The sequence below is a fragment of the Meles meles genome, chromosome 15, assembly GCF_922984935.1.
Source record: "Meles meles chromosome 15, mMelMel3.1 paternal haplotype, whole genome shotgun sequence".
Lineage (NCBI taxonomy): Eukaryota > Metazoa > Chordata > Mammalia > Carnivora > Mustelidae > Meles > Meles meles.
The window spans coordinates 57726059-57870237 of NC_060080.1; the positions used below are offsets into that span (position 1 = coordinate 57726059).

Sequence of the window (144179 nt, forward strand, 5' to 3'; positions counted from 1 at the left end):
TGCCATTCCTTACTAAATTGGGAGTAACAGACCTGCATTTGAGTAAGAGCTGAGAATTTTTCAAAGTTCTGTCATATCCATTATCTCATTTCAGCAGGAGTTATTTTCTTCTTTACATCAAAACAGAGGACATAAAAGTTGCCATGAACGGTTCATAGATGTGACACTATTAAGAAGCAGGTCCCAGGGGCGCCTGGGTGGCTCAGTGGGTTAAAGCCTCTGCCTTCAGCTCAGGTCATAATCCCAGAGTCCTGGGATCGAGCCCCGCATCGGGTTCTCTGCTCAGCAGGGAGCCTGCTTCCTCCTCTCTCTCTCTCTGCCTGCCTCTCTGCCTACTTGAAATCTCTGTCTGTCAAATAAATAAATAAAATCTTTAAAAAAAAAAAAAAAAAAAGAGAAGCAGGTCCCAGGGGCACCTGGGTGGCTCAGTGGGTTAAGGCTTCTGCCTTCGGCTCCAGTCATGATCCCAGGGTCCTGGGATCAAGTCCTGTGTCGGTCTCTCTGCTCGGCAGGGAGCCTGCTTCCCTTCCTCTCTCTCTGCCTGCCTCTCTGTCTGATTGTGATCTGTCTGTCAAATAAATAAATAAAAATCTTAAATAAAAAAAAAAAAGAAGCAGGTCCCAGATTATAATGTGGAACCAAGTCCTCATGCTAAACCCACTGCTCTTTCCCAACGCACTTCCCTCTTACACAGCAGAATAAGAGTTGACCTTATCCTATTCCGATGCCAGTTTAGGGCAGGGGCGGAGAGTTTGAGGACCCTTGGGAAGCACTGTGAATAGGAAAGGGCATGACCAAAAAAAGAAGCAAGATATCAGAACCCAGAGGCTGTGGACATAAGGGACACCTTAATTTTGCCAAAAGCCAGCTCCTTACACTGAGGGAACTAGTAGATATAAGTTCCCAACCATGACTAGTATCTGACTAGAATTCTATCAGGAATCCCATAGGGGAAAGCACAGTGGTCCACCACACAAAGACCAGAGAGAGACAGGACTGCAGAGATGAGTCCTTGTGCCTCAGGCTGACAGAAAGATTTGGGCTGTTCTGCCTCATCTGTGCCAATACCCTTGCAGCTCCCGTTCTACTCTTCAGGCTCTGAAGAACCACAGCCAGCCTAATGGGTACTCCCAAGGTCTCCTCCAAGTTCTAAACACCCAGGGGAAAAACCACAATCGAACAACCATTTATTTCGCTTTTGGTGCTTCAAACTAGACTCTCAGATCCCCCAGGCTGCTCCAGGATCTGAAGTTCTTCTCATCTGGCTCCATTTGGGGGCATGCTAAGGTTAACTGCCATAAGCAAGGGCTCCCCCTCACAGTGAGTATGACTGTGCGTGAGTGTGTGTGTGGTATGTGTGTGTGTTTTCAAGAACACCCATTACCTTCCCTCCAATCCGATCCAATCTTGAACATGCAACAGTCCTAAAAGTGTTTTAAAACACCAGAATTAGATAGTGTGTTGAATTTGAGGTTAACATACAGATTCTTGACTTTAAAAAGCTAGATTTTCACAACAAACATGCGTTGCTATGGAGATGGCATAAGCCTATGTAAACTTCAGGCATTCATATTCATAGAAACTCCTGAAGCAAGACCAAATGTTGGTCCTAACATTCCCATTCTTGCCAACTTCCAAATAGTGCACAAATTATGCCAAAAATAAATGGGGGTGACTAATACAAGCTTAGAACTTTTTATAAAAAATTTTACCTTGAGGGCAACATTTGTTGATATAGGAGCTGGGTGTGTAAAGCATACTTCCCCCCTCCATAAATCCATCTGTTTTATTTACACTTCCTAAAAGACCTGTGTGCACATTTTTCCCATAAATTGTACAACTGCTAGTAATCACGTATCATTTCAATCTGTGCCCTAGTTCTATTTTAACACTGCGTCTCTTCCTTTTTGTTTGTGTTCCATTAAGCACATACTAGAGGCAAAGCAGTCAAGACTTAACTCCTCTGGTCCCAAGTACACACTCCAGGGCTGCAGAACTATCAATGAGCTTTTGCATAGGCGACACCTCCAAGGTCTGCAAGCCTTGGGTAAATCCTATTACAAGCGCAGGGATGTCAAATTGGTTTTTGCTATTGACCTTCTTTCTCGTGACCCCTTCCCCACCCCTCCAGGCCCCAATCCTAAATCCCTCATTTCTCCCGCACGGAGGTCAACCTGTAAAACAACTGTGCTCTGCCCTGAATCCACTCTGTCCTGGACTGGAAACTCACTGCTAATTACTGTAGTCACACTTCTTAATTCAACAAGCGCCAGACGGCTGCCTGCCATCTCCCCAGTGGGATGGGTCACCAGCTATCTCACGCAGGTCACTAAGCCGGCATTTATTTCCTGATAGGAGATGGCGTTACAAGGTAGCTGTTCCAACATGAATGGTAATCAACAATAATTAAAAGTGATACACCCATTCTGACTCATATGATAGTGTTAAAAAAAATCTTTTTTTTTAAAAGGGTGGTGGAAGGAGGAGAGAGAGAAAAACTGCTTAGCCAAGACAGATAAGTTTTTTCATCTCAACTTAGAATTTCTGGGAAATTAATATATGCCTTTGTCTTTTTTTTTTTTTTTTGAAGTAGGCTCTGCGCCCAACATGGGGCTTGAACTCATGACCCCAAGATCAAGAATCGCATGCTCTACCAACTGAGCCAGCCAGGTGCCCTGTCTTTGTCTTTTAATATGAAAAGCTGCGAATGTGAATTTTCCTTAAAGGAAGAAAGTATTTACTCTCAAAGGCTGAGTCTTTTCACCTCGGTGTCCACAGAGAGCAATAGATCAGGGACCAGGCAAAATCTCCCCTCTGCTCATGGAGGCCAACATGACACCTCCATGGCTAAGGCCAACTTTCAATCCCAGAAACAGAAACTCAACGACAACCAACCCTTCGTCTTCCAGAAGTGATTTAACCTGCGCTACATAAATTGACTGTTTCCCACCTAGATTCTCAGTCCTAATCTGGAATCTTCCTCTCTAGACCACTAGCAGCCCCAGCCTGACACTACTAACTACCAAGCCTTGCTGGGTAAATAGATGCTCCACATCCCACTGTGGTGGACACAAGGGCCGTGTGCCGCCAGATCAAGACTCAGTGAAGCTTGATTTTAACCATAATTGGGATTATCCTTCATCCATATCCTTTTCACTCCCACCACCAATCCTCTCTACCACTCTCATCTTAAATCAGGTTCCCCACAATCAGACCTTGAGACCATGACTCACTTGCCAGTACAGATCAATGAAGTGTTCCCAGGAGAAGGAGGTGGGGGAAGCAGGAGGAGACCAGCAAAAGACCTGAGCAGGGGAGTGACCCCAAGTCTCAGCCTCAGCCTGATTCATGGAGTATTCTGGAGCACAAATTGTCTCACACCCAGGCAAGGGTGCTGGACCTTCTTATTCCCACACAGTCAGTCACTTGCTGCCAACCTCAGAGTAGACGTCAACCCCCAGGCACTCTGGTTCTTCATGCAGGGATTGGTGCGATTCCAGTGGCCCAAGGACATCTTGTGAAGACCACTGGTGTCAGCCTGGAAGCAAGTAATGCTGGGCTGCGAGCACTCAAAGAGATCTCAGGAGGCACCAGCAGCATTCACTATACCCCAGGGAAGTGAACACTGGTCCTATTTTAACATTAATTTCTTAAAATAATTCTGAGTAGGAAAATCTTAGAGATCCAGGTATGAATTGGGGTAGAGAAAAACAATCACATCATTGATTGTACCTACAGGCAAACACCAAAATGTAAGACCTAGTTGCACGGTGTCGTACCTGGGCCAGGAAAGAAGAATGTGAGACCTGGACTCCTATGTACTAGAATGCTGTGGGGACAAACTGCCGTTTTATTCGCGTTCCTGCATGACGGCCATCCGAACATGATTATCCAATTCCCCCAGCGTGGCAAACTTTTCAGCAGCTATCTCTCATGCCCAAGACATCCCACTTGCCCTTTGACTACCCCACTGCATCACATCTTACCTACTTGGGCCATTTCAGGGAAGACAGAGAAATGGAAAGTAAGAATTGCAAAGAAGCCCCCATGCACCCCACATACGCTTCAGAGCACTGAGCCAGCTCTTACTGATTTATAGTGCCTGAAAAGATCTGTCAGACTGTGAAGAGAGTGCTGGTGCCTACTCCTGGCACAGGATGAGGAAGTGAGGACACATCCGTGCAGGAGAGACTGCCTTGGGACTTTATCTGCTCCTGAGAGCGCATCTTCCTTCCCAATGCCTGTACTCTTCATTTCACATAAATTGTATTCCCAAAAGAAAAAAGGAAGTAATGGGTTTTAGAATGTTTACAATGTTCCATGTAAAGTTTGGAATTGGAAGGTGTATAAAAGGAATGGGGCATATCGTTTGTCCTAAAGAAATGAACAGTTTCAAGAATGAACCATTATAGTCAGTGAGCCATGTTTAAGACATAGATAATAAACTGGTAAGAGAAAAATAAATTCATAAGTGTCAACATACATGGAATTTCAGATAATCAAGAGCCTACTCATGTGGTGGGTATAAACAGGTCTCAGGGTATTCATGAAGCAAAGACAAGACTGTTCTAGAAGCATGGGAGAAAGTAGAATTTGAGCAAAGCCCTGGACGGTGAGTTGAATTTGGATGGGAAAGACAAGGGAGAAAGGGATTTTCATTCAAATGGGAAGAACAAGAGAAAAGGAGTCACATTCTGGAAATGCTCAACAAAACCCTTGAAGGTTCTGAAGATAGTTTTCCTATGCCTCACCCAGAAACAGAGCCATGTTTCCCTGGCCTGCCCACATCCCCAGGTAACTGCCAGGAGAGGCCCTTCACAGCTGGGGCTGCTCTCAAGCAACAGTAGTGTTCACCCTGCCTGCTGTCTGATAGAACATAAGATGGGATCTCAGTGACCCCCACCCAGGGTTTTCCTGTGCTGCCCAACCAGGCCCCAGGAACTCCAGCCAACACGTGACCTCTGGCTAATACTCCAGCATGTACAAGCCTCCTCCAAGAAAATGATGAAAACAGCCAGCAATGAGGGAAAGGCAGCAGGACCTTCCCCCTTTCACCTGAAAACAGTGGAAACAGCTACCTTCCTCTAAGACAACAAATCACCACCAGCCAGCTCTTGCCTGCTTCATGATTTATTTTCCAGCAATCGGCCCCGTATTTAATGAAATCTGACCAGCAGTCTGAATCCTAATCAGATCCAGGACCAAAGGCCTCAAGCACTCTCTCCAGGCTTTCTCCCACCCCCAACCCAGGAAGGGCTGACGACCTGCAAACAGAAGACAGAAGTGCTGGCCTGTCTCCCCCTAGTTCCCCAAATTCCCCCCAGCTTGCACCCCTCTCTTTTTCCTGCAGAAGCAAGCCCTTCTCCTCTCACTCAGCCAAGCCAAATACGTAGGAACCAACTCAGCTTTCCAGAAGTCGAAGATCAACTCCAAGCTGAGACTTGTTCTAAAATAATTAAGGGGGGTAAGAGGGTAGAGAAAGAGATGTGGGAACAGAGAGAAAAATTAAGGCTATTGGCTCCCTGTCATTTGGCAAGGAACATGACAAAACAAAGTTTATAGTTTCTAGAGGCTCTGGAGGGGGAGGGAAAGCCTCTAATCCATGCTGATTTTTAAAACAACTTTTCATCCTATTCACTCAGTGCACACTGGTGAGGGAGGGGAAATTTTGTTGCTCTAAGAACAAGAAACCAATAAATGGTACCTCCTTCCAAATCCCCCCCCCCACCCCATCTCCTGTGGGATGGGACCCTTCAAGAAGAGTGCCTCTCTGACACTGTGGATTAATTACAATAACAATCTGCGTTTGTGAGGAGCTTTTAACTTTTCAAAGTGCTCTTCCATCTATCATCCCACTTTATCCTCCTGACAGCCTGGTGATGCAGGTGGAGCGGGGATTATCAGGGACAGCCCTCAATGTAAGCAAAGCAGATTATGTACTCAATGCATCTGGGGCCCAGGCTGGGACCGCCAGCCTCAGAGAATCCCTCCCGGGGAACTGCACCTGAAAATCCCTCTCACAAAGAGCCCTTCCGTTCCACAATGCAGATAAGGCTTAAGAAGCAAATAGCCTTTGGAAAGATAACACACGGGCCAGTGTGTAATGCAGGGCAAAACCACAGGTGAGCATCTCTTGAGAGCAGTTTTTAGTAGGGGAAGAAAATGGGAACAGAGGAAAACTTAGTTTAAGTCACCCCTAAGAATTGTTAACCCTATTTTAGAGGTGGGAAGGAACAAAGAGGTCAAGTCACCCCCTCGTTCATTTATTCCTTGATTCAAACCCTTTCTTGGTGGCTCCTCTTGGAGCATGGGCCAGCCAAGCCTGGTGGTACAAAATGAAGACATAGACCCTGCCTCCAGGAGCTCACAGTAGGGTAAAGGAGACAACCTGAGTATGGGCATGAAATACTCCCCTCTACCCCACCTTCCTCTCCGTTCACTCAGGCAACAGGAATGGCCTCCTAAATTCACTGTCTACAAACACTGTAACTGATTTCAGAATAGGTATTTAAGACATACAGCAGAAATTTTTTTAGAGAGAGAGACTTTAGAAAGCCAACGTCTAGAAGTCTCAGAGCATAGAGTTAGTATCATTCTCGCCACAGAGTGGGGAGGGATACGCAACAATGATAGTTTTTCTGTCCACCAGAAAGGGGGAGTCATCCCACCAGCTGTTCAGAGCAGGAGACTCTTGGGTAATCTGATCACATGAGTTCCTCAGAACACTGGACTCTGAGGGGTCTGGGAGGCTAGAAGCCCTGTAATTCTGACCACCTGTCATTCAACCAGAGGACTCATGCTTTAGATGTTTCTCTCTTGAAATGCAGAGAAAAATGTGACCACGGTCTCTACAAACAATGCATTTTATTTGTTTGTTTCTGTGTTTTTTTTTCAAAAATATCTTGGCATAACCAATATCACATACAATGAGATTAGAATTTCTATTGGTAGATTATTTTTCAGCTCTGTTGCCTTTTTTTTTTATTACAACTAAAAAATACATACCACAAATTTACCACCTTAACCACTTTTAGGTGTATAGTTCAGTAGTCTTAGCTATATTTACATTGTTATAAAATGAAATCTCCGGAATCTTTTCCTCTTGCATAACTGAAACTCTATACATTAAGCAATAAGTTCCCTCCTCCCTTCCTCTAATCCCTGAAAACCGTCCTTCTACTCTCTATATCTATGAATTTGGCAACTTTAGGTAGCCAAAATTCATGTAAGTGGAACGATACTGTTTTTGTCCTTCTAACTGGTTTATTTTTTTTAGCATAATGTCCTCAAGGTTCACCCACATAGTAACATGTGCCGGGATTTCCTTCCTTATTAAGGCTATGTAGGATTCATCATAGGTATAGACCATATTTTCTTTAACCGTTGATCCATAAATGGACACTTGGGTTGGTTCTACCTCTTGGGTATTGTGAATAATGCTGCTATGAATCTGGATGTACAAATATCTCTTTAAGACCTTTCTTTCAGGGGCGCCTGGGTGGCTCAGTGGTTTAAGCCGCTGCCTTCGGCTCGGGTCATGATCTCGGGGTCCTGGGATCGAGTCCCGCATCAGGCTCTCTGCTCAGCAAGGAGCCTGCTTCCCTCTCTCTCTCTCTGCCTGCCTCTCTGCCTAGTTGTGATCTCTGTCTGTCAAATAAAAAAAAAAAATCTTTAAAAAAAAGACCTTTCTTTCAATTCTTTGGGATCTATACCCAGAAGCAGAATTGCTGGATCATATGGTAGTTTTAATTTTAATTCTTTAAGGAACTGCCATAATGTTTGCCATAGTAGTTGTACCATTTTAGTCCTGCCAAGTGCACAAGGGTTCCAGCTTCTCCACATCCCAGCCAACACTTCTTATTTTTTTTAAATAGCAGCCATCCTAATGGGTGTGAGGAGGTATCTATTTTGGTTCTGATTCTTATTTATCTGGTAATTAGTGATGTTGACCATCTTTTCATATGCTTAGTTGGCCATTGGCACCTCAGTAACCATTTTAAAAGGCACTGATATTTGAAGCCCTGAGATTTTTGTCCCTGTTCTGAGGAAGGTCCAAGCTGCCAACTTTCTTTTTTTTTTTTTTTTAAAGATTTTTTATTTATTTATTTGACAGAGAGATCACAAGTAGACAGAGAGGCAGGCAGAGAGAGAGGGGAAAGCAGGCTCCCTGCCGAGCAGAGAGCCCGATGCGGGACTCGATCCCAGGACCCTGAGATCATGACCTGGGCCATAGGCAGCGGCTTAACCCACTGAGCCACCCAGGCGCCCCCAAGCTGCCAACTTTCAAATAGGATATCCCAGTGAAAAAGGATCAGTTTCTGTTTTTCTCCTTAAATACACTGACTAAGCAGATTTTCTCAACCTTAGCACTATCGACATTTTAGACCAGATCATTCTTTGCTGTGGAGAATGTCCTGTGCATTGTAGGATATGTAACAACATCCCTGGCCTCTGGATGCCATCAGCTTTCCCTACTCCACTGTGATGACCAAAATAAATCCAGACACTGTCACATGTCTCCTGGTGGGATAAAATTGCCTCTGGTTGTGAACCCCTGGATTCGAGTCTGCAAACTAGCATGTTTCAAGTTGGCCGCATAGTAATAAAAAAAATTTTTTTTAATCAAAAATTTGTGGATCAGCATTAAAAATCTTGGAGATACTACTGAAAAAAATACAGATCTCAGCTTTTCTTGAGAAAGCAGAGGATCAAGCCAACTTGGTCTGCTCTGCCCCATGGCAATAATCTGCTGGGTTTAGTAGCTACTGTCCCACCTAACTTTGAGTTTATGACCCAAATACAGCCCATAAAACAAAACATTTTTGAATACCAGGTAAAGCTGTCTCTAATTTTTCAAATACTTCTGATTTGCCTGACTTATAAGTATACATGATATCATCAAATCCCAGACTGCCCGACTGAAACTGTTTGAATTCTATCTCTCAGTCTCTCTGTCCCTCCCTGAACACACTCTCTTTCTCTTTCTGTCTCTGTCTCTCTGTCGTCTGTGTGTGCTTGCATGTATGCGCACACAGAGCAGCACAGGTTAGACAAAAAACACTGGATTAGAAGTCAGGAGAACATGGTTCTAATCCCCAGTTCATATTCTGAAACAGCTCAATTCAAATTCAATTCATTAAATGCCTACTACAAGCAAGGTTACAAGTTCAGTTCCAGAACTCATCTGGGTTTTAGCTTGTTTAACCCAGCTTACTGGGTTCTCTAATTGAACAGGTGAACTCCAGAGCTGTTTGAGCTCCAAACATCCATGATCCAAACATGGAGACCATAGACAGTAAATCCTCTGCAGCTTCACAACAACTGAGGCTGGAAACAGAGAAAGAGAAACAGTGTTGATTAACGGCCAGGAGAGACTATAGAATCCTTTTTTTAAACCATGGTTACATTTTTTTCACACTTATGCAGTTGCACACAATGGGCTGTACCAGACACTCGTGGCTGTGGTATACATGGGGGTCTAGCACCCAGATCCCCCAGCTGTGGGGAGTGCACCACCCCCCAGGTCTGATCAGCAGCAGAGCGGTCTCACCTGTCAGCCCACATCGGGTGAGTTACCTGATAGGTATAAAAACCTGGCCATTTCAACTCAATGCAGGATACACCAGGGAAATAACTGCTCCAGAACTCTCCCGGTTTGGCCAAGGCTCTGTCAGGCCTGCACCCCAGTTCAGCTGCTTCTCCTCCCCATTCCTACTTCTTCCCCCTTTCCGTCACAGGAACTGAACCCTAATAAAATCTTACACTCCAAACTCTGTCTCAGTATCTGCTTCTGGAGAACACCTGCAGTTGGTTATTTTCGGACAGCCATGCACACATGTGTGTATGTATGTACGTATGTGTAAGATTTTGTTCAGAGACCCACCTCTTTCCCAACTTGACCCAGGAATAACTCCTGATTATTCTATAGGTCTACGTAGTCAGTGTGATAGCATTCACCTCACTACTGACTGAGTTAGGAAGGGAGTATGATCTACTCCTGGCCAATGAAATGTGACAGGAAGTCGGCTGAGAGGTCTCTAGAAGTGTTTCCTTTATTCTAAAAAGCATGGGTGGCTCAGTCATTAAGCAGCTGCCTTTGGCTCAGGTCATGATCAAGTCCTGGGCAAGCCCCAAATCAGGCTCCCTGCTCAGCAGGGAGTCTGCTTCTCCCTCATCCACGCCCGTTGCTTGTATTCCCTCTCTCGCTGTGTCTATCTCTGTCAAATAAATAAATAAAATCTTAAAAATAAAAATAAAAAGCAACACAAAGGGAGAATATTCTTCTCCTGGAAATGGCTGTTACCATTTTGATGCCAGAACTCTGGCAGCCATCTTGGTACCAGGAGAAGGTATCAAGCTCATTGAGAAGGGCAAAATGGACAAGAATATGAGACCAAGGGGATGTTTTTGAGGTGCTGATTTTTGGAACCAATTCTGAAGCTATCCTATGTCAGGTCTTCTTGTTATGTAAGATGGCAAAATATCTGTATTGTTTAAATCATTTTGTAATTTGCAGTCAAAAGCATCCTACCCAATGTACAGGCAACCAAATATAGCCTGGTAGAAATTCTTGTAGGGTCTTTTCTATTTTTTCTTTTTTTTATTTTTTTTTTATTTGAGAGAGAGACAGTGAGAGAGAGTATGAACAAGGAGAAGGTCAGAAGAAGAAGCAGACTCCCTGTGGAGCTGGGAGCCCGATGTGGGACTCGATCCCGGGACTCCAGGATCATGACCTGAGCCGAAGGCAGTCGCCCAACCAACTGAGCCACCCAGGCACCCCTGTAGGGTCTTTTCTAATGAATACCTTTAACAACTGTAAATACTTTGCCATTTTTTTGTATGTAAGGTAGTTAAAAGTTTGTCATCAAGGACAATATAAAGGTGCTTTTGAAATTCCATTTCACTTGTAATAGCTTAGAAGAATTTGTCACGCAGAAACAAATTTCATCCCAATTCCTGCTAATTATTGCGATTGTCAAGTATTTCCAGTCCAAGGTAAGAGCTTCACAGTTAAGTGCAATCCAGCCAATATCACTAATCTAGCCTATGTCGAAGTTATGCCCTGAACGTCTACTAGGACTTTGGTAGTTCTTATCCCCTTCAGAACTCCAGGGTGCCATTTCCAGGCATAAAGTTAGAATTCACAGAACAGCTCTCTAATTATACATTGTAACGGCCTCTTCCACAAACTGGGAGTAGCTCCCCCTCAGAGAGAATCTGTCTGTTGTGTTTTCCAAAGATATAATTTATTCATACAAGCCATTCAACTTCTTGCAGGCTAACAGAAAGCAAGACCCTAAATGGAAAGAAATGCAAATTTCTGTATACAAGGCCACGCATGCAGGTCAGAATGGCAGTTCACTTATGCTCTGGCTGAGCCAGCAGAGCTCCAGCTCTCTGGCTGGACATGGACAATCTGTCTTCCGTCTCTACCAGCTTGTGGTTTCCAGGATTTGGGCTCAGAGACTCTTTCCTATGCCAATTCCCTTTGGCAGGAAAGAAACCTTCTGGCATCACCATTGCTATTCCCAGTCCTTCGCTCCTGCCAACCTCCTCATGTTTTATCTATTTTTATTTGAATTGGTGATCAAGGGATTAACCCAGCTTATACAAATTCCATCTTCCAAAAGCCATTATGGTGTAGTTGCAATTGTGATATTTCACTCTCCAAATGAATCGAATTGGATTTTAATGACAGTAGACTCCATTAAGCAACACCTGATTGGGTTATTTTCTGGAAATTTCATCTTCATTGTTTTCTCCATCCATGTTACCCAAAAAAACATAACAGGAGAGCTATCAAGGACTGCTGCCAAGCTGTATTGAATCGTCCTTGAAACTGTGGTCACATTTTCTTCTGTTACTAACAAGTCAAACATCCCTGTTTCAAACAAGTCAAACAAGATACCCTCATCACAGCATCAACTTCCATGGACAAAAGGGGAAAAACTTCAATAGTTTTTTGTACGTTACTTAGAATTGTAGGGAACTATAATTCTTCCCAAGAATCTCTCACCCAAGAAACTCTCATGTGAGGTATATAATTTACATGTAATTTTCTATTTTGTAAAAAAACATTAAAGCACCTTTCTCCCTAGAATGGAAAAGTCAACTTGATTTTGTATTTTTTTTTATGTAACCCAAATTAAGTCTGTCTAAGTCAAGTGAAGAGTGGAACAGTTACTCAGTGAATCAGTCTGAAGAGGTCCAATTTTCCCCGACAGCACCAGACTTTAAGCAGTTCACATCCTCCCTACAAGGGAATGTATTTAGGACAGAGTCCTAACAATAATAGGAGCCTGTCAATAATCTTGACAGAGTCCAACAATACAAATCCCAGAGGGTCAGGGTATGTTTGCTTTGCCCCCACTCTAGTTCTGGGGCTGCACAATGCCTGCCACTTAATGGATGATCAGCACATGCTTATTGAAAGCGTGAGTAGGTTGGGGCACCTGGGTGGCTCAGTGGATTAAGCCGCTGCCTTCGGCTCAGGTCATGATCTCAGGGTTCTGGGATCGAGCCCCACGTCGGGCTCTCTGCTCTGTAGGGAGCCTGCTTCCCTCTCTCTGCCTGCTTCTCTGCTTACTTGTGCTCTCTCTCTGTCAAATAAATAAAATAAAATCTTTAAAAAAAAAAAAAAAAAAAAAAAAAAAAAAGAAAGCGTGAGTAGGTGAATGTCTGGGAATACCTGAGAAGTGTCCAGGCTCAGGATAAACTACATTGTTGGTATAGTCAGCCAATCTGCTATCCATTCTACCCTAGTAATCAGTGCCTATAATCAGAAGAGGGGGAAATGGTGACGCATACTGCATAAGTGACCATATGTGTACAAAGTAGAATGGGACAGGTAAGAGAAGCATAAAGAAATAGTGACTTTGTTTTTCACCCCCTCGTTCAAATTGAAATACTCAGATAAACACTCCAAAGAAAATATTCATAAAATGAAAACCTGAACTGGAACACCTGGGTGGCTCAGTCGATTAAGTGTCTGCCTTTGGCTCAGGTCATGATCCCAGAGTCCTGGGATCGAGCCCCATGTGGGGTTCCTTGCTTGGCTAAGAGACTGCTTCTCCCTCTTTGCTCCTCCCCATACTTGTGCTCTCTTTCTGTCAAATAAATAAATAAAATCTTTAAAAAAAAAAACAAACCCTGAATCAAAGATGCAAATTACCACTTTCAATCAGCCACAATTTCTTTACTCTTTTGAGATTACCAAACCACAAGCAAACCAGAAGATAACAAAGATTCACACTACCACCATCCCTCCCCAAGAGCAACATTTGGGGCCATGTCCTTGTGTTGCAAATTTAAACTAATCTAATGCTAACCTGCACATCAATAAGGAAAAGTATTTATTGAGCACCTACTGTGTATGATACCCTTTAAGGAATATGGAACACAATAAGCACAGGATACAGATTTACACTCTTCAAGGAGTTCACACTTTAGCTGGGAAGATAAGACACGTGGAAATAACAGTAAAGCCCCACCATGATTGATTCAACAAGGCAAAGCATAAAAACAGACAAGTTAATGAGCAGAAAAGAAGTGCTACACTTTAGAACACTGCATTATAAATCTTCCTCTTACTAAAGAGAGCAAGCCACATGCAAAACATTTAAAAGCAGCAAATCCTAAATAATAAATTATATATTTTAATGGGCAGCTGCAAATTATTTTACTGCAAAAAATGCCAAATCAAGGTTATTAGCCATGAAAAGACAGATTCCCAAATTTCCTTCAGAGAGGGATTTTTGTCCCAATGCTGTTAAGTATTTAAGAACATACTGTTTGCTTTTTTACATGATGTATCTGTTCGTGTATTACTCTTATAACTTACGTAAATATTTTTTAAATATTTAGGAACAAAGCCTAATTTAGTTTTCTAATCACCTCCTAAAATCTACTTGGGATCCTTTCTCAACATTCTTCATGTTAATAGGCCATATTAAACTGAATTTGGACAAATGTTCAGAATGGAATATTTGAATAATAAGCGTCTTATGTTTTGATAAGTGCTCATTCACATACGTAAGACCAAGCATTACAAGTTGGAAAATAAATGAATTCAGACACATCAAAAGCATTTTCTTTCCCCTGATATTTTATCTGTTTGTGGCCTGGATTTTGAAATACAGGAGAATATTATCCTGAATTCCAAACGTAATTATGTGTTTCTAGAAAAGAGCCGACATTATTTGATAGCACAAATGGCTTTGGTATGATATCCAATGCCACTTCCCCCACTTTGTTCTCGTAAGTCATCCTAATTGAACACTCGGAGGAACCGCAGGCCCTGCCCACAGAGGCAAAATCAGAAATGGCATTAAAGCTATGAAAGTAGGTCCTACTAAAGGATTACTTCTATGGGATAATTAAATCAAAAGCCAGACTTTAAGGTGAGAGACAAATACTAATCTCCTACTCTTCTCCCAAAAAGAAAATGATATCATCCCAAAACACAAGGGGTTTGTCTTTTACAAGACACAGAACAAAAAAAGCATCAAGGCTCGTGTCCTAATCTTCTTGATTTCACTCCAAATGGAAAATAGGCCTAGGGAACTCTGAATATAGCATCATATCAGATCAATACCAATTCATTCCTTCAACTACAAGATTAATACAAGCACCCTGGGCAAAATGTGACATATATATACATTTCCCTGGGCACTGGTTTTCTTTAAACAAGTATTCTACTTGGCTACTTACTAACATCCTAAATAGAGTTTGTGGAATTTTTATATCTACTCACATCCATTCTGGCCTCCATAGGGGGTGCCAACAGCTGGAAAACAGGTGCCTCAGAAAATTTCCATCTGCCTGGGCCTGTGACCAGCATACAAATGCTCCCCTCTTTGAGTTAACAGCTCTGGTACGATAAAAAGGGGTATTCCTCCATACCTGTTCCCTCTTTCCTGAACAAAAACCTCCCCAACTTGAGGAGTAGCCAATGGCAGAGGTACCAGCAAAGGCCACTCACAAAGGGAGTTGAAATGGCTCCTCTCTGGGTGTGTAACAATACTCACACTGCTCTTTCCATCATAGCTCACTGGGAGCTCCTGGGTACAGGAGAATGCTAATACAGGTCTACTCACTTCCTCACTCACACTGTCACTTCCACAATGGGGTATATATTCAGAGCACCCTCACCCACATGGATCCTAAATCATACGTGTAATAACAATTCCACCCCCTCTGGGAAGATTAGAATCTGCACAAACAGAGATAAGCAAACCAGGACAAAAAGGACCATTTACAAGCAATGAGGGTGGGGAAAATGGAAGATAAAACTCTACATGATACAATCTATATAACTATGTGTCACAAGTTCATACTCGGCCTTTCTTGCATGCCCACCCCAGGAACTGGAGGGATACCCTATTTACATAAAGACCTCTGGGTCTGGGTCCCCTTTGACTTTGATAATGTAAAGGTTTATTATTAGAAAGTTAGATGTTGGGGCGCCTGGGTGGCTCAGTGGGTTAAAGCCTCTGCCTTCGGTTCGGGTCATGATCCCAGGGTCCTGGGATCGAGCCCCACATCGGGCTCTCTGCTCCGCGGGGAGCCTGCTTCCTCCTCTCTCTCTGCCTGCCTCTCTGCCTAGTTGTGATTTCTCTCTGTCGAATAAATAAAAAAATATAAAAAAAAATAAAAATAAAAATAAATTAAAAAAAAAGAAACTTAGATGTTGATAATACTACACATACGTGTGTGCACATACACACACGTGTGTGCACATACACACACACACACACACACACACACATACATGCTGATAATGGCTGCCTTAGGAAGTCCTGGAATTTATCCCAAGGGGAAGAGGATCTAGGGTCCATGTCCAGTTTTGAGTCACAGATTCTGTGGAAGAAACACAGCAGAGAATTGGGTGTGGCACAAAATTGACCACCCAGCCCCAAGAGGACTCAAAGACTTCTGTAAAGGAAGCTGTGGTGAGAGGAGAAGTGGCAACACTGGGAGAGCCAGACCATCTTGGGTGTATTAAAATAGCCATCCCTGGATTAAAAAACAAGACCCGACTATACACTGCCCCTAAGGGACTCACTTCAGCTTTAAGAACACACATAGACTAGGGCGCCTGGGTGGCTCAGTGGTTTAAGCCGCTGCCTTCGGCTCAGGTCATGATCTCAGGGTCCTGGGATCGAGTCCCATATCGGGCTCTCTGCTCGGCAGCGAGCCTGCTTCCCTCTCTCTCTCTGCCTGCCTCTCTGTCTACTTGTGATCTCTCTCTGTCAAATAAATAAATAAAATCTTTAAAAAAAAAATCTTTAAAAAAAAAAAAAAGAACACACATAGACTCAAAGTGAAGGGATGGGAAAAGACATTCTCTGTAAGCAGAAACCAAAGACTGTTGGGGTCACTGTATTTATATCAGACAAAATGGGTCTTAAGCCAAGAACTGTAACAAGAGACAAAAAAAATTCATTAAATAATGATAAAGGGATCAATTCATCAAGAAGATTTAACAATGATAAAGAAATATGTACCCAACATCAGAATACTTAAATACATTAAGCAAATACTAACAGATCTGAAGGGAAAAATAGACAATAATACAGTAATAGTAGAAGACCTTAATACCCACATTTCAACACTGGATAGATCATCTAGACAGAAAATCAATAGGGAGACATTGGACTTGAACTGCACTTTGGACCAAATGGACTTGATAAATACATACAGGACATTCCATCCAATAGCAGTGGAATATACATTCTTCTCAAGCATACACAGAATACTCCCCAGGGTAGATAATATTATAGGTCACAAAACAAGTCTTAGTAAGATTAAAATTGAGGGGCGCCTGGGTGGCTCAGCGGGTTAAAGCCTCTGCCTTCGGCTCGGGTCATGATCCCGGGGTCCTGGGATCGAGCCCCGCATCGGGCTCTCTGCTTGGCTGGGAGCCTTCTTCCTCCTCTCTCTCTCTCTGCCTGCCTCTCTGCCTACTTGTAATCTCTATCTGTCAAAGAAATAAATCTTAAAAAAAAAAAAAAAGATTAAAATTGAGAGTAAATGAACTAAAATCTTAAGAACATTGAAATTATACCAAGTATCTTCTCTGACCATGATGGTATGGAACTAGAAATTACTAACAGGAGGAAAATTGAAAAATTCACAAATATGTGGAAATTAAACAAAACACTCCTGAGCAACCAGTGGGTCAAAAAAGAAATCAAAAGGAAAATCTAAAAAACACAAATGAAACAAAATAAATGAAAATGGAAACACAATATCCCAAAACTTACGCCATTCAACAGAAGCAATTTTAAACAAGAAGTTTTGGGGCACTTGGGTGTCCCAGTCAGTTAAGCATCTGACTCTTGATTTCGGCTCAGGTCATGATCTCAGGGTCGTGGGATCAAGCCCCGCATTGGGCTGCACACTGAGCATGGAGCCTGCTTAATATTCTCTCTTTTCCATTCTCCCTGCCCCTCCCTCCCCAATCCCCAACTCACTCAAGTGAGCACTCTCTCTCCCCAAAAAATAAAAAATAAAATAAAAAAAGAAGTTTATAGTGACAGATGCCTACATTAAGGAAAAGAAAGATCTCAAATAAAGAATCTAACTTTATACCTCAAAGAACTTAGAACAGAAGGAAATACTAAGCCCAAAGCTAGCAGAAGGAAGGAAATAACAAAGATCAGAGCAGAAATAAGTGAAATGGGGACCAGAAAAAAATCAACAATACTATGAGCTGGTTTTTCGAAAAGATAATGTTGACAAACCTTTAGCTAGGTTAAGGGGAAAAGAGACAAGATTAAAAGAAATATAATCAGAATGGAAAGAGGAGACATTACAACTGATATCACAGATAGAAAAGATCATAATGGACTACTATAAGCAATCATATGCCAATAAACTGTATAAAGAAATGGATAAAGCTCTAAAAACGCACAACCTACTAAGACTGAATCACGAAGAAATAGAAAAATCTGAACAGACCAATAACGAGTAAGGAGATTGAGTCAGAATAAAAAAACCTCCCAACGAATAAAATCCCAGAGCCAGAGGATTTCCCTAGTGAAATCTAGCAAACATTTAAAGAATAATTAATGCCAATTATTCACTAACTCTTCCAAAAAATATCAAAGAGGAAGGAACACTTCCAAACTCATTTTATAAGGCTAGCCTTACCCTGATAATAAAGTCAAATAAGATCACCACAAGGGGGACACCTGGGTGGCTCAGTCTGTTTAATGTCTGCCTTCGGCTCAGGTCATGGTCCCAGGGTCCCGGGAAGGAGACCCGCATTGGGCTCCCTGCTGAGCAGGAAGCCTGCTTCTCCCTCTGACTGCTGCCCTCCCTGCTTGTGTTTTCTCTCTCTCTGACAAGTAAATAAATAAATAAAACTAAAAAAAATTTTTTTTAATTTAAAAAAAATCGTTACAAGGAAACTACAAACCAATATCCCTAATGAATATAGACACAAAAACTCTCAACAAAACATTAGCAAACTGAACTCAACAGCACATTAACTGGATCATACACTATGACCAAGTGGGATTTATCCCTGGGATACAAAGATGGTTCGACATATGTAAATCAACAAACGCGATACACTACGTTAATAGAATAAAAGAAAAATCATATGACCATCTCAATGGCGGTGATCCCAGAGAACAGAGAGCTGAAGAAATGGATTCCCTTATTCTACGTCTGAATCAATACACGCCTGACATGCATGTGTGTGGAACAGACCCAAAGCGTATCAAAGGCTTTGAGGCCTGGCCAAGCTCCAGATGAATCCCTAAGTGGCACATGTGCAGGGAAGACCCAAATAACATAGCAAAAGTGCTGAAAACCGAACTGACATTGGATTCACAGCCCACAGAATGTGGCCCAGACTGCCCACTCCAAACCCAATGGAGCTGACTGCATGCTAAACAAACAAAAGTAATCAACGTTCTCCAGAGGATTTCAACAGGACTCAGAATTGTGCAATATAACAGTCAAAATATCCAGGCTACAAGCCCAAATTGCTCAACATGATAAAAACTGAGAAAAAAAATCTGACCAACTGTCAAAGGAAAAGGTAATCAATCACTCTCTGGCACCCCCAAGATGACTCAGGTGTTGGAATGATCAGATAATGACTTTAAAACAGCTACTAAAACCATGCTCCAAAACCACACTGTAAAGGTAAAATATTGTTGAAATGAATAAAAGGATAGATGTTCTCAGCAGAGAAATAGAAATTTTTTTAAAGATTTTATTTATTTACTTGACAGACAGAGATCACAAGGAGGCAGAGAGGCAGGCAGAGAGAGAGGGGGAAGCAGGCTCCCTGCTGAGCAGAGAGCCCGATGTGGGGCTCCATCCCAGGACCCTGAGATCATGACTGAGCTGAAGGCAGAGGCTTTAACCCACTGAGCTACCCAGGCACCCCTAGAAATTTTTATTAAAAAGAGCCAAGTGGAAACTTTAGGTCTGAAAAATATAATGCATAACGTGAAAGATGTATTGGGTGGGCTTATTAGCAGAATGACATAGGAAAGGGTCAGGAACTTTTAGATAGATCCACAGAAATTATTCAGTCTGAGAATAGAGAGAAAACATGACTGAAAAAAAAAAAAAGAAAAGAACTCTCAGGAACCCTCAGGACAGTATCAAAAGTCTAACATTCACTACCTTGGAGTCCCAGAAGAAAAGGAGAAAAAGACTAATGCAGAAAGAAAATGTATTTGAATATATAATAACTGAAGATTTTCCAAATTTAATGAAACACATAAATTTACAAATTCAAGAAGCTCAGATGAACCCCAAACTTCATAAACCTGAAGGAAAAAAATACTCAACACAACATAATTGAACTGCTGAAAAATAAAACAAAGCAAAACAAAGATCATGTCTTTTTTTTTTTAAGATTTTATTTATTTATTTGACAGATAGAGATCACAAGTAGGGAGAGAGGCAGGCAGAGAGAGAGAGAGAGAGGAGGAAGCAGGCTCCCTGCCAAGCAGGGAGCCCGACGCGGGGCTCGATCCCAGGACCCTGGGATCATGACCTGAGCTGAAGGCAGAGGCTTTAACCCACTGAGCCACCCAGGCGCCCCACAAAGATCATGTCTTAAAGAATTAGCCAGAAGATCAACAGATTACATTTAGTGAACAAATGACTGCAGATCTCTCCCCAGAAACAGCAGAGGACAGAAATCAGTAGACAACCATCTTTAAGTGCTGAAAGAAAAGAACCATTATCAGACACGTGAAAGGCTAGAGAGATATGTTATCAGAGGAATCTTGGAACTACACAAATAAAAACAACAGAAATGAGAACTCTGTGTAAGTATAACAAAATTTTCCTCTTAAAGTCATTAAAATATTTATGACTGGGATGCCTGGGTGGCTCAGTAGGTTAAGCTTCTGCCTTTGGCTCAGGTTATGATCCCAGAGTCCCAGGATCAAGTCCTGCACTGAGCTCTTTACTCAGCTGGGAGCCTGCTTCCCCCTCTGCCTACCACTCTCCCTGCTTGTCTCTCTGACAAATAAATAAATAAAATCTCTAAAAAATAAAATATTTATGACCATTGGCTACAAAAATTATAACATTATCTGGTAGTTTTCAATGTAAGTACATACAATACACATGACAACTGTAACACTGAGATGGGAGGCTAAAGGAAACAAAAACAAAGAAGACAAACAGAAAACAAGTAAGAAAATGTCGAACACTAAACCAAACATATAAAATGTAAATGGTTTAAACATGCAATTAAAAAATAAAGACTGTCAGATTGGATTTTTTTAAAGAGCCAACGATATGCTATGTACAAAAAACTTATTTAAATGCAATTACAGAGATGGATTAAAGTTAAAATGATGGAGAAATATATACCATGCAAATGTTAACTTTTCAAAAGCTTTAGTGGCTATATTCATATCAGAAAAAGTAGACTTTAGAACAAGGGTCTAAAGGATAAAGACATGATAAGAGAGACAATAAGAGGGTCAATTCTCTAAGAAGACAACAACCCTAAATGTGTGTGTACCTAACAACAGAGCATCAAAATACACGAGGCAAAAACTGATAGAATTAAAAGGAGAAACAGATCAGGAGTGCCTCGGTGGTTCAATTTGTTAAATGGCCAACTCTTTTGGGCGCCTGGGTGGCTCAGTGGGTTAAGTCTCCGCCTTCGGCCCGGGTCATGATCCCAGGGTCCTGGGATTAAGCCCTACATCAGGCTCTCTGCTCTGTGGGGAGCCTGCTTCCTCCTCTCTCTCTGCCTGCCTCTCTGCCTACCTGTGATCTCTGTCTGTCAAATAAATAAATAAAATCTTAAAAAAAAAAAAAAGAGTTGGCCATTTTTTTTAAGATTTTATTTATTTATTTGACAGAGATCACAAGTAGACAGAGAGGCAGGCAGAGAGAAGGGAGGAAGCAGGCTCCCCACAGAGCAGAGAGCCTGATGTAGGGCTCAATCCTAGGACCCTGGGATCATGACCCGAGCCGAAGGCAGAGGCTTTAACCCACTGAGCCACCCAGGAGCCCCAGATGGCCAACTCTTGATGTCAGCTTAGGTCTTGATCTCAGGGTCATGAGTTTGAGCCCCACGTTGGCCTCCAGACCAGGCATGGAACCTACTTTAAAAAATAAAAAATAAAAGGGGAAATGAATCACAGAAGGTCCTTAAATAGCAAATAAACACATGAAACTGTCCTCAACATAATCATTCACTAGAGACATGAAGTTAAAGCCACAAGGAGATGTTATACATCTGTCAGAATGCGTCCCTCCTGCATAATCTGGCAATACCAAGTACTAGCAAGGATACACAGCCACAGGAACTTTCATACATTTCTGGCAGAAACTAAAAAATAGCACAGCCAGTTGGGAAAACAGTTGGCAGTTACTTATAAAATTAAACATAAACAGGGGCGCCTGGGTGGCTCAGTGGGTTAAGCCTCTGCCTTCGGCTCAGGTCATGATCTCAGGGTCCTGGGATCGAGCCCCACATCAGGCTCTCTGCTCAGCAGGGAGCCTGCTTCCTCCTCTCTCTCTCTGCCTGCCTCTCTGCCTACTTGTGCTCTCTCTCTGTCAAATAAATAAATAAAATCTTTAAAAAAAAAATTAAACATAAACATAGGGGCGCCTGGGTGGCTCTGTGGGTTAAGCCTCTGCCTTCGGCTCAGGTCATGATCTCAGGGTCCTGGGATCGAGCCCCACATCAGGCTCTCTGCTCAGCAGGGAGCCTGCTTCCTCCTCTCTCTCTCTGCCCGCCTCTCTGCCTACTTGTGCTCTCTCTCTGTCAAATAAATAAATAAAATCTTTAAAAAAAAAAAATTAAACATAAACATACACTTACCATAAGACTCAGCAATCCCATTCCTAGGTATCTGTCCTAGAGAAGTGGACACTTATGGTCACACAAAAATCTGTGCATGGATGTTTATGGAAGCTTTATGCATAATCTCCAAGAACTATAAACAACCTAAATATCCTTTAGTTGGTACAATCAAACAAACTGGTACTCTCATACAGTAGACTACTCAACAATAAAAATCTCAAATGCATCACACTGAGTGAGAGAAGCCAGACTTAAAAGGCAACATACCATATGGTTCCATTTGGATTTAGATATCCTGGAACAGGCACAACCAGATCAGTGTTTGCCAGGGGTCACGGGTGGGAGACAAGCTGACTTCAAAGGGATGGCATGAGGGAATTTGGCAGAGTAATGGGATCATATCTTGATTGTGATGGTGACTCTACATATTTGTCAAATGACTCTACATATTTATCAAAACTCATTGACCTGAATACCAAAAAGAATCACTTTTATTATATGTAAATTTTAGGATACATTTTGTTTTAAAAAAAAATAGAAGAAGAAGAAGAAAAGTGTGGTCTGAGTCTAAAGCAGGGGTTTTAAAGTCTGGAATCATCCGGAGACCACAGACCAATTAAATCAAAATCTCTAAAGGTAGGATATATGCGTCCATAGTTTTTTGGGTTTGTTTGTTTTTTTAAGATTTTACTCATTTATTTGCCAGAGATCACAAGTAGGCAGAGAAGCAGGCAGAGAGAGAAGGGGAAGCAGGCTCTCCACTGAGCAGACAGCCCAATGCGGGACTCAATCCCAGGACCCTGGGATCAGGACCTGAGCCGAAGGCAGAGACTTCAACCTACTGAGCCACCCAGGCGCCCCTATGCGTCCATAGTTTTAAAAATTTCCGAGGTGACTTAAATATATGGTAAGTAGGGAGAAACACTGTACTCAGAGTGTGGCCCTAGGAGCAGAAGCAGCAGCACATCACCCAGGAATATGTTAGAAATGGAAATTCCCAGCCCTACTCACTCAAAAACTCTGGGGGTAGGGTCCTGCAATCTGTGTTTTAACAAGTCTTCCAGGTGGTTCTGATTCTTGCTTCTATCTGAGACCAATATCTACATTTCCTACACTGTCATGAGAATTCCTACCTGTGTGACCCTACCCCTGCCTGGCTCCCAGCCTCTTCCTCCCTATCAGAGCCCTCGATCGGCCATGTGCAGAGCCATGGTGCCCCAATCTTAGCCTAACCTCAGACACAAGAAATTTAAGAGGCCAGTGTGGTGGACACTCATCAGCACTCCTATTGCAGCTCTGCTCTTAAACCTCAGCTCCTGGCCCATATCTTGTTCACGCCTCCTGAACCCTCTGTTGGTACTGTACATTCTCTTTAGAATGAGGGCCTTAGCCTTGCTTTTTTTCCAGTGCAATGACTGGGATGCTATTTTTTTTAAAGATTTATTTATTTATTTGACAGACAGCTCACAAGTGGGCAGAGAGGCAGACAGAGAGAGGAAGGGAAGCAGGCTCCCTGTCAAGCAGAGAGCCCGATGCGGGACTCAATCCCAGGACCCCGGGATCATGACCTGAGCCGAAGACAGAGGCTTTAACCCACTGAGCCACCCAGGTGCCCCTGGGATGCTATTTTTAAACTCAACCCAGCAACTAATGGTTCTGGAGCAAGCAATCTGCCTGGACTTGAGGTGTGGTCTGCTGCTACATTTATCCACCAGTCATGTACCCCCATGCCATCTACTGTTGTTGCCATACGTTCTGGAGCCTGTTCTGCATGCTCAGTGAATTCTCCACTAATAACAAGATCACTTGGGGTATCTTCTTTGTTTCTATTCTAACACACTTTGGAATTTACAGCAGCCTAACAAAACTTTTCTCAAAGAAGTATGTTCAAGGTCGAACATCTTCAGGTCAAATTGGTGGCAAGAGTTATCAGTTTTTAAACCTACATTTCCTTCACCTCTCCCAGATTGTTGTTTTAATAAATCATCAGAACTTCAGATGTTACGATAAATTTTAAAAGATCCACGTCAACACACCTCGCCTTTGATGAGCTATCTGCCATCAAAGAATGGGAAGCATAGGCCTTGACTACTCCTGTTGCTGACATAAATTACATTGAGTCCTTAGGTCTGAGATGAAAGAAAGATAAGAGGAATGGGGTGCAGACTGGAGCAATCAGTTCAGTCTACACTGGGATGGAGTCAATATTTACATAACGAACACCACTCTTCACAAGTCATTTAACACCATACCAAACATCTCTAGTCACTCAGTAATCAAAACTGATTTAACACAGTCCAGTGATTCTATTCGGAAAGGGGGAATGAAAGAAATGTATTTCCTTGGGATGAATAATTGCACATGCTTACTCTTTACTTTCCATTCTCCTTGTCACTAGCCTGGTCCAAACCCATAATACCATCCACCTGATGAGTGCTGCAGCAGACCAAACCCTCCTTGGTGCCTTGGTCATATTCTCTCCCATTCAAACCCCTCTTCCCTATCTTAGTACAACCCCCCTAAAGAGCAGGTGAGATGAGTCACCTCTCGGCCAATAAGCATCTGATGCTCCCTATCCAAGGGAATTGCAATATGACTCCAAACAACCACACGCCATAACATCAAGACCCTGCTCCAACCACCCTGATACCCTCCTCCACAGCATCCAGATCTGCACAGCAGCCTGAAGGATCTCCCAATACCCTCCACCCCTTCCCCATTGCTCCCAAAAGCATTTTCCCTAATAAATTTCATCAGTGTCTAATCCCACCTTGGTGTCTGCTTCTCAGATAATCTAAGCTAACACAAGCAGATAGTGAAAAACAAGTTTGTAAATCCATCCTAGCCAGTAAAGAGTTAGAAAGCATCTCTCCAAATGAAATTCTCACACAAACATTTCAAGGTTCTGAATTTTCTCAGAGTCTGCTAATTTTTTTTCCAGTGATCACATCAGTCCCCCCATTTACAGATGGTAATACTGAGCCTCGAGATGTTAAGGAAGTTGACTGAAGCCCATACAGCTATTAAGTGATGAAATCAGAGTCCTCAACTCAAAATCCTAGTGCTCTCTCAACTACATGTTTGTGAAACTGAAAGAAATCATGGTGTAAATGGTGTATCAGCCTCTAATACAAGCTGTTACAAACCATGTTATCATCACCAAACTTCTCCCTGAGGATCTTTTTTCTTAAAGATTTTATTTATTTACTGACAATAGAGAGAAAGAGTGAAAGAGAGAGCAGGAGCAGGGAGGAGAGGGAGAAGCAGGCTCACTGCTGAGCAGGGAGTCTGATGCTGGGCTCAATCCCAGGACTCTGGGATCATGACCTGAACTGAAGGCAGACCCCGAACTGACTGAGCCACTGAGGCACCCCTCTGCCTGAGGATCTTTGCAGTAAAGTGAAACGTGGTCCAGATCTGTCATACTGAATACAGAAGACCAAATAACGGTGCCCAAAGTTGCCTATGTCTTAACACCCAGACCTGTGATTATATAACCTTACATGGCAAAAGGGACCTTGCCGGTGTGATTAAGTTAAGGATCTGGATTATCATGGTGACCCAATGTAGTCCCAAGGATCTTCGTAAGAGAGAACAAGAGTATTGGAGTCACAGAAGACGTGATGACAGAGCAAAGGTCAGAGTGTCAGATGTGCAGATGCTATTCTGCCAGCTTTGAACATAGAAGAGGGGCTACAAGCCCACGAGTCCAGGCAGCCTCTAGAAGCTCAAAAAGCCTGGGAAACAGATCCTCCCTCCAGAGCCTCCAAAAAAAAAACCCCACAGCACTGCTGACACCTCGATTCGGGGACTTCTGACCTCCAGAACTATAAAAGAAGACATTTATATTGTTTCAACCACTAAGTTTGTGGCCATTTGTTACAGCAACAATAGGAACCTAATACACAGAATGCTCTAGACATATGCCACTCTAACATTCACCCAACACACACACACACACACACACACACACACACACACACACACACACCCCATTATAGATGAGACATATCATCACCTCCCCAAGCTCCCGGTGTTACTCTAGCCTCTACCTGGACTTCAAGCCACATGGCTCTTACCCCATCCTCTTCCCCACGGCAGCCCTGGATACCCCCCATGGACCCTCTTCCAGGTCTCAGGCCTATGCCTTTGATTCACTTATCAATATGGCTATGCTTTTCATTAAGTGATTAAGAGAAAAAGCCCAGATTTCCCTAAGCCAAGCCTAAGAGTTCCACAGAGGGGTCTTTCATGCAAGATAGAAAGTACATTATATCAAGGCCCAAAGATAGCACAACCCCTTTAAAAATAAATAAACAAATAAATGTAAACTTCCTCCAAGGAAGCTTACAAGCAAGGTCTATATAAAAGTAGACCACCCACAGTAGTCTTCTGATCTATTTAGAGACCCCCTCTACCAAAAAAAAACAAAAAAAGCATTTCCTGGCCTCTTTTGGAACCATACCCCCTGCCTTTGGGAAATTTTCAAAACTTTAAGTACACTAGGGCTTATGTCTGGTGGTGTCTCTGGGACTTAATGAGGAAGGCAGAGACCTCCATACAGGATATTCTGAATACAGTAACCACCTCTGAAACCTGGAGACATAATAGAAACTAAAGGACAGCTGACAGAATCCCAAGGATATTTCATTGGCTCAGTTTGACGGCCTCAGTGACAATGTAGTAACTAATTTACAGGATCACTGGAGTTAATAGCAATAGTTCTGTGAAACCATTAGCCTCAGCAAAATGTCCACTGCCCTCTTTCCACTGCCTGGTTCCCATTGATCTCTGTGTGGTTCGTGCTGATAAGTGTTAGGAAAAGGAGAAAATAACTTCATGATAGCCCTGGCAGTTCCGAGCTTGGGACCTGACCACATAATTCTCTCCTGAGCAGGGGTCATGGGATCGAATGCTTTATGTAGTTGAACAAATGAATTTATAAACCGCCCGAGGGTAGGATGCTTGAATTAGTGCGTTATTGGAAAATTAACATCTGAACTCCCTATCCCAACCTCAGCTGATGATCAAGTTTAAATGAGGGATATAAAAAATTGAGAGAGAATTGTACAGTGTTATGCAGACAGTGCTAACTGGTAGATTTTTAAGGATTCTTTCACACAGCCAAAGGAAAATAAAAATATTTGCGAAAGCCCTGGAAGAGAAATGATTTGTTGAGCAAGGATGCCAAGCATTTAGAGAAAGCACATTGCCCTCCACTTAAAGCTTCGGAGAGATCTGATATCCCCTTTTTTTATATATATATATCCTTTAAAAAAAAAAAACAAAAACCATAACTGTGGACCTTACAGACATGGTATCAAGGATGACGGATAAAATTGACAGGCCTGACCATACACAAGGTTTTTTTTAATTTTGTAGGTCAAAGATAGAAAATGAAATTTAAATACATACCCAAATGGGGGAAACACTCGCAGTATGTTTGACAGGCAGTGGGTGGATAGCCTTAACATACAAACCTCTTTACTGAATTAAAAGACACAGAACCAGGGGCGCCTGGGTGGCTCAGTGCGTTAAGTCTCTGCCTTCGGCTCAGGTCATGATCTCAGGGTCCTGGGATCGAGCCCCACATCGGGCTCTCTGCTCAGCAGGGAGCCTGCTTCCCTTCCATTCTCTCTGCCTGCCTCTCTGCCTACCTCTGATCTCTGTCTGTCAAATAAATAAATAAAATCTTTAAAAAAAAAAAAAAAAGACACAGAACCAGAAGAGGAAGTCTGGGAAGAATAGCCAAGGTCTACTGGGCTTGCATGTTACCTCTTACCCCTGGGGGTGACCTGGAGACAGCGAGCTCCGCATCTCCCCTGCTGTGCGCCTGGGAGCCTTCCCCAGGCCAGCGCCACCTGCGCGTCCTGGGCTACATGTGCCTAACTCTGGGCTTCCCTTTGCAGCACAATGTGGCTCTCATACTAAGCTACATCTCCAACTTTTCCTTTTATTAGCAGTGAAGAAGGTATCCTGGTCTTTGCACTCCTGACCATATTTCTGATGGCTCTCCACTGAGCTGGGGAAGTAAGGTAGAACTTATTGGGTCTCCAACATGTATCAGTCAGAACTTGTGTGAAAAACAGTAAAACCTTACCAGGGGAATGGAGGCAAAGAGCCATTTATGAAGAGGGTAAGTAGCAGGAATGGGAGGATTGCTTCTAGATTAGACAGAAAACGGAAGAGCCAGGGTTGGGGGAAGTCAGAAAGTAGGATACTCCACAAGGGGTTCCCCAGGAGAGAGCACACCACCTCTTCACTGTTCCTCCCACTGTTCCTTGCATTCTTGCACACTGTGCTCAAAACTGAAAGTCTGAAGATAGAGTAGCCAAAGGATGTCTATCCAGAGTCTATTGCCCATTTTCCTCTTCCTAACTGAACCCAAGGATCCATTGCTCCTCTGCTCGGTATTTACAGAAAGCAGATCCCACCCCCCACTGACCCATCCCATATTCCTGATCACAGTCCTTGAGGAGGCAGGCCGCCCTGGCTGGACCAGTCAGGTGAAGACACAGAATGTTGGGGAGGAACCTCTCTGTGTGCTTGTCCCCTTGACGTGGGCTGAGAAGCACATGGCCCTGGGGTTGTTGGCTGCCTTAAGTTGCAGCTGACACCGCAGAAGACTAAATAGAGAGACCAACAGAGAGTCACTCAGTCAAACCAACCTGAAGCCCAATGGATGCTGGGCAAACCCAAATGATCAGTGTGTACTTACTACAAAGAAGAAGAGGGGAACTATGTTCAGGCAGGCTGGGCTTGGGTCTTGGATCTGCCACTTCTTAACTGGCTCATCTGGTAAACTTGGCCTTTCTGAACCTCGGTTTTGGAACCTCTAAAATGGGGATAATAAGAGTCCTTCCTCCAGGATTACTGGAGGATGAAATGAGATAACCCACGTAAGACACTGTGCCTGGCTCAGAGTAACTGCTGGAGATGTTGCCGGAACAGCGGATGTCCCAGACTCCTCACATGCCACTTCATATTCCTGGGCCTCACCTGTCTCTTAGTCCACTCAGACCAGTTCCTACAGCACCACACTCAGGCGCACACTTGTCTTCTGTTTCTCTGGCGATGCCCCGACTCAGTGTTCACGTATGCATGGCCAAGAAATGCAGGGGAGACAGTCCCTCATAGAGCTAACGTTCTCCTGCTGGGGCGAGAGAACCAGTGGTTAAGTGCTTCTCCTTTCTTCTCCCAGACAAATGTCTGGATTTCACATGGCAGGGGCTCTTGGGCAGAGCGGATCAAGCACCCCACCCCACCCCACCACCCCGTTGCTCACAGCAGGACTCAGAGAGAACGTGCATCCTTCTCTTGCTCTCCCTTCCCTGCTTCAGCCCTCGTACCTCATACCTCACTCCTGCCCCGCCTCTGCCTCTTCTTTCTGGCAAAGCCAAGCTGACCTCAGGCTATCCCTAAGTGACACATTTCTATGCTTGGTGTTTATTTTTCTCCCTTCTCCTGGTTTCTATTTCCTCACTGTTTTTGCAAGAACACTCCCTACTGTCACAATTTTTTAAGTCCCTTTTCCCCACCAAGCTCATAGTTAACTCTTCAAGGCGAATTTTCCTTTGTTAATATGAAGCTAGTTAGGGGAAGTATGGAAGCACAACACTAAACATTGCTAGCAAAAAATATACCCAACACAGAGTCGTCCCAGGATGTGGGGAGCAGAAGGCAGGAGAGAGGGACAGTGGTTATTGTTCCCCAATGCCCCACAGCCCGCTCTGAGATGGTTTCTCAGAAAAGCGCGGAGTTCCCGTGGAGATGGAAGGGGGACAGGGAACCAGGGGTGGACAGAGCCGGGGCATCTTGCCTTCCTTTGTTCTCCAGCCTGGCTCCCTGAGATGGGAACGAGGAGCAGGGCCCCCTTCTGTTTCAGGCCTTCTGTTCAGCGGAGGTGCTAACTGGCTGGCAAGCCCAGGTAAAAGGCAGACTCAGAGGGAGCAGGAGAAGGCAGGAGAGGTGACAAACTAGGTGTGAAGGCCCCTCACAGAGCTGGAGAGAGCCATCTGCCTGTGGCTGGATGGGCAATTGGAGGAATGCACCGAGCCACACAAATCTGTGTGAAGGAGGAGGAACGTGTCTTCCATGTCTCATAAGAGCAGGAGGCTCTGAGGGAGAATGTACAAAGGCCCACCTTGACTGCCCACGGCACTAAGTAGAACTTGAGCCGCTGCTGTTTCAGCGTCCGCCTGCTGCCTAAGGACAAAAGCCCTGGATCCCAGGATATGATCCAGACTCCAGACCCATCCCCCCACTGCCTTTGCATGTCACCCTGGCTGGGCACCAGAGAGACAGACACCCCTGGTAGCCAGGCCTGCCATGCACCATGCTGGGCTAATGGTTCAGACAGCTTGGGGGACTCAACAGGGTGTCCCAGGATTGGATAACAAGGTTAGTTTCTGAAGCAAGCAGGTAAACTCCTCATAGATCCACACAAAATGATGAGAAATCCCGAGCTCACCTCCTAAATCCAGCTAAGTCTCTCAAAGTACAACCAACATGGGCATTTTTTTAAAATCACCACTAGTTAAAGCCTCTGCCTTCAGCTCAGGTCATGATCCCCTGAGATCGAGCCCCGCATCGGGCTCTCTGCTCACCCGGGGGCCTGCTTCCTCCTCTCTCTCTGCCTGCCTCTCTGCCTACTTGTGATCTCTGTCAAATAAATAAATAAAAATCTTTTTATAAATAAATAAATAAATATCGCCACTAATTACCTTTGTGTGTGTGTGTGTTAAAAAAATACATAATATAGGGGCACCTGGGTGGCTCAGTGGGTTGAGCCTCTGCCTTCGACTCAGGTCATGATCTCAGGAACCTGGGATCGAGTCCCACATCGGGCTCTCTGCTCAGTGGGGAGCCTGCTTCCTTTTCTCTCTCTCTCTCTCTCTGCCTGCCTTTCTGTCTACTTATGATCTCTCTCTGTCAAATAAATAAATTCTTTTAAAAAAATATGTAATATAGGGGTGCCTGGGTGGCTCAGTGGGGCTTTCTGCTCAGCGGGAAGCCTGCTTCCCCCCCTCTCTCTGCCTGCTTGTGATCTCTGTGTGTCAAATAAATAAATGGGGTCTTTATTTTAAAAAATACACAATAGAAAATCTTCCATCTTAACCATTTTAAATGTACAGAACTTGTGTGTTAACGGTATGCACATTTTTGCACAACAAATCTCAGGAAACTTTTCATCTCGCAAACCTGAAACTCTGCATCCTTTGAATGACATTTCCGTTTTTCCCTACCTCTCCCAGCCCCGGGGAACCAACATTCTACTTTCTGTTTCTAACAGTCTCACTACTCTAGATACCTATTAGTGGAATCATACAGTATTTGTCTTCCTGTGACTAACTTATTTCATTTAACATAATGTCCTCCAGATCCATAAGGTCCTCAAGGTTGTAGCAGGGGACAGGGTTTCCTTCTTTTTAAGTCTGAATAATTTCCCACTGTACACATAACATACACCACTTTGCTGGTGAGCGGTGAGAAGGGACAGACTTGTGAAAATGCACCTGTGCCAATCCAGCTCCTGGAGTAAGGAAGAGACAGTTGCCTCTGGTGGGCTCAAATATCTGAGTGGTGCCCTGTTTCCTCATTGATTTTTTTAGGTATCAAGTACGTGTTGAGAACTACCACATTCCCACATACTTGATGCATGAGGGAAAACAGACCAAGTCTCCACCTTCGTGATGCTTCCAGCACAGGGGGAGCAAACACACCAATGAGCCCCAAAATGCCCCAGCCCAATGCCATAGTGAGAGGAGTACTGAGGATGGAGGGAGCGTAAAAGAAACGCAGCTCCTGGGCTGGATGGGAGGGTGGGATTCGCCAGGCAGTGAGAGTGCGGGGAGCACTGGAGCGGGAACAGCAGCAGGTAGAAAAGTTTAAAGAACCAAGAGAATGTACCTGGTGTGATAGACTAGGAATAGTACTGCCTATAAACAATCCTTACTCAAAGAAGACTTGTGTCTAATCGAATCTCTAGGTCAGAGTTTCCCAGCCTTAGCTGAGGTATACATATTTGGGACCAGATGATTCTTTGTTGCAAGGAGGAAGGGACTGCCCTTTATACTGGATGCTGAGCAGCGTCCTTGTACTCTCCCCACTAGATGCCAGTAGCACCCACCCCATTGGGACAACCAAAAATGTCTCCAGAGATTACCATATGCCCTTTCAGGAGCAAAAGCACTCCCAATTAAGAAGCAATTGAGGGACGCCTGGGTGGCTCAGTTGGTTAAGTGACTGCCTTCGGCTCAGGTCATGATCCCAGCGTCCTGGGATCGAGTCCCACATCGGGCTCCTTGCTCGGCAGGGAGCCTGCTTCACCCTCTGCCTGCAACTCTGTCTGCCTGTGCGCGTGCTCTCTCTCTCTAATAAATAAATAAAATCTTAAATAAAAAAAAAAAAAAAAAAGAAGCAATTGAGAAGCAGTGAGGACTTCAGGGGTGCTTTGATCAGGCAGGGCCCTGGCTCTGTTTCTCTGGGTTTCTTTCATGAACTGCCTTTGAGCTCAAGGTTGTGAGTTCAAGTCCCACATTGGGCATGGAGCCTACTCAAGAATAAAAAGAAAGTTAAAAAAAAAAAAAAATCAATCCCTTCCTCAGATAAAAATGCCATCATCTTTTTGTCCACACATAAGTCAGAGATTATCCTGCCACTATAAATCCCAAATATAGTCTCAACTCCAAAGGAAGGATACCCAGTCAGCATTTGGGTATGCAAATACTAAATGGTATTTAGAATATACTTAAACTAAAAACAAAAAAAAAAAAAACACAAAAAAAAAAAACTATTCATTGTTTCTCTAAAATTCAAGCCTCACTGGCAATCCTGTATTTTGTCTGACAGCCCAACCACAGGGTTGCTGAAGTATCCTCACAACACAGCAGCCGGCTTCTCCCAGAACAGGCCATCCAAGAGAAAGAGCCAGGAGGAAGTTATAACGTGCTTATGACCTAGTCTTGGAGGTCTCACTTTTTACTTCCACAAATTCTGCATTCATTAAAAGCACGTCACTATGTCCAGCCCACAGTCAGGCAGAGGCTTGGCATATAAGCATCCTATCTTAAACAGAGAAGTGTTATAAGAACTTGTGAACATGTTAAACCACAACAATCCCACATCTTCTTTCCCAGGCAGCCTCCCATCAAGCCCTTGCAACACACTCACACATCCTTTGCCCTATAACCTTGAGGTATGGAGGCCAATCCACACACAACCGTGCCCCCCCCCCCGGCTCTGCCAAAATTGGCTTCCAGGTAGCAGTCCACACTCTGCTTCGAGTGCACACCCACCCTCTGTGTCACACCCACTTCTCAAAGCTCTTGGTCTTCTCCAGCTTGGGGTTAGAAGGAAGCACCTTCAACTTCCCAAAAAAGGAAACTGGGGGCCCAGACACAGCAACAGCTCTCTCTTCAGCAAGTCTAGTTCTCTTCTTCCTCTCCTCGCTCACTACTTTTTTTAAGATTTTTTTTTTATTGGGGCGCCTGGGTGGCTCAGTGGATTAAGCCGCTGCCTTCGGCTCAGGTCATGATCTCAGGGTCCTGGGATCGAGCCCCACATCAGGCTCTCTGCTCCGTGGGGAGCCTGCTTCCTCCTCTCTCTCTCTCTCTGCCTGCCTCTCTGCCTGCCTCTCTGCCTACTTGTGATCTCTCTCTCTGTCAAATAAATAAATAAAATCTTTAAAAAAAAAAAGATTTTTTTTTTATTTATCTATTTATTGAGAGAGGGAGTGAGTGAGCACAGCGGGGGAGGGACAGAAGGAGAGGTAGAGAGAGAACCTCAAGCAGACTCCCAACTGAGTGCAGAGCCCCACGTGAGGCTTGATCTAATGACCCCGAGATCATGTCCTGAGCAGAAATCAAGAGTCAGATGCTTAATTGACTGAGCCACCCAGGTGCCCCTCGGTTACTACTTTTTAAGGACATCCAAAGGTCAAGAGGCAGGTTCCTAGAGATTTTCTTTGAAGACAATGCAGAACTGTCTCCCACTCACTCTGCCAGGAAAAGTCTCAGTCTAACATCTTTCATATTGATATATAAGAGGACTTAATTCAGGATAAAGAAAGCACCACAAACCAGAAAAAGGGATGGTGTATTCACAGATCATGTGAACAAGATTGGCTCTTGGATTTGAGAGACTCTTAAATTAGATCCTCACTATGCATCATATGCAAAGAAAAAAAAATCCACATACATTAAGCCAATAAAAAAAAATTGGAAACTGGAAAACTTTTAAGTGGATAGTTAACTAATATTGAATAATAGAGAAACCTCTAGGGGCACCTGGGTGGCTCAGTGGGTTAAAGCCTCTGCCTTTGGCTCAGGTCATGATCCCAGGGTCCTGGGATCAAACCCCACATCGGGCTCTCTGCTCGGCAAGGAGCCTGCTTCCTCCTCTCTATCTGCCTGCCTCTCTGCCTACTTGTGATCTCTCTCTGTCTGTCAGATAAATAAATAAATAAATAAATAAAGTCTTTTAAAAAAATAGAGAAACTTCTAAAACTGAAGGTGGTGGGGGGAAGCACAGAGTAAAAGATCATTAGTTTAACAGATCTTTTTAACTAAAACACTTAACAGATATTGAGAACTGACCACTAAATTGAGAATCCTCTCCTAGGATCAGAAGTGGTAGAGACCACAAGAATACAACCTATATGTTATATGACAGACCAAGAAATGGCTTCCTGTAATATTCTGTGAGTCACCTTGAACTGAACCTACATAGCATGATTTAAACTCTGCAGTGAAATCGATATTTTCCATCATAATAAAATAATATTTAAAATTAGCACAGCCAGGGAGCAGGCTATATTTTTGCTCATTCATTTCACAAATGCTATTATGAACCCAGACTTTGCCCAGCACTATTTGAGGCTCCTGAGACCCAATGGTGAAACAGACCATGGTCCCTATCTCATGTATTTTACCTTCTTTGGAGGCAAAGGGACAATACATAAGTACTGAAATTAATGTATTTTTTCATATTGTGAGAAACTGCATTGTATTTTTATGACCCAGAACAGTTTTCACCATTTAGCAGGGAACCCATAGAAAGCTACGGTTTTCAACATTGGCTGCACTATGGACGAATGTGGGAAGCTTTAAAAAAAGTACTGATGCCTAGGTACTACTCCAAGAGATTCTGAAAAAAATTGTCTAGGGTGTTGCCTGAGTATCAGGATTTTAAATACGTCTTTTCAGGTGACTCTAATGTGAAGCTAGACTGAGAACCACTGAAAAGTATATTTAAAGAAGTGACCACTAGATGTCGCTGTCCCCAAAGTTTTGAGGAGGACTAGTCCTGAAGTAATGAATGCTTAAATTCCCAAATAGATAAATTTTCTTTAGCCAGGAAATGGACCCCAGGAAAATCTCAGCAACTAACATCCCCCAATTCCTCTTTGAAAGGAAGCAAGTCATACAAAATCCAAGTGTATTCGTTTCTTATGGCTGCCATGTCAAAATGCCATAACAGAACAGGTGGCTGAAACAACAGAAATTTATTTTCTGACAGTTCTAAAAGCCAAAATCCAAGTTTAAGGTATCAGCAGGCTGTTTCTTCTGAGGTCTCTGTTCTTGGTGGGAAGAGGCTGGCTTCTCCCTATGCCCCCTCATGGTCGTTCCTCTGTCTACATTGTCTGTGTCCTAATCTCAGCTTATAAGCGTACCAGTTGTACTGATTGAGTACCCACTCTAAAGACCCTGTTTCCACTTAATTACCTTTTTAAAGGTCCTGTCTTCAGCGACAGTGACATTCTGAGGTACTGGGATTCTGCCTATGAATTTTAAAGGACCACAATTCCATCAACTACACCAAGAAATCAAAACCAAAACTGGGATGCCTGGTGGCTCAGTGGATTAAGGCCTCTGCCTTCAGCTCAGGTCATGGGATCCAGCCCGGAGTCAGGAGTCAAGTTCTCTGTTCAGCAGGGAGCCTGCTTCCCCCTCTCTCTCTGCCTGCCTCTCTGCCTGCTTGTGATCTCTGTCTAATAAAAAAATAAAATCTTAAAAAAAAAAAACAACCCATCCCGTTGATTAATTGCAAAAGAACACTTTCCTAACCATCAACCGCACTACAGATCTCTCACAGGATGACTGTGGAGAGATAGTTGCCTTTTTTCTTTTTAAAGTCTCCTTTCAAGGCTCACACCTGTTACTCAGTTTTAATCCAAAGTTTTCTAAATAGCCCCCACAGGCTTAGGTTTAAAGTATTCACTAGGTTATTTAATCCTATTTCCTGAGCCAAGATACTGAGCTTAAAAAAAAAAAAAAAGAAGAAGAAGAAAAAAGGCAACAGCCTGAGAAAAGGGGAACAGAGTTATTTTGATTGCTGTGGTAGTGAACTGGGTTCTCATTACTATTTTTACAACACAAGTGAAACATGTCCATTGGAGAAAAGTTAGAAAGTACAATACAAAAAATTAAAGTCATCCCAAACTCTTCTCCTCATTGTATATGTGTGTGCACCCTCAAAAAAGAAACTATATAGCTGGTGACCTCTTTTTTTACAGAGCAAAATCCCTGAGCACTTTTCCATGTCAGTATTAAAGCAGAAAAGACTTGGGAGAAGGGAGTCTATAACAATTTTATGTGTTTATGTATTTATTTAGATAAAAGTTATGCATGTACATAATTGAAACTGCAAACCATGATGTAGGGTATAAACAAAAAGGAAAACTCCCTTTCTTCATTCCAGCTCCACTCCTACCCCACCCCCAGACTCTTCTTTTTAAAACAAACAGTAATTAGGACTATCCTGGAACTTCGTGCAGTTTGAGGCCCATACCCAGTGAACATGGCACTGTGTTAGAGCTGTGGGTGAAAAATTGTGATTTAGGGTTGCCAAAGTCCTCATCTACTACAGAAAGTTAAAAAAAAAATTTTTTTTTAAATCCCTGTCAGGGTGTCTTAAATCCCATCACCAAAGTCACCCTTTTCCAGCCCTCTGGAGATTCTTTTTCTTTATAGTTGTTATGATGGTTGCCTCAGAGGCATGACTCCTATAACAGTTAACACACTCCCACACACTTTCCTGTCTGGTGAAATCACTCCTGTGGATTGAACATAACCCAAGAGAAGGTTCTAGAACTGCTCCCTCTAATACAATAGCTGATAAATGCATATGGCTGTTTAAATTTAAATTAGTTAAGATGGAAAATGTAGCAAAACCGTGGGGTCTGGTGCCCCCTTTTCTGCACCCCCTCGCTGTTACTGAGCAACAACTGACCCCATGCATAGAAGCTGGATCCCAGCTGTGCAGGTACAAGGCTTGAAGGGTGCTGTGGAAGCTGTGGGTCTTACCACAATGCTTACAGTCAATTCAGCCCCCAGAACTCTGTCATTAAAACCAATCTGCCACATCTCGATTTGCAATTCATTGAAAAGAAACCATTTAGGACCGCACCAAGAGTCCAGAGGGATGTGTGCACAAGCAAGTCAGACTAGTGAGAAGGGAGCCCAGGAAGCAGAAGCTCCTACCTACAAATCCCAAACCCACTTCTCTTCTACATCCTGACCCTCTCACAGCCTTCAGGAACCTGAAATAAGCTCAGGTCCCTCTCCTTCTCAGTCCCAAACCCTAGCTGGAGTCCCATGCCCAGACCAGAACTGAACACACCCACCTACAGGTAGAATGAAAGAAAGTCTTCCACGGGTGCCAAAATCCTCTGCAAAGGAGGACCAGCAGGAATTCCAGCTTTATCAAGAAAGTCACACTGAGCCCCTGGGTGAAGGATTTACTCAGAAAAAAAGGTGTCACACACCAAAAACAAATGAAAATAGCTTCAGGACACGGAGCAAAAAGAGAAAATTTTCCAAGCTTTTCCTGGCAGGAGTGTGTCTAAACTGCTGTCCAAAAAAATCTCATGACAGTGATCCCCACGCTGGTTCAGAAGCACCAACAACACGGCAAGCTCACTTGAACTTCAAGCCGCTGCATGCTCTACAGAGCCCGTGGAGAAACCAAATACCCTTCAAGCTAAAACAAACCAAACACCTCCCCCAAACAGATCCTCACACGCACATGCACTCCACTCACTGTTCTCACAGCAAATGAAACACATGCTGGGGAAAGTTCTTCAGAGTTTCAGCACAAGCCGAGCAGCATCTGGCCCTTGTGAGTTCAGCAACCTAATTAATGTCTCACAGGAAGCATGCCTAGGATTTGCCAAGCCTTAGAGCAGGGTGCCTTTAGAAATTATCTGGTGGCTATCTCTGCCATCAGGAAGAGAACTGAAGCCCAAGAAGTAAAGAAACATCTGGAGGTCAGAGCTAGTTACTGGCAGGGGCAGAAGCAGAACACAAGAGCCAACATTTTTTTTTTTTTTTTTTTTAAGTAGGCTCCATGCTGGGCTTGAACTCCTCCAATGCAGGGCTTGAACTCACAACCCTGAAATCAAGACTTGAGCTGAAACCAAGAGTCAGAAGCTTAACTGACTGAGCCACCCAGGTGCCCCGTGGGAGACAACTTCTGACTGAGCCCTTTACCACTACTCCATGCTGCTCCCATCACCCAGAGAGGAGATAGCATGATGTTATAGGAGATTTTTAATTCTTACTTGATTGAGCCCAGATGTCTTTTAATAGCAGCAATTTTTTCTAAAACTGGAATTATCCAAAGCATCCCCACAAGTTTACTGCAAACATTAGGGGCCCAGCCATGGCCAAATGAAGGGCCAAGTAACTATGAGGCAGAGTATCCTCCAGAGGAAATCTGGAGCCCCAGTGCCAGTGGGAAAGTCAGAACCAAGTTCTTTTTTTTTTTTTTTTTTGAGTTTTTATTTATTTATTTGACAGACAGAAATCACAAGTAGACAGAGCAGCAGGCAGAGAGAGAGAGGGAGGCGCAGGCTCCCTGCTGAACAGAGAGCCCAATGGGGGACTAGATACCAGGACCCTGGAATCATGACCCGAGCGGAAGGCAGAGGCTTTAACCCACTGAACCACCCAGGCGCCCCGAGAACCAAGTTCTTAAGAGAGAGCAAAGAGTGTTAACAGGGAGTCCAGTCTAATTCCAGAGGTACAGAGACAGAATGAGGAAAAGGATGGGAGCCTACGATTAAAGATCAGGTTGAAATGAGGTCGATGGAGTGGGAAGGGACAGGACTCCAGGGGAGCACTATTCACCTTACAAAGTCTAGTCTAAGGACCAGAGCATCCTGGAATTGTGCAGTGCACAGGCTGCACAACTAGTCATGGTGACATGACCAGGAGTGAACAGGCATCATATAGCAAATTAAAAAACGTTGTTCTGAATGGCTTGGAAGTGTCTGTGACTCACCCACATTGGTCAGTGGCTAAATGGTACAAGATGCTACAACCTGACTTAAAGATGAGGTCCCAGCAGACACAAGGTCTATAGTCCTTGCTAATTTGTAGGCTTACACTAATCCATGGGTTTAAAGGTATAATTATTTGAGGTTGTTACATTCACAAGTATGATTTTAGTATCTTAAATGCAAAACAAATCCAAGAAAGAATGTGTAGGGAAGTATCTTTGAGATATTAAAACATCATTTTAAGTCCTGGAGTCTCTCCTTCCTAGCCAAGCCAGCCCTACTGAATTCGTGTCATTCACTGTATACCTTGGGAAGGGGGAGCTACCACCACTCAGGTCAGAGAAGTCATAGATGCAGTTTCAACATGAGATTTTTGAGATCCATAAAGAGACAGTAGCCTTGAAAAACAGGTTTTATTAAAAAAGAAAAAGGTTTTCTAAATTCCAAAGCTTCCTTTTTGACATCAAGAGCAAAACTTAAGATCTTAGTCCAGATTTTACTATAAACTGCATGTAAAGAGGATGCAAGATCTGATAAATTAGTTTTTAGTGGAGAAAAAAATAAAGGTGAAAGTGGAAGGCAGGAAATAGTGAGTATAAGACAACAGTCTAGGTCTCCAGGAAGGAGAAAAGCAACCCTCACCATGCGGGGTTAAAAGCCACTCTAGACGTAATGTGAAGGTGATCCCTCGGTGTCCCAAGTTGGTGCCCCAGGTGCAGAAGAGACCAGCACTTTGGAACAGGAGCAGAGGGAGGCTACAGCAGAGAGGGTGTTTGTCCTGTCTATGCTGGGGAGCAGGAGAGCCAGTGTTTGCTGGCAGGGACTTGGAAGTGCTGAGAATCAGTCGACACAGACTCTGGGAAACTTAGCGTGGAAACAAGAAAAGATCATGTCAGCAGCTGCAAACATAGCTTGATGCCAGAGCTAGACAGACAAGACCTAGCCCTCAGCAGAGGCCTCCTGCGCACCAGACAAGACCAGTCATGCTGCAACCATTCCGAAAAAAGCTCTGGAGGGCCCGTTGATGATGGAAAGGGGACAAAGTCATTATAGAAAAGGGTATCTATTTGGCTTACTAGAACCATAATATGCACATTGTAACCTGCTACTGCTTTATAATGGAAACATATGAGAAAATGTAACTGTTAAAGAACATCTTTCCCAGTGGCTGCTTGAAAATGGCCCAGCTGTAAAACTACCTTAGGTGTCCAACTTGAGCTACCCAGCCCCATCTAGTTACTCACTCTGCAGAGGGTGGCCGTGTCATCCACGCTCATGCCTCCCTGAGAGCGAGGCAGCTCCCAAGAACAGCTGTTGGCGGTGGGCGGGGTGGAGGGGAAGCTCCGTATTCACTCTGACCTGTACCTTCACAAAGGCTTTGTTTTCGTCTGGTCAGGCTTATATAACAAATACCATAGATCGGGGACTCAAAAACTCATCATAAAGTACACACATTTCTCTCTCAGGATTCCGGAGACTGAAAGTCCAAGACCAAGGTGCTGGCATAACTGGGCGCTGGTGAGAACCCTTTCCCAGCTTGGAGAAGGCGGCCTTCCCACTGCGTTCTCGTGTGGCAGAGATCGTGTCTCCTGTGTCTCTTCTTGTAAGGATAGTATGATGGTTAGTTTGATGTGTCAACTTGACGGGGCTCAGGGATGCCCAGATAGTAGTTAAACATTATTTCTGGGTGTGCCTGCGAGGACGTTTCTGGAAGAAAATACCGTTTGACTCAGTAGACTGGGGGTTCCCAGATGAAACAAAAAGGCGAAGGGAGAGTGGATTCCCTCTCTCTCTTCTTGTGCCGGTATGTCCATCTTCTGCCCTCAGACACTGGAGTTCCTGGTTGCTGGGCCTTGAGACTCCAGGAATTTCATCAGCAGCCCTCCGGTTCTCAGACCTTCAGATCAGACTGAATTATACCACCAGCTTTCCTAGTTCTCCAGCTTGCAGATGGCAAATCATGGGGCTTCTCAGCCTCCCTGGCTCCACGAGCCAATTCCTATAACAAATCTGTAATCTGTAGGAATCTACATCACTTTCTTCCTTTTTATCTACCTACCTATCCTCTAGGGTCCATTTTTCTGCAGAACACTGAATATAGGCACTAACCCCATTTAAGAACGCTTCACCCTTGTGACCTAATTACCCCCAAAGGCCTCACCTGCAAAATACTATCACACTGGGGATTAGGGTTTCAACAGACGAATTTTAGGGAGACACAAACAGCCTATAATAGGCTTTGAGTAAAAGTACGCCACAGCCATGAAGCAAATTCCCAGGAGTCCTGTGAAGTAATCCAATCTGGCTTCTTGTCCCCATCTATCAGAGGCATTGGTGGACTGGTGGCCACGTTGGCCCAGTTATGAAGTGGGAAAAGAGTGGGGACCTCAGTCACCATGGTAACCCAGACAGCACCTTTAATTTTCAGGCTGTGAAAATACAAAGCAGGCCAGAAATAGATGGTGGGCATCCTGGGGTGAAGGGTGCCCTTCAAATTTTCCTAGCTAACTTGGATAAAAGTGCCCATGCTGCCCATTAGCAAGGATTCTGAGGAATCTAGCGTTCAATGAATGCATGTTGAGGACACTTTCGAAGGTCTTTGAGCTTTTCAGATAGAAATGTCATTTCAACATAAGGTATCTTATTTTCAATTTCTTGGGATTAATGGATAGGGACCAGAGATTTCCTACATGTTTTCCTCTAATTTCCAAAGTGTTCATTATTTAGGGGGGGAACAGGTACTTTCTCTTATATTGTTCAGGGTTACTTGTCTGAAGAGTTGTATCGTCACCCCGAAGAAGCTATTTGTGGCCTGCCTCAGGCTCCTGCCCCGGAGAAGGGAAGGCCTAAGCCAGCAGAAGAATCTAAAACAGCAGCTGCCTGGAAGCAGTGGTCCTTTTGAAAATGGTCTTCAAAGTCCCAGGTCCATAATGGGGAGGAAGAGAGGGCAGAGAGAACACTGAAAAGGAGAGTAATTAAGAACAAGGATTTTCCGGGGCGCCTGGGTGGCTCAGTGGATTAAAGCCTCTGCTTTCGGCTCAGGTCATGATCCCAGGGTTTGGGATCGAGCCCCACATGGGGCTATCTGCTCGGCGGGGAGCCTGCTTCCCTCCTCTCTCTCTCTGCCTGCCTCTCTGTCTACTTGTGAGCTCTCTCTGTCAAATAAATAAATAAAATCTTTAAAAAAAAAAAAAAAAAGAAGAACAAGCATTTTCCTCAGTGGCATTAGTTCTGTTTCCCCGACTTCTAAAGCTGTGCAAACGTACCAGTTTGCTTCTCCGCTGAGCGTGGCAAACAGTGTATCATGGCTTGCCACTCCTCCCACCACCAGCTAGACCCCTAGGTGGGGAGACTATAAATAAAGTTAGTGTCCTAACCACGACGTGTTTGAGAGAGAGAGCACTCTTCATAACTGTAGTAAGAGAGGGGTCAACGACCTATGGCACGTGGCCAAATGTCCCGCCACCTGTTTCATACACCTGTGAACACAGCCGCTTTCACTCACTGGCCTAGGGTCTCCGGCTACTTTCACACGACATCAGTGACGTAGCTGTGACAGAGACTGCATGTGGCCTCTCAACCCTCAAAGCCAAAAATATTTACTCTCTGACTCGTCACAGAAAAGTCTGGCAACCCCCGTGTTGTTGATTTGGGGACTACATTTTGAGAACTATGGGTATAAAAGACGCATATCCACCTGCAGAGGGATTTCTGGGTTCCTAAAAAAGCCCTGTTCCAGATGAGCACGACCGAAGTCAGCCCCAGATGCCCTCAACAGAATCTGCCCTTCTCACAAATTCTGGTATCACCCTTCACCTCTGTTTTGCGGGGCAAGTGGCATAATACCTCCGCAAGGCCCAGGAGGTGGGGCAGTGGTTTAGAGTGACAGGACAGGGAAGAAAAGTCCTTCCCCACAGCAGAACCTAAAGTTCTGTGACTTATATACAGATCATAAAGCCAACATTCCCTCTCCCCCTCCACTCCCCAACCCCCACCAAATTAAAGTGTTAGGATTTCTCTCTTCCTCTCCCACCCAGCCTCCCTGTGTTATCCTATTACAATCCCAAAGCAGAACCTGGTAATCCTTTTAACGCTGATTCCATCTATATGCAAGTCAGGGAGCACCCGAGCTTTGCCCTACAGCTCTTCTTTGCAGCTCTTGCCTGGGTCTTGCTGTAACTTAACTTCAGGATAATCAATGGCAAGAACTCACTGGTTTTTCTGTCCACAAACCAAGTGAAGAGGTCCAGATGATGACGGTAATGATGGTGACGATGGTGATCATTTGTAGCAAGCATTTAAAATGTGCCAGACACTGTTCGCATTCATCCATACAATTCAGTGAAATTGGTAGTGCTGTGGTTATCAGTTAAGACAGAGCAACTGGACCTAAGAGTGGCTGCCCACAGAACCTTGTTATGGGTTGAATTGTGTCCCCTCAGATTCATGTGCTGAAGTCCTAATCCCTGGTATCTCAGTATGTGCTATTTGCATATGGGAGTTTAAAGTAGTAATCGAGCTTAAATGAGGTCATTTATAAAAATGGGAAATTTGGGGGCACCTGGGTGGCTCACTGGGTTAAAGCCTCTGCCTTCGTCTCAGTAATGATCTCAGGGTCCTGGAATCGAGCCCCGCATCGGGTTCTCTGCTCAGCGGGGAGCCTGCTTCCTCCTCTCTCTGCCTGCCTCTCTGCCTGCTTGTGATCTCTGTCTAATAAATAAATAAAATCTTTTAAAAAAAACGGGAAATTTGGAGACAGACACACATAGAGGCAACGTGAAAAGATAGAGGGAGAAGATGGCCATCAACAACCCACGGAGAGAGGCCTGGAGCAGATCCTTCCCTTGTCGTCCTCCAGAGGGGTTAACACTACCAACACCTTGATTTCAGAATTCTAGACAGAACTGTAAGACAATATACGTTTTTTGTTTAAGCCACCCAGTCTATGGGACCAGCAACCCCGACAAACTAATACAACACCCAGTTGGTATTCAACCCAGGTATAACTGACCCCTACCAATGGGCCCTTTGGTCAATAAACATGACTGCCACCTGGCCAAGAGGGTAGAGCACCTGCTCCAGTTAGGTCCTGCCAAGACCTGGCTGGAACTTGCAACCAGTTCTGGCACCAAAGCGAAAGCCATCGAAGATGGGAACACTGGGGCCTGTTGCTTCATCCATATTCCTCACCCCTCACCCATCCTATCCATCCCACCTCACATCTTCCCCTTTCTTCATGGTGCTTCTCCCACCTGGTTCCTTGGGCCACTGACAGCCACCCCATTTCTTCCAGTCTCTTCCTCCATCCAGAATACCCTGGAACCTTTCTTTCCATGTAGATAATCTCCTCTGCTTCTCAGCCTTTCTGCTGAATGCATTGTCCAACTCCTGCTTCCCCATACTCCCTTCACCCAAGGCAAGAAGTCATAGCAGATAGGCATCCTGTTCACAGTTGCTGCTTCTAAGACATCAGTCTTCCACCCTTGGCCAAGCTTCTCCTCCTCTGACACTCCCAACATCTACCATACCCAGTATTCCTTTTTCTAGGCCATACCCACCTCCACTGAGAACTTTAGCACCTGCCATCATCTTAGGAGATTTCAACATCTATGGTAAGGACCTCATCCCATCTAACACCCCAGGTTCAAATTTCCTCAACTCCCCAGGACTCTTAACTCCACTCTCTCCCCCCATACTCCAGCCTCACCCACTTGAACCATGCCACTTCTGACACTGAAAAATCATGGCCTCTTGCCCTTCTCTGCCCAGTTGGTGGCACCACCATCCCCCATACCAACTTACCCCTGACACTTCCTCCACTTATTCCCACATCCAGTTAAGATCCAAATCCCACTGAATTTATCAGCTAAATATTTCTCTTACCTGGCCTCTCTCTCAGCCACATTTTTACCCTCACTGTCTTAGGTCATGCCTGCACCACCTCTGTCCTGGACTAGTGCAATAGCTGACTGCCTGTTTGACTCCAGTCCTGTCACCCTCAAATCTGTCCTCTGCACCAGCTGCCAGAGTGGTTTATCTGAAAATGCAGACTCTGGTTTAAGATTCCCAGTGCCGGCATATAACCAAGACCTCCCCGATAAAGTCTGAGCTCCTCTCACAGTTTATAAGTTTCCACAACCTGGCCCTATCCATGTTCCAGCCTCGAATATGAAGTCCAGGTTCATCAGAAAACCTGACCTTGACAAAGCATCTGCAGCTGCCTCACACCTCCATGTTCAGGCTTCTTGGTACCATTTGCAGCACCAATGGAGACCTGCATACCATGTGTCTAAATATTAGCATTTCTAATCAAACTAACAAACTGTCCAATACATGTTTTCTCTTTTTTAAGTGGAGATATAATTCACTTTTATAAATCCTCCATTTTAAAGGGTACAAGTCAGGGGTGCCTGGGTGGCTCGGTCAATTATATGACTGCCTTTGGCTCAGTCATGATCCCAGGGTCCTGGGATAAAGTCCCATGTTAGGCTCCCTGCCCAGTGGGGAGCCTGCTTCTCCCTCCCCCTGTTCATGTGTGCTCACTCTCTCTCTCCTTCTCAAATAAAATCTTGAAAATATAACAAGAGGGGCGCCTAGGTGGCTCAATCGGTTAAGCGTCTTACTTTAGCTCAGGTCCTGATCTCAGAGTCCTGGGATCAAGCCCCACATTGTGCTCCCTGCTCAGTGGAGAGTTTGCTTCTCCTTCTCCCTCTCTCCTGCCCCTCCCCCAGCTTGTACTTTCTCTCTCATATAAATAAATAAAATATCTTTAAAAATAAATAATAGGAAAGTGTGCAAGTCAGTGGTTTTCAGTATGTTCTCAGAATCATACCACCATAACCACGATCTACTTCAGAACAGTTTTACCACTCTAAAAAGAAACATATCCATGAATAGTCCTTGCCCATTCCCTTCTTCCAGAGCCCCTGGCAACCTCTAACCTTCCCGCCTTTATGGATTTGCACGTTCTGGACCTGTCATGTGAATGGAATCATATGGTATGTGACTTTTTATGCCTAGTTGTACTTAACATTAAGGTTTTCAAAGTTCATCACGTGGGAGTGTGTGTCTTTATTCCTTATCCAGCTGCATAATATTCCATTATATGAATACAACACATTTTATTTATTCATTTGTCATTGGAGGGATATTTCTGCTGCTTCTACCTTTTGGTTATTACAAAGCACACTACTGTGAACGTCCACATACAAGTGTTTGTGTGGACATGTTTTCAATTCTTGGGCACATTCCTTGGAGGGGACTTGCTAAGTCACAGGTAGCTCTGTGCACAGCTTTCCGCAGCAGCAGCCATGTGCACCCTCTCACACCCTGCCTACAGTGCATGAGGGCTCCGGTTTTTCCATACTCTCACCAGCACTGTTACTGTCTTTTTTATTTCAGCTGTTCTAATGGCTTCAAATTTTTTTCCTCTGGCCTTGACAAATATGTTCATAGTAACGGGAAGACTGGGTTTGTATTTGGAATCATTGGACTTCTTGGAGTTTAGGAAAAACCATCCTGTGTCTCCCAGCCCCCAGCTTGCCACTCGCTCTCCCCTGCTGGGTTTGTCCTGTGCCACAGGGCATCTCAAGCCTGTGTGTGGACAGTCCAGTACCAGCATCCAAGCTCCATCCATACACCTCCTGATAGTTGCCTCCTGGGCTGGAGGTTTGGGCATCCGTGATAGGGCCTGACCCTGGAAAGAGGTCATGGAGGACACCTACACAGGCTCTAGAAGCAGGCTCGGGGCCACTGGAACACGGAATTCTGGGCTCCCAGAACCCAGAGCAGTCTGGGAGATGTGAGCTTTGCATGAGCACATCCCTTTCTCCATGGTCTCCTCATTCCTTGTGGGAGGAAAGGGGCTGGAAGAGGGCCAGACATGCAGTGCCCAGTTCAAGAGCAGCTTCCAGCCCATGTCTGATGATGGCACACTCCATGTTCATGTTGTCACTTACTTCTAGAATGCTCGGCCTCCCTCGAAGATCCTCAGTCACTTTTTTTTTTTAAGATTTTATTTATCTGAGAGAAAGAGGTCATAAGTACGAGGTGAGGAGGAGCAGAGGCAGAAGGAGAAGCAGACTTCTTGCTGAGCAGGGAGCCTGATGTAGGGCTTGATCTGATGACCCCAAGATCATGACCTGAGATGAAGGCAGATGCTTAACCGACTGAGCCAGCCAGGCAGCCCATCCTTAGTTATTCTTGAGATACATATATCATATGGGAAGCAAGCCTTCCCTGACACCCCTCACAGCATGCCAGGCACAGCACCAGGCCCCGGGGTTGTAAAAAGCAGTAAGACGCAGTTTCTCCAAGAGGCAGGGAGCCTGATGGTAGTGACATCCAAGTAAATTGGCAAAGTACAGAGTGATGAGCACAATGATCAGCGTATGGCTGGGGTGCTGGGGGCATGGGAGAATCACCTCATCCAGCCTTGGAGGACTTGAGGAGGGTGTCCTAGCACAAATGACCCATAAGCTAAGACCAGGAAGGCAGGCCATATTTAACCAAGCAAGAGGGAATGCCCCTAGCAGCAACTTCCCCAGTGTTCTACCAGTCAGATTCTGGTAGCAACAAACGTTGCTGTCTTTCTGCCATCAGCGTTGAGAAGCACGCGGTGCAACTGTAGAAGACGAACACGCCAGACGCTTAATGCATTTCATGTATGACAGGTCATATTAGACATGCTAATCATTGCCCTTAATGCCCCCACCCCTTTCTGGGGGAGTGAACCTTAACCAACTCCCCTGTTGCCTGCATCTCTGTTTCTAGTTGGAAGAAGGGGAAGGCATGGAATGTTCACGTGCTGACTGGTGAGTGACCAGGGGCCAGCCTGGGAGGCCTTGAGGGCTGGGTGACAGCAGTTAGGAGAAACTTCTGACATGAATGGAACCAGAGCCGCAATATCATAAGCTGACCCCCAGGCAGACTCAGGAACTCCTGAGGACTGAGCGACTGCTGAGGTGAGCCTACGCACCTGGATGTGACCCTCGGCCAGGAGCAGAGACCTCTGCCACAGCCCCCACTCTGGATCAGGATCAGAGTGGGGGAAAAGAGATTCCCCAACCAGTTTGTTCCTTGTAAGCTGCTCTGGTGGGAGCTTTGCTGCTGACAATCAAATCTTCGGCTTAAATTTGATATTTTAATTATCTGCACATTCTCTTTATTTGATTTATTGTCCAACTCCCAATGTTTTCAAATCCTTTTTGCAGTACACAGCAAAATACAACTCTGTCTCATACCTTATTTTGTAGGTCACGTTCCTTGGGCTGTTTCAATATAATAGTATTTGCCAATACAGAGCAACTTTTCTTCCTGCATGTTGTCTCCATGCTCTCCACTAGAGGGAGCTAGCGGGTCCTGTTTGGACTTGCTTTATTGGCTCCACACCTCGCTGCGTCTAAGCAGGCTGAAGGTGAAAGGTTAAAATGTTTCAGACCTGGTGTCTGTAAACCATACTGACCCTGGCTGAATATTCTGATGTATAGCACTCTGAAGAGCACTGGGATTTGGGGGAAACTTATCTAAAGGGAATAAGAAACGAACCTCTTTTCTTTAAAAATGTGAGATCTGGGGAAAATGGGGGAAAAAAGTTTCTATTGATTGCAGTGAATAATACCACTGCCTGTATATATGTTAATTGAACACTTTTATTCTGAAGGGTATGATTAAAAAAAATAAGATAATTCCATGTGGCAATTATAAGTTGATAGGTATTTTAATGGGCCACTTAAACCTTATTTCTAAAGTTATTTTAAAAATATTAGAGCATGGGGGCGCCTGGGTGGCTCAGTGGGTTAAAGCCTCCGCTTTCGGCTCAGGTCATGATCTCAGGGTCCTGGGATCGAGCCCCGCATCGGGCTCTCTGCTCAGCAGGGAGCCTGCTTCCTCCTCTCTCTCTCTCTGCCTGCCTCTCTGCCTATTTGTGATCTCTGCCTGTCAAATAAATAAAATCTTTAAACAAATAAATAAATAAATAATAAAAATTAAAATATTAGAGCATGTAAGTGATTAGGTGACTCATTCTGTGTTCAAGAGCTGTTTCTTTGGGGGAGGAGGGGAGAACCAGATTAATTTATTTGAAGGAAGAGTAAGGAGATGTCTCTTGATGCCACACGAGGAAGCTTTCTGAACACCAAGTTAAGGAGACTGGGAGTTCAGACAAGGAGTTGTATAGACCAGTAGGAAGCTTTACTTGGTGGCAGTGTCGTGGATGGTCTGGAATGGGCCTCAGAGATGGATTAGGTGGACAGCTCTGGTCATCTGGGAATTGTAGAGTGATAAGGGCCAGACCTGGGCGACAAAGGAGGGGAAGAAAGGACACATATGTGAGGCTTACGACAGAGCAACCAACAAGACCTGGTGACAAGACTTATGGCAGAACGACTGACAAGACTGGAGAGGCAGAAACAGGAAGGGACGGGAAGCAAGCCAGAATACAGACTCAAAATGGGCTGTGGCAAACAGGCAATGACAGTTCACTCTGAATCCGGCACCTCGACTAATCTCTGTAGTTTCAACACATTCACGTTCCCTTAAACAACAACAGAACACACATGTGTGAAATATTATGTATTTTATCTGTAGGCAAGGCTTGTTGCACAGGTCACACGCCCCTTGCAATAACTGCAGCACCTTCACCCCACCCTGGGCTCCTTGGCACAGAACCTGACGAGTGTAAGTGTGATGGTAACGAGCCACGTTACGCTGTCAGTCCATCAGCAGCAGCACTGCTCTAGCTCTCGTGCTCCAGTGCAGTGGAACTGGGGGCCTCTCCCTAGGTGGGCTGCGGCAGGGCTGGGACAGGTCCAGGCAGCCTTGGAATCCTAAGCTTTGGCTTTTTTATCTTCCTCAAGCCTGAATTGCTCCTGGTGAAACAACCCTTCCAGAGCCCCTGAGCTCTTGTGGCTCAACATGCAATCGAGGGAGGTTAAAATGACAGAACTGTGAGTGACCCAGATGATTCTCCTCCTTCTCCAGAGCTCCCTTGCCAGGACACTCTCACTGAGCAAGACTTCCTGGGGCCGGATGTGGGGGCTTTTCTGAAGAAATCTGCAGTCAGCTGTGAATAATCACTGTTGAGCAAGAGAAAGAGCTCTGGACTCTCAGTCACATCCGAGACAACCTCAGTTACTAACAGAAATCTGCCTGCTGGAATGAGAAGCCCCACGGTGAGAAACCAGGAGGCCTTTGGAACAGCATCACAGGCCGGCTGAACTAACGAGGACAGAATCAGAACGGGACCCATGGGGGAGGGGTGCTCACCCACCCCACTCCCCATGCACAGAGGCTTTTGCTAAGAACAAAGGCCACCATCAGGCACCTTCACTGATGCTGTGACAGGAGATGCACCGTCTCCCTGGGAGCTTCCAGTCTAGGAGAGGACATGAGCCCCAGCAGTCCTCTTGTCTCTCCCTAACTGGCCTTAGTCATCTGTTAGCCTCCCACTTAGCCAAGCACTGTGTCTGGCACACAGGTGATGCTCCCAAAATCTTTGCGATTCTTATGCCTAAAATGCAAAAGGCAGTCATAAGAGGAAGAGAAGGTGCAACTCCTATGCTTCGGGATCCATTTACTACAGGGTTTCCCAAGAGTGACACTACTGATCTTCTGGGCCAGCGACCCTTTACTCCGGCTCTCCTGCATATCGAGGGCTCTCTGGCCGCATCCTTGGCCTCAGCAGCACGCTCTCTCAGCTAAGATAATTGAATGTTTCTCCAGCCATAGTGACATATTTCCAAGGGTAATGTCACCCTCCTTGGGAATAACTGGTTATTCCTCAAAATTATGGCCGTTAAGTCATCCCATGACCCAGTCCTTCTTCTAGGGGTTTCTGGGATTTCTCTACCTTGTTTCTATGAAAAACTCACGCTTCTTAAAATCTGGTACCTCAGAACCTTATTCTCCTTTCAATATGTGAAACAAGTGACATGGTGACTGAATTCAAATTAAATTGGATTTCCGATTAAGGAAATAGATGCCAGTGGTTCCCTCACCCATACTCACTCCTACAGTTCTTCTGTCGCAGAAACTACCTTTTCCAACAGCTGCTACAGCGAGCCACTGAGCAGTTGAACTGCAGCTCAAGGCAATGAGCTTGCTCCCACATGCCAGAGAGACAAGCTCAGCAGAGTGGTACATGCCACCTTGGGAAGACGCCTACTCCTCCCAAGACCCCAAAGCCGTGACTTGAAATGGTGAGGACTTCAGGTTACATCCAAATCTAGCCCTGAAACCACTTTCCAAATTTCTATGTGTCCCGTGCCCACCTTCCACTGTAAGGACCATCCTAAAGATCCTAGAGATGTGGGTACATGACCCAAAGCCCCAAACTCTGATTTTCAAACATCTTTCATTGAGATCCACTGGCTGACTGTGGGAGAATCACTGCAACATAAGCCCATTCTTCTTCTACAGGGATGGAGAGAATCAATGGAGAGAAAGCACCATGGCCCAGTAACCCTGGTCAGCTGTAGAAGCCACACACAAGCTCCCCATCAGGTGTCCTCTGTTGTTCTCCACTCACCTGAGTTGACTGTGACACAGAGACATCTCTCAGACCCTGTCCCAGTTCCCGGCAGTGAGTCAGCTCAGCCCAGTGGTCTAATTTAATGCTTATTCACAAATTATAATTTTAGTACAATAGGGCACAGCTTTAAATAAGATTATGAGAAACCCACCCACCTATGACACGCCAGTAGGCTGCTCATCTCCCAACTTTGGGTGGACATTCTGTTAGTCATAGAGAAGCATCTGGGCCCAGCTCACTTGTCTCCCTGCTTTTTGTATCTCTAGACATTTTACCAAACAGACACTGAGTCAGAATAAGTGGGTTTAGCAATTAAAATCTGTGTGGAGGCTGCCTTGAGAAGCATTTGGTGGATTTAGAAATAAATATTCCTCCACAGCAAATCAAACACTCATTGTAAAAACCTGAATGTAATATGCATGAAGACCAGTTCGAGCTGAAATCTCACAGCATAATCTTTTCCTCCTTCAACAAGGAACACAAAGGACCTCCACTTGCTTGTGGGGAAAGCTGAGGAATTTAGAGTAGAACTGTCTCTAAGTACAAGCAGCAGTGAGATTCTGTCAAAGGAAGCGGCTCTGTGCTTCTGAATAAGCACATTTCCATCAGGAACCTTGCTGAGCCATGGAGTGCCCCCAGGCAATGTCCCACCCACCAAGCCTTGGGCATTAAAATGAAATACAGAGTCCGACGATATGAACACACCCGATTTCCAGTCCATATCCTCCTCCAGTCTCTGAGGAGGACTTGGGGCTGGGATGGTGCTGCATTCTGAAAGCCCCTGAGAGGCCAGCAGGGGAGACCCTCTGCAGGCCCTTCTCTTGGACCGTGAGGGGAGGAAAAGCCGCCTTCCGTAGCACGACCACCTACAAGCCCAACATCATGCCTGGAAGATGTTCCTCTAGGACCTTTGTCTGTGTTCTCTCCACATCTGTTGTGAGAGCCAGTGCACCTCCTATAGCTACCCGCTAGCTCTGACGGGAGTTGGTGAGAGCCCTGGCCCAATAAGACTAAGGCTCATCTTCCACTCACACAAGGATCACTGGATATCTCTTTGATAAGGTTCCGGGATTACAGACTGCACCTCCCACCACCCAGCAGCTGGTGCCAACATCTGCCACCCAGAATCCAGGAAGACACACACACACACCCCCACACCCCGCCCCCCCCCCGCCACACACACACACACGATGCTTCATTCCAGAGCCTGGCATAGCCTCCTCCAGGCAGTGTGTGCAGCACCCATCTGAGTGTGAGGACTGACAGTGTCTGATAGAAGAAGGCTATAACAGGGGCTCCTGCCATAACAAAGCCCATCACTGCACCTGTCAACCTTAAGTGAGGCTCTCTCATTTCCCCACCTAGATGTCCCAGGCTGTCCAGGGCTGACAGAGGACCCATGCTAGGACTGACTCCTGCTCTTGGAGCTGTCTCCATCATACCCTAGGATGTTAACAGCAATACACATTTAGGTCTCCAATCTGAAGGAGTCCAGGCCCATGGTGCTTAACATTTTTAAGGTCATAGTCCCCTCTGACAAGCTGATGAAAGCCAATGCTTCTCCCCGCAGAAAACTGCACTTCCACAAATAATCAACCATACAATTTCAGGGGGTTCAGAGGACCCTTAAAAACCAACCCCCAAACCACAAAAATCCTCTTTCCTGGTTATGGAAATTTAAAGTGCAAGAGCATTCCCTGCTCCCAACTAACCACTGCATACCTGCCCTACTCCAGGTAACACAACCAAACGATGTCTTGAGTCGGGGTAAAGCAGCAATATTATCTAGACTGGCCAAATGTTAAGGCCACATGTAGCAGGCAATTTCTAGGTGCCTAAAATGGGCAGCACCCCTCAGCAGCTGCATATGAGGGACTCATCCAGGCCAGGCCCCCAGTAGGTTCAGAGAGGTAATGTACCCCTCTTAGCAAGACACACCAGCTGCCAGGCATGACTGCTCATGTCCCTAAGTCCCATCAATTGCTCCAAGCATGGCTGAATGGAGCAAATGCAATTCTCTAAACTAGTAGGAACAGACTACAACCCCAAAGCATTTTCTGAGAGAATTGTTAGAAATATGGGTTCACTTTGTTTGCTAACTAGGATGGCCTTTGTGTTCATTTGCCTTTTGACTTCCTCTCTGGAGTAGAAAACAAGCACGAAAGTTTCTGGAGGCCCAGTCCACCTGAATCTACAATGGAATTCTAGAGCACACTAACTTTAAGGAGCATGCCTCTATCTCCTGACACAGCTAAGATCTACGTGTGATGAATAACAACCAAAACTTAGATCAATATGGAACTTGACCACTGATAGGATGCTATCTTGACTGTGGTCACATAAAACTGAGAAAACCAGCAGTTTAACGTCTGTGTCTTAACGTCAGTTACTGAACAAACTTAGTGAGGTCATTAGAGGAGCAAGCATTCAGGGAGTGACTCTTCTGTGCCTGGCACTGTGTAGAGCCGTGGAATGAAGGAGGTGAAAAAGGCAAGCCCAGTCCACAATGAACTCATCATCTGGCAGGGAGGAGGGGAAGGCATATGATTAACTGGAATAACAATATGGTAACTGCTTTACCAGTGATATGACCAAGGTGCCAAGGGACAGAGAGCAGGAAGTGAGTAATGCTGAGGAAAGGAGAGGCCAAGTCTCAGGGGGCTCAAGAGGGGTTGGGTCAGGGGACTGTGGGCAAAGGGCATGGGGTACGCTGAGACCCACCGGGTGACATTGTGGGAACGAGGAACTGGCTGCTAGGCAAGCAGACACACAGGATGTGAGCCAGAAAAGGAAGGTGGTAGCCAGATTATGAAGGCCTTTGTCATCCATGAGAAGTCACTAAGAGATTCTTTTCATGGAAAAAGGATACAGTCACATTTGCACTGCAGGAAGATGGCTGTGACAGCAGCAGGAAAGGTAGAATCCACCTGGGGGAATCAGGAAGCAGGAAATAAAACAGAACATGCTGCATCAGTTTTGGTCAACAATGAGGAGGCTAGCGTTTCAGTTCTAGAAGACCCTCACAAAGAAGCCCTCATACAGAAAACCAGCAGGGTCTGAAGACGTGTTGGATGTCGAAGCAAGGCAGAAAGATAAAAACAAAGTGCCTCTGCGGTTTCTAACTTGGAGCAATTGGTAGACCGAGACTCTTCAGAGAGGAAGGAAACAGGACAAAGAATTGGTTTGGGGGATAAGGAGTCAGAGATGATGAGTTGTGTTTTGGATAGGTTGGTTTTGAAGCAGCCAAAGGACAGTAGGTAAATTGCCTGCTAATGATCGTGTCAGAGGGCTGGAAGCATAAAGCATGAAGGAAAGAGACAGGAACTAAGGATGGAACCTCAGAAACACGAATATTTACGGGGAGTTCAAGGAAAGACGAGCTAGCAGAAGAAACTGAGGATGAAGAACTAAATGCAGGGTGTGGATAAGACATCAACCCAAAAGGAGCAAATGTCAAAAGTTCCAGCAAGAAGACCCAGATGGAAGTTCTTAGGTCAGGCAGCTAGGCATTCCTGTCTGATTTTTTTAATTCAGCAGAATCTCCTGGGATTGGGAATGAGGCAGAACATTTATACTACTCTTTAGAGAATATTGGCGAAGAAGGGAAAGAGAGAGGCCACACACCCTCCCCGTAGAGCAGGTGATTTTCTGCAGTGTGTGATTTAGCATGTGCCAGGTCACATGGCCCCACCAGACTCACCACTCCTATTTGGATGAAGCTGCAGAATGGGGCAGGTACCCACAGACGCTGAAGTCCACCCTGGCTGTTGCTGAGACCAAGCACTAGCATTGCCAGATATTACTAGTTAAGGACTTCAGTGGTCCTGAAATGTGGACAATGATTACTCAGCATTAGAGGGAGGAGTTGAGGCTTCAGTGGGCAATAGGAAGAGAAGGAGTATTCCGAATGGATAAAGAAGATGTGGTACACATATACAATGGAATACTATGCAGCCATCAAAAGAAATGAAATCTTGCCATTTGCAATGACGTGGTTGGAACTAGAGGGTATTGTGCTGAGCAAAATAAGTTAATCAGAGGAAGACAATTATATGATCTCTCTGATATGAGGAATTTGAGAGGCAGAGTGGGGGGGTTGGGGGGCAGGGAGAGAAAAAATAAAACAAGATGGGATCGGGAGGGAGACAAACTGTAAGAGACTCTTAATCTCACAAAACAAACTGAGGGTTGCTGGGGAGGGGGCTAGTGGTGGGGTTATAGACATTGGGGAGGGTATGTGCTATGGTGAGTGCTGTGAAGTGTGTAAGCCTGCCGATCCACAGACCTGTATCCCTGAGGCAAATAATACGTTATATGTTAATAAAAATAATTAAGTATAAAAAAAAGGAGGAGCATCTCTAATAAAACACAAAACCAAAAATGAAAGTGGCAAAGGTTCTACGGTTGGTTTTGATGATACCAAGATGACATTCTGGGGAAGTAGGCCTGAGATCTCAGACACCACCAGTGAGGATTTAAATTGGCACAACTTTATCAATAAATAACCAAACAAACAAAACTTAAAAGATACAATAGGAAGAAATATATATTTGGTCTTTGTCCTTTCCAGGCATGGATCTGCTAAAACCCTTGGGATTTCCTAAGTGATGAGGAAAGAGTGTATTTTGTTATGTTAATGACGTGACTTTTGGAAAGCCCCTAGGTCACCTAAGGATGAAGGCTGGTTGCCAGGAAAAACAACCTTGTGATTAGAGGATTGGAACTTTCAGTCCCACCCTCCAGGGACAGGAGGCTGGCAGGAGATAGAGTTCAGTCACTAATGGCCAATGATTTAATCAATCGTGGAGATGTAATAAAGCTTCCAGAAAAACCCAAAAGGAAGGGTTCAAGGAGCTTTCTGGTTGGTGGAGGTGCTGGGAAAACATGGAAGCTCCTTCACCTTCCCTGTGCACCTCTTCCATCTGGCTATTCCTGAGTTATATCCTTTTATGATAAACTGGTAATATAGCAAGTAAAATGTTTCTCTGGGTTCCATGAGTCCCTCTAGCAAATTAATCAAGCCCAAGGAGGCAGTCATGGAAACCTCTGATTTACAGCCGGTTGGTCAGAAGAACAGGGGAAAATCTGGACTTGCTACTGGCATCTGAAGTTAAGGTTTGGGAGGTGCACAGTTGGAGGACTGAGGCCTTAACCTGTGGGATCTGATGATGCAATCTCCAGGTAGAAGGCGTCAGAAGTGAGATGAACTGGAGCACATACAGCAGGTGTCAGAGAATGGTGTGGTGGTGTCAAGGGAAATCCCACACATTCAAAGAGTACCTGGAATCAGAATCACAGTGACTGCACATACTTTAGTCCAGTGGTTCAACTTGCACAAATTTACCCTATGAAAGTCATAATGGATATCTGCAAAGATTTATCTATAAGGAAGTTCACACTAGCTTTATTTATAAGAATAAAATACTTTTGTTTATAAGAGCAAAAAACTGAAAACAATAAAAATTTCCAACAACAGGGAATCATCCTACATCACTATAGGATAGAATACTATGAAACCATTTAAAACGTTGGGCAATTGACTAACAACCCAGAAAAATGTTCACAATCTATTATTGAAGTTTCAAAAATAGTTTACAAAAGATAATGAGTACATTCAGTGAATATGTGTACATGTACTTATATATTCAGCCAAAAGACTGAAAGAATATGCACCAAAATAATAACACATTCAAATGAAAGACTAAGGGAATATGTATCAAAATAGAAGCAGTAGCAAAATTTCTGGTTGGTTTAACTATGAGTGGTTTTAATATACTTTTTCCTTCTCTGTATTTTTTTTAATTTATAAAAACATGTATAGCTTTTGTAATTAAAACAATGAACTATAATAATAAATAATATAGTGATAGTTTAATATAACAAAAATAATTTAATATAACAAAATACTCTCTTTAAGTATAAAAAGTAATAGAATCTGGTCATTAAAAATTCAAAAAGTTTTAAAACATATTAAGGAAATCCTAAGTATCCCATTTTTCCAAATTCCTCCAAATCAAGTTCCCCCACAGGGAATCACATATAAGTTTGCTAAATTATTGTAAACCTTTTCTATCTACATACATGTATACTTTTAAAAGTAATTGAAGATGGGGGTGCCTGGGTGGTTCAGACAGTTAAGCATCTGTCTTCGGCTCAGGTCATGGTCTCAGAGTCTTGGGATCGAGCCCTGTTTCGGGTTCCCAGCTCAGCAGGAAGCCTGTTTCCCCCCTCTCTCTGTCTACTTGTGATCTCTCTCTGTCAAATAAATAAATAGACTCTTTCAAAAAAATTTTTTTTAAGTAATTGAAGATGTTTTTATTTTAGCTAAAGTAGACTAGGTCGGGAGTCAGCAAACTTCTGTCAAGATTAGGATAGTAAATAGTTTCAGGTTTATGGACAGTCTCTGTTGCCACTACTCAGCTCTGCCATCGTACTGTGAAAGCAGTTATGAATAATACGTAAACGAATGAGCATGGCAATTTTCCAATAAAGCTTTATTTACAAAAACAAGCAGCCAGGCATGCTTGGCCCATGACCCATGCTTTTCAGACTCCTGGACTTCGGTAACAAACAAACTAACCAAAATCCAACTTACTGACCATACTGGCCAAAGAATACAGTTTATTTGGTGCCTGTTTCAGGGTGACATCAGCTGCAGTTCAAATGTCCATGTCTCTGGGTTGCCATGTAGTATTTCTTCCTTTTCAATATCGTAATGATGATGTTCTTTTACACACTGAGTTCTTCGCCTTCAGCCTGGGCTCCGCATGGCCAGTGCCACCCTACCCACTGCTCACAAACTGCCTGGATGAGGGCCCACACCAGCCTTCTGAAACCAACCACCTTCGTACGACTACTCATGGAGCCTGTGCTGTGCACAGGGCCCAGCACTGCTAAGGCAGCCTCGTGGTCATTGTGATCAGGGCCCACATCTTGTTCACCTTTGTATTTGAGCACTTGGCACACAGCCTAGCAAACACTGATCAATAGTTAGAGTTGAATAAACGAGTGAGCTCTAAGCAAGGTAAAGATCCTCCCCTTGTGTACTGAGGCCTGGTAGTGAAAAAGGTGTTGGTCCATAGTGGGTGCTCAACAGACAGAAGTCTCCCTAGTGTCTGCACATGACAAATTCTACAGCAGCAACTGCTAGCACCACAATCATGAGTGCTTTGTCGTTTTTTTAAACATTATATTTATTATTTGACAGAGAGACACAGCAAGAGAGGGAACACAAGCAGGGGAGTTGGAGAGGGAGAAGCAGGCTTCCGGCCAAGCAGGGAGCCAGATGTGGGACTTGATCCTAGGACCCTGCGATCTTGACCTGAGCTGAAGGCAGATGCTTAACAACTGAGCCACCCAGGAGCCCCTCATGAGTGCTTCAGACAAGAGTTCCTCGAAGTCCTATGTGAATATGAATCACTTGGGCTTTGTATTAAAATGCAGATTTTGATTCAGGAGTTTTGGGGGTAAGGCCTGAGACTCTGTGTATTACTAACAAGTTCCCAGGGGATGTCAATTCCATGGGTCGAAACAACCAGATAATAGGAGGTTCGAGGCAGAGCTAACAACTGAGCCCTGAGGAACTGGGGAAGCTACATGCCTCCCAAAGAGACTAGGTAAAGTGGCCATGGCTCCTTGACTCGCTTAGTTATGCTGGGTAAGAAGAGAAGCCTATGTCAAGATAGATCTCACAGGGAACTCCACCTGCACAGTCCTTCATGGGCCAGGATTATGTCCTCAGCTTTACAATCCAGAAACTGAATTTTATCAGTCTTTCTGGCATAACTAGATTGCTCTGACCAGGAAGCATGTCAATGGCTTCGACATAAAAAGAAAAAATAGAGTAAAAATTGGGGCAAAAGCTAAGGAAATCAGCCAGGATAGATAAAACAATTCTTTCCTCCTCTTCCAGTCAAAAAAGAGTCCAGCATTTCAAGTGACCAAAGCTCAATGCGCAGAGTGAACTGTGGAATATGTAGCCCAGCAGTGCTACCCCGAGGTTCAGTTTGGTAGGGATACAGGGACACATGCCTCCTGATCTAGAAAACCAAGGCTCTTTAGGTTAGGTGGATGCATAACTGGGAGCTCAGGGAGGCTCTCAGAGTTTTTGAGAGAGATGCTAAATGCAGGTCCCAGAGGAAAGGGAACCAGAAGTGAACCAAAAAATAGGGACTCAAGCATAGGACTGGCCAGCAGACTACCTGCACATGGGGACAGGCACCCACAGCCCTTGGGACACTCAGCACAGACACAGAAGACAATATCCATATGGACACGTTAGTGGGGAAGGAGTTAACACACTGCCACCCCGGGGGCTCTTGGATTCCAGGCTGGCCTTGATGGAGCCCACTGCAAGTAATGATTGTTGCTGGCTGGTGGAGCTATGACTGCCAAGCACTGATAAAGAAGCCATCAGGTTGAATCCTGCAATCCCATCTCCAGATGACTACATAAAATGTAAAAGCCAGTTTATCATGAGAAATGTCATTGTCAATTGTGGCAGGCAAGCCTTCAGCACATCCCGTTATTGGCGGAGGAAGTTGAGCTCAGATGCAGAGGTTCCCTGATGGACCAAGTCCTAGGGATCTGTGTTGTCCTGGCTGAGGTTGTCCCTAGACCTGCCAAGCCCCCAGAACTGTCACCTAAGCCAGGAATGAGCCCCTGGGTCCTGGTTGGCCACCTAGGAAATGCTTACCTTTCCTGTCTCTCCCAGCCCTAATCACAACTACAAACCTTCTGTTTTCATTGCCATTAACAACCCAACTCTTCTTTATTTCCCCATCCCCATGTTTTCAGAGCATGTCATGGGTTCCCAACATCCACAGTTATCTTTCTTTAGTTACATCTTGAGCTAGATGACTCCTAATTAAGTGCTCTTTAACTTCTCTGATAAAATATACTGGAAGGAGAGTAATATCCAGGAAGATTGGTGTAAGCATGTCCCTTCTCTCAGTTATAATTTATGGGCTCTTATTATCACTGTTCACTCAAAAAATATTTATTGAGCATTTATTTTATTCCTTACATGACCGTAGGTACAGCAGATCCAAATACCAATAAAACACTCATTTCATTAGTAGGGGTTCCTGGCCCAGGAAGGGAGACAATATGTCCATGAGCATAGATAAGACAGATAACCGTAGGAAGAATAACGCAGTTCTGTCCAAAGCATGGAGTTCAAGACGGTGCAAATGATGCCATCCAGAGAACTGAGCAAGGGAGTATGTCATGAGAGAGGCAGCCACGTTGGGGTCGAAGCTGAGAAGATACTGAGCTCATCATTTCTAAGACACACTTTTTCACATTGTAAGATCTCCAGACTGGTTTGTATCATACCACCGCTGGCAGCCAGGTAGGTGGGTAACCATGATACAGTTGTCATTGTCTGACATCATCACACACAATCAGGAGAGTGTTGGCATCAAGTCCTGTAGAAGAGGTGTCTGTAGCTTAGGAGAAAATCTCAGAGAAGACAGTAGAGCACTCTTAAGAAATGTGTCAACACCAAGGCACCTGATGGCAGAGAGGATGATGCTGCATGGAAAACCAGAACTAAAAAGTGATGCAAGGTAAGAGTTCACTTGTCACGATGAACACTAAGGTATGGAAGGGTGGAATCACTACACTGTACACCTGAGACTAATCTAACACCAAAGGTTAATTGTATCGGAATTAATGTTACAAACATAATTTAAAAATAAGTAATGAAAGGTAAAAATGTTATGCAATTAGATAATATGATGGTTGCACAACCTTATGAGTAAACTAAAACTCCTGGAATTATACACTTGTTAAAGGGTGAATCTTCTAGTTCATTTTTCTTTTTTTTTTTTTTTTTTAAGATTTTATTTGACAGAGAGAGCGACGGCAACAAAGGGAGCACAAGCAGGGGGAGTGGGAGAGGGAGAAGCAGGCTTCCCACTGAGCAGGGAGCCTGGTGCGGGACTCGATCGAAGGATGCTGGGATCATGACCTGAGCCAAAGGCAGATGCTTAATGACTGAGCCACCCAGGTGTCCCAAGCTCATTTTTCTTTTAAGTGGGGAAAACAATGGGGGAAGATTAGAAACGTTCTGGAAGTGGATGGTGGTGATGGTTGCACCACAATATAAATGTACTTAATGTCACTCAACTGTATACTTACAAGTGAGAAGGCACAGCACTCGCCACAGAGCCCAGATTGCTCAGTATGCTAAACACCGAGATAAAACCTTTTTTAAAAAAGATTTTATTTATTAATTTATGAGAGACCAAGAGAGAGAGAGGCAGAGGCAAAGGGAAAAGAAGACTCTCTGCTAAGCAGGGATCCCAATGCTGGACTCGATCCTCGGACCCTGGGATCATGACCTGAGCCAATGGCAGACAATTAACCATCTGAACTACCCAGGCACCCAAAGATAAAACCTTTTTAAATAAATAAGCTAACTAAGATCAGAGCTCTCTGTTTGAAGTGATCTCTGGGTGGTAACTCTTCCCATGGGACTTTACTTAGTTTGGTTTTCAAAACTGGCTAAATGATAGGACGATGCGTTGCCAGGTCCCAGTGTCTAACCAGATCCATAAACAGCAGTTAATGTTGGCCCCTAAAACTGTCAGCCTCCAGGGCATCAACCACAGGCTCACCTGCCTGCACTTCTCCAAGGAAAATCTTACAAGGGAACCTGTACCCAGAAACTATGATCAACAGAGCAGATGACCAAGTTCAGGCCCTCCTGAGTTCTTCTGAGGCAGTGAAATGTTTAGATTGATTTTTACATTTCATGTGTTACTACAAGGCTATTTATAATTTTCACTTCTTATGTTGTCCACTAATCTGGCTATATGATGTTGATGTGACTGAGGTCAGTCAATTTGCCTTACTTCACCTCTTCTCAGAATCGGTATGATGCCCACTCTTAGAAATATGAGATTTTGACACAGAGACCCCAGATATCACAGTTTGGAGTTTTATATTTTTCCTTATTAAATTTTTATCTCAATTTTGGGTCATCATTCTGACTTATTAAGATGGCTTTACACCCTATTTTCATATCTACTAGCTATTCCTTCTAGCTTTGTGTCATCCAAATAGTTGATCAACAGCAGTCTCTTCATCTAAATCACTATTAAAAATATTGTCTGTGGGAGTGCCTGGGTGGCTCAGTGGGTTAAGCCTCTGCCTTCAGCTCAGGTCATGATCTCAGGGTCCTGGGATCAAGTCCCGCATCGGGCTCTCTGCTCCGCGGGGAGCCTGCTTCCTCCTCTCTCTCTGCCTGCCTCTCTGCTGCTTGTGATCTCTGTCTGTCAAATAAATAAATAAATCTTTTAAAAAATGTTGACTGTGGTGCTTTAACAAAAAAAAGTTAGGGGGCACCTGGGTGGCTCAGTGGGTTGGGGCCTCTGCCTTTGGCTCAGGTCATGATCCCGGGGTCCTGGGATCGAGCCCCGTGTTGGGCTCTCTGCTCGGCGGGGAGCCTGCTTCCCTTCCTCTCGCTCTGCCTGCCTCTCTGCCTACTTGTGATCTCTGTCTGTCAGATGAATAAATAAAATCCTTTAAAAAAATTTTTTTAAGTTAGAAAAAAGAGACTAAATATGAATAAGGAATGCTTTCATCAATATATTTTATTTATGATTTTTATGTATGCACAAAAGTTATATATGATTTTAAAATGTCTACCTAAGAGTTTTCTAAGTAAGCATAAAAAATCCTAAGTGATAAAAAGTTTATAAGATAATTAGTGGTACATCATTTCTTTTTATTGGCATAAAATAACAGTGTGTGTCTTGCAATCCAACATGTCTTCAAGTCACTGCACTCTAGGAGTTTGCCAGGCAGGACATGTGGGGAGGAGTGGTCTCAGGAGTCTTGCATGTGCTGAGATGGGGACCTGGAAGAGAATGTGACTTACCCAGGAGATTGCAAGCTTGGTGCCCATGCAACATGGTGGGAAGGGGAAGATGAGAGTGGGAATAGAGGAGAGAACCAGATTTTAAGAGAAAGTGGATCCCACCCCATGAAATGAGGGTCTTATTCAGTAACGAGAGGGGAATTGGGAATTTATGACTGAAAGAGTGGTGAGTGAAGATATCGCACAGCAATGAAGGGATGTTTTTTTAAAAACCACTCAGACTTCTATGTGGGGGACGAATGGAGGTGGCTCAAATCTGCATGCAAACGATGGCATTGGCTTAGGACTGGAGTCTGGGTGAAAGGTGATGGGGGACTGAAGTCGAGGCAGTGACAATTACAGTACAGGAAGAACAACTCATTAAAATTACCAGGAAGAAGTGAGCATTAAAAATGGGAAGTGAGGGGTGCCTGGGTGGCTCAGTGGGTTGAGCCTCTGCCTTGGGCTCAGGTCATGATCTCAGGATATTGGGATCAAGTCCCACATCGGGCTCTCTGCTCAGCAGGGAGCCTGCTTCCCCACTCTTTCTCTCTGCCTACTTGTGGTCTCTGTCAAATAAATAAACAAAATCTCCAAAAAAAAAAAAAAAAAAAAACACAAGTGGAAAGTGAGGGTCAGTCAGATGGAGGTGACTGAATGTTTCTAGCTAGAGTTAGAAACTGGGTGAGGCCATGCTCACCAGAAGTCAGTGCTCTCTCCCTCTTAAGACTGGACTTGGTTACCCCTCGCCTTAAGACTTGAGAACCCATACTTATTTGGGCTCACGGGCATCTGTACACTGATCACACAGGGCTGGGGGGCACTATTAAGGGCCTCAATCAACTCTTCAAAGCTTCATTAACACTCTAGGAATTATCCAGGTGGAATGAGGGGTGTGAGCCTCTCATTTTTGCCCCTCAAACATGGCAATCCGGGCTTTTTAGAAATCTGTATTTAGGGTTGACTCCGTCAGGATGGACTTTGAGTCAAATATTTTCATCACTTGTTGCCTTCTTGCCATTCAACCCTAATGATTCCTTTTCAGTCCAATATGCCATCACCTCAAGGTGATCACCATCTTTCTTTAGGGCCAGAAACAGCACTCAGACTCATAGGCGCTGACTTGCAGCGAGGCTGGAAGAGAGGAAAGGGCACAGCTGCTGGCTGTGGACACACACGGCCCATCCTCCAGGAGAACAAGTCTCCTCTCACTTCCAAACCCAAAGTCAAGAGGCTGGGAGGCAGAATGGCATCACAGTGAAGCATTTGGATTTGGAATCTGGACGACCTATGTCTCTGGTCTGCCACGCACTAGCTGTGTGACCTTGGGTCATCAGTTAAATCTCCGAGCCTCAGCTGCTTTGTAAAATGAGGACAGGAATCATACCTATTTCATAAGGGTTCTTGTGAAGATTAAACAAGATAAGATGCTTTGCACAGCTCATGACACATCATAAACACAAAGTCATGTGTACTAAGATGAGAATATCACTGTGGATGACGTGGAGGTAAGTAGTCTGAAAAATTTATCTATCTCCCCAACAGCAAGTGCAGCCAGAAAGGTAGAGTTAAGCAGTGTTTTTTCAAACTTGTGAGCAAAATCCCCATAAGAAATATTTTTTCTATTGTAACCCAGAGCACATAACAGATACATGATTGAAACAAAACAAGTTTTACCAAACAACAATTACTATGCATAAGCTGGGAAGCACTCTGAGACTTGATTCTCCATTAGTCTATTCTGTTTCATTTACTTATTTACTTTTGAAAATTTTCAAACCTACAGAAAAGTGGGGCGCCTTGGGTGGCTCAGTCAGTTAAGCGTCTGCCTTCAGCTCAGGTCATGATTCCAGGGTCCTGGGATCAAGCCCACATCGGGCTCCCTGCTCAGCAGAGAGCCTGCTTCTCCTTTTCTCTCTGCCTCTCCCCTACTCATGCTCTCTCTTCTCTCTCTCTCTCAAATGAATAAACCAAATCTTTTAAAAGAAAAGTTCAAAGAATGATAGAAAAATGCTCTTTACCTAGAGCAGAACTTCCCAACCTCAGCACCACTGACATCTCAGACCAGAAGCTTCTTCATTGTGCAGACTGACCACATTGTAGGGTGTTCAGCAACATCCCTGGCCTCTACCTACTAGATGCCAAGACCCTTACCCCCTCAGTTTTAACAACCAAAAATGTCTCCAGATATTGCCAAATGTCCTCTGGTGGCCAAATCCATCCCCCTTCAAGAACCGCTGACCTAGACTTACCAATAGTTAACATTGTATCCTATTACTTTATCTTTCTCTCAATACGCCTTCATGCACATACGCTCAGAGACATATTTTTTGGGGTAAACGCTTTGGAAATAAATTACAGACATCATGGCATTGATACTTAAATAGTTCAACATGCATCTCCTAAGAACGAAGCCATATTACACCCACAAAATTAACATTAACATTAATTCAGAAATATATTTTTCTTTTCTAAATTGACTTCACGATCCACTTGTTTGGGTCATGACCCACAATTTGAAGCTTAAAAAAGGAAGATTCCAAGTGCACGTTTACAGGAGTTTTACCAACACATGGCTGTTTTTTCCTCCTCGGCTACCTACCCCCTTCCCTGCTGTGCAGGGGACCCAGGAGCTCTCCCAGGCGCCAGTGGTGTGTGCCCTGGCCTGTCTTCCCAGGGTTGGAGGGGCCTGCTGAGCTGGCGCACAGTGGCCTGACCACATCACAGGCTCTGGCTTGGGTTCAGGTTCAGGCAGGCCGCCCACCCCTTCCCTATTTGCTAAGCTCCTTTCCTTTACCTGCACTGGCTCCAGGAAAGTGGTTACAAGTTGGTCCAGAAACGGCCAACAGGCAAGGGCTGAGACGCATGAAAGTGTGTGAGTCACTGGCCGTCTTTGATTCTCTTGACCTTATAAACCTGGCCTTTGTATCTAGCGTCAGGACCAAAAGAGCAGTGAAACCTGGAAACTAGTAAAACCACATGCAGAGGGGGAACTAACTTGCTACCTGAGCTGCTGGCAGAGACCCCCAAGAGGTTGGAAATATCAGTAAGGAGCAAGAGTAAAGAAGAGCTTCTCATACAGGCCCTGAGTAGCACCTTCCATTATCCCAGCAAGGAGACTCCTTTTGTGTTTGCTCTTGCTTTTGTTTTCTTACAAAGACTTGAAACCTGGGGCACCCCAGTGGCTCAGTCAGTTGAACGGCTGACTCTTGATTTCAGCTTAGGTCATGATCTCAGGGTTCTGGGATTGAGCCCTACAACGGGCTCTAAGGTCAGTGGGGAGTCTACTTGAGATTCTCTCTCTCCCTCTGCCCCTCACCTCCCCCACTCATGTGCATTCTCTCTCAGAATAAATAGATAAATCTTAAAAAAAAAAAAATCTTGAAATCTGTGTGGGTCAGACTTCCTTGAAAGCCAAGGGTTTCTCCAGCTTGAAGATTAGAAGTAGGGAAGTTAGATCAACTCTGGTATTTGAAAAGAAAGAAATGATCACAGCCTAGAAAGCCAAAAAAAAACCTCCACGGGAACTGACTGGTAAGTCTAGGAAACAGTTGCTATGACATCAGCCCACCATGCCAAAGAAGACCCCAGAATACAAGTTCCACCTCCCCAAGCCAAGAGTGCTGGAGAGACATGCAACCTGACAGGAAGAAAAAAGACAAATAGAGTTCAGTGATGCGGCCACAAAGAGAAATGAATTACCCAGAAATGAAGAAATGCTATCTCCATGGCATTCTGTATACTGTTCCGGTGTATCAGTCTAAGAGTGAAGAAGACACTTCCAAAGCAACCATCATGGCAAGGATAGAAATCAGAAGCATCTATGGGTGGGAACACCACAAATGTTCACTGATTGCAAAATGCTTTCACAAACTATTATGCACACAGTGCCTTCAAGATGTTTATCACAATCCAAAATTATGTCATTTATTTCGTTAGTTTTCTATCAGTATTTCCCACTGGATTATAGGGACATGAGAGCCTTGTCTGTTTTGCTCACCACCATAGCCTCACTTCTGAGAATGATGCCTAGCACATAATAAGCAGCGCCCAGAAGACATTTGAACAATGAATGAATGAGTGGGCAAGTGAGCAAGAGTGCATAGTCTCTCCTCAACTATCGTGAGACAGATACATTTCACCCAGCTTAACTGAGGAAGAAAGGAAAGCATAGAGATGTCAGATTCACCCAGACCATCAGTGGTTAGCCTGGGCCTTAAAACCAGAACTCCTGACCCCAACTCTCACACTTCCTGAAATGAAAAACACATAAAAATTGTCTTGATCACTTAATTTTCTCATACCCTTGGGTCACACAGATTGTTAGGACTCACAGGACAATCCCAGGGCTGGTGGCTTTGCTTTAATCAGCTCAGGTCAAAAATCAACGAGACATTTTATCAAACTGTGGGGATCTTTCTTGACACCATTCTCATAAAGGCATGTCACGGTGAGCACAAGGACTGCCTGAGGAGTGACTCCATTTTGTCCTCAGCAACCATGCAACCCTCCCCGCATCCACGAAGGGGCTGCAGATGTCCATCCAGGAGCTGCCGCCCAGGGGGAGAGTCCTCTACATTCAGAATAGTGCTGCTCATTGACACTAAAGGAGGTAAATGAGATAATACTGAATTCTAAGAGGCCCAGAGGAGTAAAGTGACTCCTACAAGGTTACAAGCAAGCTGACTTAGGTCAACTACCTGAATGTGTCATTACAGGGAAAGTAGAAGGAGGGAAGGAAGGGAAGGAAGAGGAGAGGGAAGGGGAAGGAAAAGGAGGAATGGAGGGAGGAAGGATCCCAGAGAGGAAAAAAAACCGAAAAGTACTTTTGGTGATTCAAGCATTTCACATTCATATATGAGAGAAGAAGCATTCAGGGACATTTAGAGACAAGGGGAACTTCCCAGAGCCTCTCCCACTACTGGCACCAGTAATCACTCCCCTGCCTTCCCCCAACCAGCTATGACTACTTGTCAATTGATCCCACTCCATTCTTTTAAAAGCACCAAGGATTATGCTGATTTATCATCACAAAACTCAAGTCTCAGATATCACAAGGAGGCTGTACAAGAACAAGCTAAAAACAGAACAGAATTGTGTCTTCCCTCAAATTTCCTAAAATTGGGCAGTCACACACATACACACACAAACACACACACACACACAAATGTGAGATTTGCTCCCCCACCCTCATTCTTGCTATTGCCACCAGCAATTCTCAAAGCCCAGCCTAGAGACTCAACTGCAGCCTAGAGACTCCCCAGGCTCACTGGGGATCAAGTCCAACCTGAGGCATCTTTAGCTGAGACCCATGCTGGACTTGGGCACCCGAGCAGACAGAATGGTGAGGAAGGGCACCCCCCGTTGAGGCCAGCTGTCCCAGGCCCTGGCCAGTGCTTTATAAACAGTATTTAATCTTCCCAGCAAGCATGCAAAGATCCCTTTTTTAACAGATGGAGAAATTAAGGTTTGGAAAGACAAGGCACTTTATCGAGAACACAGCTAAAATTCCGCCTCTGAAACTCTGCTCTTTTCATTAAACCAAACTCCTAACTCATTGCTAAATTATTTCAAGATGAAAACACACAGCTTTCAATTCTCCAAAACAAAATTGACCATATTTACTCAAGGCTGGATAATGAAAACTTCAAAAATTTCATCACAGATAATACTAAAATTGCAAATCTAGGTGAAAAAGACATGGGCAAATGCTGACTTTAACCTCACTGGGAAGTGGACCCCATGGACAGAAAATTGAGCACTTCCACATACTCAGGAAGATCCAAAACAGTACTCTTCCCCAAATCCTGCAGTAGCCTGGCTCTCAGGCTTCAGGTCCTCTGAGGTTTATTAACGACAGTCTTCCCACAACAGGCTGTGGCTACATCAGGCAAAGCATAGCAAAAAGGACTTTGAGAGCCCCACAAAGCCTCTCATTACAAACTGGAGAGGAGTCAAGATTTCCTCCGTACGGAAAGCATTCTTAAGCTCCAATGTGCTGTTCTGAGTGGGGGAAGAAAAAGGCCACAAGGGAAGGGCAAGATTTCTGCAGTTGGATATAATTCAGGGCATGTAAACAGGGTGGACTCATCCATCAGATATCTCACTCACCAAAAAAGTTACCAGCCATTGGTCCAAGAGATTCCTAGGGAATAAGGGCAGGACCCAGTGGATTTTTCACTTACTAATTAGTGCCAGAGACTCACTGTGGGGTTAGCAGGGCTGAAAGATGGTCTCATTTTACTGAAAAGCACCCAAGCCCGAGGCAAACACCAGAATGCAAGTATATTAAGTTGCAAAGAGAAACTCAACCCCACATGGGCCCCCATCTCCTGTATTGGCATGACCTGCACTTTTCACTCTCTGCTCCAGCTACTTGGGAAGCCAAACCCTAACCTGAGACAACTTTTTTATTTGCCATGAGCCATCCATGTCACAAAGACCAGAAACGCTCAAAATTCTCTTTGATCAGCACTTTCATTGTAGGAGACAGGTGTGAAACCAAATTGCAGCAGAAGATGGCCTGGTGAACAGGGCATCAGAGCAAAGGTGATTGGATGAATCAGAAGTTTAATGGCCTTACCCTGGGAAGAACCTGGTGCGGGTTGATCACCCAGAGATGTTTTGCCAAGGAGACCACCAACCCCTTTCCCTCTCATTCCTGCAGCTCTACTGAGGCCAGAAATAGTCTAAGGGAATTTAGTGAAATTCCTCTCCCCTGTGCAAAGCAAGGGCCACATGACTGACGTTTCTCTTCCACTATGACTAGCCAACCCTGCTTCAAAGTCTACTCTTTCCCCAGATGCTTGGGTCATTTATTCACATTACCGTCAAGACCTAGAGGCCTAGCGCCCTTGTGTCTCTCTGTAGTAGCTTGTTTATTCCACTCTCATTCAAGGTTCATGTTGGCCCCCCAGGTACTAACGAGTATTCTCACATAGAAGAAGAATCTGAAGCAACTTTTGAAAAATGCATTTGGGACTTGATCTGTCCAAATTATCAAAGCAAAGTTTCTATAGTTTACCACTTTGGCTAGGAAGCTTCTTTAACAAAATTCTTCAGTGCTTCATTAATTAAGATACAGGTTTGGCTACTTCAGAAAAGACCCCAAACAATCATGGCTTAAACAAGATAGAATATAATTTCTTCTGACCTAACAATCTGAATGTATACAATCTAGGACTGACACCATGGCTCCATCTGGAACAAGTGCTTTTTATTTTGTTGCTCTGCCAACCATAGTACAGTCTTTATCTGCATGACCTAGGATGTCTCCTGGTAATGTCCGTGCTTCTGTCACCGGACAGGACAGTGGGTGGCAGAAGTTAAAAGTAAGCTTCCTCCATTCATTCATTCATTCAAAGATTCATTCACTTATTTTGGGGGGAGGGGCCCAGGGAGAAGGAGAGAGAGAATCTCAAGCAGACCCCCCCCTCCTGCCGCGAGTGGAGCTCCAGCTGGGGCTCCATCCCATGACCCTGAGATCATGACCTGAACTGAAATCAAGAGTTGGACGGGCAACTGAATGAGCCACTGAGGAACACCAGCTTCCTCCCTTTAAAGACATGACCTGGGAGTCACACACATCACTTCTGCTCACACTATTGCCAGAACTTAGTCTACATTCTAGCTGCTAGTCTTGTAGTAGTCTTTAGCTGGGGAGCCTGGTGCCCAGCTGTAAACTCTGTATGTCTGTGTAAAAATGGGAGAATTATCTCTGCCCAGCTGCTATCATTTCTCCTTTCCACATCTCTACTTGCCTTTGAAAGTCCCACAACTCCTTGATAAGAATTAGTATAGCCTACTGTATAAAATGAAATTATAAATATGCTACTTATGGAGAGCAAAGATGTCACATGGCTTCAGACATGATTTTAAGAAATCAAAATTCAATGTCTGTACAGTATCATTCTAAAGTTCAAGACTAGGGGTGTTCTTCAATTAATACCTGGGTATGGGGGGCATGTTTGCTTGAGAGATGGCTTCATGTGAGGGAAGAGTAGTAAGCAGAAAAAGGAGTTTGGGGTTCCACTGGGGAGGGTCCTACGTGGGCAGACCAGGGAGACTGTTTCTCTCTTCATGCTGGATTTCAGTTTTGTGTGCATGTTCAGGTTTATAGAGATTATGTTCTCTATAAGTAACTGAAGATATATAGCATTGGGCTTTCATAGACAAAATCTTCAATCATAGAATGAGGATCAGCTCTATGCTCGGCTATCATGGACCAAAGTCTCTAATTGATGGCCGACTATAAGTCAGCTCCATCATCATACTTCCTCCACTCTCCCCTTATTATCAGTGAAATGTCCTGTCCTGTTTTTAGCTGAAAAAGCAATCTCTGAGCTCTTGAAAAATAAATGAAATGAAAATGAGATATAATTATGTATGGTCGCAACCATAACCACAGGCTTGGTTGGTATAAATGTTGCAATATTTTATGGGTCAGCTTCTGATCCACCACATGAAACATTTTTTTTAATTTAAAACACTTCTCCCTACCTCTATTGACTGTATAATCATTCAAACTATTGTTCCCAATGGACCAGAGGGGTGCGTGTGTGTGTGTGTGTGCGCACACGTGTGTGTGCAGCATCCAGATAGAAGGGAGGCATTTAATTAACATATCATTGAGGAAGAAGGGGCATTTAGACCCAGCCACTTTCCTATTAGTTCCAGCTCATTTTTCTTGCCCAGAACACCTCACTTAATAATTAGTTCATCTCTCTCTGGGGCTTCATATATAAACATGCCACATTTCAAAGTACATGAAACAAGAGTAGTAAAGTGTCTGTGCAGTTTGAGGAAACTGAATTCCCAGATTTTATTCTCTGGGGCCCAAATGGGTTCCATTAGCCTCAGGTGTTCTTCCAACAACAAAAAAAATTATCCCTCCCATTGTAAAAATCCATCTAATAAAAATGGTTAACCAAAGAACAGAGAAAACAAGCTCTAGCAAAAAGAAAAGAGAGAAAGAGAGAGGAAGGGAGGGAGGGAGGAATAGTTGAAAGATTCCCCACAAACACCAAGCTTGAAGGCTCTCCACGTGAATGCAAAGGTTAGCCTCCCTCCCATACTAGCTTCTGAAAATATCCACCTCTCTTTCAACTACTAACTGTGCAGCCTTTCTTTCAAAAACTACTCCTCCACAAACAACCCATGTGCTTGGAATTGGTCAACAAAATCGATCATTTCTGGGTTGGTCAGCCCACATTTGAAGAATCTGCAGACTGGAAAGGCCCTGGTGGCCAAAGCAGGGTACTTCTACCCCAAGGAAAGATGGAATCCAAGCCAGAAATTCTTGGCCCCTGTTTAATAACACATAGAAACCTCAGAGTGTTGGGAGGGAAAAGAAAACAAACAGCCGAAAAATCAGCTTCTTCTTTGCCCCTCTTTAAGCTTTTTTGAGTCACAAAAAAATCCTCCAATGTTTTGCAAGGTCTTTAGATCTCTAAACATACCAATTAATAGTTTTATGAGCAAATCAACTTGCTTATCCTACAGTAATATAGTCTTTTTTCTTTTAAGAATTTATTTATTTGACAGACAGAGATCACAAGTAGGCAGAGAGGCAGGCAGAGAGAGAGAGGGGGAAGCAGGCTCCCTGCTGAGCAGAGAGCCCGATGTGGGGCTCGACCCCAGGACCTAGAGATCATGACCTGAGCTGAAGGCAGAGGCCCAATCCACTGAGCCACCCAGGCATCCCCAGTAATATAGTCTTAAACAATGACATTTTAAAGCTGTAAACTCTAAGTTTATGTTGTACACATTCATATTTTCTGGCAGTACCTCACATCATTTCTAGTTATGCAACAGTCATTCGATAAAAATGTACTGAGTTGCTGCTATGGGCCAGGTACCAAGCTAGAGTCTGAGGATAACACAGTGATCTGCCTACATAGAGCTTATAGCCAAACAGAAGAGACAGGCTTTGAGCAACTGCAGGACAAAGAATTCAGTTTCTTCTGTGACTGATCTCAAATCCCAAACCAATTTGGATCTACCTTCATACAAACATGTCCCAGCCGAGGGATACCTCTCTCACCAAAGTGGCGCCTCTCGCCACCTGCAGGCAGCCAAGGTGTGTACTGAGTGTGCTATGGCAAACTGCGATGCCACACCCACTTTCCTCCTCCTTTGATTTCAGGGCAGCTGTCCAACCTCCATCTCTGCCTACAGGCTTTCTCTGCCTGCTGGAGCATGCTCTACCAGATCATTAACACCCACCACTGCCACCAGCAGCAGACCTCAATCCGTGACGGCCAGAGGTCGTATCCAGATACTCTCATATCCTGGGAAGCACATGTAGAGGGTGTTAGAGGGTGTGTTTCCTGAATGAGAGCTAGCTCCCCCATGTAGAGGTCCGCATTCCAATAACTTGCTGCCTTCCTCTCCTGTCTCACTTCCTCATTCTCCACGGTCATATCCTAGAGTCGTCTCCTACCTAAATAATGTACTTGCACTCAAATCCTTGCTCCAGGGACAGCGCCCCCCACCCCACCATGCCGTTGCAAAGAGCCTGCCTGATGCACACTTCTTTATGAAATCAGTCATCGTTCAACAGCAGCTACTGAGCCTTGGCTGTTTCATTTTTCTGATTTAATTTATTAATTTTAAAGAAAAAGGTGGAGGGTGCCTGGGTGGCTCAGTGGGTTAAGTCTCTGCCTTTGGCTCAGGTCATGATCTCGGGGTCCGGCGATTGAGCCCCTCATCAGACTCTCTGCTCAGCAGGGAGCCTGCTTCCCCCTCTCTGCCTGCCTCTCTGCCTACTTGTGATTTCTCTCTCTCTCTGTCAAATAAATAAATAAATCTTTTAAAATTAAATAAATAAATAAGAAAGAAAGAAAGAAGGGTGGGAGTGTCTCCTATGCATGGTGAGTTTTCTGAGTCAGGTGCACTGAATTACATGGCCTTGTTGCTCTGAGCCACCACATTGTGAAGTCTGCCATCAAGGCCACACAAAATCTCTTCTCTTTCCACTGACACCTATTTCCTAGTGTTCTGTCCCCTGCTGACAGAGGCCTTGAAGAGGGAGAAGGATGGGAATGGGGTGAGATAGGCCACTGGAGTGCCCTTTCCACAACAGGAAAGGGACAAGTAAGTCAAAAAATATTATTTTAGAATGATACGAGAACAAATGACTTTTCATGAAGGTCATGTGGACTCAGCGTTCTTCATTCCTCTTTGAAACTGGCAAGCTCTAACTACATTTCTGTTGTTTATCTCTACCAAGGGGCATCTACCAAGAACCCACCAAAGCTCTCTGCTGTTTATTTTAGAATGTCTAACTTAGCAAGAATCGGAAGCAGTTTAATCAATTTAAGTCAGAGAGGGGGGGTTCGGAAGGATGCAGGGGAATCTCACAAAATAGCCAAAGGTGGGGAAGAGCACTTGGGTGTCCTCAGACATTCAGTTGGCTGGTACCTACATGGCCTTACTGGCTGCTCACAGCCACCTCCCTTCTGATTGGGGAAGGCCATACCTAGCTGTACCATTTCCTAGGTATCCTGAAAATCACCCTGATGAGCTCACAAAGTCGTTGTGAGTGTGGAGAAACAGACTTTAGACTGAGCTTTCCAGAGAAAGACCTGATCTGATGTAGGAACTGCCACCAACTCCAGAGCCACATTGTGTCTCCCATCCATCAGTGCCATTGGGATGGAGCCCGCTCAGCCACACTGCTTGCTGACGTAATTCCCAAAGTCCCACCAGGATTCTCTGGTTGGGGTAATCTAGGCCCCCACTGTACACATTTTCTGCAGAGGAATCTGGGAAATTTAGTTTGGTTTGTTTGGTTGTGGTTTTGGAACCTACCTTGAGGTGACAAAGATTCATAAAATAGGGTATATCAAAATGTGGAAATACTCACAAGATTTGGGCAGCCACACAAGGCATGTATCCATTAGAACCCACAAGGCAGGGGGAAAAAAGGCCACAAATTATATAGTGTATAGCTTCAACCATTGAAAAAAGACTAACCTATCTCCATTCTAGTCTAAAAATCCCAAGAAACAGATCTTTGGCCCAAACCACCAACCACCCCCTGAGACAGTTATAGGGCCACAGAAGAACACGGTTCCTTCTGAGGGAACCATGTATATATTGGCAGTAGTGGGGAGATAGATAAGGTTACAGCAGCCTGGAAAATAGAGGTTTGAGGTCATTCAAAATAATAAGTAATCACAAGATTAGTTGAATACTATAGAAGGGATCACTGAAGGATTCATATTCAAAAATATTTCAGTAAACTGGATGTCAACAGGTATGAATCCCCCAGTTAAAGGTGAACACTGGGGAGTAGCAGTACAAATGAAAAATAAACACATGGAAAGATGCTAACCATCATTAGTCATCAGGGAGAGTCAAATTAAAGCCACGAGAAGATGCCACTACACATCCATCAAAATGGCTAAAATTAAAAACCCAAATATTGATGAGGATGTGGAATAACTGAAACACTCATGCTTTGCTGGTGGGAGCAAAGATACTTTAAAAAATAATATAAGGTCCAAACTTCCAGTTATAAAAAAAAAGTCACAAGGATGAAAAGTACAGTGTAGGGAATAGTCAATAATACTGTCATAATTTTGTGTGTGATAGATGGTAGCGACACTTGCAATGGTGAGCATTTCATAATGTGTATAAATGTCAAATCATGCTTAAACACCTAAAACTAATATAATACTGTATGTCAACTCTACTTCAACTAAAAATACAAATTAAAAAATAAATTTTAAAAATGTAAAACAATAGGGCTATTTCATGTAAACTTAAATATACATCTACAATGTGGCCTCACGATTCCCCCCCCAAGAGAAATGAAAGCCTATGTCCATACAAAAGCATACATGTGAATATACATAGAGGCTAGACTCAAAATAATCATAACTGGAGAGAGTCCAATGTCCATCATCTGGTAACGTGATAAACTGTGGTATGCCCATATACTGGAACATTACCCAGCAACAGGAAGGAATGAACTATGGATACATACTACAACATGAACAAATCTCGAATGCATTGTGCCTAATAAAAGAAGCCAGTTTCAAAAGGCTACAAACCGCATTTCTTTTATATGAGATTCTTTTTAAAAGGCAAAACTATGGTGATAGTGGTGGTCAGGGGTCAAGAAGTGAGGGAAGGGGATTAACTACAAATGGGAAAGAAGGAACTTTAGGGGGTGATGGACATGTTCTATGCCTTGGTTTTGACAGTAATTATGCAGGTGTGTATACATTTGTCAAAACTCATCAAATTGTGCACCTGAGAGGGGTCAATTTTATGTTATGTAAATTACACATCAATAAAGCTGACAAAAACAAAGAAAAACAAACAAACAAAAAAACCTCTGCTCACCTTTTCCTGCCCTTTCTGAAGTCCTCCTGTTCTTGCTTGTGTAATGTATGCGTTATGAGGTATCCTCTTTGAGTTGTGTTTTTTCCCAATTGTTACTCCAATTATGACTCTTTCTTGGTAAAATGCCAATTCTCTGAGGGAAAGGAGTTATTGAAAACTGACCTAAGCCAATTTGGTTACACACAACATTGCTTCTTCTTGGTAGAAACAGCAGACACAGAAGAAGTTGGAGGATTCGCAGCCTCCTCATACCCTCCCCATCCCGTTACATTGATGAAAAACCACAAACCAAATTCTTCCACATATACACACATTTACTAAGAAACAACTTACTAACAAGTAAGCAGAAAACCACTTATAAAGCCTATTCTATCAGTCCTGAAAAGTCTAAGGTCTCTATCCTTGAAAATGCTTGGACCAACACCTCATATGAAAAATTTATCTGAGAAAGACCAGACAACATTCCAGAAACAAGATTCTGTTACCTGCACAGGTGGCATTAGGTAACCAGACACTCCCCTAAACCAATGACTGGAGAGAAGGCCGTTTAAGATCAAGTGCCTGTTGCCTGCCCTAAGGGTATAGGCTGTAGACTGTGCTAGACTCTTCTAACTGGTTTATGCAAGTGGCCCTGAAACATTTTAGCTCACCTACACACATCTCAAGTATATTCCATTCATCAAACTGAGGCTCACTTTTATTATGCAGGCTACTAGCTCTTACTTTCACCAGTGAAACCCTTTGTGACATTCACAATGCTAATTAGCGAAGCAGAAAGTACTTGGCAAGGTATGGATCGCAAGGTATGGCTCTCCTTAGCGTTTGTAGCTGCTGCCTGAACTTCCTGATTAGAATGAAGTTGGCCATGCCCTGGACTGGGTGTTCCTGGCAAGAGCTGCTACCCTTGGAGTTGGAACTTAAAACAAATAGCATAAACTTAAGATTCTCTGTCTATGCTGAACTTTTTGGAAGCAAATTATAGACATCGTTCCAAAAACATATCCTCTTCTAACTCTTCATAAAATGTTTCACTTCTAATAGATGCTTAGTAACTGATAATGACTATAAGCCAAGCAAATTAAGAATGAAAGGTTTTTAAGCAGGCAGGCAGGAAGAAAGGAAAGAAGAGAAGGAGGAAGGAGGGAAAGAAAAAAGGAGGGAAGGAAGGAAGCCTCTGACCTCCAGACATTCTTTGTCTTTGAAGGTGTGGATACTCAGCCGTGGGCTATGCCTCAGCTTCTGGTGTAGCTTTTTTGAAGAGCTTTTGAGGCCGGTGGGGTTTTTTAAATATCCAAAATAAGGAGATGATGCAGTCTATGAAAAGCCTAAGTCACTCTGTGTAAATAAAACTGGGGAATTTCTGGAGTGAAAAATAATTGCCAGAGGCTAATTAACAGCCTAAATTTAGTCAGATTAGTCTGCAGAAGCAAGTCTCCTCTAGGTCACTGAGTTTGCCATTTCAAGGAAGCTCTACTCCCCCACCCATCCCAGTCACCCTCCAAGTCCTTTTTTCTATATGACCAATCCTAGGGGTCATGGAGTCAGAGCCACTGGGTCCAAACTCAAAGGCAAGAAGGGACGGTGTGACTAAACAGGAAATCAGACCTCCAATCCCAAGTGCCACCCTGCCACCTACCTTTCTGATCACTTCTAGTTGAACTTTTTATGGCAGCATGGCACAGGCTTTGGAATTCAAGTTGTGGCTTACCACTCTCTAGGTCTCTGGTCTTAGATGAATAACTTAGCCTCTATTAATCTCAGGCCCCTCATGTGTAAAAATTGAAAACAGGGGCACCTGGGTGGCTCACTTGGGTAAGTGGCCAAATCTTGATTCTGGTTCAGGTCATGATCAACGGATCCTGGGATTGAGCCTTGTGTCAGGCTCTGCACTTAGCAAGGAGTCTGCTTAAGGAGTCTCTCTCTCCCTCTTCCTCTACCCCTCCTCCCTGTGTGTTCTCTCTCTCCTCTCTCTAATAAATAAATACATCTTTTTAAAAAATGAAAACAAAAAATAAGAAAAGCACCATACCTACTATAGTTGGCCACTCAATGCATATCCTTGCTTGCTACCCCTCCCCCTGCCAGTAACAGCACCTATTAATCTTTAGTAGAACAGCTCCTTACTCCTCTTGGCCCGCATGGTTCTCATAAAGCCACGGAATCAATTGTCACAAGGCCAAGATCTGGCCAATCAGCATATTCTATCCTGGCATCACAGTGCACTGTTCAGTTAAGAGTTCATTACCCACTGGGACTCAGTTCTGAGTCTTATATTGGAACTACTGGATGTATATTCTCTCTCCCTTATGAACTTGAAGCTGATAATGATGTGGGTCTAGCAGTGTTCAGGTCACCATGTGGAAACAGGCTACCTGAGAATGAGCCAAGGCAAGAAAGAAGAACACCAAATCCTGATGCTTAAGCATTTGAGAGCAGCTGGGCCTAAAGCAAGGCCCACCCAGGGACTGGTTAGTTACAGGAGAGAAGGGCCTAAAGCAAGGCCCACCCAGGGACTCGTTAGTTACAGGAGAGAATAAATTCCATGTTTGGCTCAAACCAGTTTAAAATAGGTTTTCTATCACCTAAAAACCAAAATACCGTTACGGTGCCTGGGTTGCTTAGAGAATTGTGTGTCCAACTCTTGATTTCTGCTTGAGTCGTGATCTTGGGGTCCTGAGATCAACCCCTGCATCTGGCTCCGCACTCAGCATGGAGTCTGCTTGTCCCCTCCCTCTGTTCCTATCCTTGCCCGTGTGCTCTCTTTCTTTTCTCTCAACTTAATTAATTTTTAAAAAACCAAAATATCATTGACTCTGAATCCTAATGTCTCAGTTTAAATTGTGGTTCTGTGACTTATTACCTACAGGAACTTGGGAAGTTTGCTTATTTATCTCTGTGCCTCAGTTTCCTTACTACTAAATAGGATATCAATGTGAGGATAAAATGAGTGACTACACATAAAGCATTCATAACAGTACCTGGCACATTGAGAATATACTATTTTACTATTATAATAATTACCAGTTATTGCTATTATATAGTAATGACTATTACTACTATTATTATTTTTTTTATCTCATGGATTTATAGGGTTTGGGGAATATGGTCAATGAATTTGAGAGAAATTAAGAATTGTCCTGGTTGGGGCATCTGGCTGGCTCAGTCGGAGGAACACGCAAATCTTGATCTCATGGTTGTGAGTTCAAGCTCCATTTTGGGTATAGAGATTACTTTTAAAAGAGAGAAAGGGGGGAGGAAGGGGAAGAAAATATTCTCCTGGTTAATGCTCACAGAAGGAAGGAGTCTTAAATTTTATCCAGCCCAACTTAAGGCCCATTTAGCCTTATTGTCTTAATTGCTAGACTTAAATCACCAGTAAAATGAGGTCTGCCATAGATATATTTAAGATATATCTTAATAAAAGGCAAACTTTTGTAAAGCCCCTGATGATGTCTATATGGATAAGATTAAGAGCTCTGGGTCAAGTTAGGCATCATATTGACTTACCAATAAACCTAACCTCAATGAGAAGATTTGAGCAAAATTCGGAGGAGTGGAGAGCATTTGTCTTGCAAATACCGACAGGAAGTTTCCTGGGGACAGGAACCGGTCAGTGCAAAGGTCCTGCCAAGCATTTTGAAGGAACCACTGGATTAAAGTGAGGTGGATGTTTCTGGGAGATGATGGGGTAGAGAGGCAAAGGGGCTAGGTCATGTGGAAGACATATTTGCTCATTTTTTACTCTGTGTGAGACAGGGACCCAAAGCAGGGTTTGGGGCAGAGAGGTGACATTTGACATTTGCTTTTAAAGATCACTCCAGATCCTGTATGCAAAGTAGACCTTCAGTGAGCACGGGTAGAAGCAGTGAGGGGAAAAGTTCAAACAGCTCTTCGGTATCCAGGTGAGAGATGATGCCCCTCTTAGCATGTTGGCTTTATTCTCTCAGACCAGCTTTCGCGTGATGAAGAATCTATGTCTGCTGGTGGCTTCAAGGCTTACACTCCCACAGCTTATGACCAGAGAGCAAAGGCCTCCTTCCCTTTAATTCTTAATTCCCTTAAAAATTAATAAGTAGAACCAGAGAACAGCATGCACCCACTCTACATTCCACTTGCCATCCTACCACAGGCCTAGTGCATAGCTGTCCCTCACTGAACGCATGTTGGAAAATAAAGAAATAGCACAAAACACGCAGACCTGCTACTCGACTGATTTTGTGGGATGGATTGTAATACACCATTTATATCCTTGTGTTGTTTCTACTTTATGACCAATGGTCCTATGTTCAAATTTACCAGATAAATTTAAGAGGGATACCAATAGGTAAGAAGTATAAGGTCATACCCAGAAAACTGAATTTCTGGCCTCGTTAACATCATCTTCTCATTGAATTATTCCTTCCTACAGAATGAGAAGAACATATAGTTTGAATTAGGCAATATATTTTAAATCTCAGGCATTGTTATCATAACAATGAAAGTAGGGAGCCACTTATAAATATTTTATCAACATTTTTATTCAAAAGAATAAGGACAGAATCATCAAGTAAAGCTTAGAAGAGAATAAGAAAGACATGGAGAAATATGGAGCATTTAAATCAGACCTTGGGGATGCCTAGGTGGCTCAGTCAGTTGAGCATCTGCCCACTGCATGGGTCATGATCCCAGAGTCCTAGGATCGAGCCCTGCATTGGGGTCCCCGCTTGGCGGGAGACCTGCTTTTCCCTCTCCCGTTTCCTCTGCTTGTGTTCCCTCTCTCTCCCACTCTGTCAAATAAATAAATAAATAAATAAAATCTTTTTAAAATAAATAAATAATAAAAATAAATCAGACCCTGAAAACCAGCAGCCCAAGAATCCGATATGGATAGATAAACAGAAGATAGGCAGACAGACAGACATGTATTTTGTTTGGCCTGCACAGTACTGGCCCATTCACTGATTTTAGTTTTTCAAATTAGTGGTTGATACATAAAAATTGGGATATTTCATATGAAGTCAGATCTCTTCCTCATTTTAATATTAAACTATGTGGCAATGTTGAGCCACAGTTCTCTCAAGGCCCTGAACAGCCGGATTTCCTTTAGCAAAATTTCCATCACTCCCAATGCATGTTCTGCTTCTGAAATTTATATTTCCCTAAGACTCATTTTTTTAAAAAAATGGAACTAGTAATCTCTAACTTCAAATATATTGTCTGAGACACTATACAAAACAGAATCCAGAATAGTGTTCTAGAACTAACATGGTAAAAAAATTTCAAACCATGAAAATGCAGAACTTCTGAATTAAGAATAAGGAAGTTTCAAATTGGGTGCGTGTATATTATAGATTAGAATAAAACAGGCTAATGTGGTAAAATTTTGGCACATCTACAACTGAGGCCTCTAGCCATGCCAAATCACAGAGATAAATTTAGAATCATTCAAAACCATTAGGATTATTAGCTCCTACATAAGAAAAGCATGGTTGATAAACACCTGCCTAAATAGAAATCAGATCTATGGCCTCTGTCTGCTATTCTACACCATAACTGCAAAATTCCTAGTGTGAATATATCGCAGCCAGGAACCGGAGATGACCCAAGCTATGAACCCAAAATTGGAAGGGATCACATTAATTTGTGAAACCCAGTACTGAACTGAAACAAAACACAATTTTTTTCTAAATTATGGACTCACCCAAAAAGATTTCTATGAAAACTAATAAAATCCAATTAAATTAATATGACCTATAACTGAACCAAGGTTTTCTAAAACACTTAAACCAGAACACTAGAATATTATCTCAACCAAACCAGTATTTTGTCTGTTTGTATCTCCTCTGGTAAGTTTCTTTAAGGCCTTCATACTTTTGTCCTGGTTACTGTGCATATCAAAACTACAGGACATACATTTCAATCAGTTATGAACTCTTAATTCCAACAGACACTTCTAGTTGCCAACCAAATACCCATTCCATCCTATGTCTTTAAAAAAACCCAGGTTTAGTCAAGAAGACAATCTATCCAACTTCCTTTTCCCAGCCTCTCTTGGAACCAAGGGTGACCACATGTCTGTTTCAAACTATGAGAATTTAGGCAGATGTTGGAAGAAACTCGCAGGATACCTTGTTCCCATGGACCCATTCTACATTCTTCTATCCTGGAATTCAAGTACGGAGCTAGAACACCAATCAAAAGATAAATTTCAAGATGGAAGCTACGCACAAAGATGACAAAACAGAAATCTGGACATGGAGACATTATTGATATCTAGAGCTAGAATAGAAGTCTATTCTAGCTCTAGACTTCTTTCACATGAGAGTTAAACAACAACAACCTGTATTGTGCATGAGCCATTGTTTCAAGGGTTTTCTGTTATACATAGCTAAATCTTACATTAGCTTATAAATTAAGTATGCCAACATTATTGAGAACAATTGAGTATACCTTTTTTATTCAACAAATATTCACTGAATACCTTCTATGTTTCAAGGATGCATGAAAGATACTGATATATTTCCTGCTCTCATGGAACACAGAAGAAAGAAAATTTGGCTAGATGATTAAATCCCACATTCAGCCTCATTGTTAACTAGTAATGTCTTTGAACTTGGAGAAACCACTTCACTTCTCATAAGCTTCAGTTTCTTCACATGTAATATGATGAAGTTTGACCACATTTTTCTCAGGCCATTTCCAGCTCTCCGGTTATATGATTCAGTTGGTTTCCACAGAAAGTCAGTCATTTTCTCACTCTCCATAGAAACCTATCTCACCCTTAGACCCAGAGGCCAGTAAATATGATCCTAACTGACCCGCCTTCAACCGTAGTTAATAAGACCAAGGCTGGACAATCAGATTCTCCCTTCTGAAAATCTGAAATTGGAAGATTTTGACACTGAGTTAAAGTCATGTGGAACAGAGGTCAGAGTAGATGCCATGGCCAACCAGGATCTTGTGTGAGTTAATATTTGGGAAGCAGAGGCACATGAGGAAGCACAGAAAGCATAATGAAGCAGGAAACTGGAAAGAAGAGCAGACATGAAAATCCAAAGGTACCAAAATGGCAGTATGACAAGGCAGAACTAGTCTTTGGTTGGATTTTCATTTTCATATTTTTCTCACAACATTTTAAATAATTTGGGTTAGTAGTCAAGATTTTCAAAAGAGGTTACATGGAGCACGGGGTGTGGTGCATAAAGAATGAATTTTGGAACACTGAAAAAAATTATATTTTAAAAAGAGATTTTCAAAAGAGGAAGTTCTGCATAAAATTCTGAATTTCCAGCTTCTCTGAATTAGTGGAAGAGCTGACGACATAAGGCCTTCTTATTGCATAGCCACAAGAGACCAGAGCAGAGATGTCTAAAGGTCTCCGTTGTTCCATCTCAGCCCAAGTGGAAGTCTCTGTGAGCTGCTTTTAATCTGGTGAGTTATGTCAGCACCTTTCTACCACCCTGTCTGACACCAGGTCTGTGCATTTGTATCCTTCATTTCCCCTCCTTGTGGGGCTCTAGTTGGTATGTGAGTATGAGCCTCTGTTCCAGGCAATGCAGTCTCATGAGAAAATGACCAGCTCAGCCACAACTGTCCAATTTTGGTATTTCCTGTGTAGCCCCACCTCTGCTTCAATGACTCTCCTTGGAAATTTATGAAATTTCAGAGCCAGTAGTGAGGAAAGCCAAGCCAAGAAATGGCACAATGACATCTCAGAATCCTCCCCCACTCCAAAAGCCTCAGAAAACGTCAGAACCAGGTACTTCTGAAGTAGAAGGTTAAGATAGGACTCAAAGGAATACTGATTGAAAACCAGACTAAAAGCAGCTCACAGAGACTTCTACTTAGGCAGAGATGGAAGAAGAGACCAGATTTATCCTCCTACCAGACACAATTCATAAAAGAGACAAAACAGATAAAACAATTGTTCTCAAGACACTGGATATTAGGCAACAAAGTGCAGCCATCACTGAGAGAAGGAAATGAAGATGTGCTCCGTGACTATCCCAACTTACCGTCTTGAGACTGTTTCTATTTTTACCTGAGATTGGTAGAACACACATTCTCTTTAATGCAAAATGATCATTTACTAGAAGAGTCCATATTCTGGGCCATGAAACAATCTCAATGAATTTAAAAGGACTTAAGTCAAACAAAGTATGTTCTATGACCAAAATGAAATTAAGATAGAAATCTTTAGGAAAACATACCTTAAAAATCCCAAATATTTGAAAACCAAATGGTACAATTCCTAACCTATGTGTCAAGGAAGAAATAAAAAGAGACATTAGGAAATATTTTGAACTGAAGGAAAATGAAAACACAATATGTCAGAATTTGTGGAATACAACTGAAGCACAACTTAGAGGGAAATCTAGAGCATCAAATGCCTAAATTAGGGAAAATAAACAGAAGTAAGTCTCAAATCAACAACCTCAGTTGTTGATTTCTTAACTTAAGAAACCAGAAAACAAAGAGCAAATGAAACCCAAAGTAAGCAGAAGAAGGGATGTCATAATATCAAAAGTTTAAAGAAATAATACTAATTCTACACACTATTCCAAAAAGTTAAAGAGAAGGGAAGGAAACATAGGAAGCCAGCACTCTGTGATATCAAGCCAAAGGTGCTGTAAGAAAAGAAAACTACACACCAGTGTTCTGCATGAACATAGATGCGGATTTCTTAAAATTTTAGCAAATTGATTCCAATAATATATAGAAAGAATAATATATTATGACCAAGCAGGCCTTATCCCAGGATTGCAAGCTTGATTTAACATTTGTAGATCAATATATTTAACTCACAATATTAACACGCTAACAAAAGAAAAACCACGTGACCATCTCAACAGAGACAAGAAAAGCATTTAACAAAACATAACTTTCATTTCATTTCAAAGTAGGAATAGATGGGGACTTCTGAAACCTGATTAAAAAAAAAAACAAAACAAAACAAAACAAAAAACAATGAAAAACCAACATCCATGGGATGCCCGGGTGGCTCAGTCAGTTAAGTGTCTGCATTCTGCTCAGGTCATGATCCCAGGATGCTGGGATTGAGTCCCGCATTGGGCTCCTTGCTCAGCAGGAAGCCTGCTTCTCCCTCTCTCTCTGCCTGCCAGCCCCCCTGCTTGTGCGCTCTCTCTCTCTCTCTCTCTCTCACTATCTCTCTGTCAAATGAATAAAGTCTTAAAATTAAAAAAAAAAAAACCACCAACAGCCAACATCATACTTAATGGTGAAAGACTGATCACCTTCCCCCTAACATCAGAACAAGGAAAGGATGTCTGCTTTCATCACTTATTCCCAACATTGAACTGGAGGTTCTAGCCAGTACAATAGGCAGGAAAAAGAAAAAAAAGGTTTCCAGATTGGAAAGAAAGAAATAAAACCATCTTTATTTACAGATGACATGATTGTCTATGTAGAAAATCCTATGTAATCTACAAGAATAGCTACTAGAATTAATAATGAGTTTGGTAAAGTTTCTGTGCATAAGAGCAATGAAAAAATCCAATTATATTACTACATACCAGCAACAATAGTGAGAAATAGAATTTAAAATATAATACAATACCATCTAAAAATATGAAATTCTTACAGATAAATAAGACAAAAGATGTGCAATGAAAACTACAAAACATCATGGGGAGAAATGAAAGGATACTTAAATAGAGATATACTGTTTTCTTGCATTAGAATATTCAGTATTGCTCAGATGTACATTTTCCCCCCCATGATCTTTGGATACAACACAATCCCAGTCAAAAAACCAGCGGGCTTTTTACATTATACATTATATTATACATATACATGTATACATTATACCTTTACATTTTATATTGTTAACTTTTATATTGACAATATAAATTTTTTTAGTTGACAAGCTGATTCTATAATTCATTTAGAAATGCAAAAGACAATATAACAGCCAATTTGACTTTGAAATGTGGAGGATTTATACTACCTACTTCAAAATTTTGTATATGGCTATAATAATCAAGACTATGTGGAATTAAATTCAAGATAGACAAGTAGAACAACAAAACAGAAGAGGGTATCCAAAAAAAAAAAAAAAATACTTGCAAAAGTACAAAGGCAATTTGATGGGGAAATCAAGGTTGTTTGACAAATGGCCCTGGAACAGCTGGATATCCATATATAGAAAACAGAACTTTGACCCACACTTCATACTGCATAGAAAAAATTAACTCAAAATGGGTCACAGACCTAAATCTAAATAAAACCTAAAAGTATAAACTTTTAGAAGAAAACAGGAGAAAATCTTTGTGACCCTGGGTTAAAAAAAATTTCTTAGGTGCAACACCAAAACAAAATCAATAAAAGAAAAAAAATTGATAAAGTGGACTTCATCGAAATTAAAAACATCTGCTCTTTGAAATACATTGTTAAGAAAAAAAAAAAGACAAGCCACAGACTGAGAGTAAATACATGTAAGTCACACATTTAATAAAGGATTTATATCTAAAATATGGGAAGAAATCTTAAAACTCAATAAGAAAACAAAGTAATCAGATTTTTTAAGTGGGCAAGGGATTTAAACAGACCATTCACCAAAGAAGATACAGATGGCAAATAAGCACATGCGGAGATGCTCACCATCGTTAGCCATCAGAAAATGCAAATTAAACCACAATAAGATACTGTTATATACTCACTAGTGTTTAAAATTTAAATGACTGACCAAATCATGTGTTGGCAAAGATGTTGAATAATTAGAATGTTCTCATTCGTTGCCGGTGGGACTGCCAAACAGTGCAACCACTTTGGAAAACAGTATGACAGTTTCACTCAAAGTCAAACATACACCTACCATGTGGCCCAGCCATTCCACTCCGAGGTGTTAACTGAAGACAGATGAAAAACTCTGGGGGTGCCTGGTTGCTGCAATCTGTTTAAGCACCCGGCTTTTGGTTTCAGATCAGGTCCTGATCTCAGGGTAGTGAGATCGAGCTCTGTGGGGGCTCTGTGCTCCTTAAGGAATGTGCTTCAAATTCTCTTTTCTTCTCCCTCTGCCCCTCCCTGTCATGCTTTCATTCTCTCTAAAAGACAGAAAGCTTTAAGAAAAAAAAATGAGAAACTATGTTGACACAACAACTTGTACATGAACACGCATAGCAGCTTTATTTGTAATAACCCCAAATCGGACACAATCAAAATGTTCATCAACAAGTGACTGAATAAACAAACTGTGGCATGTCAACACAATGAGATACCACTTGGCAATAAAAAGAAATGAACTACTGATATGCTCAACAACATGGATGAATCTCCAAATAATTATACTGAGTGAAAAAAGCCAGAACCTCTCTCCACAAAACAAAAAAAAGAGAGAGAGAGAGCGTGCACAAAATGTATGATTCAATTTATACAAAATTTGAATAGAAAATGCAAAGTGATCTATAGGAACACACAGCAAATCAGTAGTTTTCTGGGGATGAAGAGGAAAGAATAGGAGTAGTTAATATGTTCATTATCTTGACTGTGATGATGATATCATAGGTATATACATAATTATAAAATTGTACATTATAAATAAGTGCTATATATTTTATGACAATTATATCTTAATAAAACAGTTTGATCCTTAGGTTCCTAGCAACTCTATACAACTAGGCAACTGGTTTTCCATAACCCTGTCATTAGACTTAGGTTTCCTCTCTGAAGAAGTTAACAGAGTGTCTGCGGACTGGAGAACAGCAGGCCCAAAAGATGGAAGGGAATTATAAAAAAGAAACAAACAGCAAGGTCCACATACTGAAGGTTGAAACTTACAGCTCTCTAGCCCCACTTGGCTCCTGGAATCCTGGCAACCAGGCCTTTCTCTTCCAGCCAAAAGACTGGAAAACTCTTCTCTAGGCAATCTTATTGGCCCAAGAAGAAAAACAAACATTCTGACATTGGGAGTTCTGTAAAAAACAATATAGCCAGGTAACTCTACAATGAGACTCATAACAAACCCCACCTGTGAAATCAGACCTTTTGATTGGCTTTTTAATATCCCACTCTTAAAACATGAGCAGACACCTAATTGCTGTGGCAGTTAAGAATTGTGTGGTTCTGGGCACCTGGGTGGCTCAGTGGGTTAAGCCACTGCCTTCGGCTCAGGTCATGATCTCGGGGTCATGGGATCAAGTCCCGCATCGGGCTCTCTGCTCAGCAGGGAGCCTGCTTCCCTCTCTCTCTCTCTGCCTGCCTCTCTATCTACTTGTGATCTCTCTCTGTCAAATAAATAAATAAAATCTTAAAAAAAAAAAAAGAATTGTGTGGTTCTTTTAATTATGTGCCTATGTAACTTTTGTAAAAATTGTGGGAAGGGGGGAGAGAAAGAAAATCAGGGATGAATAAAGCTCTTGAAAAGGTTTTGGCATTTTCTAATGCCTTCTCCATAAAGAATAAGATAATTTCTCTATTTTCTTTTTTTTTTTAAGATTTTATTTATTTGATAGACAGAGGTCACAAGTAGGCAGAGAAGTAGGCAGAGACAAAGAGAGGGGGAAGTAGGCTCCTCGCTGAGCAGAGAGCCTGATGCAGGGCTTGATCCCAGGAACCTGGGATCATGATCTCAGCCAAAGGCAGAGGCTTTAACCCACTGAGCCACCCAGGTGCCCCATCTATTTTCTTTTCTTTTTTTTTTTTTTTAAAGATTTTATTTATTTATTTGACAGAGAGAAATCACAAGAGAGGCAGGCAGAGAGAGAGGAAGGGAAGCAGGCTCTCCGCTGAGCAGAGAGCCAGATGCGGGACTCGATCCCAGGACCCTGAGATCATGACCTGAGCTGAAGGCAGCGGCTTAACCCACTGAGCCACCCAGGCGCCCCCCCCCATCTATTTTCTGATAATGCTCCCTACCCCCCTGTTCAAGCACCTTTTCTATCCCTTCGTGTTCTCAGATCAAATTCTAATTTTAGTTGTCTGCTCATGTTTAAGAGTGGGGTATTAAACCCACTGATCAACCTTAACATCGCCTTAGCATGAGACATGGTGTCCTCCTCCTGTGGTCAAATAGGAAATACACAGTACCACCTATAAAACATCCTTGCTAAAAATAAAAACAAAAAAGAACTTGAATCTAATCAAGTATCTCATCTGGGTTTCTCAAAATTCACATCTTGGTACACATAGTTCTTTCTCATATGTATACTATGTTTAGCAATATCCCTGACCTCTGCCCACCAGATGCTAAGAGCATCACCCAGGTGCAACAATCAAAAAAGTCTCCACATATTGCCAAATGTCCTTGAGATGAGCGGGGGTGGGGGATCTAACCATGTCGAGAACCACTGCTCTACAGATAAGTACCAATTCATAAGAAATGAGATGAAGAAATATGCTAAAAGATACCCCAGAACACAATCAGCCAAATTCAAAATGTGGGAAATTCTAAAGGACAGATGACCCAGCTTTCTCAACAAAATAAAGTATGTGGGGTGTACTGAAAGAAGTACTAATACAATTTAAAAGCCCCTTTTTAAAAATCGACAAATGCAACGTGTGGACTTGTTTGGCGCCTGATTTAAACCACAAAAAGGTATTTTTTATGCAATTAGAGAAATTAAGGATATGTTAGGTATTATGACACCAAGAAATATTGTTAATTTTGTGAGTGTGATAATAGTACTGTGGTTGTATTATTTTTTAAAGCTTTCTGTTGGAGATCCTATTAATAGATAAAGGGGTATGAAGTCTGTCTGGTTGCAAAGGGAGTAGACTGGGAATAGATCAAGCAAGGACATCAGAATGGGGCGCCTGGGTGGCTCAGTGGGTTAAACATCTATCTTTGGCTCAGGTCATGATGCCAGGGTCCTGGGATGAGCCCTGAGTCCAGTCCGGCTCCCTGCTCTGCTTCTCCCTCTCCCTTTGCCTTTCCCTCCTGCTCACTCTCTACTCTCTCTCTCTCTTAAATAAATAAAATCTTAAAAAAAAAAAAAAAAAAAAAAAGAATGTCAGAACAAGGACAATTATAGAAATCGAGTAGTGGACTCATGGGCATTCATGCATAGCAGTCCCCCCTTTAAATAGCGGAAAATGTTTCAAGTCCCCCAGTGGATGCCTAAAACCGCAGATAGTACTGACCCTTAGTCATACACACCTATTATAAGACTTAATGTATAAAATAGGCACAGTAAGAGATTAACAATAAAATCTAATAAAATAGAATAATTATAACAATACATTATAATAAAAGTTACTTGAATGTGGTCTCTCTCTCAAAATATCTCACTATATTACACTCACCCTTCCGCTTCTGATGATGTGAGATGATAAAGTTACCGCGTGATGGGATGGTGGGACCCCACGTGAATGACGTCTGACGCTGGACGCGCTGACGTCATGACGCGAGTGACGTATGTAACGTGAACGATGCGCATGACTTGATGACGCATCATACGTGAGTGACGCAAACAACGCGTGTGACGTGATGACGTTCGAGACGTGAAGTGAAAGACACGCTTGACGTGATGACACATGAGGTAAATGACGCAGGCTCCTGAGGTAGCATTAAGCTACTACTAGGGACCTTCCGATGCCTCACTGGAAGTCTCCGCTTGCCACTGTAGTTGACCCCAATAACTGAAATTGCTAAAGCAAAGTCGGGGTTGGTCACGGGGACTACTGCACTGGGCTCTCTACTTTGTGTATGTTTGAAATTTTCCCTAACAAAAACTTGATTGGAAGAAATAAAATCCAAGAAATTAATAAAGTATGGCTTAATGGGAAGCACAGGGACTGGGAGTCCTGAGTTTGGGGTTACATTCCCCGCAGCTCTGCTAACCGGTCTGGTTTTTTTTGTTTTTTTTTTTGTTTTTTTTTTTAAGATTTTATTTATTTGAGAGAGAGAAGAAGAGGGGGAAGGGTCAGAGGGAGAAGCAGACTCCCTGCAGGGAGCCAGACGTGGGACTCAATCCTGGGACTCCACGCTGAAGGCAGCCACTTAACCAACTGAGCCACCCAGGCGCCCGCAGTCCGGTCTTTTTTTTTTTTTTAAGATTTTATTTATTCATTTGGCAGAGAGAGATCACAAGTAGGCAGAGAGGCAGGCAGAGATAGAGGGTCCCTGCTAAGCAGAGAGCCCAAAGCGGGGCTCGATCCCAGGACCCTGAGATCATGACCTGAGTCTAAAGCAGAGTCTCAACCCACTGAGCCACCCTGGTGCCCCCAGTCTGGTCATTTTAAGACAGGAAGTCATTTTTCTGGTCTGTAGAATAAAGTTAATGAGTTAGCCAATTTCCATGAACCCTTCCAGGTGAATTGTCAACAATTCTACGACATGACTTGAAAAAGTGAGCGGAAAACTACCCTGAGGACTCGCGAGTTTTCAAAAGTCTGAATTTGTGGTGGAGACGCTAGTGGTAAGTTGTGACCCAGGATTGCCAGATTCCCTCCCAGGCCTCTTGACTCGCCTGGAAGTAGCAAGATGAGCTGTATTGGAACGTTCTGGATTAGAAAGCCCCTGCTGAATGAGGCTTGCGTCAAACCCCTTTAAGCAGCTGTGGCTGCAGTTTGAGTAACTTGTCAGGGAAGTGTGAATTACAAGTCTGTATTACAAAGGGGTTTATTTTCAGCCTTTCCAAAAAACAGTGAGAAAGAGGGAAGCATGCATAATAAAGCAGCTGGCATCTGAGGCAGAATTTGGCTTTTACTTGTCCTCTCCTTCCCTTTCTAAGTCTTGAACTATAGGTGTATGTCCTGCAAACCTGTGAGAAACTCTCTATTGTTGGAAAGAAAGAGTAAACAGGAAGAGGGCAGGTGGGGAGGGCAGAGGAAACTACCACTGCTCCTGGGGTTGCCCAGCTCAAGTGGCAAAGGAAGAACTGAAGTCCTCTTCTCCCCGCGACCCCCACCAGGCCCTGCTGCAGCAAAATGATTAGATTCACGTGGGACTGACTGCCCTTTGCCACAAAGGAAACCCTTATTAGAGAGAGCTCCCTGAAATGCCCCCTGGAAATAGCATCCCAAAGATCTCTCTGCCCTTGCTGTTAAGAATGCAGAAAGCTTGCCTTGCCACCATTTGTAGAGCACCATCCATGGTGAAGGGAAGGGGGAATTCACACCGGTTCCCTCCCCTGCACTCCATCCTGGGCCCCAACTAAAACCTCAGCTTCTCTCCCTCAGCCTATCACAAGGGCCTTCCAACAGTCTTTGGGCTCCAGGGTGGCCTTCCACAAATGCAAACCTGAGCCTCCTCTTTAAGATATTTTCACAAGCCCCCATCGCTGTGGGGATAAAATCCAGGCTACAGAACATCTATTAGAAGCAAAGGGTACAGGTGATTGAAAGCATCCTCAGGAATCTCAGAGGCAGCACGACTTCCCTAGATAAACCTAGAAGGAGCTTCTTTATAATACTCAGAGGCCATGCCTAGGGGCAGAACACGGGAATCCCATCCAGTTGGGCCTAAAGCTCCCCGCCTCTCCAACTCTGCATCTCTCCAGTCTTCCCAGACCTCTTCTGTTACCCAGGGGCAGCACATCCCTCCCCTGCAAAAAATACTGTGGAAAGGGCAGCCCCAGAGAGTAGATTCCCCAGCCTGAGGCAGGAAGGAGCTAGAGCAGCCCCAGGAGGGATGGGGGGGGATATATTCCCAAAGTGTTGTCCACCTGAGTCGTCAGTCAAAACTGCTCAGCACACAGTGCAGAGCCAGAGGCAAACAAGGATCCTGAAGGGTAGAGAGAGCCTCGGGTAGCCCGCAGAAGGGGAACCAGGTCAATTCTGGAGATGAATGATAAGTGCCTGAGGTAGCTTTACCAAAAAAGGTTTAATTAACACAAGCAGCACAGGAATAAATTCTCTTGAGAAAATCCTTAAACTATTTCATATTAGGCTACTGTATTGGATGTATTTAGTTGTAACAGAATGCTTGGCTAACAATGGTTCAAGTAGTAAAGGCATTTTAATGTCTCAGGTAACAAGAAGCTTGAAGTAGAATACCGTCTGCCTTGGAACAGCAAGACGATGTCAGGATGCTGGACTGATGTCGCTATAGTTCTCCTGGCCTTTCTCTCGTGGTGGTAAGATGATTGTCTTAATTCCAAGCATCATGTTTTCAAACAATATCACCCAAGGCAAACAGGAAGGGGAGAGGCAGAACTCTTTGTCCACTGCACTCTGTTATTAGGGCCAAGAAATACTTCCTGTAAGTCACCAGCAGACTAAGTCCCATATCTACCTGTAGGCAAATCACAGGCAAAGAGGAATGGTGTAACTACACTTGGCTTAGATCATGATTCAATGCCAGGACCTTCCTTCCCTGAGCAAATGCTGCCCATTGATACTGAAACAAAATGTGAATTATTAGCATGGAAGAACTGGAAGGTAAGGTGGTGGGAAATGGCTGCTGTGAGGCAACAAACAGTATCTACCACTACTGAGGTCCTCTTTGTCCCCCCCAGTCTGAATGTCCTCCCACCTCCCCAGTGTCAACCACTATTATCGTTCTAGACTTTAGGTGCATATACATATGCATACACACAACACACCATATTAGATAATAGAGCTGGGTTGTTTAATAGACTTATGGTAGTGTGTGTGTGTGTGTGTGTGTGTGCGTGTGTGTGTGTGTGTGAGAGAGAGAGAGAGAGAGAGAGAGACACAAACATGCCATCCTACTTAGGCATCTTTTTCTTTTTTTTTTTTTTTTTTTTACTGTTATTTTTTTAGGCATCTTTCTGCAATTTGCTTCACCATTCAACAATATGTCTCAGTTGGGGCTCCTGGGTTGCTCATTGGGTTAAGCCACTGCCTTCTGCTCAGGTCGTGATCTCAGTGTCCTGGGATTGGGTCCTGCACTGGGCTCTGTGCTCAGCAGGGAGCCTGCTTCCCCCTCTCTCTCTCTGCCAGCCTCTCTGTCTACTTGTGATCTCTCTCTGTCAAATAAATAAATAAAATCTTTAAAAAAAAATCTCAGTGATCCATCCATATTAATACTTATTGATCTATGCTATTTTTGCAACTGCTGTGTAGTGTTCCCTAGTGTGGATGTGTCACGGTTAATTCAGTACTTCCCTATTGACAGCCTCTTGGTTGTTTTTAGAGTAGCTTCTAAGTGCATCTGTGGATAAATGCACTGGATATTCTCCATTTGCCCCTCCAGGTCCATCTTTCTCTGCTCTGTGTTCAGATTGCTGATCACTATAAAGAGCATGAGCTGGCTCTCACATTCTCTGGCATCTGGTTGGGTGAAGCCTCTGTGAGTGGCAGGAAATCAGAGACTATAAGAGAGAAGTTGGAGAGTTATTCCCCTCATTCCCTTCCTGCCAAGCTGCAGGGTGGCAGAGATTGTTCCTCTACGGAAGCCTCGGCTCCTGTCCTGGGGATGTCCTGCAGCTAAAGCTCTCAAGGGGTTCCAGTATCTGCTGTTGTCCCTCTGCTGCTTCAGGCCCAAGATGGGTAGCATTTCTCCTTGCTGCTGACAATCCCTCTCCAGGTGCTGTTTCCCAGATTCTAACTGATTTAGCTAATTACATTCATTCAAAAGAGCAAGAACCGTGAAGACCCAAACTTTTCCATGCATGGTTCCATTTGTCCATAATTTGCCTCGCTTTTCCTCCCAGCATCGCCCCTTTCCGGCTTCTACTTTCGTCTCGTCTTTATTATTTTGTGTCTATGTAAGCAGCATCCCAGATGACCGCCACTGTGATCCACTGGCTCCTGGTCTCTTACTCTGTGTGTTACCTTATTAGCACACTGGGTCTTCAGACTCACTGAACTGTCCTCGTGTGGGGAACCCACAAGATCTCTAATAGGTTGCTACTTAGTGGGAGCCAGAAAACATTCTCCATTCTCATAAAGCAGGATCAAGAATATGCATGTGGTCCCCAACTATAGGAATGTTCCCCCAGGGACATGACAAGGCCCACAGTTCATCTCTCACCTCTCTGAGCTCCTTACCCTTCACTTCATGCTTCCTCCCTTTTTTTTTTATTTTAATTTATATGAGGGGAGGGGAGGGACAGAGAGTGAGAATCTTCCAGCAGACTTCCCATTGAGTGCAGAGCCCAACACAGGGCTCCATCTCATGACCCATGAGATCATGACCTAAACCAAAACCAAGAGTTAGATGCTTAACCAACTGACACACCTAGGCAGCCCTTACCCCATCCTTCCTCCTAAACTCAACATGAAGTTCTTTATTTCAGGCCCCGAAGTGAGTTTAGAAACCAGTCAACAAATTTCCAGAGTAGTTAAGAATATGGGCAGTGAAGTCCAATAAATCAAGGTTCAAATTCTGACTCTACCACCCAACAGCTGAGACACCTCATGCAAGTTATTTAACTGCTCTTGCCTCCATTTCCTCATTGTAAAGTTGAAATTGTAGTATTACTTACCTCTTAGAATTGTTTTAAAGATACATTAGATATATCTAATATATATCTCAAAGGTCTTAGCATAAAGCCTAGTCCAGGGAGAGCCCTCCATACATGGTCTAGATGTTTTTCACTCAGTACTATATAAGTTGCTGTGGAGGTAAAAGCCATGGTCCTATCCTCAGGGAGCCCACAGTCTACACAGAAATTTGAGAAGAACATTCTTGCAATAATGAACAACATAGGTGACCCTATATATATATATATATATATATATTTTTTTTTTTTTTAAGATTTTATGTATTTATTTGACAGAGATCACAGGTAGGCAGACAGGCAGCCAGAGAGAGAGGAAGGGAAGCAGGCTCCCTGCTGAGCAGAGAGCCTGATGCGGGGCTTGATCCCAGGACCCTGGGATCATGACCTGAGCCTAAGGCAGAGGCTTTAACCCACTGAGCCACCCAGGCGCCCCATAGGTGACCCTATATTTTTGAGGAGCAAGTTATATGGTTTAAGTTTCAGTGCAAAAGTATTGGGATGGTTCTTCACATATCTGACCTTTCATGTTGCCTGACAGGTTCTTGAGGGTAAGCACCAGGCATTAATGCCCCTTGCATGCCCAGGGCTTGGCACATAGTAGACATTCAAACAGTCTGTCTAAATAATCAAGGAATGCTTGGATCACATGTTAGAACAAGCAACTCATTCTTTACAAAGCACTTTGAAAGTGAAGCATCGTTTCATACCTATAACAACCCTATGAGATAATTAATGTTGTTACCATCTGAATTTTTCAAAATAAAGAAACTATGGCTCAAAAACTTAGCACTTTGTTTAAGTCCCACAGTCAGTTTATAGGAGGGATGGTCTGAGACCCAATGCCTTTGACCATAAATATGGAGCCTCCTCCTACAAGGAACACAGAAATTCATAAGCCAAAAAAAAAAGTCTATCCTCTGCTGAAAGTCTTTTTCTGCCTCCAATATGCTCTCTTTCTAAATCTTTCTCTGCTCTCTTTAGCTGATGCCGCTGGTTCCGGGTTCTTCCTTTAGCCAAAGGGAATCCAGTTCATTCAGATTTCTTTTCAGGGAGGTAGAGACTCCCCTGTTTATCCAATCTCTTATCAGACATATAAATGCATAATATAGTCATTAAACTCTGAAATACATGACACAGTAATAACCACACACAAGCTGTTAAAAAACTCATTACCTCCAGTGGGAGATAGTCACCATGCTTGCTTTTTTCTCCTCACAGGGCCAGGACAGAATGTTGGCTCTCTGGTTAGGGGAAATGTTTTATTTTTCCCACGAATCCTTCTAAAAGCAGTTGTATTGCTGATAAATCCTAGCTTATTTGTATGCTTCTGAACACATTGGAAGGCAATATTTAAAATTTTTTTTCATCACAGAAAACACTGCACACCCTTTGGGGAAAAAGGTTAAGCAAAATGAAATGTATAGGAGTGCCTGGGTGGCTTAGTTGGTTAAATGTTTGACTCTTGATTCCAGCTTAGGTTGTGATCACAGGGTCATGAGATGGAGAGCCCCATGTTGGGCTCTAAACTGGCCATGAAGCCTGCTTGAGATTCTCCCTCTCCCTTTCCCTTTGGCTCTTCAGCTGCTCCCTGCCCTTCACCCCAACTCATGCATATGAGTGTGCATACTCTCTCTCAAAAAAAATTTCAATGTGTAAAGTAAAAATGCTAAAATGAAAATGCTCAAGAAAATGAGAAGATAAGCCACAGAGTGGGAGAAAAATTTTGTGAAAGTCATGCCTAATAAAGGACTATTCAAAATACACAAAGAACTCTTACAACTCAACAATAAGAAAATGAACAACCTGACTTAAAAATGGGAAAAAAGACCTGAACAGACACCTCACTGGAAAATAAGCATATGTCATTAGGGAATTGCAAACCAAAACAGTAATGAGATACCACTACACACCTATTAGAATGGTCAGATCCAAAATGCTAACAGCACCAAATGCTGGCAGTGATCTGGAGCAATGGAAACTCTCATTTGTTACTGGTAGAAATGCAAAGACTTTGGAAGACAGTTTGGCAGCTTCCTGCAAAACTATACTCTTACCATACAACCCAGCAATTGTGCTCTTGGTATTTACCCAAATGAGTTGAAAACATGTCCACACAAAAACCTGCAGATGGATGTTTATAGCAGCCTTATTCAAAACTTGGAAGCAAACCAAGATGTCCTTGCCAAAACTTGGAAGCAACCAAGATATCCTTCCAATGTGAGTTCATTGACTGTAACAAATGTAGCTCTCTGGTGGGAGATGTTGATAGTAGAGGATCCTGGAGGGGAGAGGGATTGGGGATATATGGGAAATCTCTGCACCTTCCCTGCAGTTTTCCAGTTAACCTAAAACTGCTCTAAAATTTAAGTCTACTTTTTTCAAAGTAAAAGTTATTTTCTCTCAGCTTTCCATGCTCAAACCCACTGCCTATATGTATTTGTTGTCAAATGTTTCTTGTATTTTCTTCTAGTCTTTTTTCTCACACACACCTAATGTATATGAATTTGTAAAAACCTTTTTTTTTTCTGTAACATAGTAGGTTTATTCTTTTTTATTTCTTATTTTTTATAAACATATAATGTATTTTTATCCCCAGGGGTACAGGTCTGTGAATCACCAGGTTTACACACTTCACAGCACTCACCATAGCACATACTCTCCCCAATGTCCATAACCCCCCTCCCCCTCTCCCAACCCCCCCTCCCCCCAGCAACCCTCAGTTTGTTTTGTGAAATTAAGAGTCACTTATGGTTTGTCTCCCTCCCAATCCCATCTTGTTTCATTTATTCTTCTCCTATCCCCCTAACCCCCCCCATGTTGCATCTCCACGTCCTCATATCACGGAGATCATATGATAGTTGTCTTTCTCCGATTGACTTATTTCACTAAGCATGATACCCTCTAGTTCCATCCACGTTGTCGCAAATGGCAAGATTTCATTTCTTTTGATGGCTGCATAGTATTCCATTGTGTTTATATACCACCTCTTCTTTATCCATTCATCTGTTGATGGACATCTAGGTTCTTTCCATAGTTTGGCTATTGTAGACATCGCTGCTATAAACATTCGGGTGCACATGCCCCTTTGGATCACTACGTTTGTATCTTTAGGGTAAATACCCAGTAGTGCAATTGCTGGGTCATAGGGTAGTTCTATTTTCAGCATTTTGAGGAACCTCCATGCTGTTTTCCAGAGTGGTTGCACCAGCTTGCATTCCCACCAACAGTGGAGGAGGGTTCCCCTTTCTCTGCATCCTCGCCAGCATCTGTCATTTCCTGACTTGTTAATTTTAGCCATTCTGACTGGTGTGAGGTGATATCTCATTGTGGTTTTGATTTGTATTTCCCTGATGCCGAGTGATGTGGAGCACTTTTTCATGTGTCTGTTGGCCATCTGGATGTCTTCCTTGCAGAAATGTCTGTTCATGTCCTCTGCCCATTTCTTGATTGGATTGTTTGTTCTTTGGGTGTTGAGTTTGCTAAGTTCCTTATAGATTTTGGACACTAGCCCTTTATCTGATATGTTCTTTGCAAATATCTTCTCCCATTCTGTCAGTTGTCTTTTGGTTTTGTTAACTGTTTCCTTTGCTGTGCAAAAGCTTTGATCTTGATGAAGTCCCAATAGTTCATTTTTGCCCTTGCTTCCCTTGCCTTTGCCAATGTAAAAACCTTTTTTTTTTTAAGATTTTATTTATTTATTTGACAGAGAGAGATCACAAGTAGTCAGAGAGAGAGAGAGGAGGAAGCAGGCTCCCCACCGAGCAGAGAACCCGATGCGGGACTCGATCCCAGGACCCTGAGATCATGACCCAGCCGAAGGCAGATGCCCAACCCACTGAGCCACCCAGGTACCCCTGTAAAACCTTTTTTAAAGGTCAGCACAAGCTCTGTATATTTGATAACAGTGTCTTATTATAATAGTGGAAATACTTCAAAGTACCTAGTTCAGAATAAGGAATAGTTAAGTACACTATAACATATTGTTAACTGAGCACTGCGTAATGGAGACTACTTTGCACTGTAAGGGATCTAGAGGAGGAGGAGTGATAGTGGTAACAGTAGTAGTGGTGGTGGTGGTGGCAGTGGCAGTAACAGAAGTAGTAACAGTAGTCATAGCTGTAGTAGCAGCAGTAGTAAGAATAAAGTAGTAGTAATGGTGGTGGTAGTAGTAGTAGTAGTAAGAGTAAGTAGCGGTGGAGTAAAGTAGTAGTAGCAACAGCAGCAGTAGTAAGAGTGGTCATAAGGTCGTTGTAGTAGTAGTAGTTAGAGGAAAGTAGTAGAAGAATCAGACAGAACTGGATTTAAATTTCTGTCTTGCTATTTAAACAATTACTGAGCACTTGCCAAACCTTGATTTCATCTGTACCACTTACCCAAAGGGTTATTAAATCAGTCACATTGAAAGGATATATGTAAAGTCTTCAGCAAAGTGACAAGCACCTAATAGGTCCCCTATCAGCCACAGTCTCTTCTCAAGCATACACCCTTTTCTCGGTGACTAGGCCTAGCACAAATTCAGCAGTAAAATAAATGCTGGCTGAGTTACAATGGAATAGAACATTATAACTCTTTTAAATCAATATTTAGAGACATGATGTGAGGTTTGGGATTTCAAGCAGGACAAGATTTAACAGAGGGAATGTGAGGTTGACACAACGTTGAGTGGTCTTTGGGAGTTGAAGTCAGGGAAGCCTACACTCTCTGGCACACAGTGGAAGGACCGTCACAAGTGATCTCAGCTGATCTCAGTACCAAAGAGGTGATTCCCCAGGGGATGCCAGAAGCTGCGGCAACACTGCCCATCTGCCCTGGTAATGAGTTTTTCTCTGCGCTGCTGTCATGACTCTGTTGACTCATTGAGAGAGAAACCAAACTGTGCAAAAAAAAAAAAAAATGCAGAAAAGTAAGTTCTGATGAAGGAGAAAGGAGGAGGAAGCTCATGGCTCAAGCTATAGAACATTGTAGGAACATTTTTTTAGGGGCACCTGGGTGGCTCAGTTGGTTAAACATCTACCTTTGGCCTAGGTCATGATCTCCAGGTCCTGGGATTGAGCCCCACGTCCGGCTTCCTGCTCACTGGGGAGCCTGCTTTTCCCTTTCTGTCTCCCTCTACCTCTCCCCCTGCTTGCGATTGTGTGTGCTCTCTCTCTCTCTCTCAAATAAATAAAATCTTGGGGGAAAAAAAAGGAACATTTTTAAAAACCAAAAACAGGGGTGCCTGGGGGGCTCAGTCAGTTAAAAGTCTGCCTTCAGCTCAGATCATGATCCCACGGTCCTGGGATCAAGCCCTGTGTCAGGCTCCCTGATCAGTGAGGAGGTTTCTTCTCCCTCTGCCCCTCTCCCGCTGATGCTTGTGCTTGCTCTCTCTGAAATAAATAAACTATTTAAATAAATATAAATAAAATCAAAAACAACTTTAGTTTTATATTATAAATACGTGCCCATTGCTGAGGAGAAAATCATCTACAATCTCACCAGCAAGAGAAGGCTCCTGTTAAAACCTTGGTCTTATTTCCTTGTGAGTATTTTCCTATGCTGCGTACCTATGTCATACATTTACCACATGTGTAAAGTATTATCTATGTATATGTGTGTTTTCTAGATATGATACCCTCTTACCATGTCAATAAACAGTCACCCATGACATCAGTTTTAATGGCTGAATAGAATTCCAGTGTCTGGCTAAACCATACTTTATGTAACCAATCATCCATTGTCAGACACTTGGGTCATTTCCAAAATCTTGCTATTATAAACAGAGCTGCCAGAAACTTCCTTAGTGCCATGCAGTGAACTTCTGATCCTCTTTCACAGAAGGATGAAAGAGAACAATGGGCTATTTGCGAAAGTTGACTTCGACTCCAAACCACCATCCCCTTTTCCCCACCCCTGGTGATACCCAGTCCTCTGGAGTCCAGCTGGAGGAATCCATGGTCAGGACCTTAGATTCCTGAGGATTTGTCCCACTCCCAGAAAGAGTGTCTGAGCCTTTCTGAATGCATACAATTAGATGTGAGGGCTCTGAAACCAGGCCAGTTCTAGCCCAAACTGGGAAGCACATGAAAGAAGTTTGGGCTCACTTTCAACTCCCTCTTCACTGTTTCCTTTCCTAGTATTGTCCAGTCCTCCCAAGAGGCAACTGACCAGCACCCCCAAACCCCTGGGTCCTCTCTCCCCATCTGATCGGCTGTGACATTTCTACAGCTGTGACAGCAGCCAGGATGGAAAGGAACCATATCTTCTAGTAATGTATACTCTTCAAGAAACTCCCTTTAACATCTTGAGCCAACCAACATGATTTGAACTAAATCTGCAGGGAGGCCCAAATAGGTAAGACATTATCCCTGCCCTCAGGTGGCTTATAGTCTATAGTCTACTTCAGTTTCCTAAGGCTTCCATATAAAGTGACACAAACCAGGTGGCTTAAAACAACAGAAGTATACTGTCTCGTAGTTGCAGAGGCTACCAGTCAGAAATCAAGGTGTCAGCAGGGCTTGCAGCCCACCTCTATGATCTCTGCCTCTGTCTATCCGTGGTCATCTTCCCTGCATATCTGTGTCTCTGTGTCCAAATTCCCTTCTTCTTATAGGACACCAGTCATACTGGATTTAGGGCCCATCCTAATTCCATATGACCTCATCTTAACTAATTACATCTGCGAATTCCAAATATGGTCACATTCCGAGGTCCTGGCTGGACATGAATTTTGGAGGGGCACCCTACTCACCCCATTTATGCTCTGAAAGAGAAAACGATGAATAAAAAAAATCAAAACTGCTGGCATCAAATTACTATTACAGCTTTTTTTTTTTTTGGAAGAATTTTACTTATTTATTTATTTATTTATTTATTTGAGAGAGAGTGAGCAAGAGAGAGAGCAGAGCAGGGGTCGGGACCGGGGCAGAGGGAGAGGAAGCAGACTCTGTGCTGGGTGGGGAACCCAAAGTGGTGCTTGATCCCAAGACCCTGGGATCATGACCTGAGCTGAAGGCAGATGCTTAACTGAATGAGCCATCTAGGTGCCCCCACTATGACAGCTTTAAAAGGGCCAAGAGGGCTAAAATATGGGAACATGAGATGGCTAGGGGTACCTCCAAGTCACCCTGTCTTGTACCTCCTAGTCTGGGCTATGCATTTGAGCCAGCCTTGCTGAGAGCTCCCAAGGGACCCTCTACAACTGCCTGTGGAATAAGGAATACTTCTTGAATTCCCTCCAGCTCTGCTTGCAAGCCTGTTTGTTTGGGTTGTTTTTTTTTTTTCCTTGCTGTTTTTTTTTTTCCCTGACTATAGTTCTGGAGACAATTGTGGCAGAGAGAAGATAGAACGTAATGAAGAACATACAAAGCAAAACTGCAACATCTTTTTCCCTGAATTTGCTGTGCTTTTTGTACATCTGTCCCCTTTTCCTCAGCTATGTCAGGTTTGAAAAGTAGGAGGAGGTGTGTGAAGCAGCACTAGCCTCTTTGAATCCAGGAGCTTGCTCTGTCCTGCCCCTTCTGCGTACTGCTAACACTGCAGGGCTGCAGACTCCTAGTGAGTCTGCAAGTGAGTCTCCTAGTGAGTGCCCAAGACCTTGGGCAGCAGTCTCTGCATTTCCAGAGCCTTCCTTCAGGTGTGCAAGGGCAGGGCACAGGCTGGGATTTGAGAGCCATCCATCACAACACATCCCTTGTATAGGCCACGGGGTTCTCTTCAGAGGCAATTGCCCCACAGCTAAATCCTTGCCTTAGACAAATTTAAGGGTGACTGTGTTTCTCCACCAGCTCATATGGATAATAAGAATCACTCATAGCAAGTGTTTTCATGATCCACACCCCACCGACAGTCCCCACACATTGCCCAATGGAAACTCTGACCCCGTCCCCAGGCTGTCTTCTGTAGGCACCTTTCATTCTTGGCCTGAGAGTTTTGTGTGGAAGTACAGGAGAAATCAACCTTTGAAAGCAACCCTCAAGCAAGGAGTACCAGGAGATGGTGGAAAATGCTCCAAATTTCTTGCCTGTGGGAGGAAGGGGGATAACTCTGAGTTTTGCTTCCTGCTATCTCCCAGAGGTTCCAGCAGGACTGAGCCCCAGTTGCCCATAGTGGTAACCTGCTCACTAAAGTATTGTGGACTATGTCTTCCTTCCCCACTCCCGTCCCTGGGCTTCCTGACATCTCTTCCCAAACAAACTACTTGGACTCAAATCCATGTCTCCAGGTTGGCTCCTGGGCACTCAAGACACACAGTTGCATTAGCCTGCGTTTCTCTGTTGGGTAATGAGCTTCCCCACAGACAGGTACCAAATCTTATTCCCCTCAGCACTCACCATTTGGTCCCTGCCAAATGTTTTATATACATTACTTCATCTCAATAGAGATCATTATTATTAATGATCTCTATTATTATTATTATTATTATTATTATTATTAATGATGATCATTATTATTAATGATCTGTATTGTTAATAATAGAGATTATTATTCCCATTTTTAAAACTAGGAAAGTGAAGCTCAGAGTGCTTAAGTCACTTGTCCAGTTTCATGCAGCCTAGAAGGAAAAGCTGGGATTTGAACTAAGGTGGCCTATCTCCTTAGCCTACACCATTAATGACTGCCATTAGCAGTGGTATTCAACAAATGTTTGCGGAAGAAGAAGCTAGCAAGAAAACTGATAAGAATTGGTTCAAAGTGCTAACAAATTGAATGCTAGAGATAGGGCTCAAGACCACTTAATTTCTTGAATGTATTTAAGACCCAGTGGAGATTGAGGCCATCAGAGTGTCCTTCCCCAGATCTTCATGAGTCTTTTTTCTATTGATTTGAGAAGGATTTATTGATTCCTACTGTGTCCAAGATACTGGATAAGGTCCTGTACAGGCTACAGAGAAATGTAAAGTAAATTCAAGGAGCTTTTTTGTCCGACATCTTAGTGAGCTGGCAATGAGAGCAGCTGCTCTCTGAGCTTCACTATGCTGCAGGGACAACAAGAAAAAAGATCCTGGAAAGTCGCCCAAGAAAGACAAAGACCCAGTGAACAAATCTGGGGCTAAGGCCAAAAAGAAGAAGTGGTCCAAAGGCAAAGTTCAGGACAAGCTCAATGACCTGGTCTTGTTTGACAAAGTGACATATGCCAAACTCTGTAAGGAAGTTCCCAACTATAATCTTATAATCCCAGCTGTTGTCTCTTAGACACGAAGATTCGGGGTTCCCTGGCCAGGGTAGCTCTTTAGGACTCCTTAGTAAAGGATTCACTGAACCAGTCTCAAGGCACACAGCTCAAGTCATTTACACCAGAAACACCAAGGATGGAGAGGCCCCAGCTGCTGGTGCAAATGCATACACAGGTCCGACCAATGGTACGTTTTGAAAAACAAAACTTTATTAAATCAAAAATAAATAAAGCAGATTCAAGGAGCTTACAATCTGCTGGGGGTGAGGAAGACAAAGGTAAGAGAGAAGTAACTGAAAAGATTAATTACAAGACTAGAGCTGCCACCGGGCAGAAGTGATGCATAGCCAAGGGAGCCGAACAAAAATGGGCTAGGTTTTCAAAGATGAGCTCTGGGGGCTGGAGCAGACAGACAGTTGGGAGGAGGCAGGGCTTCAAGGACAGTTACTAGATGGCTGGAAGCCAGGACAAGGAGGGAAAATAACAGGGCAAAGACATGTGAGCAAAGCCGCAAAGCAAGGGGATTCCAGACAATTTGCTTCATCATTCTGCCTTGCCCCCTCCTCCAAGTCAAAGGGAAAAGGTAATGTTTACCAGGAGCAAACCCAAGGTCTAAGAGACAACTGCTGAGGATTACAGATACATGGTCATTTCCAGCTGATTTTCAAGCTAAGATAGCATAAAAGAATAAAAATCATATACTAAAGGGGTCGCCTTTCCTTCAGGTCTGAGGGCTGATTGAGTAACTGTGACCGCCATGGCTCCCGCTCCGAAAACTTGGCACCAGAGGACACTGCATAACCGCCAGCTCTCTGTTGTGCTTGGATCACGCCTCCTAGAGGCCAGGAGTCACAGATTTGGGGGATTGAAGATATTTCCCTGAAGGCTTGGCAACTGAGACCTCATTTACAGCTCCTGTTCTGGGAGAGGACTGCTTCTTTGCTCACCTTCAACTTCTCCCCAGTGAGGGAGTGGGCAGGCCAGATTGGCACACAGGAGAAATGGAAAGAGCCCATCCAAACACTCTGCACAATTTGGTAGAGGTCAGGCATGGAAAGCCTTAAAGACTCTAGGCTACCATGGGCAGAACTGGCTCAAAAGGACCTCACTTTTGGTGAGGGTCCAGAGTCCATGTCCAGAACTAAGAGCTCCCACTATCCTTCAACCAACCCCAAACTAACTCTGCAAACACAGCTTCAAGACCTACCACCAAGCCCCAACCATCAGCCGTCCCCCCACCCCAGGCCTCTTCCAAATAGAAATTCTAGAGCCAGAGTTCTTGCCAGCTCACATGGGGCAACCAGAGTTTCATAGCCACAGCTATAAGAAGACAAAGGCTGGATCCAGGTCCTAGGAGTTTCCAGAGAGCTTTGCCGTTTACTCAGCAACCGTCTGATACCCAGTGAACACCAGCAGCTGCTGAAATGACACTGCGTAGCCAATGAACCCATGTGGGGATCATATCCATGGCTTTGTCCGCACTCTGCCGCAGACCAGGCCAGTGCAGGGGTATGGGTGCCCATGGGGCTGCCCTTGCCCACTAGGGACTGAGAGCAGAAGCATAGATTTCCTCTTCCTCCCCTCCCAATGTCCCTGAGATGCATTTCATAAAGGTTCTCAGAAGATGGCCAGTTCAGTAACACATCCTTTTATTGGCTCTTCCCCCTTGCCTCTTTCACTCTCAAATGAGATGACTCTCGCAGAAGCATTCCTGTCAGGCCCTGCTTTCAGGAGAACACAGGCTCAAGCACTCAGAAACCTTAAAAGATACTACACTCGGCTTCTGAAAATAAGCCCAACAGAGCACAGCAGTGAGGGTTTTCTTGATCTTTGAGTATGCTTATGTTGACTTTGGGACCCAGTCAAGCCTTAACTCTGAGAGAGGTTCTCAGTACATCCAGCCCAAAAAAGGAAAAAAATGATCTTTTCTTTCTACATGAGAGAGTCATGGCAGGTGAATTTTTTCACTAAGTCCTATTTCATTTTGTCAATTCACTAAAACCCATCTTGTGGGAGAGCCAGTGACTCACCATGTAAAAATGGGAAGAACAGTTTCATTGGAAGTGGGAGGTTTCACACACTGCTCATCACATGCACGCCTTAGGACACAAGGTGAGGTAACATGGCTTAGCTGCCGTCTAAGTACCCTCGACTTGATAGAGAGGTTTTAACCAAATATAGCAAGGAGGCATCCATTTGAGAACCTATCTCCCTCTCCCAAAGCAGATGGTGTTAGTGGAGGAGAATGGGATCAGAGTTCAAATAAACCTGAGAGAAAAGAGCCAACTTCTAAGGAGGAAGGAAGGAAAAACCTCCCTTGCACCTTCTCCTGTTCGCGTGCCAATCTGACCGTAATTGCTTTCAAAGTGCCACAGGAAACACCTAGTAATGTATACAACATCAGGGGGAAAGGGCGAGTTTTATTTTGGTGTGAGAACTAAGATTACAGATTGTAAAAAGAAAAGTAGTGTCTAGTTTTTAGCACCTGTCACATTTAAAAAATCATGTTTTAAGCTTAAGACTGTTGGGATTATAACATCATTTTTTTCTATATTAAAAATGTGAAAAGTAGAACAAAAACAATTCTGAGTTTTCTGAAAAGTGACTCGAATATATATATATATATATATATATTTTTTTTTTCCCCCCTTCATGGCCTCACCCCCAAAGGAAGGCCTGTGAGCACCTCTGAATGGCCAGCTGCTGAGCACCTTGGAGTCTGGTTAGGAGCATGAGCTGTATAAGCTCATTCCTCAATATTTACCCAAGAGAAATGAAGACTTCAGTTCACACAAATACCTGTACACAAAGGTTTATGCATACTTATTCATAATTGCCGCAGACTGGGCACCACCCAAATGCCCTTCAGTTAGCGAATGGAAACGAACTATGGTACATCCATACAATGTAATAGGGCTCGTCAGTTAAAAGGCACAAACAACAGATGATGCAGCAACAGAAGAAGAAATCTCAAATGCATTTTGCTAAGTGAAAGGAGCCAGTCTCAAAAAGCTATGGGATTCCACTTATAGGTCATTCTGGGAAAGGCAAATCAGAAAACAGATCCCTGGGTGCCCAGGACTGCTGGTGAATGGAAGGAGGGGATTGACTACAAAGAGGCACAAGGGAATTTTTGAGGATGGGACGGCTATATATGTTGATGTGGTGGTCTATGAGCATTTGTCAGTGCTCATAGAATGGTACACCATTAGAAAGGGCGAATTTTACTGTAGGTAAATTACACCTCAGTTAAAAAAATAGATAAGAACCATGGAGTCCCCAGCCTGGGAAAGGGCTTCAACTCTGCTACTTCTTTCTGTGAGAACTTGGAGGAGTTACTTAAGCTTTCTGAGCCTCAGTTACCTCATCTCTACAAGAGGATTTAAGAGTGCCTGTTAAAGTGTTGCAAAGATTCAACAAGTAAGGCAGCCCCTGACACCCATCCAGCATTAGCTTATTATGAAGATCTATATCCAGCCAAGAATCATGGTATCAGGCCCCTCCCCAGGTGGTCTTTTTTTTTTTTTTTTTAAGATTTTATTTATTTATTTGACAGAGAGAGATCACAAGTAGGCAGAGAGGCAGGCAGAGAGAGAGGAGGAAGCAGGCTCCCCACGGAGCAGAGAGCCTGATGCGGGGCTCGATCCCAGGACCCTGAGATCATGACCTGAGCCGAAGGCAGTGGCTTAATCCACTGAGCCACCCAGGCGCCCCTCCCCAGGTGGTCTTGATAGCTCTCTGCCCTGCACTCCACCACCCTAGTCCTCTGCCCAGCTTGGATTCCTGGGGAGAAATTGATGCCATCCCTTGAGAACTCTGGGAAGTAATCTCGGCTGGGTTAGAGTTTGGGGTTACTGAAACCTGGTTTGAGTCCCAACCAATAAACTGGCATCTCTAGGAGTTTTTAAATCTCTCTCCTGCAGCCACCATCGGTGCCCTTCAGCCGAGCCAGTAAGCTCACAAATGCCACTCCAGCTGAAAGATGTGTGTTCACTCTCCCGTGCTCCTGTAGGGTTGTGATGTACCCATTCTTTATTTCCTGGCACATAGTAGACAGCCAATAAATAAATAGGATGTACCATCCCAGGGCAACTAGCTTCTGGGCATTTTATTGGACTGTGCTAAACACTGTTTGATTGCAGGTTCTAATTCCTTTCTTCTAGGCACGTGCACTCGCATCCATGTGTGCATATAATTCTCCTAGCTAACACTTTCTCATACATATTAATGAAAACCTACTGTCTAACTGAAGTATTTTAAAGATCCCAAGCAGGACACCTGGGTGGCCCTGTGGGGTAAGCCTCTGCCTTCAGCTCAGGTCATGATCTCAGGGTCCTGGGATCGAGTCCCACATCGGGCTCTCTGCTTAGCGGGGAGCCTGCTTCCTCTCTCTCTGCCTACTTGTGATCTGTCAAATAAATAAATCTTTAAAGATCCCAAGCAGACTTTTCTATAGTTAGGAAGTTTTGTGAAACATTCATTCATTATATTAAGTAACAAGATAAATCCGTAACAGATTTCCATTGATTAGGCGGAAGTATGGGCACGAACCAAACATGCACTGTGGGCAGGATTTAATGCCTCATCTGTTCATTAACAGAGGCAATCTGTGTTTACGGAGTGTTTACGGAGCCTCTCTCCTATGTTAGGGTCTAAGTTGGGGGGTGCTGGGGTTCCTCCTTCCCAGTGTCTACACCTGAGTCTCCACAGTGTCACCACACAGACATCACACCTGTTGGGGCCTTAGTTTTCTCAATGGTAATGGTGAAGGCCATTTCAGACTCATTCCAGAACCAATAATCTATGACTTTGGAGGTTGTATTGCAATTTCTGGTAGCAGAGACACATTTTGCTGGAACTGATAATGACGTAGCTGACCTGAAAAAGAAGGAGAAGTTAAAGGAATGTCTCAGTGGTCATAGCGAATTTACACATATTTGTTTCTCTGCTTTGAAACTTCTTATGATGGAATGAAAGATGCACAGGCCCTCAAATGGGGTAGAGAAATGAAGAGCAAGCACACGAGGGCTTCAAGTGATATTTGTAAAGTTTCATTCCTTAAAATTAAATTCAATAGGGCTAAATGTTAATTTGGGGTGTTAGGAGTTCATACCTGTGAATTACAATGTACTCTGCATTCTTTCCTGTGTTTATTATTTCTCGATAATTTTTTTACATTTTAAAAAAACACACTTCCTTCCTAAGTAACGAAAACTGTGGTGCGACGCATTTTTTTAATCACAGAAAGCGTGTTTCTGTACTTACCGGAGTAATCAATCCTTCCTTGGAAATAACTCCCTGCTGCCGACCCCTCTCTCTGTCTGTCTCCCCTCTGGCTGCTCTCCAGGATCCCGCCTATCCGCGCGAATGAACAAAGGGGACTGACTACTTAAATCATGACTGCTAAAAGCCCGCCACTTTAGTTCCTCTAAACCCTTCCGGCCGTCGTCAGGTCACATGCGCCTCTGCACTCCTGCCCTCGGGCGGTGCGACTCCCTGCTTGTGGGGCAGCTCTTGAGCTTGCTTTCCACCAAGAGGGCGCGGGGCGGGAGAGAGCCAGGCACCCTAGCCAGGCCCCGGAGCAATAACGACTCTCCATTTTAAAGGAATGGGCGAGTAGAGGGGTGGATCCGCCTCGCCTCAAAGGCTAAAAGTAATCCGGCCTTTTAGACTTCTGAGTAATCCACAGGAGAAGAGGACAGGTTAGGATCTTTGCATCCGTTCTGCTGAACTTGTGCTGATCAGGAAAGAGTTAAGCTGGGACCCCCTCCATCCTGGGTTCTCTCCCGAGTCAACTTATAACTAGAGTTTACCACTCATCTCTTCCATAATAAAAATGTGATTAGTAGGAGCCAGGTGGGGTTCTGTCCCACTGTTAAGAGGCAAGCCCCAGCAAGCAGAGATGCAAGGCAGCCTCCCTGAGCCTGTCTTTTCAGCACACCTGAGCCTGGGCATTTGGCTTCTCTGGGCAGACACCACAATCTCTGGAAAGACTGTGGGGGGTGATTAAAAGCGCCACCTCTTCCCCTAGAGGGTTGCATAACAAAGGAGGTAACAGTGCCTTTGGCCTCCTTAAGAAAATCCAATTTGACGTTCCCAGCTGCTTACATTAAGATGCAAGATACCTACCTCCTTTAGCCAAGACGTGATTGCTCTCTTCCCTGAGTTTCCTTTCCTCGGAAACTGCAAATTCTCTCAGTAAGACAAGGATTCCTTACTGCACAGGATGCTTCTCCTCCCCACTCAGATCTGGGTGTTTGTAACCCTGTCTGACTTCTTTCTGCAGCAGTGACTTCCTTCAGGGACAAAGGTTAGAGGCCCCCAGGAAACCCACCCCCCCACCCCCCCACCGGCTGGCACTGCGGAGCGTTAGCCCTATAGCCTTGACAGAGACTCTGCTGGACCAAACTTCAGTCAGCCTCCTGAACCTTGTAGACCCATCTGTCCACTTCCTTGTAAAAACCTGTTTTAGTAAAACCGCTGCTAAGTTGGTTTGACCAGAAACGCACCCCCCGACCCTGCAATATCTGTTCACCTCTCTCGGGTTCCTCATCCTCCACTGGCCCCAAGTGATGTCTGTCTCCCTGGCCTGCCTTCAGCAAGAATCTTGGGACCCGGGGTTAGCCAGATATCCCTTTACCCCCCATGTTTCCTCTTGGTAATTTCCTACCCATTGACCCCACCCCTCCTTGGATACAAATTCCCACTTGGCCACACTGGCTTCCCCCTACCGTAAAACCCCACGGCAGTCATCCTGAATAAAGTCTGCCTTACCACTTTTAACAAGTGTCACTGAGTGTTTTTGCTTTTTCTTTAACAGGCCCCTCCTGGGTCCCTGGGCTGGGCATCCTTCTTGGGAAGAGTAAGCAAGGAGTGAGGTTCTGCCCCCATTGGATCCACGGAGGAAACAAGCCAGTTCCCTACAAACTAGTTGGTCTTCGGTGCAAGGACTTGTGTGTGGAATGTGGCTCCACTAATTCATCCTTCACCCACTCAGTGGAGGCACATAGTTGTAGCAGAGCCAATTTTTCTTTTCTTGGTGAATATGCACCTTCCCCCTCCCCCCCTCATTGGATTTAAAGGTACATCAAGGACCCATCTCCTCTCCATCCAGGTGTCATTGCTAAGTATTGACCTCCGGATCCTCATACGCTGCACAGACTTAGCTTTTTTTTTTTTTTTTTTAAGATTTTATTTATTTGACAGAGAGGGATACAGCAAGAGAGGGAACACAGCAGAGGAGTGGGAGAGGGAGAAGCAGGCTTCCCACTGAGCAGGGAGCCTGATGTGGGGCTCGATCCCAGGACCCTGAGATCATGACCTGAGCTGAAGGAAGAGGCTTAACCCACTGAGCCACCCAGGCGCCCCCAGACTTAGCTTTTGCAGAGGGACAGATGTGAGGAAGGGCAGTCCCACGCAGCTTCCGAAGGAGGTAAGAAGGCCAAGAGGTGGACCTGAAAAATTATTTGGGTTCTGCTCCCTAAAATCCTAAAATGCACTTCTTTGAATTACTTGTAAGAAAGAATATAAACAGGAGCGCCTGGGTGGGTCAGTTAGGCATCTGTCTTCAGCTCAGGTCATGATCCTGAGATCCTGGGATTGAGTCCCACATTGTCGGTCTGCTGTTGAGGCCCCTGCTCAGTAGGAAGCCTGCTTCTCCCTCTCCCACTCCTCCTGCTTGTGTTCTCTCTTGCTGTGTCTGTCTCTGTCAGATAAATAGATACAATCTTAAAAGAAAGAACATAAACAGCTAAGGTCTTTTAAGGCATTACTCTCTGCCAGGCCCTGTGCTCAGCCTTTAAAGAGATCATCTCATTTCATCCCTACATTTACAGGGGCAGGGTCTGAAGCTTTAACGGGGTCATGAAATAAACGTTCCACCGGTGAGAGGTGGAGCTGGGATTCGAACTCTGATCTGTCTCACTCCATGTGCAGAGCCCCTAACCTTGATCCGTCGAAGGACCCTTGTTGAGATGCCAAGTAGTCTAGTGTGGCAAGTGTACAGAGAATAGACATGGGAAGACATGTTCTTGAGCCTCTTGGTCATCTAACTTTTGATGTGATTGGAGGAATAGTACAACCTCCCTGGGTGTCAGAGTTGCAAAAGGCAAATAATGGTTTGAGGTCGGCCTCCTTCACAGGAGTGGTCAGACGGGTTTGGGAGGCGGAAAGGAGATAAGCAAGCTCACAGGAGGAAGTTAGCCAAGATTCCTCTGGCTTGCTGCTTCTTAGAAAGTATCCCTGCTCCGGACTGAGCTCCCTTTCTAGCCAGTATCTGGAACACAGACCCTGCCCCAGCCTCCAGGGAGTTCTGAGAAACAACAAGCACCATGGGCGGCTTTTGGTGCCCAGGTCTCAAAGGCTTCATTTACATCTCATGTTTACACAGGATGTTTTAGGGTCTGGCAACTTTGCCATTCTCATTGAAATAGCCCCCAGAGCAGAAGAGAGGTACATGTCTGAGGCAGATCCTGAAGAAGTCCCATAACAGGCACTAAACTTCTTTGAAATTTGATCTTCGGTTGTCTCCCCTTATCTGTGGTGTCAGTTCCAGTTACTGCTGTCAGCTGTGGTTGGGAAGCAGATGATTCTCCTTCCGACACACAGGCCAGCGCTACACGACGTACCCACGCCATCCCTCTCACTTCATCTCACCCGTAGGCAGTTTATCATCTGCCATCACCACAAGAAGAAGGGTGAGGACAGCACAGTAAGCTATGGGGTGGGGTAGGGTGGGGGGAGAGACCACATTTACATAACGTTTATTAGAGTATATTATTCCACTTGTCCTATTTTATCACTGTGAACCTCTTACTGTGCCTGATTTATAAATTAAACTTCATCATAGCTATGTACGTACAGGAACAAACATCATGTATATAGGGTTCCAGACGGCCTGGGGTTTCAGGTGTCCCCTGGGGGTCTTAAATAAGGAGAGATTACTGTGTATCTTTTTAAATATACGCAGTTTTCATTCTAGTCGCATCCTGCCCAGTTTTCCCCCCTTTTTAAAAGTTTTTATTTAAATTCAATTTAATTAACATATAGTGTATTATTAGTTTCAGAGGTAGACTTTAGTGAGTCATCAGTCTTATGTAACACCGAGGACTCATTATATCCCGTGCCTTCCTTACTGCCCATCACCCAATTACCCCATCCTCCCACCAACCTCCCCTCCAGCGCCCTTCAGTTTGTTTTCTAGAGTTCACTGTCTCTGTGGTTTGTCTCCCTCTCAATTTTCATCTTATTTTATTTTTCCCTCCCTTCCCCTATGTTCGTCTATTTTGCCTCTTAAATTCCATGTATGAGTAAGATCACATGGCATGTCTTTCTCTGACTGACTTATTTTGCTTGGCATAATACCCTCTAGTTCCATCCAAATGGGCAAATGCGTGCCTATTTATTTTAATCGAAAAGTACTTTTTATTACTTAGTCACACTACTTATCTTTCCCCCTAAAACCTCACATAATCAGTTATAGTTACTTAGCACAGCACTAGTGTTACAGACCTTACCTCATCAAATACTCACAGTCACCCTAATGAGCAGGTGCTGTGATCCCGCCCAGTTTATAGATGGGTAACTATTCCCTACTTGGTTGCTGCCAGCACGGTGGAGACACGTTTCGCCTCCGGCTTCTCCCTGCTTGGGTGTTCTAGATGACTGCCCTCTCTTAATTAAGGTCATATGAAAGAGTCTTTACCATTGTCATTTTTAAAACCATAAAACTAGTAAATATGATGATAAACATAAATTTCTCGAACTATACCCTTTTCTAAGGCTGAGAAACCTCTCCCACCCTTCTGAAAAACTCCTAAAACCGAAATTTGCCTTGGGTGTTCCATTATTTCAGATAAAGACTCTTTAATGTGGTGATTAAGCTACTTAGACTCAAAGCATGGCCTCAGGAGTTACAAATCCCCACTAAGCCATTTCCCCCATGTGATCTTGAACTAATCATTGACTCTCTCAGCTTCAGTTACCCATAAATTGGGGATAATAATAGGACATACCCATAGGGTTGTTAGGAGAATTCAATGAGCTAATACATATACAGCACCTGACACAAAGTAAGTAATTGATAAATGTCAAATGCTTTTCTTAATAAAGAGATTTGGGATGGAGATTGCTTTAAGCAACACCTTTTAGTCAATAACGGCTAAAACCACATTTCTTTCTTTTTTTTTTTTAAAGATTTTATTTATTTATTTGACAGCGAGAGATCACAAGTAGGCAGAGAGGCAGGCAGAGAGAGTGAGAGGGAAGCAGGCTCCCTGCCGAGCAGAGAGCCCGATGTGGGACTCGATCCCAGGACCCTGAGATCATGACCTGAGCCGAAGGCAGCGGCCTAAACCACTGAGCCACCCAGGCGCCCCTAAAACCACATTTCTGAGGTTGGGAAAATGTTGTCATTGCAAATTCATCTTCAGATATCAGAGCAGGTGTACTGACCTTTGGCTGTGAAAATGTGATCCCTGAGCAATGTCCTGGGTTCTGAGCAAGGGAGGGGGTGTAAGGTAAGGTCTACTGACTCTTGCAACAGAACTGAATTAATTTCCTTCAGAATCTGAAAGCCACTTGTGAGGGAAGAATGAAACCATAAGGGGACCCGTTAGCTAACATGGAGTTATCCCTCTGAGACCATGTCAGCATTGAACCTTGCTGGCTACAGATCTAATGAGGTCACAGTCACCCTGCCCTGCTGGGAGGCAGCCCTGATCACCCTGCACCCCAGCTGAGGTGACAGTAGCTGTTCCAACACTGGGCTTCCCCTCCTTCAGCCCCCACATTCTCATTTCTCTGCAAGATGAAGAACTCATGAGAGGGGGCCCTGCAGTCTTCATATCTATATCTATAAATCTTTCCAGAAGGAATTCATGCAAAGCTGTAAAATCCCCTCCCCTCTTCTCTAGGGCATATCTGTGTAACCAGGGCCAGTCCTATGGCTTATATACACACATGTCAAAACATGTACCTTCCAGCCCTCACAACCTTCCCATGCCAGACTGGTGGGCACAGCTGCCTTCATCTAAGGGTCACCTCAAAGAGGTCATTCAGGTGGATGTTTATATTCTTTATATTTTTACTGCATAAGTACCTTGGTCTCCCTGGTATCATCTTTCCCAAACATTTCTTAAGCTGGACTACTGAGGCCAATGAAAAAGCTAATCTATTTTATGTTGATTCCATTAGCTTCAGTTTCTTGATCTAGTAACTAAACTGGGAGAAAAATGGGGGAGGGGAAATCTTTCTGTAGCCTTCCAAGCCCTGCATAAAGGGGCACCTGGGTGGCTCAGTTTTTAAGGTGCTGCTTTCTGTTCAGGTCATGATCCCAGGGTCCTGGGATCGAGCCCCACATCGGGCTCCCTGCTCAGCAAGAAGCCTGCTTCTCCCTCTCCCCCCCCACCCCCCACTTATATTCCCTCTCTTACTGTCTCTCTCTCTCTGTCAAATAAATAAATAAAATCTTTAAAACAAAACAAAAAAAAAAACCCCGCCTAAAGAGAAGACTTAGTGGCTGTGGCTCCTCTCCCATTCTCTCAATTTTCATGTGCCCTTATCTTCCCACCCCAGTTTTATATACGAAGATGTCAGAAAAGGAACATACCTGGATAAACTTAATAAGACTTTCTCTCCATGGACCTCATGGAGCCTGGACCCCCTACCTATAAATAGATTAGTCTGATGTCCTGGTAAGGATCCTGGATTTATAATCATTGGCCCTGCTTCTTGCCGGCTATGACATTTTGGATAATCACTTAAACTTCTGAGACCTCAATTTTTTATTTATAAAAGCAAGAGCAGCCTAGGATGTTTTAATGTTCTCTGTGATGCTAAAAGCTAGATAGCACTACACAAACCTGAAGAATAATTAGTGTCCCTGAAACATGACTTCCTTCCCCACAACACGAGCTAGTGGAGGTTCTGAGAATAAATGTCCCTTGGGAAAGAAAAGCGAGTGCCAGCAGATCACTTTCAGAAGAAAAGAGAGGCTGCATAACCACAGACGTATCTTATTTACGCAGAATATCTCCCAAAACCTTTGTGGAGACATGTGACTCTGAAAGTTGCCTTCCCATGGGAATGAATGGGAACTGTCCTGTAGATGTATCAGTGGAAGCTTTGGCTTGAACTACTAATATCTTAACTTACACATTACCTGGCCCTTTTAGAGGACAAATTATGTCAAGAATTGCCCAAAGAACTAACAGTACAACCTGTGCTCTGTTGTCCAGGGCTATTTTGGGTTTTATAAACCATAAGCAATTAAAAAAAAAATCAATGCCCTCAACAACTAAAAGTCAATCAAGTTACTTAAGATTTCCCCCAATATATATAGCCATTGACTGATTGTCCAAGAGTCTGACTGTAGTACTTTGGGTCTTGTGCAGACACCAAACTACTTAGCCAGCAGACAAAAATACAGGGAGCTCCAATCATCCAATCAAGAGACCATTAAAATATGGGCCATAAATCTCTGGTTCTGCTACAGTTCACCAAGGACAACGTCCAGCAACCTTCTGGCCTTGCTAAAAGGTAACTCTATGGAACTGGGTTCTGTTTTTCTCCTCTTTGTCATAGTTGTATCCTAAGATTGGGGTGCCCAAGTATCCTCAGGGACCTTTTGTTTTCTTACCAGAAAGAGAATCTCTTTTCCCTAAAGGTACCTGGGGGGATTTTACTGGTTTAGTGCTTCAGCCTCAGCATTAATCCTGAGAATGGTTTCTTTCCAGGCTCTCTCTGCCTTTGGCCATGATCAGGCTCATGAAGTTGTCCCTACTGGGGGCAAGAGCTGCCCCACCCAGCTGGCTGGGGCAGCTCTTGCCCTCCAGAGCTATGAGTGTCAGAGGACAGAGGAGCAGTGACTGCCCCTGGATCTGAACTCACAGCAGTTCCATCCTGTGGCCAAGGCACTCTAGGGTCAACGGGTGGGGCTCTGTTCTCCTCAAGAGGTAACTGGCAGGGTACTCCAGTCCTGGTACCACTGGTGCTAAGGGGACTGAGAACTCAGTGCACATGATCCATTCCAGCGGGAAAGGTCTGCTGCAGACCTTCTTATCTCTAAAACAGGGCTTCCTCATCGGCAAAATGAGCTTATCGTGAAAGTAGAGTGCCCAGTATAGTGCCTGGCACATAGCAGGCACTCTGGTGCTGGTGCTTTTTCCACCTACATCTGAAATTCAACTGCTGAGACCCATAAGAACCAACTGATTTTCTAACTCTAGAGGGATATGATCCATCAATATCCAAACCTTGCTAGAGAGCTCTGATGAAGAATGCCTTTCACCCTAAGAACAATTATCCAATACCCTTCTGACCTTGTACAAGAGCATTTGTAACAAGCCCACCTGAGGGATATCTGATGCTCTACAGTTGAGGTTCTTAAGTTGTAGCAGGTGGACCAGAAAAGCAAATGCCTGTGGTACCTGGGTGGCTCAGTGGGTTAAAGCCTCTGCCTTCGGCTCAGGTCATGATCCCAGTGTCCTGGGATTGAGCCCCACATCTGGCTCTCTGCTCCTCGGAGAGCCTGCTTCCTCCACTCTCTGCCTGCCTCTCTGCCTACTTGTGATCTCTCTCTCTGTCAAATAAATAAAATCTTTAAAAAAAAAAAAAAGAAAAGAAAATTCTTGGGCCCCAACCTGGACCTACTGAATCAGAAACTCCGGAATTGGGGTAGTGCAATCTGCTTTCCAGTCTGTCTGGACTGACCCACTGGTCCAAAGAAACATAACTGTGTGCTCACAGAAGTGCCTGACACAAACTAAGTGCTATAAAGTGTTGGCTGTTATCATAAATGAGCCTATGTAAAAATAAGAGTGGGATGATACACACATTGGAGCAGAAGTCACAAAGAATTAGAGAACTTGGAGTGGAAGCTCAGGGCACCAAGAACAGGGGCTGTCCTCAAGAAGGCAGGCAAAAACCAGGAAGGCAGAGAGCAGCACCGACCCTGTGTGGATGATGAGCAGAGGGAAATTATAGGCAGGGTCTTGGCAGGGCGGACCCAGCTGGGATGAGGTCTGACGATCAAACCTAAGAGGGCTTCAAGTTTCCCAGGGACAACTTTAGCCTGTTAGTTAAAAAGACCTGGTCTCCACTGGTCACCACTAAAGTCTTAAAGATTCCAGGCCCACCTGTATATCTGGTTCTGTCTCTCCCAGATTATTGAGTCCCATTTCCCATGGCTCTCCAAGTGCCTCACAATGGTGGCATGGTTATCTCCAGGGGTGTGGGCAGTCAGCCTAGAGCCGGCAAGCCTGATCCTGGAGCCCATTCACCATCCTCCAGATTCACATTCTTGGCTCCCACAACTTCACAGGGTTGAGGTCACTTCCTTCTAAGTTCTGGAGCCAGAGACCTAAGAACTGAGTTTTCAGTCAGGGCCCTAAGTAAGAGCTGACTGTTTAAATGATGAGCCCAGACAGAAATACAAACATGAGGCTGGTAATACATTGCTAGTGTTTCATGTGGTAATATGCCAGACACAAAAAACCTAGTCTATTCACAAGTGGGTTAATCCATTTAAAAATTGGTGCCTAAGCATCAAAAGCTGAATTTGGGTCTCAACAGTGAAATTAATTTCATGAATACTTGAATTCTATTTGTAACCTAAGTTTGAAGAGAAATCACATTAATAAGAGTCACTTTCTTAATGTTATGAAAGTTTTCTGTTCATTATATTTCATATAATTTCCAACTAGTATGACAATACTGTAGTATTTGACCACTGTTTTGAACCACTGAAAAGCATTTTTAATTTTTTTTAATTAATTTATTTTTTTTTTCAGCATAACAGTATTCATTGTTTTTGCACAACACCCAGTGCTCCATGCAATACGTGCCCTCCCTATTACCCACCACCTGGTTCCCCCAACCTCCCACCCCCGCCCCTTCAAAACCCTCAGGTTGTTTTTCAGAGTCCATCGTCTCTTATGGTTCGCCTGCATTTTTAATTCTTTTAAAAGATTTTTATTTATTTGACAGAGAGAGACACAGTGAGAGAGAGAACACAACAGTGGGAGTAGGAGAGGGAGAAGCGGGCTCCCCGCTGAGCAGGGAGCCTGATGTGGGGCTCAATGCCAGGACCCTGGGATCATGACCTGAGCTGAAGGCAGATGCTTAACGACTGAGACACCCAGGCACCTCGCATTTTTTAATTTTTAATAATTTGTTTAAAACATTGACTGGGGGGGGTACCTGGGTGGCTCAGTTGATTAAGCATCTGCCTTTGGCTCAGGTCCCATTCCCAGGGTCCTGGCATTGAGTCCTGTGTCAGGCTCTCTGCTGCTTCCTCTCTCCCTCTGCCTCTGTGCATGGTCTCTCTCACTGTCTCTCTCTCTTTCAAGTGAATAAATAAAATATTTAAAAAAAAATACTGACTAGGGATGCCTGGGTGGCTCAGTCATTTAAGTGTCTGACTCTTGATTTCAGCTCAGGTTGTGGTCTCAGGGTCTTGAGATCCAGCCCTGCCTCAGGCTCCCCGCCACCTCAGCAGAGAGTCTGTTTGAGATTCTCTCTCCCCTTCTTCCCCTGCCGATTCCCCCTAAAATAAATAAATAAATCTTTTTAAAAAATTAAATGAAAACAAAACCAAACCACTGATTAAGCCAAGCTGCTAATGTGGAAATGTGTTCCAGTGGGTGAGAAATGGGAGGAAAGAGAACAAGAGGGGAGCAAGTTGAGAATTCAGATACAACAGCTGGCTGCCTCTGCTATGGCCGCTATACAGGATCATATAGGAATAGCTGGCAAAGGTCTGTGGGTTGACGAATATCTGCACAAAGCATGCATGAGATCTACCTATCTATCTATCTAAAGAAATGGTAGAGATACTATGATAGAGGTAATCCAACCTCTCTGTGCCTTAGTTTCCTCATCTGTAAAATGGGGATAGTAACAGTACCTACCTAAGAGGACAATTGTAAGGAGTAAATGAATTCATGATCTATGTAAGTCACTTTGAAGAAGGATATAGTAAACACTACATGTGTGCCTACTATTATTTTAAGTTTATTTAAATTCGGAGATCAACTTGAGAGGATATGTCATTGATTCCTAGTTAAAGGAGTGATAGTATAATGAGAAAACGGATATGGGGAGATGGGAAGGAGGTAATTTGCAAGGTCATTTGGTCAATTCATTGCCCTCGAAAAATATACTGACGTCTTAAGGGATCCTAGCCCGTCATTCCTTGATGAGTCAGAAATTGGTCTTGGTGGACACCATCCATAAGCTTTTGTTCTGGCATGGTGCCCACACTTTGCCCCTATACAGTCAACACCCCAGAGAGCAGTGAATCAATGTCCTTATCCAGGCCAACCAAACCAGTTAGGAGCCATGTTAGGAATAATTTAAAAACAAGAGCGATCTGATGGAGGAGAGCTGCAAATAGAACTGTTAACCTTGACAGCCATCCAGAGTGAGTTCTGTGGCTGGAAGCCATCACTCCATCTGTCTGATAAATCACTGAAAAAAGCTCAGCATTTTCAGGTCTTTAAAGATGAGTGCCTATCAGCCCAAATGGCCCCAGATGTGTGCAGAAGCCCCAAGTCCCTGACTTCCCCTCTTGGCCAAGATGCCCCTTCTAAAAGTCATCTGAGGAAGTCACTTAACCACTCAGTTTCCTTATCTTGGAAAAGAAGAGAACATTCAGTGCTATAGTTACTACCCATCTCCCTAGGGAGTCGACGGTCGCTGGGTAACTAAGAACCCTACTTAAAGTGTTACAGAGACTAGCAAACTATGCCTGATTCATTCACTTGGGATTCACTGATGTCCATTTTGGAAATTTGAGTAACTGAATAATGCAGAGGGTAGGCATTAGGTCTGGCCCTGTCTTTCATACCTCCAGGAATCTGGAGATTTTAAAAAAAGAGGGAAAAGCATATCCCTCCTAACAGACATTCTTTTCAAGTATTACTGCTATCTTCTCATTCCTGGACCTATTCATGACATATTCTCGCTCTTATACTGAAATATTCCATTTGCTCACTCGGACACAGTATATAATTAGTGAGATGCCACTGGAATCAGCCCTACTGGGAAACTATTGTAAGCTAAATCTTTCAAATTGTGGAGTCTCCGGGTGTGTTAAGAGGCACCCACCCGTGCACCTGGGTGGCTCAGTGGGTTAAGCGTCTGCCTTCAGCTCAGGTCATGATCTCAGGGTCCTGGGATTGAGCCCCATATCAAGCTCTTTGCTCAGCAGGGAATCTGCTTCTCCCTTTTCCTCTGCTCCTCCCCACCACTCATGTTCTCTATCTCAAATAAATAAATAAAATCTTAAAAAAAAAAAAAAAAAGCACCCACCAATGCCTTCTTTCCCACTCCAATTGGATAAGAGTTTAGCCAGAACTAGAGGATTTAAAGCAACCAAAATTAAACCTAGAGAGAACAGAACTAGAATCACCTTAGTGTCTGCCTTTTGGCTTCGTTTACTTCCTGTTTGAACAAACAGTGCTCAGGTTGACAGTGATTCTGATTTTGTCATGCATCAGAGTCACCTGGAGATCTTGTTAAAATCTGCATTGCTGGGGGCGCCTGGGTGGCTCAGTGGGTTAAGCCGCTGCCTTCGGCTCAGGTCATGATTCCAGGATGCTGGGATCGAGTCCCACATCGGGCTCTCTGCTCAGCAGGGAGCCTGCTTCCCTCTCTGTCTCTCTCTCTCTGCCTGCCTCTCTATCTACTTGTGATCTCTCTCTCTGTCGAATAAATAAATAAAATCTTTAAAAAAAAAAAATCTACATTGCTAGACCCACCCTCCTAATTTTAGACTCAGTAGGATAAGGGAGACGCCTGAAAGTCAGCCTGTTTCCTTTAGATTCACAGGAGGTGTTGCTGCTGCTGGTGCAGGGATCACACTTAGAGAAACACTGGGCTGAAAGGTACATTCTTGCAGGCAAAAATCTTGTGCTCTGTGTCTAGTTAGGGTGAACAGCTGTCCTGGTCTTCTTGGAATTGAAGGGTTTCCTTGGATGCAGGACTTTTCAGTGTTAAACTGGCATAGTCCTGAGCAAACCAGGATAGTTATCATTCTAAGAATAGAAGAGACAGTGACATCCCTAATCTTTTTGAAGTTTGGACTAATTCATCAGGCTACCGAGTTAGTTAAGAATTTACTAAGTCCCAGAGGCTACATAGGGTACATTAGACACAATACAACAAATTAAATAACACAGTTGCACTTCTTGTCCTCAAAGAATTTCCTGTTTGAGTTAGTCCTTCAGTCATGTATTCATTTGTTGATTCAACACATTTTCATTGACTGCCTACCTGTGCTAAGCATGGGGGGGGGGGAGGGGAGGTGGGGGGGGTGCGTCAGTGAATAAGACAGGCATGGACTGTGCCCTTGTGGAGCTGGCTGGCTAATTGGAAGACCCTGAACTTGTGTGAACAAAGATGAAACGGAAATAATTCTTACCCTGAAGTGGCATATGAGACTCATTTGCGTTAATGTCCAAAGACTTTACAAAAGGAAGCCATATGTTATAATGATCATAATCACATCACCAGAATCTTCTGAAAAGTCCCGATTATGATCTCACATTCCCCGTTTTTGCATGCAGAGGGTAGGCCATGACGCTAGAGGCCAGGAGGATGGAGGCTTAGCTCTGGTTTTCTACTAACTTCTCTTTGACCCTGAAGGACTCATCAGTGTCTTTGTTCCTCATTTTCCTCACACTATCATCGCAAGAATCAACTGTGATATCACTATGGAAACACTTTCAATATCAATATCAATATATGTAATGAGACCATGCAATTCTAACACCACAGATTTCCTGGTGCAACTAAAGTGTTCAAATCAGAACAATTTCCATGACCTGTAGTTCTTTTATGGAAACATTTTGGAAATGAAGAGCCGAGGTGAGTATAAGTTTTTCATTTTAGAGGACAGAACTTCCATAATTTAGAAATTCCCAAGGACAAATGGAAAATTCTTTGAAGTCCAGGGGTTTAAATTGGTGCTGCTCCTTTTGAATTCAAATTTCTAATACCAGAGATTCTAATGAATACCTAAGTAGCATAAGGAAAAAAATACACATCCATTGTCACCTCTATTTTTTATCTTAAAAAAAGAGTCCTCTTTCTAAAGTTGAAAGATATCTAAAAAAAATTTTTTTTAAGTCTTCCCTTTTTTTTCTCAGGATATATGTTTGTGCAGACATCCTAGGAACACAAGGTGTCTATCTGAATCACATCATCCCCTGCTTAACAACAATTTAGTCCTCCCCATAGCCCTTAGATTAAGGATCAAATAACCTGAGGCTAATGATTCTCAACCCTGGCTGCTTTACCTGGAGAACTTAAATCTATATCTGGTCCCTCCTCCTCCAACTGAATCAGAGTTTTTGTGAGTGGGGCCTGGGTACTAAATTTTATAAAAGCCACATGGTCTGGTTGCCTCTACAATCTGATCTACCTGTGCCCTCTCTTCCTTGGTTCTACTCAGCTTCACTGGCTACAGTCCAGGGCATTTGCACATGCTGTTCCCCCCCTTAGCTTCAGCATTCCTCCTCTGACCTGGACCTTACCAAATTGCTCCAATGTATAGTCTCTGGCACCAGAGACTGGCCTCCTTCGCATATGTCACAGCTGCATTGTACATTCATTTGCAAGATTCTTGGATTAATGTCTGCCTCCCCCCGATGACTCTGAGTTCCTTGAGATCAGAGGGCCATTGGTTTCTGTTTACTGTTGTGTCTTTCCCAGCTCTAGTGAAGGGCCTGACAAATAAGAGGTACTCAATACTTATATTAATGCAGGAAACAAATGACAGGATGGGACATGATCCAATATTTTGTGTCACAGGCTTTAAGAGATCAAAAAAATATATATGTTTTAACAGATGTTGGCGAGGATGCAGAGAAAGGCGAGCCCTCTTACGTTGTTGGTGGGAATGCAAACTGGTGCAGCCACGCTGGAAAGCAGTATGGAGGTTCCTCAGAAAGTTAAAAATAGAACCACCCTATGACCCAGCAACCACACTATTAGGTATTTATCCGAAGGATACAAACATAGTGATTTGAAGGGGCACCTGTACCCCAATATTTATAGCAGCAATGTCCACAATAGCCAGACTGTGGAAAGAGACCAAATATCCATCGATAGGTGAATGGATTAAGGAGTTGTGGTGTATATTATTTATATATTTTACTCAGCCATCAAAAAGAATGAAATCTTGCCATTTGCAACAACGTGGATGGAACTACCATAGAGGGTATTACGCTAAGCAAAATAAGTCAGAGAAAGACAATTATCATATGATTTCACTCATATGCAGAATTTAAGAAACAGAACAGATGCACATAGGGGAAGAAGGAAAAATAAAACAAGACGAAATCAGAGAGGGAGGCAAACCATAAGAGACTCTTAATCTTAGGAAACAAATTGAGGGTTGCTGGAGGACAGGGGGTTGGGGGGAATGGACATTAAGGAGGACACATAATGTAATGAGCACTGGGTGTTACGTAAAACTGATGAATCACTAAGCTCTACCTCTGAAATTAATAATACACTATATGTTAATTGATTTTATTTTTTTTAATTTTCTTTTAAGATTTTATTTATTTTGGTGGGGGGAGAAGAAGGCTTCCCATGGGGCAGGGAGCCCGATTCAGGATGCAATCCCAGGACCCTGAGATCATGACCTGAGCCAAAGGCAGATGCTTAACTGACTGAGCCACCCAGGTGCCCCTAATTAATTGACTTTAAAAAAATTTTAACAGTGTTTCTTAAATGTCCTGTGTTAATCTAAGGAAGTATTGTCACAAAGCATTGAACCCCACTTAATCTTCACTACAGCTCCCCCAGCCAAGCTTCAAAGACAAGCATCATTTGGAAAATAAAATTACAGAACTACAATAACAAGCCATATCCTGTTGAGAGTTATTTTGGGAGGCGCCTGCAAAAGGGGAGTTGTACACTCCCTTTTCTGTGCCTGGAGCGGGGTGCAGAGTCTGAGGCCTCCCTTCCAGAGAGGTATGTTCTGAAAGAAGAGTTCGTCCACATGTTAAGCGTGCTGCAAAGCCTGGTTCTGTTCTCAGTCCACTTCTACAGGGCCTGTCAGTCGGTCAGTCAGTTCGTCCCTAATATCTATCCCAAAATCCAGAAATTCACATCGGCCTTGACTTGGGTTCACATATATGTAGCATGAAACATAAGAGAGGCTGAGTATGCCAGAGATACCCCTTTTTTAAGCCTCTGGGGGGCAGCCTAAACTGGTCATCTCCAGCAAAGAAGTTTCCAGATTAAACTGGAATGCACAGGAGATAAATTTCATTTACAAAACAAAGAATGGTCTGGGTTGGGTGTGGTAGGGCTGTAGATTCCAGATTCCAGATGTATATAAAGTGGTACATTCAGGGTATTTGTATTTGGGTGGGGGGGAGGGATATTTGTATTTGAAAGACTGGAGGCAAATAACAAAAGTCATGACAAATTTTAAAGTTACCAGTTAACACCAGTTCTCTTTCCTCTGTCCTCAACCACTAAAATGCACCTGCTTGGGTCTATGGTCTGTGGCCCAAAAGTGTGGATTACAGAGTACATTGCCTTTCCTCCTCTTCCAGCCTGGCACAAAGGCCCCTGAGAAGTAGCAAGGTCCTGGGTGCCCCTGTTGTTATCACAGAGTGAAAAACCAACTGTGTTTCCTAGGTCCAGAGCTACACAGAGCTATGATGTGCTCTAGCATCCTGCTGCTCCCTTCCAGAAAGACTCTCCATCTTCCTAGCCAGCCGCAGGGGTCCCAGGGTTTTGTGTAACCACTGGAAATACCCGCGGATTCACCTTGGGCTCCAACCATTGGGAGCTTCATTTCCCTCCAAACATTAAAGGGAGGTGATTCTTACTCTGCAGGGATGTTTGGAGGGTTCCGTAAATATGTCAAATCCCAATCAGTGCCCAATAAATGTTAATTCTTAATAAGTACTCTGTGAGCACTAGTTATCGATGACAGCATTTCAAGCCCAGCTGTTCTTGGGCAGTTGCTTTCTTCCCCAAGTCCAAGCCAAGTGCCCACTCACCAGGCAGCCTCATGCTAACAGGAAGGAAGAACAATCTGCTTTGTTTGGAGTGACAGGTGCATGGATTGATTGAATAAGATGGCCTCCTGCCTCTTAACAGGGGAAGGTATGTGCCAGAAGAAATGCATTTTCTTTTTTCTTTTCTTTTCTTTTTTCTTTCCTTTCCCTTCCTTTCTTTTTTTTTTTTTTTTTTTAAGATTTTACTTATTTATTTGACAGAGAAGAGAGTACAAGCAGGGGGAGCAGCAAAGGGAGAAGCAGGCTCCTCACTGAGCAGGGAGCCCAAAGCGAGGCTCAAACCTAGGATCCTGGGATCGTGAAACAAGCGGAAGGCAGACAACTAACCGACTGAGCTACCCAGGCACCCCAAGAAGTGCATTTTCACTTGTATTATTGCCACCATAGAAAAGAGAGGTGGGGAGATCCTATGACCTACAGGATCTTTCTCTTTTAGTCAAAGGCAATTTGAAAGGGACCTTGGAAGCCACTTCCTGACGGTCATCACAGCATTGAGACCTAAAATTTGTATCCTACTTTATAGAGAGCAGAGTGCTTCTATCTTCTCTCCCTCTTTTTGTTTGCTTTGAGCAGAGAAGCAATACCACATAAAGGAGAGGTTGCTAAAAGGAAATGGGAGGCTGGCTGCTAGCCCTAGCATTCTATCCTCCTCTGGGCCGCCTCTGGCCAAGGCTCCTCTTCTGTAAAGTGGAGGGCATGAAGTAAATACTCTCTGAGATTGCTTCTAAGAACAAAAGAAAAAAAACTCTAAGACTGGAAAACTTTACAGAGAGAGAAATTAAGGCATTGAGGCACAGAACAATTATATGGTTGGCACCGCGTTTGGTGACAGAGCCATCACAAACTTAGCAAGTCCTGGACTGATCACTCGACCCTGCCCCCGCGCAAATCTGCTACAGCCACAGCCTTCCACGTCATGATCAGACCCATCCTTCCAGTTGCTTGGCTTGAAAACCTTGGAGTCATCCCGATGTATTTACCTTACATTCAATGCACACAGAGCCTGCTGACTCTGTGTTCGAACAATGTCTGCATCAGAGCACGCCGCCCTCTCTGATCTCCTGTCTGCGACACTGAGGAGCTCCGGGAAGTGGGACTGCTCAGGCTACCGCCTCTTGGGGCACTGTTGGCCCCATCTATAAAATGACCATAATTAGAGTTGCTGTCTTTTCTTTGTTGATTTTGTAGGAGCTCGCTGTACATTTTATTTATTTATTGTTATGGTTTTTCTTGTTGCGGTTTTATTGTATTTCCTCTTAATTGGCTTTTTGGGTTTTTTAAAATTTTAAGTAGGTTCCATGCTGGGCCCAAATTCACAACCCTGAGGTCAAGACTGGAGTTGAGATCAAGATTCGGACACTTCACCAACCAAGCCACCCAGGCGCCCTGGCATTTTCCTTTTTTAAAATAGTTGACACACAGGGACGCCTGGGTGGCTCAGTCGGTTAAGCGTCTGCCTTCGGCTCAGGTCATGATCCCAGCGTCCTGGGACCAAGTCCCACATCGGGCTCCTTGCTCGTGAGGGAGCCTGCTTCTCCCTCTGCTTCTGCCTGCCATTCTGCCTGCCTGTGCTCGCTCTCTCGCTCGCTCTCTCTCTGATAAATAAATAAAATCTTTAAAAAAAATAGTTGACACACAATGTTACGTTAGTTTCAGGGGCACAACATAGTGATTTTGACAAGTCTATACTTATGTTATGCTATAGTCTCAAGAATAGCTACAGTCACACAATGCTGTTACAATGCCATTGACTATATTCCCTATGCTGTATCTTTCACCTCCATGACTTATTCATTCCATAACTGGAAGCCTATACCTCCCACCTCCTCTTCACCTACTTACCCCTCCCCCCCACACCCCTCCCATCTGGCAACCAACAGTTTATTTTCTCCAACAGTTTATTTTCTCTGTTTATGGGTCTATTATTGGTTTTTTCATTTGTTGATTTGTTGTGGGTTTTTTTAGATTTCACATATAAGTGAAATCATATGGTATTTGTCTTTCTTTGTCTGACTTATTTCACTTAGCATAATACCGTCTAGGTCCATAGATATTTTTGCAAATGGCAAGATCTCATTCTTTGTTATGGTTGTGTAATGTTCCGTCACACACACACACACACACACACCCTCACCACACCACATTGCTTTATCCACTCATCTATTAATGAATATGTAAGTTGCTTCCATGTCTTGGCTATTGTAAATAATGCTGCAATGAACATTAAGAATGCCTGTTTCTTTTCAAATTAGTGTTTTTGCTTTCTTTGGGTAAATACCCAGTAGTAGAATTACTGGATCATATGGTATTTCTATTTTTAATTTTTTGAGGGACCTCCATACGGTTTTCCACAGTGTCTGTACCAATTTACACTCCTACCAGTAGTACCCAAGGGTTCCTTTTCCTCCACATTCTTGTCAACACTTCTTATTTCTTGTCTTTTTAATACTAGTCATTCTGACAGGTGTGGGGCCTAATGCACTGTGGCTTTGATTTGCGTTTCCCTGATGATAAGTGATATTGAGCGTCATTGTACATTTTGGATATCAATCTCTGATTTGTTTTAGACATTGCAAATTCCATCTTCTTCCATTCTGTCAGCTGGCTATAAATTTTGTCCATGGTGCCCTTTATTGAACTGAAGTCCTCTATGTAAAGGTAATATAATTTATTGGATATTTCATCTTAAGGTCTGTGTTTTCTATGATTGAAGAAGGTCCTCCCAGGGCTCCTGGGTGGCTCAGTTGGTTAAGCATCTGCCTTTGGCTTGGGTCATGATCCCAGGGTCCTGGGATTGAGTCCCTCATCAGGCTCCCTGCTCAGCGGGAAGCCTACTTCTCCCTCTCCCTCTGCCTGCCTCTCCCCCTGCTTGTGTGCTCACTCTCTCTTTGTTAGTATCAAATAAATAAAATCTTAAGAAAGAAAGAGAGAGAAAGAAAGAGAGGGAAGGAGGGAGGGAAAGAAAGTCTTTCCCTGGAGCACCTGGCTGGCTCAGTCAGTGAAGCGTCTGGTTCTTGATTTCAATTTCAGGGTCCTGGGATCAAGCCCCCATCAGACTCATTGCTCAGCAGAGGGTCTGCTTGAGATTCTCTCTCTGTTCCCACCTCTCTCTCACTCAAATAAATAAATCAATCTGTAAAAGAAGAAGTCTTTCCTTAAATTTAGGTCACAAAATCATATACATATTTCCTACTAACCTAATTTTCTTCCATAAGGTGAGAACCCAATCTAGTAAATAATTCATTCATTGCCTATCGATTTATGAATTATATTATACTATTAAATTCTAATATATACATGGGATTGTCTCTGAACTCTGTTTCATTGTCCTATTTGCCTGTTTTTGTACCCGAACCACACTGTGTTTATTAGTATAGGTTTAAAAAAAATTCCCAACAGCTTTATTGAGGAACAGGTGACCAAAAATATTCCATGTATTTAGCTGTACAACCTGGTAATTTAATGTACATATACATTGTGAAATGATTACTATAATCAAACTAATTAATGCATTCATTATGTCATATATTTCATTTTTTCTCTTGTGATAAGAATGCTTGTGATCTACTCTCAGCAAACTTCAAGTATACATACATTATTACTTATTACCTACAGTTATCATACTCTACATTAGATCCTTAGAACTTACTGTACATTTTGATCAACATCTCCACATTTCCCCTCATTTCCCCCCATTCCCCTAGCCTCTGGCAACAACCACTCTACTCTTACTATGGCTTTTTAGTATGGCTTAATATCTGGTAGGGCAAAACCTCACACTTTATTTTTAAGAGTGACATATTGCATAATATACAGTATAACATATGATGATTTCATATATGAAGTTTATTCAGCTGTTCATGGAAATCTACTTCTCCATTTAGAGTAGGTTTCGGGTTGTTGTTTTTTTTTAACTTCTTCAAAAGATTTCACTGGAATTTTGAATAGGATGGCAAAGGATTCAAAGGTTAATGGGGGGAGTATTTGTATTTCTTTATCATTAAGGCAATCCATCCAACAGAGCATGGATATGTATATAAATCATCTTCTATATCCTGTATTAGAGTTTTTCTTTCCATTTTCAAAATTTTGAAATCATCACAAACGTACAGAAGATGGGGGTGTAAAAAATAAGGAATTGTTTTCTTTCTGAGTCTTTTGAGAGTATGTTTCTTAACTGACACCTTTGTCATGCCTTGATGATATGCCCTGCACTGTGCATTGCTTACAAACAAAGTCATCCTCCTATATAATCCTCATATACCATCGCAGTCAGGAAATTTATACTGACACATCTTCACCTTATAATCCTGGGACTCCAAGTTTCATCCATTGTCCCAATACCATTTTGCATAGCAAAAGAATCCCGTGCAGAATCAAGCATTGCGTTTGGTTGTCATGTCTCTTTTGTCTCCTTCCATCTAGAACAGTTCTTCTGTCTTTTCATGATTTTCCTGGCCTCGGTTTACAAGACTTTATTTTGTAGGATGTCCCTCAATGGGCTTTGATATTTTCTTGGGATTTGATACAGGTTATATGTCAGGTCATACACACTCCCACAGAGGTGATGCTGTGTTTTTCTCACTGCGATCTGTCAGGAGGTTCATGATGTCAACTTGTCCTGTATTAATGATGGTCCCTTTGATCAGTGGTCTAAGGTGGGGCATGCTGGGCTTCTCTTCTGTGAAGTTACTGTTTTCCCTTTGGAATTAATCAGGATTGGGGGGCATTTTGAAACCATATAAATATCTCATTTCTTCTCAAATGTTCAAATTATTTACTTGTTTGTTTATATCTGTATTGAAAAGATTTTCTGTTTTACTCAAAGGGTTATAATCCATCATCATCATTATAATTTTGAGGTTGAAACTGTGCCCAGTGTGACCAATGGGAGCTCCTTTAGTGAAAGTCCTTTTGATACATCCCCATCATTCTGTGAGCACTTCCTTTCATTTCTGGCACAATGGAATGTGCCAGAACATATCTCTACATAGATACTCCCCTCATGCCACCCCACATGGAATCTGAATCCCATGTTGGGTTACCACCTCTCCCTACACACACACACACACACACACACACACACTCCTACCTCACCTTGCACCAAATGTGATACCTGACACTTTGTCACTGGCTCCTATCCTCCACCCACAGAAGTCTACCATGCTCCGCCCCACCCTAATGTCTAAGGAGCAAATGTGCAAGAAAAGAGCAAAAGGAAGAAGAACCTGGCTTAGAGTTTTAAAAGTTTTATCAACAGAAATTTTGTATATTCTTGCTGTATTAGTTTGCTAAGGCTGCCATAACAATGTACCATAGGATGGGGGACTCAAACAACAGAAATTTATTTTCTTATACTTCTAGAAGTTAGAAGTTGAAGATCAAGTTGACCACAGGATTGTTTTTTTTCTGAGATCTCTCTTCTTGGCTTATAGATGGCTGTCTTCTCCCTATGTCTTTTTCCTATGGTCTTCCCTCTGTGTGTGTCTTTATCCTAATTTCCTCTTCTTACAAGGACACCAGTCATATTGGATTAGGGCCTACCCCAATTAACTCATTTTAACTTAATTGCCTTTTTAAAGACCCTATCTCCAAATGTAGTCCCATTCTGAGGTATTGGGGGCTAAAGGCTTCAATATATGAATTTGGGGGATACAGTCAGTCCATACATAGAATGTAGTTAGGCTAATTCCTAGATATTTTATGGCTTTTTTTCTTTTAAATAGTTTTGTTTTTATTTATTTATTTATTTATTTATTTGACAGAGAGAGAGGTCACAAGTAGGCAGAGAGGCAGGCAGAGAGAGAGGGAGAAACAGGCTCCCCACTGAGCAGAGAGCCCGATGCAGGGCTTGATCCCAGGACCCTGAGATCATGACCTGAGCCAAAGGCAGAGGCTTAAACCACTGAGCCACCCAGGTGCCCCAATATTTTATGGCTTTTGATGACTATATTAAATATTCTCTTCTATTTTAATTACATTTTAGATGGTTATTTCTAGTATAGACAGATGTTTGATTTGTAAATGTTGACTAGCAACCCTTCTAAGCTCTGTTATTAAATCTAATTCTTTGTTGATTGTTTCCTTTTCCATCAAACAATGATATATTTATCTCATTATCTGACATCCCCTTTCTCCAAGGCCTTTATTTCCCAAGGGCTGCCATTTCCTGGAGGTGTGCTCTCACCTTCATTAGTTAGATTCCCATAGATAACTGTGTATGGCATGTATCTCTACATGCATGCTGTGTATCTTTAGAGGAAGAGACACGGTTAAGAGTGGGATTTTTTTTTTTTTTTAAGATGGAACAGATTTAAATGGCCAAAGGAAAAAAGTACTTGGTGAGAAAGGAATTAAAGAGATGAGAGGAAGTGCTGATTTGGAATTCCAGAATGGGATTTTAGTAGAGACAGCAGGATTAGCTTTTGAGAGGAAAAGAAGGGGAAGTGAAAGAAGGTGGAGATGTGGAAGAAACGGTAGATTGGAGGGTAGAGACAGACTGCAAAATCTCTTCTCCGATGGTTTTTACCTATAAAGTCATCTATTTTAAGACGGGGTATTGGGCGGCGTAAGGAAATTTGAGTTTGGACAGAGAACTGAAGGAAATTGTATAAGTTTGTTTTAATCACACTTTTTTTTCTTCATCCCACTGTAATCTGCTACACATGTGTGATTTAGAGAATAAACCAGTCCCTGCTCTTACCCCTATAAAAACTGAGAACAAGAGCTCTTGGCCAAGAATTTAGTCAAATCTCTTCCAGAAATTTCAGGACATAAAAGAACACCCATCCAGAGGTACATGGTTCCTTTCTTATCCCTAGTGTTTATATTGTCTCTGAGAGTTCATGTTCATCTTTAAGTATGTGTGCACATCCGTATCTAGCAGATCCACAAACCAGCCCCTGACATTGTCAGGAGAATGACTATTCATCCTGTAGCTACACTGACGGGAAAACCTAAAGGTTAACTCAGTTTAGAGGGACCATGCCCACACCAACACTCATACCTTACACCTTGGGCCCCGGAATGAGATACAGGGAACAGATCCCATGCCCTAGGTAGCCACTGGTCAAAGGAGGTGAGAAACACATATAATACAATTGAATCCAACCTGGAACTTGGAATCCAGGGCCAAAGACCAGCCCAACTCAGTCAAGCCAACCTGTAGACCTAGGAGCATGAAAATAAAGGATTGATGCTTTAGGTAATGGAGCTTCAGGATAATTTGTTAGACAGCACGGCTGTGGCAGTAGCTGATGGATATATACCACTTTATGTGAGAGGAATCCAACTCTTAAAAAGGGGAAGAGGATAGAAGCTGACATTTTTGAGTTACATAAGCAGTGGGTGTCTCTATTTTATCTGATATTGAATTATATATTAATTTATATTGATTCACTCATTTATTCATTCACAATTCATTTATTCATTCATTCAAAAATAATGAGCACCTATTATGTTTTAGACACTGGGGACAAAACAGTGAATAAAGCAGGTGGAACTCCTTGCCCCATGGAATTTATATTCCAGTACGTGAGATGCATTTCCTACAGGCTTATGTGGGTAGAGGAAATAGTTGTAGAATAGCTTAACCTCAGTGCAGCTAGCTCACATTTGTTTAGCTACTACAACACGGGCTTTTAGCCATTCATGTAACCCAAATAGTTCCCTTCTCTACTTCCCTTTTGAAAGGAGTAACTTGTCCTGAGTTCCTGCTATTTGACAAACACTAAAACTACATTATTTTTAGTCATTACAAAATCTTTAGAGTTTTTAACAGTACTCCCATTATACACATGAGGAAACTAAGGTGAGAAAGATGAAGTAATTTGTCCATAGTCACGCAGCTGAGAAAGACCTGGGATTTGAGTGTACAGATACAAAGCCCTGTCTTGATGAACCATATTGACTCCCCAGGTAAGCTTAGCATTGCCCTGAAAGATTCTAGATTAAAGGAAAATATTCTTCAATGTCAGCTGCCTTTATGTTGCTATGAAAATGGTGGTTTCTGGGAATACCTCTATGACTTCATCTTTTGTTACTAAATAAATGCAAGGTTTTTTTCTGATTCATATGTCATGAGCATATGTGGTTTAAGCCAACTAGAAATTCTTCAATTGGTTATAGATCTCAGAACATATAATCCTGGTTAGTTCTTCAAATTTCTTGCCCAAAATCAAATCCCAAACCCCACTCTAAAAACAAAACACAGCAGAAAACAACTGTTTGCAGAATAACAATCTTAGAAGTCAGTATAAATAATCAAAATTTAAAGATATTGGCTCTTCTGCCCAAATCTGGAAAAAATTTGAGCATTAAAAATAATGATAATAAAGGATTAGAACTGTGATATTGTGATTTATAGGAAACCAAATGCAAAGATGCAACACTTGATCCCTGATTTGACTGAGGGGTTGCTTTATATATTTTTGGAACAGGAAAATCTGGATCATATTTTGGATAACATTATTTCACTAATGTTAAATTTTGTAGGTGTGATAATGAGATTGTATTACACAGGAAAATGTCCTCACTCTTAGGAAATGCAGAATTAAATATCTAGAGTGAAATATCAAATTGTCTGTAACTTAACTTTCAAAAGGTTCATCACATATGCAGGTGTGTGGATAGATATATTAGAAAATCTTGAAAGTGCAAGAGTAAAAAAGCAAAAGAGAAAGCAAGTGTTAATTATCACCCTAGGGGCGCCTGGGTGGCTCAGTGGGTTAAAGACTCTGCCTTTGTTTCTGGTCATGATCTCAGGGTCCTGGGATAGAGCCCCACATCGGGCTCTCTGCTCAGCAGGGGGCTTGCTCCTCCCCATCCCCCCACCCTACCCCACCCCAGCCTACCTCTCTGCCTTCTTGTGATCTCTTTCTCTCTGTCAAATAAATAGATGAAATCTTTTAAAAAATTATTATTGTTATCCTAGGCGAAGAACCCACAGATTTCATTGCTTTTTCTTTCAACTTGATTGTACATTTGAATAAATTCAGGAAAAATAAATGGGGAAGAAAAGCAAAAGATGTTGGAATAGATGGTGTCTCCATTCCTTACCTTGCAGGCATTTGGAAAACGCCAGGCTCTCAAATACCTCATCCTTGGAAGATGCAGTCCTGTCTGAAGCCTGGTCAGGTCAACTGCTCTCACTGCAAACCTACATTGAGCGTCCAGCCTTCAAGTCTGACACACTCAAAAGCTGACCAAACGGGGAGCTGACTTCTTGTTCCTTCCCCCAATGTCGGACATTATAATGATCATGTGGAACTGGTTTTGATAGACAAGAGGATATGTGTGCGTTGCTGAGAACAACTGAAGGGTGAGTCAGGAAAAGACTGGGAAGGAGATGAGGGGGCAGAGAGATGGGGTGTTCGCAGCTGGGAAACAACTCAGGGAATGTGTGGGAAATGTGGAGGATGGGAGTTTGGGAGTAGGTAAAGGAGCAGGGGCTTATCTAAAAACTTTTAACACAAAAATAACAGGGGAAGGCTTATTTGTTCTTGTTTATTTACCTGCCACAAGCTCCTGCTGTGAAAACAGGCAGGGGGCACCTACCTGCATTTCCTCATCCTGCAAGTGAACACAAACTTCCTTCCTCCTCCTTCATCCCCACCCTCCTTTCCTTGCAAACAGCTCATCTTCTTTAAGTGAATGTGCCCAAAGGAAGGAACCACACATTTTAGAGCTGGAATATGTGTGAAGTGAAATTGGAGGAGACAAGGTTAGAAACAGGAAGACCAGTTTAGAAGACTTCATAGTCATCACAGTGTCCATAACGATGGCCCAGACCAGGCGGTAACAGAAGAAATGGTGAGGTGGCAGCTGATTCTGAATGCATGTCGAAGGCAGAAGTCAAGGGTGTTTTGACATTGCTGCCTGGCCTACAAATATCACTGGCCCCTCCGACTTTCCTCAGCATTCTCTAGCTCTGTGATTTTTGTTCTTTAACCGAGGGCTTGGTTTTGTTTTTTGTTTTTTGTGTTTTTTTTGAGCCACAAGGTAAGTTGGACTCTTAACAAAGGAAGACAAATCCATCCCTGATCCTGGAAATACTATTCAAAGGGCAAGCCCTCCCAATAAAGATTGGTCAGCAATATTAAAGGAAGTTGGGTCCAGCTCTATGTTCCACCTTTTCTGGAAAGTCTTACTTCTCACAGTGTGGTGTCTGTCTCCTATGAACTCAAGGGCAGTCTTATGTATAGTAATAATGTTGTACTGACACGAGTATAGTATTTTACAATTGTTTTACACTGTTTGGGGAGGTCTTTTGTGACCCCTAGACTAGATCGTGCCCCCTGTTCTATGTTCCCATGGTGTCTTGTTCTTCTCCTATTGTAATTCTCACTATATTTTATTGTAGATTCTTTTTTTTTTTAAAGATTTTATTTATTTATTTGACAGATAGAGATCACAAGTAGGGAGAGAAGCAGGCAGAGAGAGAGAGAGAGGAGGAAGCAGGCTCCCTGCCAAGCAGAGAGCCCAATGCGGGGCTCGATCCCAGGAACCTGGGATCATGACCTGAGCGAAAGGCAGAGGCCTTAACCCACTGAGCCACCCAGGCGCCCCTATTTTATTGTAGATTCTTGTTTAATTATCTGTCTTGTTAGATGGAAAAGTTTTATGAGGAAAAGACAATGTTATACCCCTGGTTCCTAATACAGTGTCTGCTTCATTAAAGGTATTTGGTACATTCCTGCAACTGAATGAATCGAGTGAAAAATAACACAATTTTCAAAACAATTCTTACAAAGTGACTGTTATTGTCACTACTTTGTTAATAAGAGGAAGGAACTACTGAGATTGTGGTCACAAAGCTAATTGGGGAAGAAGTAACTGGGAATGGTACCCAGACCTCAGCTCTTTCCACTGTGTTCCACCTGGAACCTAGAAGAAACATCCATTCATTTCAAGTGTCAACAGACACTGATTATTTCCCACATGTCAGGCTCTACTGTGGGGACATGGCATGGGGGAGGGGCATTCAAAAAAGAGTAAGATTTGCATTCAGACGCTGCAAACCAAAAGCAGGGAAATGGACATGTAAATACATAATCACATTGTGGTGCGGTATGTGCCATGGGAGCTCCTAGGAGGGGTGTCTAACTGCCTGAGTGAAGGAAGGCTCAAATAGGTCCTTCTGATATGGGTTTGAAAAAAGAATAAAAGAAGTCTTTTTCTAGGAACAGAGCAAGGAAGGTTAATAAAGGATAAGACTGATGACTGGCACCACCAAAACTGGGTAACTTTTCTGTTCTGCTGTTGACTCTCCCATCCCACCCAAGCCACAGAAGCTGGCTTCAGGAAATAAAGGGATCAGTCCCAGGAACCCAGGCTTGCTTGACTCAAAAGCAGTCAATGCATTAGAAGGTCCATGGTGTGGAGTCAGGTTGTGTTATAATACCCCTGCAGCCCCCCTCCCTGGACTACCATATACAGACTAAAATACCACCTGTGCAAATGCAGTTCTTGGATTCCGGTAACAAGGCTCAGCTCTTCCTATCACACACAGTGGTCCTAGCACGTTGTTTCAATCAACTTCTAAGTTCTATTTTTGCTACAAATGAAAGAACACTGGAAGTCATCTGGCATGAAATAAAGTGAGAGCAAGGGGAGACCACTGGTTTATCAGAGCCTGGGAGAAGTTGCCTCCTAACAATATAGCCAACTAGCCAGGACAGTCCACAGTCCTCTCACAGAGATATGGCACAGAAGGGCAGCCAAGAGAAGGTAATTGTGATGCCAAATTAGGAATTTGGGGAAGAAAAGATATTACGATTAACAGTTAAAGTGATAGGGAAATTTTTTTAAGTAGGGAAGTATGGTAATCATATTCACATTTTAGACAGATAATGGGCAACGGTACGTAATGGAGGAACAGAGGACAGAGACAGGGAGATTGTTTAGAGTGTTAATGAAAAAATACCAGTGAGAGATGATGAGACATCTATCTGGGTAATGAGAATGAAGAGGAGGAAATGGATTCAGAAACTATTTAGGAGATGGAGTCATCAAGACCTGGATGACTAATTGCATGTAGGGGGTGAGAAAATAAGAAGAGGAGAGGATGACTCCTGAGATTCTGACTTGGGAAAGTGGTTGGATGGTGGTTGGAAGAAGAAAGAGAAAGAGACTATGCATGTGTATGTGTGAGTGTGAGTGTGTGTGTGTGTGTGTGTGTGTGTGTGTCTGTCTGTCTGTCTGTCTGAAAAGAGAGTTCAGCTTTGTAACTGCTGAAGTGACTGACCATAGGTACAAGTTTCTTTTTTTTTTAATTATTTTATTGACATATAATGTATTATTTGTATGTACAAGTTTCTAATAGGTAGTTGGATATGTGGTCTGCCATCAGCAGTTCAGAAAATTCCAGGCTGGAGGTAGTAATATGAGAGTCACCAGAGTTTAATGGTAAGTAGGCGTGAATGAGGTAATCCAAGAAGACTATATCGAGGGAAGAGAGGGCTGGGGACACAAAATTAGGGAACATTAAGATTAAAAGGCAATACGGGGCGCCTGGGTGGCTCAGTGGTTTAGGCCACTGCCTTCGGCTCAGGTCATGATCTCAGGGTCCTGGGATCGAGTCCCACATCGGGCTCTCTGCTCGGCAGGGAGCCTGCTTCCCTCTCACTCTCTCTGCTTGCCTCTCTGCCTACTTGTGATCTCTCTCTGTCAAATAAATAAATAAAATCTTTAAAAAAAAAAAAAGATTAAAAGGCAATTGGAGGGCGCCTGGGTGGCTCAGTGGGTTAAGCCTCTGCCTTCGTTCGGCTCAGGTCATGATCTCAGAGTCCTGGGATGGAGCCCCACATCAGGCTCTCTGCTCAGCGGGGAGCCTGCTTTCCCCTCTCTTTGCCTGCCTCTCTGCCTACTTGTGATCTCTCTCTCTCTCTCTGTGTCAAATAAATAAATAAAATCTTAAAAAAAAAAAGAAAATAAGATTTAAAGGCAGTTGGAAACAGTTTCCCATGAAGAAGACTGAGGAGGCAAGCCACACAAACTCTAAATTCTGAACACCACTGGGAGATGTTCTAGCTCAGTTGGAATTGCATTTGACTGCATAGAAATCTGCAACAGAAATCTGACTACTGTGGATTAATCGACTTATCCAGAAGCCAATCCAGGTAGGGCTTAATGAAGCCAGCAAGATGCAGGCTCCTTCCAGCTCCTTTTGTCCTATGGTGGTAAGATGGCAGTTCCACATCAGCTCTTAAGCCCTCATTCAAGCAGGAAGAAAGGAAAGGACAAGGAGCAAAAGGCATATGCCAAGTCTCCTCTTTTTATTTATTTATTTTTTTTATCAAAAAAAGCAATAGTTTTCTGAGAAGCCCCATCTTTTATTTTTATTTTTTAAAATTTATTTATTTTAAAGATTTTATTTATTTGACAGAGAGATCACAAGTAGGCAGAGAAGCAGACGGGGTCAGGAGTAAGCAGACTCCCTGCTGAGCAGAGATTCCCCATGTGGGGCTCGATCCCAGGACCCTGGGATCATGACCTCAGCCAAAGGCAGAGGCTTTAACCAACTGAGCCACCCAGGTGCCCCAAGAGAAGCCCCATCTTTTAAATTAAAAACTACAACTCATTGGCCAGGAAGGGGGATATGAACATCTCACTATATGGATACCAAGAAGAGATGCCCTTTCTTTTTCTTTTTCTTTCTTTCTTTCTCTTTCTTTCTTTCTTTCTTTCTTTCTTTCTTTCTCTTTCTTTCTTTCTTTCTTTCTTTCTTTCTTTCTTTCTTTTAACTTTTTGTTTGGAAATAATCTTAAACTGACCAAAAACTTGCTAAAATAGTACAAAGAATTCCTGTGTGCTTTTCACCTCCAATCCCCAGATATTACCATTTACATTTACTTTATAGTTTTCTCTCTCTCCCATGCACATTTCCTCCTACATAGATCAGTGCATGTTTCCTACAAATAAGGATCTTCCCTTACTTAACCATAATACAGCCATCAAAATCAGAATATTAACTTCGATAAAATGTCATTATTTAATGTATAGCTTTTACTAGTTTTCTCACTAACGTCCTTTATTACAAATAAATTCAATTTCTTCTTCTTCTTCTTTTTTTTTTTCTTTTTTACTCCAGGAACCATTTCAAGATCACACATTGCATTGCACACATTGCACATTGTTCTCATGATTTTTTAATCTACTTTTATCTAGAAAGTTCTTCAAACTATCTTTATGTCTCATATCACTGACATTGTTGAAGAGCCCAGGCCAATTACTTGGTAGAACATCCTTTATTTAGAATTATTTGGTGTTTTCTCATGATTCAAATGATATCTTTTTAGCGAGAATGTTACAGAAATGATATGGTGTCTTTCTCAGGGCATCATATCAGGAGGTACATAATTTGGTTTGTCCTATTACTAATGATAGTAATTTTGGTCACTTAGTTAAGGTGGTATGGTCGTATTGGTCAGATTTCCCTACTACAAAGTCACTATTTTACCCTTTGAAATTAAATTAATAAGAATCTGTGGGAGATGCTCACAGACTATACAAATATCATGTTTCTCATCAAACTTTCACCTCCCAGTTTTAGTATCCATTGATGATATTGCCTGAAATAATATTATGGTGATTACAAAATGGTGATGTTCTAACTCTGTCATTCATGCTATAATTTATTAGTTTGCCTTTTACCATGTAGAACTTTCTTTCCTCCTCCTCTCGTTTTTTTCAGTATGGACTCCTAGATTCCTACTCTATTCATTGGGTTATAATCCACTGCTATCATTATTCTGAGGCTCACATGGTTACAGACTGGCCATTAGGAGCCCCTTTAAGCTGACTTCTGTGTCCTTTCAACTTATCTCCATCATTTTTTGAGCACTTTTCTTGAGATGATTAATTTTAATAGAGTGTGTGACCTCCTTGATCAAATCAGGCTTCTGTTAGCAAGAAACAAAAGGAGAAGTGAAGATTGTGTGCACAACCGGTTGTGCCTACCACACCTTGTTCCTCACCAGCCAAGAGCAGGTGGCTTGAATCCAGTCTTACAGCCTTGCATTGTTTTAATAAAACAATATTGTGCCCACATTCCAAAAAGAGCCTTGAGGCCATGTAATTCCATCAATGCCTTTCCTAACTGTAACCCTTTATCACCATCCAAAGTGAGTGATCCTAGGGCCAGGTCCTCTATGGTGCACAACTCCTGGGGGTGCCATTCATATTGTAGACTGTGGATGATGTACTAGAGCAGGGGCTGGCAAATTTTCTTTATAAAGAGGCAGATGGTCAATATCGTCAGCTGTGTGGGCCATTTGGTCTCTGTGGCCACTACTCAACTCTGCCATTGTAGTGTGAAAGCAGCCACGGATAATACATAAATGAATCGGCATGGCTGGATACAATAAAACTTTATTTATGGATACTGACATTGAATTTCACATTATTTTCATGTACCATTAAATATTCTTACTTCCAATTTTAAAAAATCATTTAAAAATGTAAAAACCTTATTTCTTAGTTCTTAGTTCATGGGCTTTTCAAAAATAGGCAGCTGGCTAGGTATGACCATAGTTTTCCACGGGCTGCTTTGCTCAGCCTGAGCTCTCATATACAGTGGCCCTGCCTCCAGCCCTTCTCTTCCTCCTCCCCCTAATCTCCAGTTGGCCATCTTCCTTCGGGCTTTCTCTCTATCTTTTGCCCTCCTCTTTCTAAGGTCTTTACTCTGTGCCTCAGAATCCCCATTCAATTGTAAACTTCTTTTCTTTTTTTAAAATTTTATTTATTTATTTATTTATTTATTTATTTATTTATTTTAATTTCTTTTCAGTGTAACAGAATTTATTGTTTTTGCACCACACCCAGTACTGCATGCAATATGTGCCCTCCTTAATACCCACCACCTGGCTCCCCCAACCTCCCACCGCCCCGCTCCTTCAAAACCCTCAGATTGTTTTTCAGAGTCCATGGTCTCTCATGGTTCAACTCCCACTCCAATTTCCCTCAACTCCCTTCTCCCCTTCATCTCCCTATGTCCTCCATGTTATTTGTTATGCTCCCCAAATAGGTGAAACCATATAATAATTGACTCTCTCTGCTTGACTTATTTCACGTAGCATAATCTCTTCCAGTTCCGTCCATGTTGATACAAAAGTTGGGTATTCATCCTTTCTGATGGAGGCATAATACTCCATAGTGTATATGAACCACATCTTCCTTATCCATTCGTCCATTGAAGGGCATCTTGGTTCTTTCCACAGTTTGGCGACCATGGCCATTGCTGCTATAAACATTGAGATAGCACCTTACACCAGTTAGAATGGCCAAAATTAGCAAGACAGGAAACATGT

General features: G+C 43.4%; 1 pseudogene; it reads left to right on the forward strand.

Moving 5' to 3' along the window:
• The first annotated feature begins 61479 nt into the window (after positions 1–61479).
• LOC123925677 lies at positions 61480–106027 on the forward strand (annotated as a pseudogene).
• Positions 106028–144179: the final 38152 nt, after the last annotated feature.